At 43.9% G+C, this 144,179-nt stretch overlaps 5 protein-coding genes across 11 annotated transcripts in view; 2 read left to right on the top strand and 3 right to left on the bottom strand.

Annotated features, from left to right (window-relative positions):
* Nucleotides 1–50,427: 50,427 nt before the first annotated feature.
* On the bottom strand, nucleotides 50,428–53,112 carry avpr2b.1 (arginine vasopressin receptor 2b, tandem duplicate, 1). Its single transcript, XM_030090873.1, is given in 3 exon segments — nucleotides 50,428–50,636; nucleotides 52,252–52,698; nucleotides 52,701–53,112. Coding segments are annotated over 3 exon segments (1,068 nt in total).
* Nucleotides 53,113–53,975: 863 nt separating this feature from the next.
* Nucleotides 53,976–60,474, bottom strand: trnt1 (tRNA nucleotidyl transferase, CCA-adding, 1). The gene is given in 10 exon segments (XM_030092630.1): nucleotides 53,976–54,233; nucleotides 55,438–55,587; nucleotides 55,589–55,692; nucleotides 55,769–55,852; nucleotides 55,855–55,961; nucleotides 56,043–56,169; nucleotides 56,276–56,414; nucleotides 58,662–58,855; nucleotides 60,093–60,222; nucleotides 60,388–60,474. Coding segments are annotated over 9 exon segments (1,281 nt in total). The 5' UTR covers nucleotides 60,388–60,474; the 3' UTR covers nucleotides 53,976–53,987.
* Nucleotides 60,475–60,570: 96 nt separating this feature from the next.
* arl6ip5a (ADP-ribosylation factor-like 6 interacting protein 5a) lies at nucleotides 60,571–64,311 on the top strand. The gene is made up of 3 exons (XM_030091855.1): nucleotides 60,571–61,028; nucleotides 63,509–63,726; nucleotides 63,810–64,311. The coding sequence occupies exons 1-3, from the start codon at nucleotides 60,805–60,807 to the stop codon at nucleotides 63,983–63,985; spliced, it is 618 nt and encodes a 205-aa protein (XP_029947715.1). The 5' UTR covers nucleotides 60,571–60,804; the 3' UTR covers nucleotides 63,986–64,311.
* Nucleotides 64,312–67,393: 3,082 nt separating this feature from the next.
* Nucleotides 67,394–113,715, bottom strand: frmd4ba (FERM domain containing 4Ba). Of its 5 annotated transcripts, none has more exons than XM_030091500.1 (24): nucleotides 93,901–94,211; nucleotides 89,513–89,578; nucleotides 89,332–89,426; nucleotides 89,105–89,197; nucleotides 88,703–88,787; nucleotides 86,918–86,974; nucleotides 86,592–86,614; nucleotides 82,154–82,237; nucleotides 81,322–81,387; nucleotides 80,825–80,882; nucleotides 80,179–80,265; nucleotides 75,720–75,796; nucleotides 75,062–75,200; nucleotides 73,381–73,522; nucleotides 73,143–73,276; nucleotides 72,948–73,064; nucleotides 72,287–72,515; nucleotides 72,153–72,209; nucleotides 71,931–72,066; nucleotides 70,931–71,095; nucleotides 70,100–70,851; nucleotides 69,881–70,013; nucleotides 68,782–68,925; nucleotides 68,246–68,383 (listed from the first exon to the last, which is right to left on the bottom strand). In XM_030091500.1, the coding sequence occupies exons 1-23, from the start codon at nucleotides 94,060–94,062 to the stop codon at nucleotides 68,820–68,822; spliced, it is 3,063 nt and encodes a 1,020-aa protein (XP_029947360.1). In that variant the 5' UTR covers nucleotides 94,063–94,211; the 3' UTR covers nucleotides 68,246–68,383; nucleotides 68,782–68,819. The 5 variants fall into 5 exon arrangements, with proteins under 5 accessions (XP_029947359.1, XP_029947358.1, XP_029947360.1 ...); XM_030091501.1 differs by lacking the exons at nucleotides 68,782–68,925; nucleotides 93,901–94,211 and adding exons at nucleotides 69,301–69,540; nucleotides 113,487–113,715 and having other exon boundaries at nucleotides 68,248–68,383; XM_030091496.1 differs by lacking the exon at nucleotides 68,782–68,925 and adding an exon at nucleotides 69,301–69,540 and having other exon boundaries at nucleotides 68,248–68,383; nucleotides 93,901–94,212.
* A 30,421-nt stretch (nucleotides 113,716–144,136) lies between these two features.
* mitfa (melanocyte inducing transcription factor a) overlaps nucleotides 144,137–144,179 on the top strand; it is a 3,407-nt gene continuing 3,364 nt past the window's right edge. For all 3 annotated transcript variants that reach the window (XM_030091563.1, XM_030091564.1, XM_030091562.1), the window contains exon 1: nucleotides 144,137–144,169. In XM_030091563.1, coding sequence (XP_029947423.1) covers nucleotides 144,137–144,169 — 33 coding nt within the window. The remainder of the gene's footprint in view (nucleotides 144,170–144,179) is intronic.

The raw sequence follows: 144,179 nt of genomic DNA, 5'->3' as shown, positions 1-144,179 counted from the left end.
ACTGATACCAAGGCGCTGTCATGGTTAACATCTGACAGCCGGGCTCTGGCATCCATGCAGGGTGCACCTCAATATGGCCTGGGCCACATGCCCCCTGTGGAGCCGGCCATTGCTTCTTTGATTGTGTCTCCTGAGGAGGCCCTTCGGTCTGACCCTCGCTGCCCTAACTCACAGTGTCGGCTGACTGACGAGCTCCTGTGTAGCGCCTATGACACGGGTGCACGTATGGGACGGATGGGTAATTCCCTGTCCCATTTCATGTTGGGTCTCTCGGCCGCGCTGGAGTCTTCGGTGGTCGGGGACCAGACACGGGGTCTGCTTGATGCATCGCTGCAGACATTCGCATTGATGTCGCGTGAGCTGGGTCGCCTTCTCTCCACGCTTACGCTTACACGCCGACAGGTTTGGCTGGCCCAGTCCCCGCTGTCAGAGGCATGTCGGAGGACCCTTAGCCCTGTAAAGCCCAAACCATTAAATAATTGACAGAAAATTCCAATTTTTTGAACTTGGAGCCTTTATTAGTCCCTCTTAACAAACAAAAATTTTTTTTTTCAAATATCATTTTCCATTTATGAGTTTCAATTTGTATCATATTTGATACATCAGGTCACAATGCTCAACGATTGTTTTTTTCCCTGAACAAACAAAAACATAATGAATCAAAAACAAATCCAACAAATGTCTATTTCCAAACATACAAAGTGCTGCCATAATGCAGTAGTTGGAAATCCACCAATGGAACTGACTGGGTGGAAGCCTGAAAAACATAACGTTCAGTTATTTTTACCCATTTTGCGGTTCACGGCCTTTTCACTTTGCATGGTGGTAGGCTTGAAAACAGTTTCTGTTCTTGTTCAAGCAAAGATGCACTTCTGACAGTACACATGGGTAAAGTGGCCTGTGCACTTCTTGCATCTCTGTCGGGTTTCCCATGTTGGAAAATGATCCAGGCCATCCTTTCTCACATCAGGGGGGACCTCAGTGGTTTTCCTCTTTCGGGGAGGGGTTGATGTTGCTTCTAGAGAGGTCATTGGTCTGCCACACCTTTTGACTTTTCCTGCCCTTGTGAGGGCAGTGCCAACAGAAGGCTGAAACCTGAAAGAGGTAGGGGCTTCTCCCCGGGCTGCAGCTTCTCCAGGTCTCTTCTGTAACAGATCCATGCATTGATTACTGCCACTGTAACAGTGTGTCACCAAATGTAAATGTACCATCTTCGAACCTCGTACCATCCAGTCAAGCCTCTCTTCAGAGTCTTCCTCAACACATTGCACCAACTCGACAGATGGAAGTTCAACCTGTTTTCTTTTCCACCGATATATCTTCCTTTTCATGTTACCCCTTGCCGACTGCTTCAGTGTTGTGTCCCTTGATTTTGTTGTGTCTTCTGGGACTTCTGGTCTTTTATCATCATCACTACTATCTGGGTTTTCCTCCTCATCCTCATCACTGCGATCTGAGGTTTCCCCAATCTTTGCAGTAGGAGTCCATTCTTCATCCTCCACATCATCGTCATCATCATCATCTTCCTGTATCTGCTCTATGTCACTTGAATTCCCATCCATAATCATTTTGAGAGCATCTTCAGCACTGTATTTTTTGGCCATCTAAAAACACACATAACAAAAGATTGTGATTTTATTCTAGTTTTATCAGTTTATTATGTAAAGCAGTAAGCAAAAGGAAGTTACAAGAAATCAGATCATGGCAACACTGAACTAGTCATCAGTCACGATAACATACCAAGTTACATATCTATTTACTCTAAAAATACCAAATTATGTCATTTAAAAATCAAAAAGACTGTATACTGCTTGATGTTTTATATAATGCAAAAAATCCAAGAAAAATGATAATTGACTGTTTTAGTGTTTGATGACCGTATATACCTGCTGTATCAAATTTGATACACCATTTTCAACACGGTTTTACTAAAACATATATTATGAAATTTTAAGTTTTTTCACATTGTATGAACCCAGTAACTGTTCCTATTGATCTTTCAGTAAAAAAAATTGTTTTTCTTACCTTAACCTTTTCAAACTTGGCAAAGTTCTTCTCCAAAAACCACCGGCATCCACTTCCTGATTCATGGCAATCTTGAAGTGTCACTGGAAGGACCGCTAATGAGTGACTTACTACCCCCTGTTGGTTTATCTGTGCACTGCATGTATCTGATTGTATACATCAGGTTTTTCAGGCAAAAAAATACCACATTGCTCACGTGGAGGGCTGACAAACTCATGTATCAAATATGATACGTTTGGCGTTTTAGGGTTAGGAGCATTCCAGTTGTTCCTGGTGAACTTTTTGGTGCGGCTGCCACTGAGGTGCTTGAACGCACTGCCCAGGCCACTCAGACGAGGCACCGACTTGTGGGCCTCCATAGGCACCCTGTGCCGGCCCGTGGTGCCTCGACGGCACGTCAGGAATCTGCTAGGTGGTTGAGGGTGTCGCCTGCTGTGAGAGCGCCCCCCCGACAGTGTGCTGCATTTGCCCAGGAGCCGCGGAGGTCTGAGAGGGTGCAGTCCTCGCGGTCTCCTCGGCCTGCGCCATCTGGTCGGCGTCCCCCCGGACCCTCCCTGGGTTGGGGGTCGTGTAGGTGAGGCCGTGCGGCCGATGGTGGGATTGCTTACCCAGGGGCAGCTGGACTACTGGACCTGCAGCACTCCGGACGCCTGGGTGCTGGCCACACTGTCCCAGGGTTACTGTCTCCAATTCCACTGTCGGCCACCCGTACCCAGTCGGGTCGCGTGGACGGTCATCCACGACCCCGCAAGAGCACGGGCGCTGGATGCAGAATGGATTGTGGTGGGTGTTCCACTGGGCTCCTTCCGTCTCGGAGGGAGGTGGTCCACACCAACGCATCTCTCACAGGGTGGGGCGCGACGTGGCAGGGGCGTTCGGCTCAAGGGACGTGGGCCCCGACGTTGCACCAGGACCACATCAATGCGCTGGAGCTATTGGCAGTGCAGTTTGCGTTGGACCACTTCTTGCCGGTACTGCGGCACAGACATGTGTTGGTGCGTTCCAACAGCACCACTGTGGTTCAACACATCAACCACATGGGCGGGACAAGTTCTCGGAGGTTGGTGTCACTGACGCGGCAGCTTCTGTCCTGGGCTGCCCCGCAGTTTCTCAGCTTGAGGACTGCACACATTCCGGGCGCACAGAACTTGGTGGCAGATCTTCTGTCTCGCCAGCAGCCCCGGGCCAGGGAATGGCGGCTCCACCCGCAGGTGGTCGACCGCATTTGGGCATTGTTCGACAGGGCTGCAGTAGATTTGTTTGCGGCCAGGGACAACGCCCATTGTCCCCTGTGGTTTTCCCTCGAGGACAGCAGTGGTCCACTGGGGCAGGATGCGCTGGCGCACAACTGCCCGCGGTCTCCCCTGTATGCCTTCCCTCCCATTCCCCTAATCTTTCCAACTCTGATGAGGGTCGTTCACGGGGGTCACCGTCTCCTCCTGGTGGCTCCATTTTGGCCAGGGAGGGTTTGGTTCCAGTTGCTGCACAGGCTCTGTTGCAGCTCTCACGTTCCTCTGCCCTCCAGGTGGGATCTCCTGTCACAACTTGGGGGGCGATTGGTGCATCCCAGTCCAGAGCGCCTGCAGCTGTGGGTGTGGCCACTGCAGGGCCCAGAGTCTCCTTCTCCGAGTTTGGGGGGGCAGTAGGACGCACTGTTTCCAGTGCACGTGCCCCTGCTACACGGCGCTTGTACTCGAATCGGTGGACACTGTTTGAGGCCTGGTGCCGGGGACGGGGACTTGAGGCTGTTCGTTGCCCGGTTGCCTCTGTCTTGGACTTCCTACAGGGCCTGTTGGATCGGGGTCACTCGCCATCCACCCTGAAGGTATATGTGGCGGCGATTTCCTGCTGGCATCAAGGGTTCCACGGTTGCTCAGTGGGCTCTGACAGGACTGTGTCTCTGTTTTTGAAGGGCGCCAGGTGGCTCAATCCCCCCGCACGTCCCATGGCGCCATTGTGGGACCTGACGGTGGTGTTGGAGGCCCTGCGGGCTGCTCCGTTTGAGCCACTGGGACAGGCGGATCTGAAATGGCTTTCTATTAAGACGGCCTTCCTTCTGGCCATGGCGTCCGGAAAGCGTGTTGGGGAACTGCAGGCGTTGTCTGTTCATGAGTCTTGCTTTAAGTGGAATGATGAGGGCTCTGGTGTTACACTGTGGCCTGATGCCACTTTCCTTCCCAAGGGGGCTACGGCCGGGGGCGAGATCCAACCCCTCGAGCTGGCACGATTGGGGCCACCAACAGCGGACGAGCCGTTGTGCCTGGTTTGTGCCTTGAATGTGTATATCCGGGCCACGGCTTCAGTGCGCCGGTCTGATTGCCTGTTTGTTTGCGATGGCGGTCCACGCAGGGGCCTGGCGCTGTCCAAACAGCGACTCGCTTACTGGGTGGTGGACGCTATTCAACAGGCTTATGTTTCTCAGGGCCATCTGCCACCGGATGGTGTGCGGTGTCACTCGACCAGGGGGCTCTCCACCTCGTGGGCTGCGATGGCGGGGGTTCCCCTCCACGTCATCTGTGCGGCTGACTCATGGACGTCGCTGTCTACAATTTCCCGGTTCTACTGCGTGAATGCGGCGGTGCCTCATCCGCTTCAGGGGATCCTGGGGTGACAGTCATCGTCTTGAGGTGAGAACTTGTTCTGCGGGGGTTGCTTTCGATTCCTTGGGACTTTGTTGGTATGTGTCATACAGTGCTTTATGCACCGCCTCTGGCAGTCTGACAGGATGAAATAGAATGAAAGTTACGCATGTAACTACGGTTCGATGAATCCTGGATGACCGCCAGAGCGTCAGGTCCCTCGGAATCCTCTTGTGCTCGCGAGAAAGTCTAAGGGACTGGCTTCCGGTGTCACGTGACTTATATAGGTGCACGTAGGTCACCGGGAGGTCAAAGGTGACTTTGTTTGTATACATTCTCGACCTGCGAGGGCGCGAAGATGATCATTCAGTGCTTTATGCACCACCTCTGGCGGTCATCCAGGATTCATAGAACCGTAGCTACATGCGTAACTTTCGTTTTGCGAAATCAAAAGGCTCCGGTGGTTTGATGGTGAAGGTTGCTGCTGGGGTTGGCACCATGGCCGCCATTACTGGCCCCGTCGGCGCATTTGCTTGGGCAGCTGCTGTTCCTGCCGTCCCGCTGCTGAAGCTTCCAGCCCCTCGTCATCCTCCTGCATGGGCTTTGCTCACTCTTTCACACCTCAAAGCACGTCCACTTCTGACACCATGTCGTGTTGGGTTCTGTGTCCAATAAAGACTGCTGCTTTAGGTTTCACGGAGCCACTTTAATGAACTGCTCAAAACAACACAGCCATTAGGTAGTAGAGTACCAATGTGTAGTATCAAGGCACCTTCCAAGCATGGTCTGCCCTCTGGTGGTGACACAAATATACAACTTTAGATTACGCCACAGAGTGGACTCCTGCTCCATCACACAGAAATCCTCTGACTGTCTCTACATTCAGTTCAAAGAAATACAAATGAGTAATAATAACTGAAATAATCAAGGCAGAAATATAGACTTGTTGGAGGTTTTTATTATTTGTGTTTTCTTTGTAGGACTTCAAAGCCAATTTTTAGTCTCTCAGGAAATCTAAATGTAACCCCGTTTATTATTTTGATATTGTTAAAAGAAGTTCCTATTTTGTGATTGTTCTGGTATATTGCATTGTGATGAGAAATGATTAAGTTTGAATGCAGTATATTGTTTACCTGAGTCTACTTTTATTTTTACCATTTTACCTTTAAAAGTGTTTTGTTTCCTGAAAGTATTGCACTTTTCTGTGTATTTTATTTTATTAATTTATGGGATTTATTTGTATGTTGATACCTACCGTCATGGGAGAGCGAATGAGCAGACATTCGGTGTTGGAGAGAGTGCTGGAGGGGGACGGCTTAGACGGACGGTGTTTGGCGAACGTTGGAGCTCGGACGGTTTGACAGCACGGCTGGCGGGACTTTTCTCGGCGGTTTTCAGAGCGGGGTCTCGTTGCTGGCTTGCCAAAGATGGCAGCCAAGTGAGGAGACCTGATAAACCAGAAGCTGATTGAGGACATCAAGGCAAGGAAGATGAAAGTGAAGCAAGTTTGGCAAGAAACAACAGTGACAACAACGTGACTGTATCGATGACGGGTGATTGTATGGACGGAGAGGGTGATCTGAACCCATGGCAAGTAGTTAATGGGAAGAGGAAAACTAGAAATGCGCAGTCAGACAGTCAGTCATCTGAATCAGAGGTCGAAGAGGCTACGAGAAGAGCTAAAACAAGCCGGGATGATCAGTCTTCTGGGGATGAGCAGAATGAGTGGAAAGTGATGATTACATTTAAAGAAGAAGATGTTCAGTTCCACCCGATTAAAATGGCTAAACAAGTAGAAAAACAAATGGGTAAAATTGAGTTTGCTAAGTTTCTGAACAATAAGCGGCTGTTGATTTTTGCAAATAATAAAGCACAGAGAGATGCATTTCTACGTCTGGATTGTTTGTGTGGTAAAAAAGTTAATGCTCATGTTCCAGGGAGTGCCGCTAAGCTGAGAGGAGTGATTCGGGACGTCCCTCTAACAGTGTCCATGGATGAACTCATTGCAGAAGTGAAAGGTGGGAAAGTGGTGAAAGCGGAACGGCTTCAAAGAAGGAAGAATGGTGTTAAAAGCGACAGCTTATCGGTGGTACTGGATTTCAAAAATGCTCTTCCTAAACATGTTATTGTGGGATCAGGGCCGTTTCTAGCTTCATGGGGGCCCTAGGCCAGATGTTGTCTGGGGGCCCCTATTTTGTCAGACTGTGAAGAAGAGATTCCTAACCCTTTAGATGGTCCACTAAGCCCAGGCTACAGTTAAAATCAAACGTCTGAAGAGTTGAGCCACTCAGGCAAGTTAAACCGATAAAACTATAATACGAGGAAAACCATCCTCTACATGTCAATAAATAAAACAGATTGAGTGTTTATAAAAAGAAACACGTTTATTTCAAATAAGAAAACATAACAAGTTTTTAAGCAATATAGTATTGACTCATAACAAGATCCTTATAATAGGTGACTTTAACATCCATGTGGATGATTCTGGTGATAGTTTGAGTAATGCGTTTATTGCAGTATTAGATAGTATCGGTTTCACTCAAAATGTTGATGAATCCACTCATAGTCACAAGCACACCCTGGATCTGGTCTTAACATATGGGATAGAAGTCAGTGACCTAAATGTTCTCCCTCAGAACCCTATACTCTCAGACCATTTTTTAATTACTTTTCAGGTTTTGATTGAAGACTACTGTGCTCAAAAAGATAAAATTCAGCTGATACGGACATTATCTGAAAAATCTGTGGCTCGGTACAAAGAATTGATCCAGCCTGCATTTGCTGCATTATCTTGTGAACTCACAGAAATGAGCTTATTGACCAGTGGTGATAATAGTGATCAGTTTGTTGACAGTGCTATGCACTCACTAAAATCTGCCCTTGACGTAGTGGCCCCGTTGCAGCTGAAAACCAATCGACCCAGGCGCGTTGCTCCATGGTTTAATTCTGAAACCCGTGTTCTCAAACAAAAAACTCGGCAATTAGAAAGACTGTGGCGTAAATCTAAATCAGAACAATCTCTGAAGGCCTGGAAATGTAGCTTGCTAAGCTATAAACAAATTCTTTTAAAGCCAAGACATTATATTACTCTCGTTTAATAGAAATAAACAAAAATAACCCTCGGTTTCTATTCAACACTGTAGCCAGACTGACAACCAGTCATACTGTAGTGGAACCAGTAATCCCAGAATCTTTAAACTGCCATGACTTTCTTAAATTCTTTAATGATAAAATCATAACCATTAGAGGTAAAATCAGTGAAGCGCTTTCCTCAGATCAAGCTCAGGGAATCCAGCCACTGCCTCCACCTGAAATACCTGAAATACTAGATAGTTTCTCATTAGTAAATGGGGCTGAGATTACTTCAATTGTAATGTCTTCTAAAACCTCAACCTGTCTCCTAGATCCAATTCCAACTAAGCTTTTCAAAGATATCCTTCCAGTTATCTTAAATACGATCATAACTATAATAAATACCTCTCTAGAAATTGGCTATGTGCCACAGTCATTTAAATTCGCAGTAATCAAACCACTGCTGAAAAAACCTAATCTCGATCCTGATATTCTAGCCAACTACAGACCGATATCAAATCTGCCTTTTATTTCAAAAGTCCTGGAAAAAGTTGTGGTTAAACAGCTTTACTGCCACCTACAGGACAATAGTTTATTTGAGAAATTTCAGTCAGGATATAGAGCTTATCACAGCACTGAGACTGCGTTAGTTAAAGTCACTAATGACTTGCTATTGGCGGCTGACGCAGGTCTAGTCTCAATCCTGGTTCTCCTAGACCTCAGTGCAGCTTTTGATACAATCGACCACAATATTCTCCTGCAGAGGTTAGAATGTGAGGTTGGCATCAGAGGAAAAGCCCTCTGCTGGTTCAAATCCTATTTATCTAATAGGTACCAATTTGTTCACGTTAACCAACAGTCCTCACCGTGCTCCCAGGTCAGTTATGGGGTTCCTCAAGGGTACGTGCTCGGGCCAATTTTATTTCTGTTATATATGCTTCCTTTAGGGAACATAATTAGAAGTCACGATATCAATTTTCATTGTTATGCAGATGACACACAACTGTATTTATCTATGAAACCTGATCAAACTAATCAAATAGACAGACTCAGTGACTGTATCAGAGAAATTAAAACCTGGATGACTACGAACTATCTCCATCTGAATCCTGGCAAAACAGAGGTCATTATACTAGGCCCCCATAAACTGAGAGAGTGTCTATCCAAACAGATTATTACCTTAGATAACGTCAGTGTATCCTCCTCCTCTACTGTGAGGAACCTCGGGGTCTTATTTGATCAGGATATCTCATTTAAAGCACACATCAACCTGGCTTGTAAAACAGCATATTTCCACTTGCGCAACATAGCTAAAATAAGAAACATTCTACCTAGAAGCGATGCAGAAAAACTCATCCATGCATTTGTTTCTGCGAGATTGGACTACTGCAACTCCCTTCTCGCAGTCTGCCCAAAAAGTGTATTAAAAAACTTTCAGTTGGTTCAAAATGCAGCCGCCAGATTATTAACTGGAACTAGAAGACGTGAACACATTACTCCCGTTCTAAAATCTCTTCACTGGCTTCCAGTCGAGTTTAGAGTTAGATTTAAAATCCTTCTCCTCACTTACAAAATCCTAAATGGGATGGCTCCAACCTATCTCCAAGATGCTTTAACGCCTTATCAACCAATCAGAGCACTCCGCTCTCAAAATGCAGGGTTACTGGTGACTCCTAGAGTCTCTAAATGGACACTAGGTGGAAGAGCCTTTAGCTATCAGGCACCATTTTTATGGAACCAGCTTCCAAGTGGTGTCAAAGAGGCAGACACAGTCTCCACATTTAAGGTTAGGCTCAAGACGTTTCTCTTCGATGCAGCCTATGATCAGGTCAGCTAGGGATTCTAAACTAAACTAAACTAAACTAAACTAAACTAAACTAAACTAAAACAAACCAAACCAAACTAAAGTAAACCAAACTAAACTAAACTAAACTAAACTAAACTAAACTAAACTAAACTAAACTAAACTAAAACAAACCAAACCAAACTACAGTAAACCAAACTAAACTAAACTAAACTAAAACAAACCAAACTAAAGTAAACCAAACCAAACTACAGTAAACCAAACTACAGTAAACCAAACTAAACCAAACTAAACCAAACCAAACTAAACTAAACTAAACTAAACTAAACTAAACTAAACTAAACTAAACTAAATTAAATTAAACTAAACCAAACCAAATTACACTAAACAAAATTAAACTAAACCAAACTAAATTAAACTAAACTAAACTATACTAACTAAATACTAGTTTAAACAGTTAAGTATCCACAAAGCTGCCCCAGGAGCTAGAATGCTGTGGGAAGTACGGTGCACTGAGCCCTGTCCTCTAATGTCTGAATGTTATTCCCTTTAGTCCGTTCATTGCTTTTCACCTGCTGTCCCCCCCTTCGAGGGGGAGTCTTCTCCAGTTTCAGTTGCTGACTCCACTATTACGAAGGCCTATGAACAAGCTCCGTCCGGACCGGGAGGACACCCCTGTCGGTCCTGCCCGTGGACTGGCTTCGGTTCTACTGCTGGGATCCGTGGTTCTTGTGCTGGACCGTCCAACGAACTGTCCTCAACATTGTCCTAGGCTTTACTTCTTATTGTCTCATGCTAGCTGTTGCCAAAGCTGTCCGTCCCTGGGAGAGGGATCCCTCCATACTGTGGTTCTCCCCAAGATTTCTTCTTCTCCCACTGGGTTTTTGGAGTTTTTTCTTGCCGGATGTGAGGGTCGAAGGCGGTGGTTGCTTCGTTCTGTCTCGTTACTGTAAATATTGACATATTACCATTATGCTTATTCACTGTTTTTACTTTTACCGACAAATGTAACATCTTGAAGCCTCTGAGGCAGCTGTTGTTGTGATACTGGGCTATACAAAAATAAATTGATTGATTGATTGATTGATTGACAAATCAACATGTATTTTAAAGTGCAACAATCAAAACAAACCACTGCTTAAAATTGTGAGGTGGGGTTATGGAAAGGTTGAGTAATGGAAAAATTTGACCTGGTTGAAGTTTACCATCAATGAAAGGGGTCTGACCGGGTGTGAGCACACTTGCCAAGGTAGACACAACACAGGGAGTTGCTCTCAGAGTTTGTATTTGTATCTTCTTCTGCTCCAATGCTTCCTGGGCAGAAAGAGGTTCTGATGTTAGCGATTGTTCTGGAGCTTCCTGGACAGAAGGAGGTTCGGAGGCACTTGATGGTCCTGGAGCTTCCTGGACAGAAGGAGATACCTGATGGTCCCAGGGCTTCCGGGTCAGGATGTTCGGACGATCACTCAGGCTCGATGTCTGGAGCTCCGAAATATTTTAGAATTGCTCCTGCAAAGACAAAGCTCAGTAGGTTATCAAGCAAAAAATAGATCCTGAGTACATATTCTGTTTTATTATTAGTGTTGTTGCAGTAATACAGAAAATTAAAATTACTGGCAATCTGTTTTTATATTAAACATTGTGATGTACAGTGTCCCTTTAAAGTTTGTATCCAGTTACAAAGTGAATTTGACATATTAACCTTATGCTTATTCACTGTTTTTATTTTTACCAATCAATGTAACATCTTGAAGCCTCTGAGGCAACTGTTGTTGTGATACTGGGCTATACAAAAATAAATTGATTGATTGATTGACAAAGTTGCCACTTTTTAGAGTTTTCTGCAATAGTTTACAAATTGTACTAAAGTAATAAAACTGAGACAAAAAAAACTGCCACAAAAGTCTGAAATAAGGATAAAACGCCATGAATAATATTTATACATCAATTAAAACACAATAATCAAATAAATTCCTTGTATTTGTTTTTATTGGTTTAATCTTGTTTTATTATTTGCTTTATTGGCTTTAAATGATGTAGTTATTTTTATTCATATGCTTTAATTTTGTTGGAACACACTTTGGTCACTGTATGTGTTGTAAAGGGCTCTATTAAATAAATGTTGATTGATTAATAGATTAAAAACAAACCTTTAAAACAGTTCTTTAAATTAAAAACCAAACAAAACAGTAGCAGTTTTAAGAACCATGTAGAGACCTTGCCCTCCAGGCTCGGTCCCTAATTACAGCCCTATACAATACACACTAAACTTAGTAAATTAATTCTAACTAATCATAAAATAAAGTGTAAAATATTTTGAGACAACTTCCACTGAACACTGACAGAGCAGACTACCACAACAACATGCCCTCCCTCCTCTCCTCTCCTCCTCTCCATCCATCTGAATGAACGGGTCTACGGAGTCAGCCAATCATTCCCACGGTAAGACAGGCCAACTTTCATGACACAAACATTAAAGCTGAGTTTGTGACGAACAGATAATATCCGGCAGCAGGCTAACATTTATCCGACGCTAGCTAGCTGGCAAGTGGGACAAATAAACAAACTTGCAAAAAAAACACACAAAAAAAACTTCGTTTCACCTCCACCTCTCCAGCCCACATCACCAACAAATGACTTACCTTGATCCTTTGAACGTTTTTCTTCCTCATTCTTCTTTTTCTTCCGTTTTTCCGCTCCGCTGGGATTATTTCTTTTTGATGCCATTAATGCCGGGCAGCTGTCAATCATTCCCATCATACCTGTCGGCGGCCGCTACGTGACGTCACTTGCTGTGTGACAGTGCGGTCCAACAGACGCCACAGAAGCACCAGCCACAGCTTATCATTGCAGTTTATTATATCCAACGTTTATTTTTAAGCATATAAGAGGTGTAATAAACACAAGAGCTAGCTACAGATAAAAACAGGACATTTCAATTATCCTCAGAAGAGGTTGAACATGCAGCTTTGGGGCCCCCTGGTGGCTTGGGGGCCCTAGGCATTCGCCTAGTTGGCCTATAGGAAGAAACGGCCATGTGTGGGATTCGTCAGTTATGAAGTCAGGGAATTTATTCCAGCTCCTCTCAGGTGCTTCAAGTGTCAAAGATTTGGGCATACAGCTTCACAGTGTAGAGGGAAACTGAGATGTGCCAGATGCGGAGGGGAGCATGAGTATGGTAAATGTGACAAAGAGGCTCAAGTTAAATGCTGTAATTGTGGTGGGGAGCATAGTGCCGCCTATGGTGGCTGCCCAGCCCAAATCCAAGTGTAGCCCGTTGGAAATATAAGGGATTATATGAAGATCATAGAAGTTTAAAATTGATCTATGTTGATGTATCTATGTTGTGTTCTATGTTTTAATGTCTATGCTTGCGTTTTTTTTTTTCAAATCCGTCATTTTCATTGGATGGAAGGTGTGTCTGTCATAGTGAGTTGATGTAATTGGCTATAGGTATGTGAAGAAAGGAGGGGGCGGGAAAAAAAGAAAAGACTGCGCACCGGAGGAGCGGGAGAGCGGCAGGAGAGACGTGAGGGGTCCAATTAACGGCAAACGGAGATCTGGAGAGAGATCCACGGCACAAGGAGGTCTGTTGCAGACAGATCGGTGTCAGTCCCACCGTGAGTGAGCCACCAGAGGTGGTGGCTGGTGGGCTGGGGATTGCTCGTGAGCAGCCGGGAGCACGGACTCGGGAAGCACGCCTGAGGACTGCGCCTGAACGCCTCTCACTCGGCCAGCCTGGACTGGGTCTTTTCCAGAAGATCGCCCTCCGCCACCTGTGGGATTTACCTGCGTTTTCCCTGGACCTCAACATCGCCACGAGGCAGACGCACGCCCGAGGACTGCGCCTGAACGCCTTGCACTCTGCCAGCTGTGGACTCAGACTCCTCCAGGAGGTCGCCCTCCGCCACCTGTGGGGATTTACCTGCGTTTCCCTTTGGACTTCTGCATCATCTGCATCATCCAGTGGTGAGATTGAACCGTCTCATGTGCGGATGAGCGCCCTAAACTTGTACAGAAGAAGAACAGGCCTGCAACCTTTTTTGTGTTTTGTGTGAGTGTGTGTGTGGTGGGCCCACGTGCTAAAGACCTGGACGCTAACGGAGCGAGTCTCTTTAAGTTGATCTCGTGGAACGATCTGAGTTGATTTACCCTTGAGAGGGTGGTGGACAGTTGCTTTGATTGAATAGTTCCATTTTTCTTTTGTTTTTAAGCGCTGTTGGACTCTAAGTTCTGACCTCTGAAAGCAATAATTTGTATGGTGTGTTTATATTTTTTCTTTAAATACATTGCTTGATTATTTTCTGAGAAAAACCAAAATCAGTTGTCTGGGTCCAGTTATTTCATTTTATAGGGAATTATTATATAATTTAATTAAAGTGAACCCGACCACCCCAGCTAATAATCACAGCAGGGGTGTTACATAAAGTGGGGGCTCGTCCGGGAAATTATACATATTATCATTTAAGGACATTTTTGTCATATTTGACCGAGACAACTGATTGTTAGGGGAGGTTTCGGTATTTTGATATTGAGGCAAGGTTGCAGTTGATAAAGGACTTTCATAGTACATAGTATTTTTTGGAGTAAAGGAAAAAATGGCAAGTTTACAACACTGGTGCAAAGGAGAAGGCATTGATCCTTTATATGCTTTATTGGTTAAAGATGTACCTGAAGACACAGAGATGGGTTTCATTGAAGAAACTTTGCAGTCCATCAAAGCTCTCGGGCGTGTTAGAGTGAGAGGAAGGATGTATGATCCTCAGTGGAAGGCGCTCACTGTGTTGTGTGAATGCAGAGAGAGAGTTAATACAAAGGCCATCCCTTTGGATGTGTTACCTGAAGGTGGTGTTTCGCCATGGAGAATTTTTGGTTCTTCTAGTGAAGAAGGTGAAGCTAGTGACGAGCAGTCACCAAGCCCTGCGTTTAATCTCCAAGCGTCCACGCCTGAAGCGATAATTCGTGCAGTGGGAGAAGTTATTCAGAAAACTTCCAAGTTTACCGGTGAGAGTAACTTCAGGAGGTTGCGTACTTTTTCTGGTGTCATCCCCACACCTCCTGGGGAAGAGCAGTTGGAGAATTGGGTTGAGCAGGCGAGACTCATGGTTGATGAGTGTGAGCGTCCAGATAAAGAGAAGCGAATGAAAATAATGGAAAGTGTTAAGGGTCCGGCACTCCAGATCCTTCAAGCCATCCGTTTCAATAACCCAGATGCAACTCCTACTGACTACATTGATGTGATTGAAAATACTTTTGGGACATCAGAGACTAGGCCTGCACAATATATCGTTTGAACATCGCCATCGCAATGTGCACATGTGCAATAGTCACATCGCAGGATGTGCAATATTTTTTTATTATTATTATTATTATTAACTTTTGTTTTGCTTCGTAAAAGCAGCAAGGTGCTCCATGCTCTGCACAGCTGCACTCTCTTCCTCCCTCCTGCTCGGCACTCACCGCCCCCCTCCCTCCTCCACAGCAGAGAGGAGAGGGGAGGGGCCGCTCTCAGGTACACTCTGAACACAGGCGACATGCAGGAGGAAGCGACGAAGGATTTAGTCCTCAAAAGAAGGTCAACATCCAAAATTTGGATGTATTTCCACTGTAAAAAAAGATGATACAGAACAAAAAAACGTTCTCTGCCGACAGTGCCTCGTCGTGGTTGCCTCAACACGAGGTAATACGTCAAACCTGTTGGACCATTTGAAACGCCATCACAAGCTCCTGTATTTCCAGGACAATTACAGAAGCCTTTGCCGGCATAACACCGTATGATAGGAACTCCAAACAGCATCGACAAATCATGGATGCAATAACTTTTTACCTAGCAAGACATGGTGTCATTGAACACAGTGGATCGTTAAAGAGGGATTTAAAAAAATGATCCGCACGCTCGACAAGCGGTATGAAACACCACGTATTTCTCTCAAGTGGCCATCTCCCCAAATGCAGCTATTCAGGTCATCTGGTGAAAATTCTTCTATTTTTAATATTGCAATATATATTGCAATATATTGCAAGCCCCCAAAAAATCGCAATGTCAGTTTTTTCCAATATCGTGCAGCCCTATCAGAGACCGGTGAAGAGCTTTATTTTACCTTCAGAACGTTGTGTCAGCAGCCAAATGAGAAGCTCTCCGCATTCTTGAGAAGAATGGAGGGAGTTCTCAACAAAGTAGTACAAAAGGGAGGTTTGCCATCAACTTCAGCGGACACAGCTCGACTTGACCAACTTATTAAAGGAGCCACCAGATCTGACATGATGCTCTTAAATCTCAGGCTGAGAGAACGTAGAGGTCAACCACCCACCTTTCTGCAGTTGTTAAATGAGATCCGTGGTGAGGAGGAGTACGAGGCCTCCCGCCGCAAACTCAACCCAAGCAAATCAGTTCATGTTAAGACTGTTTCAATTCCAAAAGAGACGGAACTGACCGACCTCAAAGCTGAGATTCAGGAGTTGAGAGCGCAGGTAGCAGAACTCACAACTTTTTCTACCACCCAGAATGTTCCCTCATTTATGTCCAAAACCAAAGCTACAGTTGAGGCAGAGGCCTCTGGAGAAGAGAAAGACATGCAATCACTAAAGAAAGAGGTTAAAATGTTGAGAAACAAAATGTCGGCCATGGCAGTCAGACTTGCTGTGTCACAAGAAGCTCAAGCTAGCCAAGACTCGACTCCCTCACACGGTGAACAGAGGGGCTCCTGGCATCGTGGTTCGAGTGACTTTTTCTGTTACCGTTGTGGGGAGGATGGTCATATTGCCACTAAATGCAGTGCCCCAGAAAACCACCAAAAAGTTATACAGAAATTATTGCGTGTGCAACGGCAGTTGAGAACAAATCAGAGAGGAAAAGGTTCTTCTGCAGCTCCAGGAGACACCCACAATGTTAATGTCAGGCGAAGTGAGGCTGAGATCTGTAACAGTCACATTCCAGTGGGACTAATTGGGCCATCTTCAACCGCGTGTGTGAAAGTGGAGGGTAAACCCTGTACTGCTCTGCTTGACAGTGGCTCAAGAGTGACTATTATCTTTGACAGCTGGTATTCCAAAAACCTGTCCCATGTGCCTTTACATCCCGTCAGTGGTTTAAACATTTGGGGTCTTAGTGATTCCGAGAATAGTTACCCCTACCGAGGTTATGTCCAAGTTGAGTTGGAGTTCCCAAAAAAGACAGCTGGAAAAGTCAAGTCAGTTCCCGTGCTTGCCTTGGTTTGTCCTGATCCTCGGTGTTCGGATAACATTCCTGTCCTGATTGGCACCAATGTTGATCAAGTCCGCCATTTCACCTCTGCCAAACAAGGTGACAAGGCAGAAAAATTCTTAACAGCCAAAACATTGGTCACTGAGCAGAAACCTCGATACTTACCTGGGTCTAAATCGCAAACAATTTCAGAAGCCAGCCCAGTAGCTGAGGTTAAGTGGTCTGGGCCAGGTCCCCTTGTAATTCCCGCTGGAGGTGAGCAGATAGCAGTGTGCCAAGTGAAAGAGAGATGTAAATTAGAAGATAGCATTGTCATCATTGAACGTGCTTCTTCACCGGCTTTACCTCCAAGCGTGCTTGTGCAACCAACTGTGCTTTTTTCTAAACTGATTGACAAAAACAGGTTTTTAGTCCTGTTGAGGAATGAATCATTGAAGACCACTTCTATTCCCATAGGCACTGTGCTCGCACATATGCATGTGGTCGATGTGGTTACTGAGGTGCCTGGATCAAAGACAGAAATGGTTCCGAAGATTGATCCCTCACTGTTTGACTTTGGGGATTCACCCATTCCAGCTAAATGGGAGGAACAGTTGAGGAAAAAACTCTCTGAGAGATCTAAGGTATTCTCCACCGAGGAGTGGGATGTGGGGTTAGCAAAGGGAGTAGAACACCAGATTCGCCTACATGACACAACCCCATTTAGAGAACGATCTCGTCGTGTAACACCTGCTGATTTAGATGACCTGCGATGCCATCTTCAAGGGCTTGTGGCAGCAGGAATTATCAAAGAATCAAGAAGTCCATATGCTTCCCCTATCGTTCTGGCGCGAAAGAAAAATGGGAAGCTGCGCATGTGTATAGACTACCGAACACTGAATCGTAGAACAGTTCCTGATCAGTACACAGTACCCCGGATTGATGATGCGTTGGATTGTTTGACTGGAAGCAAATGGTTTTCAGTAATGGACCTCCGCAGTGGCTATTATCAGATCCCAATGGCAGAGGAGGACAAGGAGAAAACTGCTTTCATTTGTCCTCTGGGATTTTACCAGTTTGAGAGGATGCCACAGGGGATCACAGGAGCCCCAGCAACTTTCCAGAGGCTCATGGAGAAGGCAGTTGGGGATATGCACATGCTTGAAGTCATTGTGTACTTGGATGACCTGATCGTGTTCGGTAAAAGTTTAGAAGAACACGAGGAGAGACTTTTCAAAGTGTTGGACAGACTGGAAGAAGCTGGGCTGAAGTTGTCTATTGATAAGTGTCAGTTCTGCCAATCCCAAGTATCCTATGTCGGCCATATTGTTTCAGAGCATGGCATTGCCACTGATCCAACCAAAGTTGAAGCTGTAGCCCAATGGAAACAACCAGTTGACTTACCATCGCTGCAGTCTTTCTTGGGGTTTTGTGGCTACTATCGCCGTTTCATTAAGAACTATTCCATCATTGTCCGACCTTTGACTGAACTCTGTAGAGGTTATCCCCCAACCCAAAAGAAAAGAAAGGGCACCAAGGCATCAGATAAGACTTATTTCCAAGTGAGTGAGCCATTTGGGGATCGGTGGGATCAGTCGTGTACAGAGGCTTTCCAGAAAATCATTCATTGTCTGACCCATGCCCCGGTTCTGGCCTTTGCAGACCCTTCAAAGCCCTATGTGTTACACATAGATGCCAGTGTTAGGGGCTTGGGAGCAGTCCTCAACCAAGAATATCCAGAGGGGCTCAGGCCCGTAGCATTTGCTAGCCGAAAGCTCAGTAACTCTGAAAAGAACTATCCAGTGCATCAACTGGAATTTCTGGCACTTAAATGGGCTGTGGTTGATAAATTTCATGATTACTTGTATGGTGCACGTTTCACTGTGAGGACTGACAACAACCCCCTAACATATATCCTCACAACGGCTAAACTCAATGCCACTGGTCATCGGTGGCTTGCAGCACTGTCAACCTACAGTTTCACCCTCCAGTACAGACCTGGACACAGCAACACTGATGCAGACCTATTGTCTCGCAACCCGCTTACCAGTGATGGTGAGTGGCAGAGTATTTCACCTGACAAGATTGGAGAGCTTTGTAAACAGGTTGGGTCTGATGAGTCAGCCGGAGGGGTCAACTGTGCAGAATCATTGGGTGTGAGGCCTGATGCAGTCCCAGAGTGTTATGCATTTCCCACGAGGTTGGAGCTTGGTTGTCTGACACAGATAAGCAAACCCGAACTCATCAGAACCCAAAATCTTGACCCTGTAATTTCTCCTGTAAAGAAAGCAATCGCAGACGGTCACTCATTTCATACTAAGAGTCAGGATCCTCTAGTTACTCTGCTGCAGAAGGAGGGTAGTCGGTTAGTGGTGGTGGATGATCTGCTCTATAGATTGACGGAGAGACCAGTTGGTACACAAGTACGTCAGCTTGTTCTTCCCAGACAGCATGTCTTGACTGTTATCAGATCCCTCCATGATGATTCAGGGCATTTGGGTATAGAAAAGACACTTGATCTTGTCAGAGACAGATTTTACTGGCCCAAAATGGGACTTGAGGTGACAGAGTATGTAAAAAACTGTGGGAGATGCATTGCACGTAAAACACTCCCACAAAGAGCCGCCCCTCTAAATCAGATAACCAGCAAAGGTCCTATGGATCTCGTGTGTATTGATTTTCTGTCGTTGGAACCTGATTCCCAAGGTTTTGCAAATGTCCTCATTGTAACAGATCATTTCACCAGATATGCTCAAGCTTTTCCTGCCAGAAATCAGAAAGCTTACACTGTAGCCAAGATACTTGCTGAGAGGTATTTCGTGCATTATGGTCTGCCAGCCAGGATACACTCTGATCAAGGGCGGGATTTTGAAAGTAAACTGATTCGAGATCTCCTGCAGATGCTGGGTATCCGCAAATCCAGAACGACACCCTATCATCCTCAGGGTGATCCTCAACCTGAGAGATTTAACAGAACCCTTCTATCCATGCTTGGCACGCTGGAGCCTAGTCAAAAGCAGAAATGGAGTCAGAACATCAGCCAGCTCGTGCATGCTTACAACTGCACCCGTAATGAAGCGACCGGGTACTCACCTTACCTGCTCATGTTCGGTAGAGAGGCACGCTTACCTGTAGACATCTGTTTTGGTGTATCTGCTGAGAGTGGAAACCGTGGCACATACCAGGAGTATGTAAGAAACCTGAAGGCAAGTCTGCACAGAGCTTACCAACTAGCTACGGAAGCAGCCAACAAGAGTCATGACCGGAATAAGAAAGCACATGACAAACTGGTGAAAGAACAAGTTTTGGACGAAGGAGACAGAGTATTGCTGAGAAACTATGGTGTCACCGGAAATCACAAACTGAAAGACAAATGGAGGTCGATACCATATGTTGTTGTGGGAAAGATGCCTAACCTTCCGGTCTACCAAGTAAAACCTGAAAGAGGGACAGGAAGAGTGAAGACGGTGCACCGTAATCATTTATTACCTATTGGCTACCTGGTGAGATTCTCTACAGAGGCAGATGAGCCAGAACCGCCATCTCGTCCAGTAACCAGACTGCAACAGAAGGTGCAAAGACAAACGCAGGCTTCGCAGGAGATGGATCTACCCTCATCGGAGTCTGATTATGGGGATGGGGATCCACCAAGACCATTGGTGGTGGAGTGGAGAGATTTATTGTTGCAGCCTGAGTTGCGCACTGGACAGAGGCAGGTTATCCCTGGGGTGCGAGTCCCTTCGCCAGTCAGAGAACCAGCTACAACTGAGACCCCAGCTATTGATCTCCCTGCCACCTTTGAGCTGAATAGAGGCAGTGAGGCAGGAGGGACAGATCTACAACAGATACCTGCAGCGGTTGAGGGGGAAAGTAAACGGCCTCAGAGAAGTAGGAAACCAGTGATTAAACTCAGTTATGATAAGCTGGGACAACCGTCTGATCAGCCTGTGACTGCTGTTGCTCACGGGTTGTTTGTCAGGAGTAGTGCCAGCAAACACTCCAGATACCACCCCTGTAAAACCGTTTGGTGTCACCCCTTCGCATTATGTCCAGACTGTGTCAAGCTGAGTCTTTGTAAGTAGTGAATATGGGCTCATGGTGTAGCTTGATGGGGACATCACAATGTTTAGAAGGGGGAGGGTGTAGCCCGTTGGAAATATAAGGGATTATATGAAGATCATAGAAGTTTAAAATTGATCTATGTTGATGTATCTATGTTGTGTTCTATGTTTTAATGTCTATGCTTGCGTTTTTTTTTCAAATCCGTCATTTTCATTGGATGGAAGGTGTGTCTGTCATAGTGAGTTGATGTAATTGGCTATAGGTATGTGAAGAAAGGAGGGGGCGGGAAAAAAAGAAAAGACTGCACACCGGAGGAGCGGGAGAGCGGCAGGAGAGACGTGAGGGGTCCAATTAACGGCAAACGGAGATCTGGAGAGAGATCCACGGCACAAGGAGGTCTGTTGCAGACAGATCGGTGTCAGTCCCACCGTGAGTGAGCCACCAGAGGTGGTGGCTGGTGGGCTGGGGATTGCTCGTGAGCAGCCGGGAGCACGGACTCGGGAAGCACGCCTGAGGACTGCGCCTGAACGCCTCTCACTCGGCCAGCCTGGACTGGGTCTTTTCCAGAAGATCGCCCTCCGCCACCTGTGGGATTTACCTGCGTTTTCCCTGGACCTCAACATCGCCACGAGGCAGACGCACGCCCGAGGACTGCGCCTGAACGCCTTGCACTCTGCCAGCTGTGGACTCAGACTCCTCCAGGAGGTCGCCCTCCGCCACCTGTGGGGATTTACCTGCGTTTCCCTTTGGACTTCTGCATCATCTGCATCATCCAGTGGTGAGATTGAACCGTCTCATGTGCGGATGAGCGCCCTAAACTTGTACAGAAGAAGAACAGGCCTGCAACCTTTTTTGTGTTTTGTGTGAGTGTGTGTGTGGTGGGCCCACGTGCTAAAGACCTGGACGCTAACGGAGCGAGTCTCTTTAAGTTGATCTCGTGGAACGATCTGAGTTGATTTACCCTTGAGAGGGTGGTGGACAGTTGCTTTGATTGAATAGTTCCATTTTTCTTTTGTTTTTAAGCGCTGTTGGACTCTAAGTTCTGACCTCTGAAAGCAATAATTTGTATGGTGTGTTTATATTTTTTCTTTAAATACATTGCTTGATTATTTTCTGAGAAAAACCAAAATCAGTTGTCTGGGTCCAGTTATTTCATTTTATAGGGAATTATTATATAATTTAATTAAAGTGAACCCGACCACCCCAGCTAATAATCACAGCAGGGGTGTTACACAAGCCAGAGAAGTTATGAAGTATAAAGTAACAAACCAAGTGTCTTATGCAGGCGCAGTCAAAAAAGTGAAGCAAACTGAAACAGTCGGTCATCCATCTGCTACAGTGTCAAACCCTTTGCCCCCTTGCAGACTGCAAGTCTCAGGTCTGCCTGCGCCGCAGAGACAGAGAATGCTGGAAGGTGAAGAAGGTTTCAGAAGCATCAATAAAGACATGTATACTGTGGACAAGGTCAACCTGGTTGCCTTCATATGTCAAGTAATCGAAGTGGCAGTTCGGAGGGAAAGAAGAAGGGACAGAATCAGTGGCGTGGTGGAGGTAGCAATTAAGTTCCTAGCGATTAAAGAAGGAGAAATAAGGAAGATAAATGAGTTGGTTAAATCAAATGATGGAAATGAGACTACTGCTGATTAGGGTGCTAATGGTGTTCCATATTCTACAGTGGAATGCCAGGAGTTTAATTACAAATGGTCAAGAATTCAAAAAGGTTATTGCATATATGGAAAAGACTCCTGATGTCATTTGTGTTCAAGAAACATGGTTAAGACCACATTTGGATTTTGTTCTTCCGGGTTACGCAGCAGTTAGGTGGGATAGGAAAGAGTCTCCTGGTGGTGGCTGCTTAACATTTATTAAAGACTGTATGGCTTTCAGGATGGCAGGTGCTTCTAGAGAGCAGGAATGTGTAGTGATTAAGGTGTGCAGCCCCAGAGTTGATCTTACAATTATCAATTTTTACAACCCATGCAAGAAGCTGACACAGCAAACGTTTCTGGACATTTCTGCTACAGTGGAAAGGCGAGAAATCTGGTGTGGAGACTTTAAAGGTGCCTTCAGGAGTTTGAACGTTTTATGCGAAACAGCGCCCCCTGCAGGCCTTGGGCGTAATGCAACTTAGTGAAAAACACGTCCCTGTGGCTCGCGTGCACGGAAGAGGGGGACTCCGTCGTCGCTCGTTTAGAAGCGCTCAAGTAAGATTTAAGTTTCTTTTACCTGGTGGAGTCTGTGTGGAGCTGTGGCAGTGCTAGAAGCCAGTCTTTTCTTACTTTCTGGAAGATCCTGCTCAGTTGTTGCTCACTAAGCGTCTGGCGGAAGTAATGGCGGACAAATCGAAACTCAAGGAGCCGGAGCGAGCATTACGTCATTCCTTTCAAATTCTCCCCAAAAAAATGCTGGTGCCGGACCGGCACTGCAACTTTCAAGTGACAATTTAGCGCTGTTAGAGGTTCTTGTAATGAATATGTCAGGGCACATTGTACACATAATTAAAATGTGTAACATATTTATGGTGGAAAATAAGTATTTTTAAGGTTGTAAAACTCCTTAATGCACCTTTAATGCCCACAATACTCTTTTTTTAAATATATTTTACATTTTCTGAGAGCTTCTCTGAGCTCCAGAGCCATATATTGCAGGAACTGCAATAACTGAAGTCTTTTTTTTTCTGCAGCTTTATTGTGCTGTCTTATTAGCAAAAATATCATCTGAGAAATTTCATTGAAAATCTTTTATTAATTTACAGTGTCACAGCAGCAAAGTCAACACCCCCCCCCCCCAAAAAAAAAGAACAAACACTGAGCACTATGCATTAAAGGCATAATATACATACAATATAATAGAATTCATTCTTTTTAAACGTATGTACCTACAAATAATAATGACAGTAATTTAATACATATTAGTAATAGCTATTTCTTAATTAGGTATAAACTCTGGCTGGACTTTTTGGTGCAATGTGTGCATTTATTCCTCGGTTAATGGCAGATGGCTTCCAAACAGAAGAAGCACAGAGCCATGGGGGATGAGGAGTGGGTTTCCTGCCTGCGAAGGTTTCCTGCTTCCAGCGTTTGGCCCTCTGAGGCAGGAAACAGAGCAGCACCACGCCAGAGAAAGTGGCATGATCTTTATATGAAGGTAAAGATGGACAGAATAATCAGCATTCAGTGTGCACTTATTAAGAATAAACTTAATTAAAATAAAAGTGGGAGGCATTATAAGATAGATTGAGAAATGCTCAATGCAGCTGAGGGGACAATCATCTTTGGCCAGACGCAAACATGTAGCTGCAGTTTCCATGCAACAAAGGTATTGTTAGTATCTCATGAAATGAATGCGTGCAGGTGTTTTATTGTGTATGAATGAATTCCTTTTCCTTCCCTGTGCTCTTGCAGCCTTCCAGCAGTGTCCCGGTCACATCATCCAGGTCCGTCAGCAGCAGCATCTGGACAGACTGCTCCCAGGCCCTCTTTGAGTTTGGCATCGGTAAATATTAATGATATTACAGGTGTTGGTAATGTTAAAACTGATTAACGTTGCTGTATGAAAGAGGGAACAGGAAACGGGAGTTGATTGAGGAGGAAAAACTGGAGCACAAGGCAGTTTGTCTGCCATATCAAGTGGCTATGTATTTAGGCCACTGCTTCATGGAGGTGAAAAGACTACACAGCATACAGTCAGTGACAGAAGATGAGTTAGTCCATTAATAGCAGTTGTCTAAGAGTGTTTGTTAGTTTCTGGTTATGTTGATGGCAGGTTACTGTAACTTTTGGACAGCATTGTTCTAAGTTTTTTCTCTCGTTCAGAACAATGTGGACCAGAGCAGTGTGGAGAGAGGAGACGATGGAGATGGAGGAGGTGATTCCATCACATGGGATGGAACTTTGAAGTATCTGTATCTGTCTCTTTTGTTTGTTTGGTCATTTCTAGCCTGTTATAATGTCAGTTTTGCTTGAGCAAAAGCACAACACAGACTTATCCAGGAAAACACAAATAAATAGTAGGACTGTGCATCTATACTGGTCTCTAAAATTGATTGATTAATTTGCCTTTGATTCGATTCAGCAACGCATCACTGCAGACCTGCCAAACTGCACACATTTCGCGTAACAGGTGTGCAGTTTCATATCAAAAAACACTGGTACGATTCATCTGTCTAAATTTCTCAATAAGCCACCGACACCTGTGATTTCAGCTGTACACCTGATATAATAATGTCTGTAATCAGCATACATCAGTGGGTGTGGCAGAACAACTTGAATCAATCAAGCTGAAACCAGCGGAGAATCCCATGTCAAACGGCGTTAGCCCATCAGCCCCACAGGTGGAGCTTTCCCAACTCCATTCCTCTACTCAGGGTGTGTTCCAAGCGGTTAACGGTTGTGTTGGTGCGTCCCGTCCCGTCGCAGGGTCACAGTTGTTCTACAAGTTGGAGCACTTGCAACCTTTTTTTCATTTCTTCCTCACCTTTAAACGGGGGGAGCAGTGAGGGAGATTTAGGCAGGTTACAAAACCTTACATCAGTATTGACATTAAATGTACTCAGCAGCCCTGAAAAACATGGGACAGGAGGAAGAAAATGGCTGAGTCCTGCCCCTTCCTCACAAAATCATATCATCATCAATAGAAAGACGTTAGCAGAGTGAGCAGGAGGAGGCTCGGCACACACATGCCAGGTTGGATCGTTCACCCACTAATAGGGTTAGACCGTCGGGAGACAGGTTAGTGTTACCTTACTGACGATGTGTTGTTGCAATATTAATCCTGCTATTCATTCATTTAATCATTTAAACCCATTTATTATCAGAAAAATTAAGATGAGAAGGTGTAGCACTTCTATTTGATCCGATATGGGATCCTCCATTGTGGCTCAAGTTTCCGTCAGCTCAAAAGAAGTTTTGAACTTTGCAACATTGCAGGTCTTTCTCCTGTTGCTCTGAGACTTGTGTATGTTGTCGATGAAGAGATGATGGTGGCTGAGCGTCATGCAGCATGTCTGCTCCTCCTCCAGACCTGCCCACCTCCATCGTCCCTCTTCTTCCCTACAGGGCCTGTGGTGCCTGAGCTGAAACCCGCTGCTGTCAGAACGGGCAGCAACACAACACTGTTCACCTGCTTCCATCGTTTGGTCCCTCCGTATGGAACCATTGCTCCACAGCAGGAGTGTCAAACACACAACCTGCAGGCCAAAACATTCAAACCACAATGCGGCATTAACTTTTTTTAGTTGTCAGGTGTTTTCACTGAGCCAAGCCTGCTGATGAGGGCCGGGTGGGCAGGACGGGGCCCTCATGAAGTTATCGAGTATTTAAAAACAAATTAAAACATTAACTGAGAAAATAATACATATTCAAATAATACATAGAAGCTCCTAAAATAACAAATTTTTGTTGGCATGAATGCACTTCTCCCGTGAAGTCGAGAAAAAGTCAAGCAGTGCACTAAATTCTACAGATGGGGTCAAAATAACCAATAAGAAATACAGAAAGCTTCAGTGTATTTGTGATCTGCTTAAGTTCAGGCTCTTGGTTATCCCAGTAGGTCTGCTTGTAGGATTTTATATTTAACATGCAAAAATATATTTTTGGCAACCTCACACCCCTCAGAGGAGGCAGAGTTTTCTCTGAGGGTGAATGCTAGCCCTGGGCATCGGTGAGTTTCCCCCTGTGGTCTCTGGTTCCCCAGGACCCCAGGCTGGGATGAAGAGGAACAGCAGAGACCTCTTGTTATGCTTTGTAATTATATCGGTTTTTCAACCTCTGTGCTGCTGCTACAAGGAATTTCAACAAACCTTTCAACTCTTCCAAACTTTTTAACCCAACTTCAAACTTTTTCATACGGAGCCCAGATATTAGCGTGAGAAAAACCAGCGTTTTTTTTTTTTTTTTCTTCACTTTTCATGACACAGCATGGAAAAAAATGGACAAATACAGAAGAAACAACTTTTCAGGAAACCATTTTCCTGACTGTAGATTATTTTTCTTAATTAATTTATACAGTTTCCTACATGTAGTTATTATTAAAACAAATTTGGATTTCTGAATGTTTTGTTTCAGTCTCTCTGTCTCAGTCTGGAAATGTCTTCTTTCAAGCTCCAGACACCGTCTTTGTCCTTCTTCTCCTTATCGTGAGCAGCATCGACCAGTTTCCAAGCTTTGTCCAGCTCCTGTAGTGGAGGCGAAAGAGTTCAGTCAAATCCCCAGGACGTCTTGATGTTATTAATATTACATTTTAACAGGGCTCATTAAAAATACAGTCAGTCTGAAAGCTTCTCAAGACACTACCAGTCATCTGACATAGAAACTACAGATTTTTTTACTTTTTTTCAGTCTAAGGAGTCTTCATTTTCACTCAGTAACAAAAGGTGCAGTATGTTTGGTGGATTCTGAATTTCTTTCCTTTTCAAGCTCTTTGTGCATTCATGACAGTAATAGGCAATTCCTGTGCTAAACACTGTTGCTGGCATATATACATATATATATAAATATGTATATATATGTATATATATACACATATATGTATGTATATATGTGTGTGTATATATGTATGTATATATGTGTGTATATGTATGTATGTATGTATGTATGTATATATGTATATATATGTGTATGTATATATGTATATGTGTATATATGTGTGTGTGTATATATGTATGTATGTATATGTATATATGTATGTATATATATATGTACAGATATGTATATATGTATATGTATGTATATATATGTATGTATATGTATATATGTATATGTATGTATATGGACATATATATGTGTATATGTATATATGTATATATGTATATATATGTTTAAAAAAAAAAAAAAAAAAGGCAGCACGGTGGATGAGTGGTTAGTGCTCTTGCCTCACAGCAAGAAGGTCCCAGGTTCAATCCCCAGACCGTGCGGGCCTTTCTGTGTGGAGTTTGCATGTTCCTCCCCGTGTCTGGATGGGTTTCCTCCGGGATCTCCGGTTTCCCCCATCAACCGATAACATGCACCATAGGTCAATCCTCCAGTCAGGTGATTCTGACCATTAACCTGACTCCACATCTGGAGATGGGTCCCCAGGCGCTCCCCGCAGCTGCCCACTGCTCCATACGGAATGCTTCAGTGGCGTCGATGGATGGGTTAAATGCAGAGAACAAAATTTCGTTGTACATTCACTGTATAATGACCAATAAAGTACCTTACCTTACCTTACCTTATATATATAAGTAAGGAGGACATCTTTGTGTCAGTGTGTATTCAGACAACAGACGTGAAATGAAGCAAAAATATTTAACACTGTGTTAATGCATAGTGCTCAGTGTTTATTCTCTTTTTTTTGGGGGGGGGCTTTGCTGCGGTGACACTGCAAATTAATAAAAGATTTCTCAGTTGATATTTTTGCTAATAAGACAGCACAATAAAGCTGCAGTAAAAAAAAAAGACTTCAGTCATTGCAGTTCCAGTCAAGTCAGGCCTGCAATATGTGGCTCTGGAGCGCAGAGAAGCTCTCAGAAAATGTAATATATAAGAACGTTTAAACTCTTCAAAACTTTTTATGTCAAGGTTTACTACGAACAGAAAAAAAAAATGAAAACATTATGTACTTGTTCTAATCTAACACTTCCGGACAATGTCTGGCACAATGGCGTATTGAATCATTCATTTAAAGGACATTTGGACAAAACACATCAAATGTGGATGTTTGGAAATCTTGCTGTTGCATTTAGTCTGCCTACAAGTAAATCACATAGTTGTATTCTGAAGAGAATAATAGGCCAAAGAAGTCCAGTTTCTCATGAGAACAAATAGGGAGTGAGCAGGGAGGATGAGCTTACTCCCTGCTTTTGACCCTGAAACCGGCCTGGGACCGACAGAATGCACACAGAATGAGCTTTCAGTTACAGCCTGTTATACTGAAGGCCTCAAAATCATGAAACAATCACAGAATACATATATATATATATATATATATATATATATATATATGAGGTGAAAATATAGTTAACAGTTGAATCAGTACATATTCTTTAGAATGTGGATAAAATTGTAAATAAACAAGTGAATCTCAGCATAATGATTTAGAATGTGAATAATATGGTGGATAAATGAGTGATCACAGCGTAATGATTAGCATGTGAATACATTATACAACAGAATTATCTTCCTTTAAATAAAACAACTGTCAAAGACAAATCTATCAAGTTTCTCGTAGTACACAGTATACGCTGGCAATGCAAGGAGGCTCCACCTAAATCTTGCTAGGGTGCCAGATTAGTTAAGGCCAGGCCTGGTAGTGCATCACAGATTTACATGATACATATCAATCATGTTAAAGAGTTTATCAGTAGGAATTAGTTTTATCGGTGCATTGCAGTAATCTGAAACTTCTTCCATCTCCACTCTTGAGGATCCATCAAGGCAAACTCCAAACCTGCTGCAATTTAAATGGGTACGCAAACTCCACATAACACCGGGTAAATGTGCTTAACCGTGCCAACTGACTCGTGATCATGAACTTCACTACCTCCAAAAAAAGTTTCATCTCTACTGAATGTTTGCTTCCTGGAGGGCAAACAGATGTACAGTAGGTTCATGAAAATCAGACACACCAAATCCTAATGACTGAGGGAAATGAGCTCTTACTCAGCTTTTTAAGAGATACATAACAAAGAACAGACTTGACAAGTTTCTGGAAACTCTGGACAATTTTCTACAGTTTCCCTGAGAATAACATTGAAAGTTAGAAGGATGAAAAGATATTATAAAGTGTTTTGAATTAATTTTTCATTCTGTGTGTGCTTTTCTTTTAATATTCTTTTAAATAAAGTGATCAGCCAAAGCGGTTCGAATGACTGCAGGATACCATCCACTGACATGAACACCTGGCATGTAAGCTATGTGAGAGGAAATAAACCGGATATTCACATGTATAGCTGGATGGACATTAGCTGTACTGCAGTGTTCAGACCCACAATGAAGCATTTTATGTACTTTGACTAGTTTTGTTAGAGCGATGCGTAGTCACAATTTATTTAATTTGACATGACTGTATTTTTCTCACCAGGAAATAGCTTTCACACAGCAGGCAGTTCACAGCAGGTGGCAGCTGTTTTTTTCATTGTATGGAACTTTTCAACACGTGCACACTTTGTGAAAATGGATTATTTCCGTCTCCAGAAAACAGTCACAATGTGACTGCATGCATCTACAATGAATGACTTACCAGTGGAACAATATGAGATTTTGCCCAATTAATGGTAGAGGAAAAATGAACTTTCTGTGTGTGTGTTTCCATTTGTGGTAAATAGTCATAATAGCATGCCTTGTTTTTTTTAATTTAAGCATATAAAACGTACTCAGTTTGATATGTATGATGATTGAAAATGAAAAATGTAAATAACTGAGCAAATTCCTTGTGAACTTATTCTAGAAAGGACAAGAAAGAAGTCTATGCTTACTCCTTTTAGCTCTTTACTAATGGCAATGCTGTAACTGTATACACGATACTCTGTACACTATATTAATATGAATTACATTTTTTATAGGCTATACTTTTGATGTATTGTACAGTCAATACAGATCATTTTCAATCTGACAGAATTTCACTGGAGCAACTTTCCACATTTTGGCCTTTTGTTTGTGTTCATAGAGTTTTGCTGCTGCCCTGGAATCCCAGCTTTAGTCGAGCTGGATTGATGATGGTTGGACATGTAGGGACCAGCAGTACTCTAGACCTTCAACATCACTGCACAATCTTTTTTTTTTTCCTGTTTGCATTTCCATCTTCCATTTCCTGTCTTTCTTGGAGATTCAGTTCGATCATGATTCTCCAGGGATGTGTCAAAAGATGAATCACCACTAGAAGCAGATCCATCATGGCCTCCCGCCGTCCCTCTGTGGCTTTACGCTGTATGAATTTTCCTATCATGAATCTGATTTGAACCAACTAAATACACTAAAACCAAGGAATTTCCACATTCTTCTGCATATTATAAAATCATTAAAATCTCAAAACTTATTCTAATTTTGGATATGGTGATTTCTTAGGAGAGCCACGCCTCGGGAGGCAAATGAAATTTCAGTCTTTCGATGAGCTGTTCGAAGTGCCTGTAACAGGAACGACACACACTGTTCCACAGAAACATGCAGGACGGTGCTTCCTTTCATTTTGGAGCTCATATGCAACCATGTTTAGCAGGGAACGATCACCAACAGAGCCATTTGTCTTCTACCTGTGGTTTATCCAGTAACCATGCCAACCACAGGCTTGTCTGGTGATGTGCCGCTGAAAGCAAATGATACTTTCAGAGGTGAGCAGAGTAATCCCACAAGAAGCATGACAGCCCCTCCTGCATTCTGCACTTCCGTTATTGCAGACACATAATTGGAAAAGCTTGTGGAAAATGGCCATGAAGAAATGTGTGATCGCCGCATGAATACCTGGAGGTAATTATAGCTCAACATCGGAAGCTCAAAATGGTTGAAGTTTAATGTGATTCGGGAGCATGAAAGCATTTTTATCAAGCTGTGGTCATGAGGTACATATTCAAGGAAGAGAGTACTTTCAATCCAGTCTGGACTTTTATTTGCGCTTCCTTCACTCATTATTGGTGTGATTCCATCTCTGCAGAGAGAAGAAGTGAAGCTATAGCTCGAGTTGATCACCTGGTGACAAAACACACACCGCGCACGCCGGAGGCCCCTTATAGCATTGATTGCTGCTGCGCCTCTTCTTGTACTGCCCTATTGTACTTGCACTTTCTCTTTTCACCACAGAAACCAACAGTAATGAGACAAATTAACGTGCGAGATGAAGTGTTCAGAAGTAGCTTCAGGTGCGGTGCGGCAGCCAGTATCAATAGATGGTGAGTGGTTTAGATTTATTTATTATTTATTTATTTACATCAGAGAACCTACACCTGAATGTAAATTACCCATATTGTTCTTGATGTCAAGCGATGAGATGTATCAGTGCATGTATGTATGCACAGTACATTGGAGCAACTGTTGAATGTAAATCATGGCGTCATGGCTGTTTACTTTCAATCTCTTAGAAAAGAAGGTGCCATTCATTTTCCTGTGCCGCTTATTCACTGAGAAAGCCTCTACTGATGTATGATAAATGTTGTTGTCAAACTAATTAAGGTGAAAATGAATTCTGTTGCTCCACTGAACCCAATGAACACCTTGAAATTCTACATTATTGCTGTGTGTTTTCCTCTCTGTTCACTTTCAGGAATATTGTGGATAATTTAATTGTGTAGACCTGAGGCTTCTCCAGAAGCTCCCACAGATTTATCTGAACATTTCAGTCTTTGAGTCACTACTCCAGTTCCTCTGCTAACTCAACACGAGCAGCTCCATGAGTGCATGAGTGCTTTCTTATTGGCAGGCTTTTAGCCTTGCTGTGTGCACTGAGAAAAAAAAACCCAAAACAATAACAACAACAAGTTGTTGTTATTGGTTTCAAGTAGGGATGCACTGATACCACCTGAAATGATGAGCACAAGAATGAGTGCTCATTTATTTATTTATTTATTGTACAGCCTGTTAGAGATTGCAGACAGAGACAGCGAGCTAGCTGCAGCCACTTGCTGCTAATGAGTGTATCAGTTAAATAATGTTTAGCATGTAGTGTCACTGGTGTGTGAGCCCTGAAACGCTTTAGCATGTAGCTTGTAGCATGTAGCATGTAGCGGGGCTTGGAAATTAATAGTCGGTCCGTTCTCTGAGTTGATATCAGACTAACTCTGCTCGTCTGAACGTCAATGGTCACTAAGTTTCTGGTGTCGATTCATTTTTTTCGCCTAGTCTTGATATTTTGACAGAACATCATTCACGGTCTGTTTTACATTTGACATTCTCATCAATATTAAAGAATCCTACAAGCACACACATCACTCGTTTTCTCTTGTGTACCTGGAGGCGACATTGCTAAAGCATGAAATCATGTAATACTCTGCAGGCTGTATCCAGGCTCATGAATACTGTGCAGTATGGTACCGATGTGGTGTGAGTGCATCCTTAGCTTTATGTTTTAAAGGTATCTTAAAGTCTACTGATGCAGAGATTTGTGTTCTTCTTCATGGCGTTGTGCTTTCTTGATCAGTGCTTAAATTGGATGATTACAAATGCTTGTGCATATTTTGGTTTTAAATCACAGATTAAAAAGAAATTATAATTATGTAGATTCATTATTCCTTCTGTGGTGAGGCTGAAGAAAATCTGAGATCCTCTGTTCTGATATGTTACATTCAGTTAGTATACAGCTTCACTCCTCTCCCCAAACTTTACTGTTTTGACATTCAGAGAACTGCCTCCAACAGGTTGTCGCCTTGAAATGCATCATTTGTGTTGGGTGATATTTGTCAGCGTTAGTGCGCAGCAGGCAGCTGCAGGCCTCATCTCTGGACTTACATGAGCTCCAGTGGGACGAAAACTCACTGCTGTTTGTTTCATTTATTACGGTCGACTGACGTTCTGAATTCTTCTGCTTAATTTATTTACGAAGTCTGCAGTGAGGAAATCATTAATCACCTCATAAATGGAGGTCAGTCCAGGAATTTTGCGCACCAACACTTTTCCCACATTCTGCCTCCACTCTTCTATTATGCAGTAATAGCTGGGGGATGGATAGAAATCAATTATATACATTCACCTGAGCTGAACATTCAGATATTGACACGAGTACGAGACGAGAAGAAAGGATGATTGAATTTATACCGATGACCAGTAATGTGGAGAATGTGGAGTCTTTAGTAATTTGAGGGATTTTCAGGTGTGTTTGGATGAAAAATGCAAAATTGAGTTGATTCTTGGACATTAGTTTTCATTTGTAATTCATCACGTCCCGTTTCTTATTAATATGCCATACTGGTTCTCACCAGTGGTGGAGGGGGCTTCCACTCCCCCTCTTGATCATATATTTCCTCTTGTATCATTCCAAGGCTGGCATCAATATTTGTTCAAAGAGGAAAGAAACATCAAATAAAATCATACATGAAACATATGTGTTTTTTTCATGAAATAACATCTTACATAAGATACATCGAAATTCATTCATTCAGTTCCCTCCTGCGGTTGTTTTTTTACATTAATCTTAATAAACTGTGTTCCTTGTACGGAGAGGTTAAAATGTGTTGAAAGAACACTCCATTCAGGTTTATGAGGTGCCTCCATCTGCCGTTGACGTTGAGGCCGTGGAGGTAGACGGCAGAAGTTGTTTTTTCATTACAAACTCACACAGCTCTCAGCTTGGATCTGTCGATGCCACAAGCAATCTGGCAGCCAATTTCCCGTTCGTCCACTTACCTCCACCTCGTGCCTCCTTCTGCGTTCACGTGCAGAGCGGCTGCAGCTTACATCTCCCGTATCGCAGCTCTCAGGGGGGACGGATCTCTATTCCAAACACGAATCCCAGCGGGGGGAATAGCTTTGATCTCTGTCTCCAGCTCACAACGCCGCTCTGTGTCCTCCGCCTCACGTCAGTGTTTACAGGCAATATCTGTAAACCATTGTTTCCTCATATGTTACCATCTTCTAACCATCAGTCATTCCTTGTTTACACAATGTTAGAAGTGAAAACATCGTTTTTGGGTTTTCGTTTTAGGAAAACCTTCACATTGTGTTGGAAATGTATTGAAAAATTATGTGTATTGACACCAAAATGGCAGAAATGATGAAAATGATGCAGTTAGCATGCTTGGCCACTGGTGGTACCAGTGAGGGCAGTAAACAGTGTTAAAATAACAGTGTTACTATTTTAGTAACAAGTAATCTAACAATTTTTTTTCTCTAGCGTTACAATGCCGTTATCGTTACTGACAATAAAATTCTGTTTTTTTTTTTTCCGTTACTATAATTTCAAATCTTTCAGCTGTTTTTTCCTCCAATGGAGTCCAGCGGAGTCGGCCGAGCGTAGAGTTTGTGTACAGGAAGAAGGAACCATATTGGTGCAAAGTGCATCACGTGACGTGACAGAGAAACAGCCATAGTGAGAGCTGATCATTCAGCCTTTAAATCATTCTAAATGAAAGTAAAGACATTCAGTGTTTCCCCTAGGATTGGCCCCTTGCGGGGTGGGGGGGGTGGGTTGGTTCGCATCGGTCGTTGTCGCTGTCGTACAAAAAACTCCAAAGAAGGAATTTGAGTCCTAATACGTTCTTCTTTTTTTCATTTCTAATTAAGCTGGGCAAGGACTACATTTCTTAATTGCAATTAATTGCACCCCAATCCAGGAGTTAATCGCGATTAAAAGGGCTCATTTGAAGTCTGCCGATTCCATTCAAAATGTGTGTACATAAATAATCTTACAATTGATCAAATACGATTTTTAATGGCTTAAAATACCAAGTCTTTATCAAGATTGCCCCCCGACACACACACACACACACACACACAACACACACACACACACCACACACAATAGCAGAGCAGATGAAAAATGGAAGTTCTTCTGAGCGCTCACTTCCTCAAGCTCATCCTATCTCCAAGACAACCTAAATTCCGTACGCCGAATTTTGCCTCATGCTTACCTTTATTAAAGCTCGTGTCCGGAGTTTTGAAAGAGAGAGGTTTTTTTTTTTAATCCAAGTCTCAGGTTCCGCCCTCCCTCTGCTTTCATGAGCGACCAAGCCACGCCCCTTCATTGTGCACGCTATTATCCGCGGGTGAAAATGAGAGCCTCTGACTCCTACAGCATCCTACACGTTTAGCTGTTTACAGTGGATGTTCAGCAGACAGTGGATATATCCGAGGTTAAGCGGGGCGGCTGATGCGTAGCTAAACTCTCCTCTGCTGGGCGAGCGGCCGTGCCCTCTGGCTGCGCGCACACCTTGATTGACAACACGAGAATGCGGAAGCTCGACGTCTATTGGCTGAAGCTGACCGGCGCTTTTTCGGCTTAACATGGGGGTCTATGAGACGAAGGCGGGGCTCATAAATAAATTTTTATATTGCTTTATGCTAATATATATTGTAGTATCGAACCAGACTGACACATTTAAGCTCTGTTGAAAATGATACATACGTTGGAAACAAACGGAAACTCCGGACACGAGCTTTACGCCTGATTGTGTGTTGAAGGGAAATGTACTTTATTTTGTGTTTTCAGCGCCTGAAAAACGCCCAGCTGGCCGAAACGCTGCACCGACAAAACTCGCGATTTAAGTTTCACTTTCATTTTCTTCATATTTGCGCTTGTTATTTCAGTTTGTGCCTCATACCAGCATTTTCCTCGTGATTTTTCTGATAATTCGGCCGAGTTCAATATGGCAAATAATGACATGGAGGAGCCAGTTGAGGGGCTTCTGGTATCTTATAAGATTGTGATTACCGGTATATATTGTACGCCAGCCTTTCATGTGAGTGAAAACATCACTTGATCAACTTTTTTCCATTTAGGTCAGCCTTAGCCACATGGTTGTGTATTGGCTATTACACTTACATAAAATCTAGAACATTTCAATGCGGGCCTCATCATGCACTTTAGTTGTTGGAATTTGCGTGTTCTTCCTGTTCAGGTGTCAGTTCGCTCAGGGAGCAGGTGACAAGGCAAATGAGACTGGCGTTAACGCCTTGTTTACGCGACAATGTTTCAAGTGAAAATGCATTGTTTTTGCATTTTAATTTCAGAAAAATGTCATGTTTATATGGCAACATTCCAAAGCCCAGGAATATCCAGACAGTTGTGCTGTTGTCCATTGACCTGACAGGATCAGAGCATTTTTTAAAAAAAGTCCACCTTGGGAGTATTCTCAAAGTTGAATTTTCAGTGGTTCAGCATTGTAACAGTGGCAATTGCTTGTACTTAACTCTTACTAATATATTTGCTTTTGAATTGTACCTCTCTATGGTTTTTGTCTCACAACTACCGTGTGAATGATTTGTCTTCATGTAGATTTTCACTAACTGGCAGCCTTTCTGCTGCACAACCCAGCAAACGTCCTGTTGTTAGCATTGCATTTTCTGGTCTTTCAAGAAACATTACAGAAAAATATTCCCAATACATCACCTCTGCAAGTATTTGTATTTTGTCATTGTTAGCATTTGTAAATTGTGCAAAAACACGCTAACCCACTTATTGTTTGACTCAAACTATAGTTTAGTTTGTGGCTATTTTTCATTTAGCTTCAGTGATAAATAAAAGATAATCCTATTAGTTTTCCAATTACATTTATATTTCTGCATCTGGTGTTTGACTCAGATGTATTGTCTTCTTTTCTCTCATCTTTCAGTTCACAGCAACAGGTGCTTTGTTCTACACTGACTTCAGCCACATTGTCCATTTCATTCGGCAAGATCTCTCAGCCATTCTCCAGAGACGTCATCTCCTCTGAAACCAGCTCCTACAAAGTGGAGTATCGCTTCGGATGAAGGACTCAAAGCCTATCACAAAGTGATGGAGAAATAAACTCTCATACTTCGAGACTGAAGGCAGAAGTATCGAACACCGCAGTACAATCACTGGCTTCATCAGGTGCATTCAAAATAAAAGCAGAAAATAAAATGTTATGTTGTGCAAATTACATATCCACAGCCAAAACCAAAGAGCTCGTTTGTCTAGAAGTTCAGTACTTAGAGAAAAACCGTTTGGATTTCATGAACCACAGACACTTCTCTTCGTCTGCAGATAATCAGACCTTTAGTCCAACAGATATGTTCAGTTTCATTCTTCCTAACATTTTCAAATGTCAGAAGTAATTCACACCTCTGGATGTAATTCACACTGACCTGAAGTTAGAGAACATCATGTTGGTTGACCGAAAGTCCCAAACCCTGAGTCAAAGTTCCTGGGTTTCATCTGGCACACAAAACATTAGCGTCCCAAAAGCCTCAGTCCCTGCTATAGGGTTGTTTCTCTCCCCTCAGGTCACCGCAGGTATTGCTTGGACCACCTCACTCTGGTCCCTGGGGTCTTTCTACCTCGGTGCGCTGCTCTTTCCTGGCAAGAGTCTATATGAAATGTAATCATACAGAAGTCTTCAATTAGTTTGGTTTTGAAGTGACAGAGAAAGAACTAAAGCCAATGTTTAACTTTTAATGAAGAACTCAATGAGGATTACCGTATTTGAATATTTCAGTCATGAGCAGAGTCTGCAGATTTTTCTTCTTCTCTTGATTCTTAAATCACACAAGTAGGAGAAAGCTGAGCCCCAAAAGCACAACGAACCTAACCTTCCTCAAACCTCCACATCATCCTGTTTTCTTCAGTGTAACCACTTTAACTTGGACATTTAAGTGTCAGTTAGGACCATAAGAGGTGATTTTACAGGAGCTGCTGCTTAATATTTTGACCTGTTTTGCGTGAGTTGGGAAGGTCGAGACCTCACCGGGAATAACTTTGGCCTGAAAGTTTGGAGAGCCCCGGGCTGCTTTCCAAGCTGAAAGAAACCTCTGTGACACAGAGAGAAATAGACACACGACGACACTGCGTTCTGAAAACAACGCCGAGGAAACATTTGTTGTAGAAAAACAAGTTAAAAAAAAGGTCTTCCCCAGATTTTACTTAGCAGCCTTACAGGTTAGCATGCTAGCTTCCTAATTGAACCTCGTCAATAGAATTGTGACTCGTTGACTGTCATCAAAATATCAACCTTGAAATTAGAGTTCAAACTGGAATTTGGACAGTGGTGTTGTTGTTGTTGTTGTTTTTAATTTTATGAATGTGCACACATTGGGGGCAGCAGAACCTTGGTTGGCTCCAGAGCCTTCATTGGCTGCAGGGTCTTTGAGAGCTACAGGACTTTCAGGAGCTGCAGAGGTTTCGGCAGACAGACACTCTTTGGGGACCGATCTCAGTGTCTCCTCCATCAAATCCTCCTCTGAACACGTTCATTAAGGTGCAGAAGTCCATCAAGCTGCATGAAGAATAAACAGAGTTTCTCTCAGAAACAACACAGCAGTCTTCATGTGTGAACACACTAACAGCCACTTACTGTCTGCTGCTGGGCTTCTGGCTCAGGTGAGGCATCGTGATGAAGGGATGCTCCAGAGCCTCACGGGGGCCGATTCTGCCGTCAGCTTCCACATGGAGCATCCGGTCCAACAGGTCCAAAAACACAAGCTTGTCCAGCAGCTCGGTGTCGTTTTCCCGTGGCCCCGGCTGGAATTGGAAACACGGTGAGATCAGTGGGTTTTCTTCTTTTTACAGAAGTCTGATGAACTGAGGAAGTGAAGATAAAAACACCGATTGACTCAAACTGCACAGCAGAGAAGACTTACACAAACCAGGTCCTCGAAGCAGCCTGGCTGCTCAAAGGATCCACACTACTCCTGTGGATCGACGCGGGTCTCCAGCATGTATTCTTCTTCAGTCTGAAGAAGCAGAATCAACATAACTGTTTTAGAAGTCTTCAAGGAAACTTATTAAACCAGTTTCCATCCAGAAGTAGAGGCTATCTTACCCGCAGCCTCCACCGAGTCCCATCAGCAGCTTCTCCTCGATGGAATAATCCCTGGAGTATATTCCAGCTGGTCTTTGGCTGACCCACAATCTGAACCACACACTTCATCTGCAGACACAAACCACACACACACACATCAGCTGAGGCTCTTTACATGGTTTCCACCTGGTGTGGATACATTGGAGGAATCAGACCTACCATCAGATAGGAGCAGAGTGATGGGAAGAGGTTTTCAGCCAGGTACAGGGCGGCCAGGGTACAGCCCACTCCCCACATATCCATGGCCTCTGAAATGGGGAGGCCGAGGTAAACTTCTGGGGCCCTGAGCAGGAAAGACAAGAGCCAATCTGTGAAATCTGCTGGATAACTGTGAGGAGCCACAACACATTGATGTTGAGAAGAAGACATGTAGTGTGGTGAACCGAGCTGTCCCATCAGCCTGGAACCTCTGTCCTGGCTGCACTGCCCAGGCTGCTGCCGCCAGCCGAACGTCCAATAGTTTGAGCCTGAACGGCTCGTCCACTGAGTCCTCCACACTGATATTATCAGGCTTGATATCAGCGAGGAGGACGCCGACACCTATGAGGAGTGAGGACTGACTTTTCTCTGCTGATCACTGGAAGACGAGCAGAACAACAGATTATTGGAGTAAAGATTACAAACCTGCTTGGCGATCGGGCGGATTTCAGAAGGCGACAGTGGATATCATCCTCATCTCTCCAGGAGGCTTTCCAGACTCATGTCCGGCATCTTGAATGGCAGACGTGTACTCAAAGTGCTTGTGGAATTCCTTGAGCACTTTGAGTACAGAGGGCGGGTTTGGGCGGATTTCATATAATCGTGGAATTTAATGATGTTGAAACAGTCAGGATCCAGAACGCTGATCGCCTTTAATGCGCCCAGCTGGGGAGAAAAGAAGAACATGTTGTTTCAGTGAATCCAACAAATAACAACAAATGACGGTTCATATTCTGGAAGAATCAATCTGAACATGGAAATATCTCCAGAGGTCCAAACATCTACCTCGTTCTTGGTATCCTCCGTATTTTCCACCTTCAGCTCTTTGACCGCCGCGATCTGCTGGTCGTCCATTTTCAGGCATTTGGCCACTTTTCCAAAGCAGCCTTCTCCAGTCAGGTCCAGGACTGCATCAGCAGAGCGTGGACTGAAGAGCAGCTCTCCTTCCTCCAGATCGGGTTCTGTCAGTGACAGAGAGAGACAGAGAGCTCAGTCACTATGTTCAGTGCTGTCAAACCGAACATAATATAGAATGAGACAAGAAACTCTAACTGTAGCACCATGATGGGGATCAAGTGTTTTTAAGTGTGTGTACTGGATTTATTGAGTTTACTTAATGTCTCCTGGTTGAAGCTTTTCAACTGTGTTTTATCTGTAAAGGTGGAATCAGGACGGGAAATGTGTCCTCCGGTGCTCTCCAATAGTTTTCCATCACAAGTTAAAGCACTGCTGTTTCGTTATACTTACCGATGAGTATTTTAAAAATGTGTTCCTCATTATACCTGATATTCAATTCACCACTGGCAGAAACAAGAATTTTCTCTGTGTCAGGGCAATGCCTTTTTCCTGGTAATCATTCTTGCATTAATAAAGCTTTTCATAATTCCATTACAACACAAACTTTTATAACTGAACTTACAAATGAAGTGTAAGATAGAACAGCTTAAATAGTAAAACAAGAAGCATTACACATTTGCTTGCCGGGGAAACCAAAATTCTGTTCCTACTTTCTGTAACTTTTCATTCCTGACTGTTACTTTACCACACGAAATGAAAGTACCTGAAGTTGTACTGCTGTGCTGCTTAGGTGCTGTTCCAAACTCTTTATCTTATACTATATAAACATCTTTAAATACTCTCACATTTTATGATTGGCTTCATTTGCAGATAACAGGTGTTTTGTTTCAGGGGGAACTTACAGAACGTACTGTGGACAATAATACAGAAATGTACCAAAAGTGGTTTGATAGATACAAATTATCATGAAATCTAAACTAAAGTTATTTTGGAGCTGTAAAATGAAAACTTGTGCTATAATACAACCCGATAAGGCTGATATGGTGAGAATTCATGAAATCAAACCTCCTTCGACCGAACAGCTCCTCTGATAAAGGACACGCCCTTCAGGCGGGGCAATAATAAGCACTCAGGCCTATTTCTGGGACCTTGCAGTCATCGCGAACTCACAGCCGCTGTGCCATTTTAATTAAGATGTGCTGGTGCACATGAATTATCCATTACTTTATTCAGCTTACAGGTTCGGTCAGGAATTCATGAGGCGTTCACACAACACTATAACCCCACTGTGCACGTGCCCGAGGCAGCTTCCTCAATATTTTCAGCTTATTGAGTAAGTTAACGAGCATCCTCCTCCGAGTTGACTGCAGGGACTCAGCCTTATGAACCCTCGGTGTCTTTTACATGAGAGATTGTTGTCCGTGCCGGTTGTTTTCAGATGAACTGAAGCAGAATGCAGTGTGGAGACACGTTAGCCCATCATTTATATCAATGTTACCCCACAACTCTATTGCAACAGCATTTCTCATGACACACAACAGATCTGGGGCCTGTATAAATTGAATTAACACTTCTGAGAAAGTGGTCGATAAATCTGTAATTTAAAACGACTTTTCCAACCAGTCATTGTGTGCATTCGTATGAATTTCTGCACAGCCAGCCATTTGGATATCAGGAAAAATGGCATACTTCACCACCAAGAAAATATAATGATCAACAGGATAAGACATACAGGTGGAAAATATTGAATGAAATCCTGGGAGGTAACCACTGTTTTTACACACATTACAGTATGCAGTATCAATTCCTTTCATGAATGTACTCCACTATAGCAGCATGTGTAGGTGGAACATGTGTTTTTCTAAAGTCGCTGTTATGATAGGAACCATAATTGTCAACCTCGTCATTTAAGTTGGAGAAAAAAACATCAAAGCAAATGAAAAATAAGACGGAGGAAATTCTTCAAAGCGGACTTGCTGTAATGTGTAAATGTATGAGTTGTAGATTATATGTCCAGAAGAGGCTTTTCGCCTGCAGTACTACAAATTGCTGGATTCCCTGTGATGGAAATCAGCGTCTTTCATGATTGAAAGGAAAATGTAATTCAGGATGTCAAGACTTTTCCCGCTCGCTTGCTTTCGTACTTTTCTCTTCTTCCATTTCTGGTCGCCGGCAGCAGCATATTTCTGTGATTAGCCTCATTTTGCTGAGAAGGTGAGTCACCCCAAGCTCAAAATAAGGTTATAAGTACAATGAAGTCAAGATCAAATTGTATGTGTGTGCTTTTTCCTATGCCGCTATACTGATTAAACGCTGTGTTACAGCCTACATGATGTGAAGAAACAGACTGGCATTTATTGTAAGGGAACTGATCGCTGGGCGGCCGTTCACCTGCTGAGCTCTTATCCTGAACATGTGAGCATCCAGACATTACCATGGCAATGAGTTTGATGGTAAATTCTTTCTTTTTTTTTCATGCCCTTAATGCCCCATTTTGGTTGAGCAGCACATAAACATGAGCATGTATTTAAATTAAGGTTCTGATTACGGGCAGGAACACAAAAGCACCGTCAGTATGCAGAGGCTCGCTTCCAATTAAACATAAACAGCCTCTGGGATGTTTCTCCGTCAGGCGAAACTGACTACAGGAAGGATGTCAATAGTTTCCTTGACCGATGAAGCCATTTGTGCGGCATCAACATGGGCGACTTCATGTTTTTGCGCTGGTTGGCATTCTTTACATAAACACGTCCCTCACAGCAGCTCTTCAGAGGCCCGGTGGCGATGAAATGGAACTGAGTGGAATACATAATCAGTACAAGCAGCAGTGTAATCAAAAAACCACTTGCAAACATGGAATAATAAATGTACGGAGAAGACTGCCTCAATTTATTGTGCCTAACAATGAGGTGTTGTTATGTCCATCATGGACAAGTCGGAGCTGTTGCAGCTTCATGAGAATACCGATAGCTATTAAAGGAGAGCAGTCACCCTATTGAGAATTCAAGTATATTACAAGTAATAGTTAGGGAAAGCTTTTATCACAGTGAAAGGAAAACCTCTAACAAACTATAATTTTAAGAGGAGAGAAAAGAGGACAGATTAACTCAGGATGTGTCGACCACAGCTCCACTGCTCGTTTGTCTGAAATCGATCCACGCCCAGTCGAAAACCTACGAATAAGACATAAGTGTTCTTTTCTCGACTTGTCCTTACAGAGCACAACTACAACACTGAGGGAGTCATTCTTTCGCAATTTTCCGAAAAAGAAACTTTGAGAAAATTATGTAACACCATGTGCCGATCCTTCTAGATAAAAATGTGAGGAGGTTTTTCTTTGTCTTCTTTCAGTTTGACAAAGTTTCTCCGTCTCGGTGGAGATCACTGCCGGGGAGGAAAACACGTCTCGATCCAGTTCTGGTCTTGATTCTTGTCAGAGCTGAGAGTTTAGGCTTCACAGACACCCATCCTACAGGTACAACGAGCGCCAGATGGAGTAATGGTGGTTCCTCAGGAAAAGCCTGAACAAGCCCCCCCCCCCCCCCAAAAAAAAAAAAAAAAAAACCTGGGAAGCTGTCCAGGAAATGTATTTTCATTCCTCTGTGTTTGTGAGCTATACAGTCCGATGAGATCCGCCTTTCACTTCACAACTCACAGGACTTGATGTATTTTGTCAGGCTCTGCAGTTTCATGTCTCCCACTGATGTGACATTATGATCCATTAATTTGATTGCTGATCATGCTGAGCTCTGAAACATGCAGCATTTTCGTTGAAAATTCATTCATATGCTGTGAGGAGGAAACACGCTGATGCTTTTGACAGCCGCCAATGGTATTTTGCTGCCACCACCATTATGGAAGCTGTCAGAGATCAGGACTTTGTGGCGTCTGGGGTCTCATCTACATCCACAGCAGCAGATGGGGCTGCGCTCATCGACTTTTCAATGTCATTTCCAATTACATCGCAGCTGCCATTAATCATTCTGTACCCTGTTTGACAAGCAGGAACATACAGTGGAGGTGTCCATATGTTGAGCTAGCATATATTTTCATCATTTTGATGAAAGACCAGCTGTTCTTCTGCAAGAAAGCAGATGACTTTGATGAGACCGGAAAATTTTTCATATCCGGTCCCAGTCCAGACGGCGTCACCTGTTGAGAAGTCTTCCAGCTCCAGAGTTTGTCGTCTGTTAGTTATTACCTTCTGCTTCAACTGAAAGTCCAGTTTTGAGTTTGGATATATAATCCTCCGTTCTGAAAGCAGGTGGGGGAGGGCTCTGCCTCCACTGATGGCACACTGCTGAACTACACCAAACGAGAGGCGTAATCTCTCCAGCGAGTCCTGGGAGGCCTGATGAGACTGCGAGTCAGATTTATCTAACAGAACAGGAGGCAACAAGTGGGTTTCTCAATCAGATGCATGAATCTCTGCAACTGATGGAGAAGAAACAGAGGCTCATTTACACCACACGTCAAGAGTTTTCACTTTGTGTCTGGTTTTTGTTTCAGACAAGTGTTCAGAAACGGCTGCAGTGACGTAGTTTTCATGACAGGACAGGTGCTATTTTTTGGTTTATGTAATGAAACGCACATTTTCAATATGAATTTCACAACAATGCAAATAAATAAAATACAAAGTGAAGAACAATGCTACCTGGTGGCCACAATTGACAGTGTACCAGGGTGGGGTGACTGACGGAAATAAAACTTTAAACTTGAAATAAAATACATAACTGCAGATTAAATGAATACACATAAATTCTTCTGCTGATTTTTTTCTCACTCTACTCCTAAACATATAATCAAGGACATAAACACCCCAGCTGATGAACATACACAAGGCGTGCGCCTTTACCGACAACTAGCGCCAAAAATAACATATCCAAAACATCTATAAAACCTCTAAAAATGGCTAAAACAACACAAAAACAGCTTGACATCAAAATAATACACAATAGTGAACAATATGGACCCAAAAAAATACAACATAAAACGCTAAATATATAAAGAAAACAACAAGACATCACAGCAGCAAATGATCCCATGACTTACCCACTGCCAGTCAGTTAGCTATACAACTGTGTGGGATGTACTGGAGAAGCTACGGAAGCCCGGGAGGAGTGACAGAAGCAGGAGGCACAAACAGAGCAGAGTGCAGAAAAGCAATTCATATTTACAAAATCAATAAAAAAATGGCAAATAAAAAGAACTCATTGAGATAAAATTTAAAAATATTGAATATAACAGCATTAAACATGAAATAATGAAATAATAATTTAATAACACATTTTTAACTCTGTTACACTCACTTCAACACACCTGATAGTAATGACTGCTCTGCAGAGCTTCATCATGAACCATTCACTGAATTCAGGTGTGTTGAAGCACTGAAAAAATGCAGGACTGACTGCGGCCCTCCAGGACCAGGAATGCCCACCCCTGATCTGGACTGAGAGTCACGACACTGGAGACTAACGTTTTCGTCCACCTTCCTCCATCTACACAGAGACGATTCTTGAACGTGTCCAGAAAGTTGCATTTTGCCCCATTTACACGACAACGCAGTCAGAGCATTGTCAAAAAGTTCCACCTTGTGGGTCGCTGTGTGTTTTCAATAACTCCGAGCACCGTCGTCATGCAAACTGGACGCCCAAAACACAACAAAACACTTGAAAATGGGGAAATGGGGAGCCTTACATTTGGTTCAAAATTAACTTTGAGCAGGCCGAACATGACGTCTTCTACTTGAGAAGCATTCAGTCTGTTTGCAGGAATTAACACCCAAGTTTTGAGTTCTCAATTCAAAACGGGTCCTGGTTGTCTCTCAGATGGTTGAACTCCTCACACTATCAGGAATAATGAGATCTGCTATTTTAGAGGAGAACTTCATCCAGCCTCTTGTTTCCTTCATGCCCTTATTTTGCTAATGAATCTGAGTTTGTGATCGTAGAGTTTGTGATGGTAGATGAGCTCCCTCTTGACTCTTTCCTCTTCAAATAGATCCTTTTGTTGGACTCACAGGTGTCACTTTGGGCAATAGCATGTCTGCAAAGTTAATTGCTCGAAAAGGTTTCTTTTCTTTTCTTGATTTTCTCCATGAGAGCTGCTGTTTGGACCAACCAGTCTGAGTCCTGCTGAGTCCAAACGTTGGAGTCTAAGTATCAAGCCTCATTAAGGGAACAGCATGAACTGAAGAGAAGCTGCACAAATGAGAGGATCTAAACACATGCGTAGAACAAAAAGCTCAGCTCTCTCTGATCACACTGTGAACAAGGGGAATGTTTCAGTTCAGTTTCTAAACAAGCTCAAGCGTAGGTAACGAGTCAGTTCCGTTAGATCGCTTGGTGTGGGGAGGACTGCAAGACCTGACCAACAGTTTTCAGCCAAGATAAAACCTGCAGAATTTATTAAAACAAGTCCAAGATGATCACAACCTCTGGAGACACTCATAAAGAAAAAGAAAGAAATAAAGGTACATAGGCAATAAAGACCCAATAAGAAGAGTCAAAATTTTGCATGAGCAAAAAATAAACTATTAAGCAGCACCAAAAATACATTTTAACCCTGTTTTTAAACACAAAGATTGTGAGCTTCTGGAGCTCCTTTTCACCAGGATGAACTGATGAAGGTGTTTCTCTGCTTCAATACTCTAAAATACGATGCAGGGCGATGCATTTTAATATTACATTATCTGTGTTTTTAACTGCGTTGAGATCATCCGCTGTTCACACTTCATACTGTTTGTACGAGATTTATATTTGAATAAACATCATTATGCAGTGTCTTTTATATTGTTCCACATTCTGGCCTCCTCAGTGCAGGTGTCGCCAGTCAGTGGATTCGCTCCACAATCCCCGTCCAAGTCCAGGAATAGTCCGGGTATCGGTGAGGCTCCTGTCTGTGAGAATGAACGCTGAATAAGAAACAGGTGTGACATGCTGCTGAGCTTGGGAGCGCTGAGTGAGTGTGGCACTCCCAGGGTTTCTTCTTTAGCGTGTCAGAGCTGCGGCAGCCATGTTGGAGCCCACGGCCACAGCTGCTGTTCAGAGAAAGAAGCCATTCAGGCACTGATTGTCACTGAGAGCCGCATTGAGAGGCTAAACTGAGGAGGATGCCTAGAAGAACAGACTCAGCTCTCATTTTGAAACAATTCAACTAATGATATTAGTGAGGACTTGTTATGCTTTTTTACCACATTATGGCAATTTTTTGAAAAAAAAAGTTGTCTCTGAAATATTTCCAAAACCTGAGTTATGCTATGAAAAGCAGCCGACTCAACCGAACCAATGTTTTTTCAGCCCAGTTCGTTCAGCATTTTTAAGATTGATGTCTGGAACACACCTGATTCACATGAATGAATCATTGTCCACTTCAGAGAAGACTGGTGGCCACTAATTCATACGAATCAGGTGTGTAGGAGCAGGAGTTCGTTTATGGCTTTGAATAGAATCTAAACGATCAGAGAAGAGTAATTTCTACAGTTCTCCAATCACTTTTCTATGTACTCCTGCTCAATTGTGTCAGAGGTAATCACCAGCTCCCTGAAAATCAATCTAAAAAAGGCTGGTACAAGATGATGTGCAAATTGATATCAATTAGTCAATCAGCTTTTCATTCAGAACTGTCCCCAAAGTCTCCATCCCTGTGATGAAAAAGGGAAAATAACACAGAGAGGAAACACTTTGACATGGAGCTCTCGCTAATGGCAGGTGGCAGCCACCTCCAGCCTCCCCGGAACCAACAAGAAGCCTCATCCTGAAAACAAAAAGGTTATTTAAAGTTATTTAAAAGGATTACAACACCTCAGGGCCTGCAAGGGTTCATTAGGTAAAAAGAAGTCTGGTAGCTAAGAAGGTGCATTTAAAAAAATATATATTTTAAAAAAGATCTAACCTCAGTATGAAGGTCACAAATCTTAATTCATATTATCGGGGTGGCCCAATACTGTTACAGAGTAAAAACTGTTCACATCTGGTTCAGACATTGCATGTAAAAAAAACAACTCACAAGCAGAAATGATTGATTCTAGGAGCAACAGCTGGAAAATGGTCATTTTCACCTCGTCATAAAGACCATGCACTTCTGAAAATGGTCTAGTGACCATTAAATATCATTTCTTGAGGGCTGCAGAGAAGCTAGAACTCCTTGATTTACTATTGTGACAATGACTAAATTGTAAGAGAGAACCATTAAGTGTCAATGGGAAACAAAATGAGTAAGTCTATATCTATGATTCTGAACACAGGAGTCCATTGATCTCTAGAAGCCTGTGGGTTTGAAGGTTTTTGCATAATTTATGGATATGTGCCAAAATATTCCATATTTATTTCATGGGAAAATGCTGATATGTTTCTTTTTCAGAGAAAAAAAACAGGTTTCTGAGTACTACTTGACATGTTCAATTAGATTTTTGCTCTCCAAACTTAAGAAAAGGACATTTTCAGGTGACATTTAGCATGAGAAGCCTGTGGAAAAAACAACTATGTTTGTGGAGAAATGTCAGCATTAAATACCAAGGGCACTTGAGAAAAAAGAAAACGGTCACATGAAAAGCTTTCACAGTTTATTTTTGCAGGACCTCAGAGACAAATGATCCCAGCGGACTGAGAAAAGAAGAGGGAAAAAAGCCTCTTTGAAAATGTAAACATGTTGGCAGTATTCATCAAAAAGCATCTTGAGCTGATGGCCACATCTGAAGATAAATAGTATCTACGAAATAAACACGATCGCGCCACGATGTCAAGCACAGATCGCACTATCACCACATTTACAGCTGAGAATGACTCCATCACTGAAAGAGCATACAAGAACCACAAAATCAATAAAACACATTCAGACTTCAAGAGAAACACTTCTTTTACACACAATACAGACCTTTGAGATATTCTTTCACTATAATTTTACAAGATCAACTGTGTTGTGCAGTGTTTACTCCCACTGGCAGGTTGCTGCAAAGCAGTTTGATATTCTTCACAGTTTCAAACCCAGCTACATAGAAATGCTCACAAAGAAAACAATATGTTACAAAAAGTGAATTCAACCTTCACCGCTCAGCACTGGTTTGTTTATGTTGCATTCAGAGATGTGAAGTGGTGATCAGCTCAACGCTGCCTCCGACCGTTATATCTTCCACATCTTCGGACTGATTGAAAATCAGCTCCATGCTATAAAAATAAAACTTTTGCCCTCGTTTGTTACTTTTCAGCATTTAGATGCCAAATGACTGAGTTCAGCTTATCATGGCAGCAAAATGAGAGGTAGCTGGAGGTAGAGCAGACATCAAACATGAGGGAATGTATGAAAACAACACAAGGAAAGGAAAAAAAAACAGACGAATCTTACTGTTTTACGCCAAGAACGGAGAAAACCTCAGTAGGACCTGTCTACATCAGTCCATCTTTTCTTTTTGACTCACAATAATTACAGACATGGTGTAATTTGTTTCAGAGAATAGTTTTATAGATAAAAGTCACCTGTAACAGCAATCCAACTTTGTCAACTGTCCATACAAACGTCCGTGTCGCCTTTGTTAATAAAAGAGTATTGTTCTCTGCACCACTTGTATTCCAGTAAGAAAACAACACCGGTTTCAAAACGTTTCCGTGTAAATGCAACTTTTCTGAAACAAAAACTCAAAAGTGATGCGTTTCTCACTGGAAGCGTCGTGTACACTGGGCCGGAATTGGTGTTTGTCTTCGAAGGCCTTTCTTACCTTAATATTCATAGTGAATTTGAAATGTACAACTTTCAATGGACTCGTCAATATTGTCTCCAAATGCATTCTGGGTAAAATCCAGGGGTGTGTTGCCCACCCCACCTTGTCTCGACTGAAATGTATTGTGGATTTTACCCCTCATGAAGGTACCAGGATAATCAAGTAATCTTTGATCAAAAATGTCCGAGTCGACTTTCGACATTTCATTCCACAGACGTCAACCTGAGACCAAGAGAGAACAATCACCGGAGAGCTCACTGAAGAGCATTTCTCAGCCTTTCATTCAATTCTTCCATGAGTCTTGAGAATAAAGAGGTCTGAATCGATCGACGAAGTCCTCAAAGGTCATGAAGACATGTTCTGTGTCAAACACGGTGATTTCATGCCACCCACATGGAACATGGCTGCAAAAGCTTTCATTTCCTCTCCATTAAGGCTCTTCACACACTGCTGGTTTGCACAGTGAACACATTTCCTGCCGAGATATTTGTGGATCTGCTTTGAAGCGGTTCAATAGGGCTGTCTCGTGTGGACCGAGGGCTATTTTCTTTTCTACCTGCAGTCCGACAGGCTTTTGAGGCTGATGTAGAGGGAGCTGACCATGGTGGCCTCCTCCTGCATGGCCTCCTTGGCGTCGGGCCGGCGGGAGCACATCAGGGTCGCCACTCTCCGAGGCAGCTTCCCGCTGAACAGCAGGTAGATGCAGGGGTTGGCACAGCTGTTCAGGCTGCCCAGCAGCATCAGGATGGTGAAGGTCGCAGCTGGAAACACAGACGCAGGGTTACCAGACACAAACTTAAATCATTATATTTAAAAACAGAAAAACGCCTCTTTGAGTCGCTCATTCTGACATGTGAACAGAAATGTGGTGGACCCCCATTCACACAACACTTCAAGTCAAGATGCATTATTTCCATGTTTTTGTTTCAGAAAAGCTTCATGTTTACAGGGAAACGTTTTGAAAACAACGTACGACTGCAGGAAAGGCTGAAAATGATGTAGTTTTTCATGTTGGGGCCACTAGTGGGGGCTGTTGTCGGTTTTTGTAGTGAAACAACACACATATGAGCAGAGAACATTAAGACTATCACAGACATTCCTGTGGACAGATGACCAGGTTGGACTGATATTACAGGAGACTCTCAAAACTAGTGGAACTTTTCACAAATGCTCCGACTCCCCTAGTGGTCCAACATGGAAACTACATCATGCTCAACGTTTCTGCAGTGTCAATGAGCATAATTTTGAAAACATTGCTGCATTGGAAACTTTTTTGGAACTACAACTCAAAAGCAATACATCTTCACATCTGACACTGTTGAGTAACAGACAAAGTCAGATTTTTAGAAAATGTCCATTTTGCTACAATAAAGCAATATAGGTTTGCCTTTTTCACTTGAAGATGTTGCATAAGGTGACCTAAATGTTCTCCAGTTCAAACAGGCTCAATTGAATTGAATTAGCAGGTCATCGTGTCATCTTAGGGTCGGCCTCTTCACTCACTCTCTGGACAATACTCTTTATTTTTGCTTTTTTGATTTTTTACATATTTGGTTGTTTGTCTCATGTTGCAATTTGCCTTCAGTCAACATGATTTTGGACAATTTGGCAACTTTTCCTTCTTAATCTGGCCATCATTGTGAACATTTTATATTTTCGTTTTGCAGTAAGTCTCTTTCTTCATCATCATTTCCTTTCTGAAACCCTGTGAATTCCTGTACTCTTAAGTAATGGTGGACAAAAATGGCCACATCAGAAAAAGTGATAAAAAGTACATTTTCTATAGTATTTTACTGCTTTTTGGGAGGTTTATTCTGATCGTGAACCTCGGTCCTGATCAAAACATGAACAACAAATTAGGAGGAAATTAACACCTTTATATGTGTCAGTTGTTCAAGAAAGACATGATAATTATGATTTTAGAATGATCAGTTTCCCTCATATTTGCTAACTTGAATAACATCCCACAATGCATGATTACATTTTTGCATATTATGAGTATCAGTGCTAAAGATCGACACTTCTGTAATTATTCTTATAAATATCAACTAAATGAAATCAATAAGACATCTCATACGTTTATTTGCTGGAGAAAGGACAGGATAATGGAAAAAAGCTTATCCAGCCCTGTCAAGCGCACTTGGCCTTTCTCATACGGTTAAATAACAAATTATACATCCATAAAATGTCTAAACACAATAGTTAAACTAAAATGACCACATTTTAAACAAGAAAAATAAAATTAAAAGTGTACGGACGAGAATTGATTTTTTTTTTTTCTCATTTAAATAAACTTTTTTTTTTAATCATGAATACTTGTCCAGAGTGTGGTGTTTTGGGTATAAAGATGTGTTTTTTTCTGTGAACTGGTCTTACAGTGTGTGGGCGCCTCGGAGTCCCACACGGACCACAGCTGCACGGTGAAGAACGGCGTCCAGCACGCGACGTACGCCGCCACGATGACCACGGTCATCTTCACCGTCTTCACGCGCGCCTTGGACACCCCCGCCGCGCTGCTGGCCCGCGAGGACAGCGGCTTGTCCCCCGCCGGGTGCTGCGTCTTCGCGTGGAAGTTGACGCGCACCGCGCGGCAGATGCGCACCTGGCACGCGACCACGGTGAGGATGGGCAGCACGAAGATCACCAGCGTGGTCCAGGTCACGTAGGCTCGCAGCCCCCACGGCTTGACGAACTGCGCCCAGCAGTCGTACACCCCCGGGGCGACCTCCACCCGGGAGAAGATGAAGAGCTGCGGCAGGCCGCCCAGCAGGGACACGCACCAGGCGGCGCACACCGGGCCGTTCCAGCGCGCCCTGCGCCTCTGAACGTCACCATGGGCTTGCACACGGCTTGGTAGCGGTCGACGGTCATCGCCACGATCATGTAGGTGGAGGCGAACATCCCGACCACCTGCAGGTACTTGACCGCGCGGCACAGCGCGTCCGGACCCACGAACCGGTCCGTGATGTCCCACAGCAGCTGCGGGCAAACCTGGAAGAAGGTGACCACCAGGTCCGCGACGCACAGGTGGAAGACGAAGACGCGCATCCTGGAGAGCTGCTTCCTGCGCCTCCACAGCGCCAGCAGCAGCCCGCCGTTCAGCAGCCCGGCGGTGCTGAAGATGACGGACAGGAGCGCGATCTCCACCCGCGCCAGGCGCTCGTCCCGGGGGTCGTCCTCGGCCGGCGGGCTCTCCGCGCTGCCGTTGGTGAGGTTGGTGACGCCGAGCAGAGCCATGCTCACAGCCGGGGCTCCAACAGCTGCATCACAGCTGCTGCGGGGTCTGCAGCCTCAGCAAGTCCAGTTCAGACGGGCGGTAATTCCAAGAGGAGCTGAGGGGACAGGTTTCCACAGAGCAGCAGCATCTCCACACACACTTACTCACACACACTGGTGTTTTCAGAGGGGAGCAGGGGGCTTTATATGTCTTCATGCTCCTCCCTCCTGCACGTTACCCCCCTCTCACTGTCACACAGTCACATACTGTATGTGTGCATATGGAAAAAACTGCAAGACCACAGAATTTCTCTGTATCATCAGTTATTTCTCCACTATGACTGAAGTTTTAATAACAAACTCTCATGAGTTCTGTCATGCAGAGATTCTGGATATCTTGTTTTAATGATGTATAAAACAAAAGGATTTCAGTTTGTGGGATAAAGTTTAAACGTCTCTTCAGTTTTAATCAGATCGAGATGTGGAATCAAACCCGCAACCTTCGAACAGAGACAACCTCTCCCTATGTATTCATGCACAAAGAACAAACACTGAAGGTTTTTCAAATAAAGAATTTATAGATTTATAAATAAAAAGAGAAAAACACAGAACTGCATCTGCATCCTGCAGCTGAAAGTGGAAAGAACTATTTGAGAACAAACGACCGCAGCTGGAATATTTCACTCTGTTCTAACTCTTCTTCAGAGATAACGGTCTAACGAGTGGACGCTCGGTGAGACCAGCAGATGTTGACCTCCTTCACAAACTGCAGCGAACTCAAAGCAAACAAACGGAGGGATCGTTTCAAATGAGATGCATCCATCTCTTCTTTCTCTGAGCAGGAGTGATGCAGCCACAGGATTTCTGCAGGCAGTATTGTCTCTCGAACGATGAATCTAAGGCGTCACGTGACTCAGGAGTTCGTCTTTGTCCATCTGGTAGCGGCTTTTCTTCCAGATTTCGCGCAGCTTCTGCAGATTGGCGCCGATGTCCTTCCCCGAGGTGACGCCGACCCTGCGCAGGTCGTGGCCGCTGACGGGGAAGCGGGGGACGGACCAGCCGCGGAGCTGCGACAGCAGCTCGGCCTCGCCTTGGTACTTCAGCAGCTCGCACACTTTGCTCTGGGTGTCCAGCTCCCGGTTCTGACAGGGGGAGAGAGGAGGAGGGGGGGGGGGGGGGGTTACAGCCGATTCTCAGTGAAGGACCCTGCACGTGACGGCTCCAGCAGGGAGCTGCTCTCAGATCAGCTCATAAGAAGTCTGCAGGACGGTCACTCGTCTTCAGTTAACTCACTCAGCTGAGAGGAGTCTCATCTCACCTTTTATTCCCAAACTATTTTATCTGGAAAAGAGTTTATAATGTCACCAGTTTTCAAATACAAAGACACAGATGATCCCCCTTGTTTCATCCTGATCGTAACAGATTCTCGTATGTTCTCAGGCATGACTCTATAGCTACAGGAGAAGGTTTTTTTTTTTTTTTATTTCATTGTAGTTTTTCATCAGAAAGTCTCATTAAAATCGGCTTTATGCAGAGATGGAGTCATTTTTGGTCCTAATTGTTTGGTTTTGCCTGTTGAAATTGGACTGCATTTCATTCATCTGAAACATGAGAATAAATTGGCTTCTTAAGCAGATATACTGTGGCTGCTTGTATATTAATACCAACAAATCGATAAAAAACTATTCACTTGAAAAAAAAAAAAAGAGAACTCTTGAAACCAAGAACGAGACTCGAAAGATTTGCTGCATCTTGTCATATTAAAGTGAGTGTGCTCTGGGAGAGGAACAGGCAGACTGGGGTTTAACCCTTTAACGACCAGATCGACTGTATTTATCTGGTATTAAGTGATATTTCTCTAGATCTTCTGCTCCTTTTTCCAGAACAGCAATTAATGTATATTTTGAAGGTACTGGGGAGCTGTATTTCTCTACGTTCTGCTAGTTTTTAATTTATAACTCATCTTAAACTCTTCTTCCAGACCTAAACATTTTATTAACCGGGAATAGTGCTGGCGTCTGCTGAGAGGAGTGAAGTACTTTCTCTGGCAGCTCTGCTCTGAAGTTGTAATCACCGAGTTTTTAAATGGGTCCTGACTGACCGATTCTGCCATCAGCATTTCATTTAAAGTGTTAATAATCACCTGTCAGACTTCCCAATGTTAGACTTCAAACGGTGACAGAAAGATCAAGAGGAAACTTTTGGAGGCGTCAAAACGTCTGTTTCAAACAAACCACCACCGATGACTGCACTGAGAGCTCTGAAGCAGAGATAAACACTCCTCTCCCAGCCGTCTGTCAGTCTGTCATGTGTTCAATACCGAGATCAGAGGAGAATCTAACTCACATCCACGATGAAGTCGGTGAAGGGTTTGAGGCCGTCCGAGTCGCCGCCGCTCCTCCTGAGCTGCCGCCGGTGTCGGACCAGGAACTGGGCGCCGCTCTTCTCCTCCCGGGACAGCTTCAGCCGCACGTCCATCTTCTCCACCTGGTCGGGGCGAGCGCAGCAGGGCGGCCAGGACGTCATGGGTTTGGGGGGAGTGGGCTCTGGCGTTCTGCCAGACCCGCTTCAGCTCGTCCACGTCGCCGTCCGGAGGCAGACCTGAGAGGGGCGTCTGGGTCAGATTCTCCTGCTGGGAATGCACCGTGACGCACTGAGGACCCCGCCTCCCCCTCACCGATGTACTGGGCCAGCTCCAGCTCGTAAATCAGCTCCAGCAGATGCGCCGCGTGGTTCCCCACCAAGATCTTCTTCAGCTCCCCCAGATCCGCTCCCCGGAAATCCCTGCCAGCCCGCGGCCGTTCTCCCTGATGGCGGACAGCGTCTCGGGCTCGTGATCGCCGGGCTCCAGCGCCACCTTCCCGTAAAACCTGGGACAGAATACCGGCGGAGTTTAGAATCAGTTTAGAGTTAAAGTAGTGCGACCTGAGGATGAGAAAGATCAGGCTCACCTGAAATATCGCAGTATTCTCAAGTAATCCTCTTGGATTCTCCGGGCAGCGCTGCCGACAAACCGCACTTTGCGGTTCTGCAGGTCTTCGTATCCTTGGAAAAAGTCGTACAGGGTGCCGTCAAGACCTGTGAGGCGAAGCAAAGCTTAATTTAACAATCCTGAACACTTCCAGTGACACGTCAAACACGAGCAGCTGATGAGACGCCACAGCGGTCATCCAGAGAGACGTACCTAGAAACATGGAGTTGATGGTGAGGTCCCGCCGCTCGGCGTCTTTCTGCCAGTCGGTGGTGAACTCCACCTCGGCGTGGCGCCCGTCCGTCTGGACGTCCAGCCGCAGCGTGGTCACCTCGAAGTTCTCGTTATTCAGCTGCAGAGAAAAAAAGTATTCTAACATGATCTGAGCCACTGAACACAGTTCCGGTTCCTGAAGCGACTCCCGTTTCTGCTGCTGCATTTCAACACAGTTATGATATCAGGAAAATTAAAAAAACTACAGAAAGCAGCGAAACGGAGCTCGACGTCCCTGAACTGGTTTATTAAATGAGTCCACAGTTTGACAGTTCAATCACAGAGCGTCACATTCTTTTAATGAGTTTCGGAGAACCGTCAAACACACAGTAATATTTGAAGCGGAGCCAGATAATGAAAATCATTGTGGAAAAAGGGGAAGAACCGCTCACTGTACGTCTGTGCCAATTCTACTGCAATAAAATCTCAATAAATCCAGTTCATCTCTGATTTTTGGTTTTAATTAAAATACTGAGCACCTAATTAAAAAGGCATTCACATAAAACTTCATTTTCTCGTCATTTCAGCACTTTTAAAAGCTGGTGCCAAACTTCAGCTAATGGAAACAAAGAAGTGAAACTTTATTAATGTACTCTGTGAAAAGAACTGCTTGATCACTTCCATCTAAAAAACATCAAAAGAAGCTCCGTAACCACATTTATCTGTTTTCACTTCATTCCGTCTCTTCTAAACTGCTGATGTGAAGCGTTTCCCGCTGAACGCTGAAATATGGACCAGAGAGGTTCGATTCATCTGCTGAATCTAAACACACATTATGTCCCACAATCCTCTGCATCCGCCCGCTTGTCTCCCACAGCAGAGACACGGTTGATGAATGCGTGAGTCTCCTAACAGAAGACCGCTGGCAGGGATGATGAACGGAGCAACATGTTGTAGCATATAAACCACGCTGAGGGGGATGGTCCAGGTTTGGACTGCGATCATTTTTTGTTGTGCATGAGGCTTCGGTCAGAAGATTCTTTAAAGGATTAGGATGATGGTTTAATCCCGCCTGAGTAACAGGATCAACATTTCTCCACAAGTTGAAGGTGAGTACAGGAAAATGTCAAAAGCAAATGTGGATTTTACAATTATGGCTGGTTAAAAAAAAAAAAAAAAAAAAAAAAAAGGATTTTATGAGAGAAACTGAGTTTTGATTTTTAATACTTAAAACTCAGGCTGTGCGATTAATCAGTATTGAATCGTAAATGATGTTTTTACTGAGTGCGATGACAAAAAAGTGAAAATTTCCATCCACTGGGGTAACTGCGGTGTGACTCATGTCGTCACCGAAGATAAACAGAAATGTAACAACATCAGCTGAAAGACTTCTCTGACACAAAGAGCGATCCACTCCCCGCTGTAAAGTTTGTTTAAAGGCCGCGTGCTCAAAGACGGCGGCACGACAAACTTGTTTCGGCTCATGCTCCAGATTGGGAGCAGGCCGGGTCAAAACACCAGCAGATGAGAGGCAGGTCACACCGTCGACACGGAGAAGGATCAGGAATGAGGTGGAGCTCAATGTCTCTCATGGTTCCTTTACACACAGTTTAATAAAACGGTTTCACACACATGCAGAGCCCCGCTACGAGCTACTGAGCTGCAAACATTTAGATTTTAATTATTTATTTATTTATTTTATTAAGTGGTTTGGTGAAAGAAAGGGAAGAATTTATTTTATCTCAAGGGAAATCATTTTGTTTGGTTCTCAAGTTGTCACTGTATTTCCACAAAAAGCAAACTTTATTTAGTGAAATGTGACTAAAGTGACGCGCTCACTTTCTTAATCCAAAGGGATACATCTTTGGTTGGTTGAGCAGGTTATCAGGTTTACGCTTTCTGAGTTTAAGGTTTGTAGTTGCACTTCATTTGCAGTGGGGAAAATTGTTTGCTCTTTTCCAATAAAGAGGAACGCACACGAAATAATTCATTTTAGTGTCTTTGTGCCAACCTGGACGCCACATTCTTGATTATAAGTGAAGTTGTAATATTGTATTAATGCCGACTGTAATTGTTGTTGTTCTTGTTCATATGTTATAAATAATATTAATAAAAATACAGTAAAAAAAAATAGGAATTGAAAATCAAGTTTTCAATGGAAAAAAATCTGAATTTTGTTTTGGAGTCAAAATCGTGCAGCGCTTCCTGACACATTTAGAACATGTATGGCAGTTTCACTGTTTTTCACTGAATAAACTTCATGTTCTTTTGAGATGCCCCGACAGTAGTTCCTGCTTTACAGAGACTAAAAGTTGGTTCCCTGCTGTATGAAGCCTCAGGAGACGCCAGAGGATCCTGCTGATCCGTCCCGTCCGGCAGATCTTACTCTGGCTGTGATGGTCCCGTGTTTCTCTCCCTTGTTGTTGATCATGCGGATGCCGGCGTTCTGGAACATGACCTTCATCTCCTCTGGAGTGGCCGTGGTGGCGAAGTCCACGTCTTCGGGCCTCCTGCCAGAGAGCAGGTCCCGCACGGCGCCGCCGGCGATCCGCAGCTCGTACTGGTTCTTCGCAAACAGCTCTGGAAAAATCGAAAACACATCAGAAAACAGACAGGAGCAAAGAAAAAACCCATTCTTATCAGGTCACATGATTTGAGTGACATTAAAAGGAGGGAGTCCAGTTTGAGAGCACCGATAATCACTCTGCTTTTTCTAAACAATACTGCCTCAATATTATCAAATCATAATGGTAAATGGATTTTAACTGTATTGCAGAATGTCACAACTTCAAAGTACTTTTTACTGTTGAGTCACCAGAGAAAGAAACTCCTGGTTCATTGTTCGTCTGCACTTCATAAGTATGTTTCATTAATAAGAAAATTCGAAATGAAACAACTAAAACACTTTAAGCTGTTTTGGTACCATGTAGCAAGACGATTGTTTCAAGTGACAACTTTTAAAAATACTGTATTGTGTTCTTCCAACTACATTTGTATGAAAGTATGAAAGTTGTGAGAGTGAATGGTTGGTGGTGGTCGGAGGGGCCGATGGCACAGATTGGCAGCCTCGCTTCCGTTAGTCTGCCTCAGGGCAGCTGTGGCTAGGATAGTAGCTTACCACCATCCAGTATGGAGTGAATGAATAATGCAATGTAAAGCGTCTTTGAGTGTCCAGAAAAGCGCTATATAAAACTAATGCATTATTATTATTATTATTATTATTATTATTATTATTATTATTAGGTCCCTTCCCATAAATTCCCACAAATAACATACAAATACAATTTACATGGTATGTTTGGAGAAAATTGAGGCTTTTCATTCACGAATGACAAAAGTGTGTGCAGAATTCTGGAAAGCTGGACAATAGTGCATGTTTGCTGATATTCAACTCAGACTGTATACTACTTTATTCACCACTCAAAGGAATTGAAAATGTTTGTCTAACAGTTGAGTGAATAAACAGTCAATCACATTCAAGTTAGCTTGCGGTATTTGATTCACTCAAGTTTTCTACAACTGACTAAAATCAATGTGTGTTATCAGGTGAACTGATTTAAATACAACAGGGTCACTGTATGCATTTGTGTGAGATATCTGTGTATTATCAGAGGTGAACTGATTAGGGTCTGGCTGCAGACCTGTCTTGGATGAACTGGTTATCTGTCTCTCTGTTTGTCCAGTGATAGCCTGGCTGTCCAGAGTTTATCCTGCTGATCACTTTGACTCAATAGTATTTTAAACTCTAAAATGTTTTTAACTTAAAATACCCCTGTTTTAATTGTCAGAGTTTCAATGTCATCCAGATTTGTCTCACCTGTCAGTCCATTCAAGCCTTCAGTGAACAGAGACTGGAACTCACTGGTCTTCAGCTGCATCGTGAACAAACTCCTCCAACACACACCGGTCCGACCAATCCCACGAGGACCCAGCAGTCTGCTCCACATCTGCTTAAAACAAGAGACAAAAACAAAAACAGTGTCGTTTTTCTGATTTCACCCGGCCAAGACTGTCCGCGCGCATCTGTCACACCGCTTTAACACGATCAGCAAGGAGGGCTACAATAGGCAAAAAGGAGCCCGAACACGTCCATGAGCATAAAAACAACTGACCTGCGCCTGGAAGCGGAGATTTAGTGAGAAACAGAGCTACTATTTCTCCATAATATACAGCGTGTTGAGATACTTCCGGGAACGTGCCTTCTGACCAATAGCGTGAATCTACGTCATGAGGCGGGGTTTACATGTCAGAACTCTCGCGAGATTTTCTATGTTTTGCTCCGAGCTGTCGGCTCAGTGGAACCGGATGAACCGGTGTTTCGGATTAACTGGTGACCAACTTCATTTAGCGTCTGTCGCAACTGCAGAAGTTGAAATCAAAATTACAAAAGGTGCAGCAATTTTAAATGTTATTATAAATTCGCTTTAATGCAGTTTTTCAGAACACAACTCTGTTGGATTTTCAACTTCTACTGTTACAAGCGGCAACAACAACGGAAACTGGAGGAAATTGGTCACCAGTGAACAGGGATGTCAGGTCCTCCGAAACACCGCCCCAAGAGCAGCAGTGGACAGATGGCGAAAGTGGAGCTGACGCCGCTCAGGTCGTGGGATGACTTCTTCCCCGGATCGGAGAGATTCGGCAAACCAGACGTGAAGGACCCGGCCAAGTGGGGAAACCGGGTCGTCAGCAACCTTCTGTACTACCAGACGAACTACCTGGCCCTGGCCGTGGCCGTGTTCCTCATCGTGGGGTGAGTGTAGTTTCACTGAGATAACAACAACAGGTTGTCTCAGTGTGACAGCTGCTGCTGGGAGTCACAAATTAGCCTTTTGAGGCTTGTTAAGGAGCCGTGTGAGTGAGAATGTGTCCTGCTTATTTACTGTTATTAAAGTGTGTACAGGACATGGCAGGATGTGGGGCGAGTTGGACTGTGTCCCGTTAGAATGAATGAAACTAGTACTGACCAGCTCATCACGTGACCAAAGCCCATAAATCAAGAAAACATGGGATTAAGATATAAAGTGATGAAATAGAACATATTTTAAAACGGAGAGAAAGAAAATTAAATGCTACTATAAGCATATGTGACTTCCATGATGACTAAAAGACTCAACCTGGGAATGTAGAGTTCTGTTGACTCTTCTAATGTATATGTCCAACAACATAATGACCTTTCACCCTTTACTGGATAAGTGACTATATTTGACCACTTTAAAAGTTAATTGTGTGCTGGATATTGAGATAATTATAAACCTAAACAGGATTACTCAGATTACTATTCTGCTTAACACTTCTAATATGACCCACAAAGCCAATTTGCTCCATTGAGACATATAAATGCTTACAAGTTGTATAAAGTCAAACAAATGTCTCAAAACTTACAGTTAGACAATTTTTTTCGTCATCGGAGGGATGCATTATATTGTAGGACACCAGCATTCAGTTGAGTGTCAAACATGGAGAAATAAATGGATAGCCTTGTCTAGAGCTTCTTGCATTTCTGCTCTGATTTGTCTTCATTTTGAGACATTTTTGAGAGATAAGACATGAAATGTTTGTAACTTTGATGACCTCTTTTGGAATAACCTCCAAAAACTATTCCGCTATCCTCCAATAGCAAGGTTAAAATCCCCTATAGAATGTCTGTAAAGGGTTAATACGTGCACGGAACCAGAACTGGATTATCTGTCATCTCCATACAAGGTCTATGGTCAGATCTCTGCGGTGTGAGGTATCTTTGCCTGGCTGTTTGCCCAAATTAAAATTAATCTGGCTAAGAATAGTGCTGCCCTGTCAGGGTCAGACTGCTGAGCCATGTGATGATGAGACCATATTGTTGCTATGATTGTGGACTGTTTGTCTTTCCAGCTGTTGCAGTAAGAAAGGCTCCATCAGCTGTTCAAAATCCAGAATTGATTTCCCAAGGAGTCACGCATGACCTTTGACACCTAACTGTGTTAGAAACAGCTAAAAGCGCAGTGTACAAAGTCATATGATAGTAGATCAGATGTGTGGAAGGATTTAAATCAATCATAAACAATTTCCTACTAAACTTAAAAAAAACAAGTCGCTTTAAAGTCATGCGTAAGGAGAATTCCTCTTTTTGAGCAGATCAAGAAACACTGTAAACAAATTAAAGGCATGTGTCCGGAAACTGAGTCTTGCGGTTTTGCTCTCAAAGTTTCAGTTCACTGAGTCGAGGAGAAGCGACGCTGCAGGAAACAAAACCTGCAAGAGGAACGTTTCAGAGTGAGAGGACGACACTCACAAATCAGTTGTTTTGTTGTCTGTGAGACTATAATGATGGCCCAGCATAGGTTTTAAAGAATAACATGACCACCTTATTGATTTCATGTCAATATAATGTTAACAGACAGAATGAATGCCAAATAGTACAGATTTTGTTGGCAGGTAACACAAAATAATCACAGGAAGTATAAAAAAAAGAGGTTTTAAATGAATCTGTCCACTAGAGGGCAGTATTTACTTTATTTCCCACTGTTCCAGCCAGGAGAGGCTTTAACAGTGGGAAATGCAAATTTTCATCCTCGGGTTTAAATAGTGAGCAATCAGCTCTAACAGATGGAATAATGTCTGAAAATTTAAGAAAATTAGTTACTTTTTGCCCGTCTGTTTGAATTCTATGTATTCTTTTTGAAATATATTACACTGTTCTGAGAAAATTCGACTAATACTTTGAAATGTGATTTAAAAAAAAAGTCATCATTATTTTCCAAATACTTGTGAAACTAGTTGTTTCTATTATTGGATCCACATGTGACCTGTGAGTTCTAAATCCCAGCATCCATCAGGCAGCTTTCAAAAGCTTCACATGTGCAGTGGCAGTATTTCAGAAAAGTTGCATTTACAGTGTCACCATTATGCAAGAGGACTCCCAAAAATGCAATGAAAGTTTGATATTCTCACTTGAAAAATTTGAACTTTTAGGTTCTTCAAGAGTTCAGACGCCACACAAAGAAAGTTTTGTCAAGACTCATTAAGTTTTCCTTACAAGCCGCACACAGGGAAACGCATTCCTGATCTCATTGTCTACTAAATATCACCCGACTCCAATCAGTTAATCTTAATGTCTGTCATTTCATGGAGATGAACATATGATCACATTTCACAGGATGTCAAAGAATAAATCTTCCTGCTCATGTTGTTGTACTGAGAGCTCATGGCCTCTAGGTGGAGCCACTGACTCCCTGTATCTGCCCCCCCTCACAGGTTCCTGAACCCCCTGGGGATGTTCACGGCCATAGCCGTGGTGTCGGCGGTCTTCCTGGGCTCGGTGTGGGCCGGGGACAACCGGGCCGCCATCAGCAACTTCAAGAGGCAGAACCCCACGGCGTTCGTGGGCGTCGTCATGGTTTCCAGCTGCCTCCTGATCTCCATGCTGGGCAGCGTCATGGTGTTCATGTGGGCCGTCACCCTGCCTCTGGCCCGTGAGTCCGGCACCCATCCCTCAGATGCACGCTCCCCTCACACACACGCATTTCATTCAAACTCCTTCTCCTCCGTGTTCCAGTGATTTTCGCTCACGCCTCTTTTCGACTCCGCAACATGAAGAACAAGCTGGAGAACAAGATCGAATGCGCCGGGCTGAAGCGGTCCCCCATGGGCATCCTGCTGGAGGCCCTGGACCAGCAGGAGGACAACTTCCAGAAGATCCAGAGCTTCGTGGAGGGAAAGCTGAAGGAGTGACCGGACGTGTGTGTGTGTGTGTGTGTTCCCTTCAGTTCATTCACTCCTTCAGTGTGTGTGATTCTGTCCAAAGAGCAAAAGTTGGCTCCTCCTCACATAAGAAATCTGTCTTCAATCGGCCGTTTACCCTCAAAACTGTGAAAAGCGCTCCCTCCCTCCCTCCACCCCTCCACGAGAGACTCCAAAGAGCTGAATTGTTTCAAGATTTTTGATTTTTTTTCTCTGTAAATAATGTTTTTTTTTCCAGTAATCTCTTGACCTGTGTACAGGGAAGCCAACAGAACTTTTTTTCTGGTGCAAATAAAAAAAAGAGATGCTGCTGCTGCTGCTGCTGCATTGTCTCCACTCCGATCGCTTTGTCGATATTTAAGACACAGACTTTAAAGGTGGACGTCAGTATTCCCCCTGAATCACTCCTCCACCCCCCCCCCCCCCCCCCCCCAGGCTGATGGATGGACTAACTCCTCTCCACTCAGCCCAGACGCTCATCAATAGGTGAGCAGTAGATTACAGCGGTGACGGGGTGAATTCATTCACTCCTAAAGTCCGAGTTCGCCACTCTGTCAGCTGTCTGGGCCTTTTTTTTTCCCCCAACTTGTTGTGTGGAGTTTATTTAGTATGAAAAACTGAGTGACTGGACGAGTTTGACAAATATGATGAATTTTCAGAATATGAGGGCTGCAGAATATCAGGTGAACTTATAATAACAGTATAATTTGTGATAAATAAAAATTAAAAAAAATCCTTTTTAAATGATGTCACTTTGTTTTTTGTGCTTGCAGATTTGACACTCAGCTGTTTTTTTCCTTTCATATATTCATATAACTTCTGTCATCTGTAAACCAGGTATGCAATAAGCATGATCCGCCAATCCATTTGCAGTTTTTTTTGTATAATTTCTCTTCATAATTAAAAAAAAATTCCTGAATGAAAATGGTTTCTTATGAACTCCACATGAAAGTGACTGAAGGCAAGAATCTGACACAAACTCTTCATTGTGACGTATATGAACAGGAAGGTGAGAAAGTGTCCTTGTCAACCTTTACTGAAAGGAATCCAGCGTGGCCTCATTCCTGTAGCCCCCCCCCCCGCATTGCTCTGCCCCCCCCACGATGCTGATCTGCGCCCCCTCCCCATCCTGAGACGTGGCGGTAAACACATGTGGGGTCTTGTCTTGGAGGGCACACTGGAGGCCATTGTTCCTCCTGCAGCTGTTTGGAGGATCCTGTCAACACGTGCACGCTGCCGCGCGCCCGACAGGTGTGTGCCTGCGCGGCTGTGTGCTTCAGCAGAGGAAGTGACTCCTGCAGCGGCCCGAGACGATCACTTATTGATCATTTAAAGGAGCGTGGTGCAGACTGAGCCGTGCGTTGCGGTGTCTGCCTCCCGTCCCTCCACGCCGCGGTGCCTTGCTCTGTTCTGTTCTCGGGGGTTTTTTTCCGGGGTGTGCAGACTTTCCCAGCGCGGCGCCTGGGGATTGACCCCCGGCATCCCCGCCCTCCTGAGAGGCTTCTGGTGTCTCGGCTCTGCTAAGCCGGTTATCTGGCCGCTCAGACCTCCACCACAGGCACAGCCGATCATGTGACCCATTAATGATGACCCCCCGTGACCCCCGCGGTCCGCCTCGCGTGAGCCGTTCCCAGGCCGCCTCCTTGACGGAAGGTCATCCGTACGAACCAGGCGTGAGCGCATGTGACCGACGGGCTAATCCGGCGGCGCGGCCTTCGGCGCCTGTCAGCCGTTATTACCGCGGATCGAGGTGAAACTGATTTACTCCCACTTTAATCAGAATTTGGCTGAGTGCTGCCGGGTCTGCAGCCTGTGGCTCTCCCAGCATGCATCCCGGGACCGGTTTCCATAGAAGACACCGCTGAAGGAGGACGTAAAGCCAGATTTCACACACACCCATCAGACACAAAGCAGCACTAATGATCATGTAGACCAATCATCCCTTGAAATCAGAAAGAAGTATAGTGATCATTTTTAAAAGCTGCTTACAAACTCTCATTTGATATCTTATTTCCTTATTTTTCTTTTAAGTAGGTGTAACATGCAATTTGTACAAAGAAGATCACTTCATTTTGATTTTTAACTTCGTTTTAGGTTCTAACCACCAACTCTTTCTTCGCCGTTGAACCAGCACATTTGTAATTTAACACCAGCCTCACTGTCTTTAGTCTCTGTTGTGCCTGTAGATGAATATATAGAGGAATGAGTGTCAGCTGACTTCAATACTGAAGTTATTTGAAATATTTCTGCTTATGCACATAAAACTGTGTTTTCAGTGCGACATATACCGTACAGTAATCTAATCTGAAGATCTATAACACAACGCGGACGTTCTCAATGCCATGAAAGCCCATCGGCCTCTCTGTAATGTTTATGTGCTAAAAAACGTAGAAATGTAATGTAATAGGTTTCCTTCAGGCTTGAAGAACATAATAGCAGAAGAAGAGGAATAAGGCGCCGAGGAAAGCTGCTCATTCTGGTAGTTTTCTGATTGCCTCACGTCCATTTACACATCTAATGCTCTGCTAATGTCATTTAGTCAAACCATTAATCTGAGAGCCGGTGTTGCCAAACTCTCCTCGCAGCTCTGCTCTGCAGCGTGAGGCGTCAGCTGGAGCAGCTTCTGCAGCCGGCGTGAGACAGAGGGAGACAGCTGGATCCCCCGACTCGACCGAGCCCATGAGCAAGGGAGGCCGCTCACCGTGGTCGTCCTGAAGGGGCCGGAGCAGGCTCAGGGTGCATGGTGGGAAACGTGTGGACTGGGGGGGGGGAGGTAAAGACGGAGGGAAAGGAGGTGAAGGGTTACTGCAGAGTGTGTGTGTGTGTGTGTGGATTGCTGCTTCTCCAGCTGAAGCGCCTGCAGGGAGGGTTTGGTGCTCGTCACTGGCAGGGAGAGGCTGCAGCCCGGCGAGGGCGTGACGGCTTCTAAAGACCGGTTCGGTCACTTTACAGCCTGAGAATACAAAAAAAGCAGAACAAGTAGAGCGGCGAAGCAGCGAGCGGGTGAGAAAACAGCTCGGTGATAACTGCTCTGCAGAAAGGCTTCACATCAGATAATTCACACTTCATCTCCGCTGATTGCAGCTCTGCTCGTTCATTCTTAAAAGAAGCGACGCGGCCGGCGCCCGACAGTTATCTGTCTAATTAAAATCCTCGAACGCGCCGCAGATAAGCCGGGGCCGCTGAATGTGGAGAACGCTCTCTGTGTTCCACTTGACCACCGTGACAAAGCCAGATTCTCACTCATAAAATGGAAATGAGGCTTTAAGTGATGTAGCTCTTTTCTCTCTGCGCTTTGCCACAAACTCCATTTCCTTAATTGAAACGGCTCAACAGACGAGGCTCCTCCTAATCCTGCAGACTTCACCCGCTGCTGGAGGGAAGAGGCGCTAAACTCGCTCAAAGGCTGATTTTCCTTTTAATTCAAACAAATGCAATTGTACAAATTACTAAGAACCAGCTTAACAGTAATCGTTTACTATATATTACATGCTTTTCAAATACATAAAAAAAAAAAAAAAAAGCTCTAAAAAAAAAAAAAAAACAGGAACAGAACCAGAGTATTTACAAAACCAACATTTACAGAACAGCTTGGATCTCTAGGGAGACATTAGGAGCACCGGTCCATGATTTCCAGCATGGATGAAATAACTGTTCCAATAAAATAAACTTCCTGCGGTGGCAGTCATATCGAGACCAGCTGACTTCGGCCAACGCTCGCTGGGTTCAACAGGTTTGGCTTGATTAGACTGTGAGTACTGACAGTAAGTACTGAACACTTTGTAATCAGAGTAGTAGTCCGAAGCAACGCTGTGATCCAGGAAGTCTTTTAGAACTCATTCCTCATGAGTTCACTCCTTCATTTCAGTAACGTCCATGTTGAATCCTTCATCCTGGGCTCACACACACACACGCGTGTGTGTGTTTCTATTTGTTCGCTGCCGCTCAGCGTCCTCTCGCAGAGTTATGGAGCTGACACTATGAAACACAGAAAACACTGCAGAGGCTGTTCGCTTTGGCTGCAGGACCGCGGAACGCTCGCCGTCCCGGCAGGTGAATGGCCGGGCGGCGAGGTGTCGTGACAAACCGTCACGGAGGCGCCTGTCAGTTTGGCAACCGCGCACAAGAAAGCCAACAATGAAAACACTTCATCTGCTTCCCACGCCGAGTTCCACTGCAGCTCCTTCATGCTTTGGGTTCCCTTTTCACAGGAACAGGTAAGTGCAGTCTAAGGCACAATGACAACGCGTCGAGGTGAGAATGGCAGGCAGCTAAACTATTGTTCCCGGTTTGGAGTCTTCGTGCCAGTAGATCTGCTCCTCCGGCTCCATGTTAGCGTGCATCTGGTGGCCGACGTGTGAGTCCATTTGGCCGACGTCTACGTAGGATCTGGAATAAACACACAGCAGTTGACGGGCGTTAGGACTGGAACTGGCGGAGCGCGGCGACCGACTGACCACGGCTCAGAATGAATGAACCCTGGGCCGCCGTGTCGAGATCAGGAGCCGAACCCGGAGGTCGACACGCCAATGAAAACCCAGGGCCAAACATTCTCCCACCAAAACAGCAGCACACACACACACACAGGCTTCAGATGCAACAAACACTCAGAGGCCACATGTTCCCTTTGCCACACGAGTGCTTTCCCACCACCACAAGACACCCAGGCCAACGTCCAAAAACCCCCAAGAGTGAAACGATTCGAGGCTTTTCCACGAGTCACGCCACCGCCACCATGATGGCCACGAGGGGCAGCGTGGTTTCGCTTTTGCACTCTGGTCTCTCACCCTTTCTTCTGCGCTGCCACTGATTAGAGCGAAAGGACTTAATTTTCCTGGTGAGTAGCATAGGCCACAGCGCCAGCCCTCTCTAAAGGCCCCGCGGGGCACGCCATCCTATCACAGCTTCGCCTCGCAAACTCTGGGGGGCATCTGTGCATGAGAGGAGGGGGCAGAGGTCATGGGTGAATGGAAGCACATGGGCGAGGAGCGTCTGTATGTATGGGCCATGAGAGCAGGAGAAAACAAACAAACGAACGAACAGAGAGAAACACTGCAGGCACAGAGCAGAGGAAGGTGACCAGTGGATGATGCCAGCTGCAAACAGGAAGTCAAGCAGGCATGTTTGTTTTTTCGAGAAGCCATGCAGTCGCCTCATCATACCTGACAATCAAATATATCAAACAACTCAAAAAAAAAGAAAAAAAAAATGCACAAAGGTTCACTTCAAAAAAACATCAACAAGCAGACTGAGCTCACGCTGCAGACACACGATGCGCAGGCTCCGGCCGCAGCCGGGTTACTTACTAGGAGCTACCTTTAGCAAAAGACACCTTACTGAGCCTGAGCCCTCTGGAGGATTGTGGCTGCGCAGGGCTGCAGGCCGCCTGCCTGAGCCGACAGCCGGGGGAGTAGGAGGAGGAGGAGGAGGAGGAGGAGGAGGGCGGGGAGGAGGTGGAGGGGGCGGAACTAGCGGGTAAGAAGGCGCAGCGCCTCTGGACATCGGGACTGTGCCAGGAGCCCTTAAAAAGCTGCGAGGCGCCATATCTAAAAGAGAGCAGGGCCCGGTCACAGTTAAAGGAGCTCTGAGGAAGAAACGACAGCTGGCAGCACAGATCCTGCAATCCTGCCGCTGAACCAGGCGGTCCTGCAAACATCTCTGAGTCTGTGGTTCCAAAATGTAAAGAGGAAGATGAAGAAAAGCTACCAGTAACTCCAAGAGGGTCTTTCTGCCTGTCAGTCTGACTACACCAGATAGCAGCTGATATTTTCAGTATTCTTCCATTCTGGGTAATTAAACACTGGCACTTAGCTGCGCGGATCAGGAGGATCAGGGAGGGGCTTATTGGATGAAGAGAAGAGCTGAGGCCGGGGTTTTTTTCCTCACCTGTTGTGGGCGGGGTGGCTGTAGGGGGCTGTGCTGTAGGAGTAGGACTGCGGCGCGTGCACGGGCACGTCGTACTCCGACATGGCGGTGCTGCTCATGTGGCTGTGCCAGTTCCCGCTCGACATCGAGGACACTGCGGGACGAAAAAGGGACGAGCTGGTGAATAAGGGAAGCAGCGCGTGAAGCCAGAGCATCGTAAAACAACGGGGCTGCTGGGACCTGAGGAGTAGGCGGACATGTTCCTGTAGGGCGTGGGCAGCGTCTGGTAGCCCAGGCTCTGCTGGGAGCCCCGGTCGTAGTCGTAGTTGTAGGCCGACTGTTTCTGCGCCGCGTTGCGATGGTACCAGCCCCTCAGGTGTTCTGCCACCAGCGCCTTGTGGAAGCTCTTCACCGGCTGCTCGCCGGCGCCGCGCGGCGCCGGCCGGTTCCTGGGCGGCCGCAGAGTGGCGTACGGGTTCTGGGACATCCCGTCCATCTCGTCGTGGCCGTAGTGAGCGTGCACGTCGTGAGCGTGGTAGGCCGCCTGCGGGGTGTAGTAGGCGGCGTTGACGCTGTAGTGTCCCTCCGTCTCGTTGTCGTAGCCGTAGACGCCGTTGGAATACGGCTCCGGTTCGGCGTAGGCGGGATATCCGGTGACGTAGTAGGCCGTGGTGGTGGGCCGCGGCCGCGGCTGGTAGGCGTAGCTGCGGGCGTCCGCCTGAGCCAGGTTGGGCATGCTGCCCGTGTTGGCGTACAAGTCCTTCCTGCGGCCGCGCACGCGGCGCCTGTGGGCGTGGTTCCCCGGCGCGCTGTACTCCACGCTGGACTGGCTGGTGTAGGACGAGCCGTCGTCCAGGACCTCGGTGCTGTTGCTGCGCCGGGCGGGGGACACGGCGAACGCGGGCGCGGGCGGCTGCGTCTCTGTGACGAACTGAGACTGGGACTCCAGGCTCCCGCTGCGCTGGCGGAAGTGTTGTGGAGCGTCGTCTGATCTGCGGTTTCAAACATCATTAATTCAGACGGATTTTATCAGAGAGAATAAAGGAAGAGGAGCGCAGACGCCGGCGGTACCTGAGCTGAGTGCTGCTGTAGGCGTTGCGGGTGAGCAGCGGCGTGGGAGGCATGCTGCGGGCGTCACGCGGCTGCCTGGAAGCCGGCTTGAACGGGCTGCCGTAGCTCGATAAGGCATCGCGGTGAGTGTAGTGGGGCGAGTCCTGGACTTGGCCGTAATTTAATCTGGAACACAGATAAGAATGATGTTTTCAGGGCGTTAACCTCTTCCAGGCAAATCCTGTTTGAATGACAAATTTCACCAGCCTGCCATAACTCACTCGTCCTCAGAGCTGAAAGGAGAAATACAGCAGCGCCGGCTCGACGGCAGCGTTTTAATCACGGCTTACACCTGAGTGACTGCTATTACGGAGTCCTCCTTCCTTTCCATGCTACAGCGAGCACCGACTGTTTAAAACGACTCTAAATCTGTGCAGCTCGGAGTGAGTAACACATCACCTCCGCCGCCTTGTAAACACTCCTGCTGGAGCTGCTGTCTAAGCTGATTTTCCAGCCCTGCTTTCCTGTTTCCCTCTTCCTCGCTCCTCTCGGCTTGGGGTTGTTGTCTGCTCCTTCGCAGGCAGCGACATGTTTTTTTTTTTTTTTCCCCCCATCTATTTTTAAAGCTGGCGCATTTGAGCTGATAAGAGGGAGATTGTTGGAGAAGCGGGAGAAAGGCGGGAGGAGGTGAGTGGCAGGAATGCGGCTCTGGCTCCGCTCTACAGGTCTGTACTGGCTCCACGCTTCTGGCCTCCAGAGAAACAAACAGCCGCGGCGCAGCTACACAGCCAGTGTTTCCGTCACACTCGCCAGTCATCGTATCGCACAACCGTCTGATACGGCACAAGCTCCTCCGGTCTAATCCCTCTAGCTGTTCACTCAGGTGTATTTGCATGTTGTGGTATTTTATGCACATTACTGCTGAGTGTGGCGCTCTGACCGCTGCCACACGTGACAATACTGAGATTGAATAAAAGCTCCCGCAGCTGAGAACAGAGGACAGTAGATGTGAGGTTGGTACCTGCAGTCTGCCAGCTGGTCATTGGCGGAGCAGCGCCGGTCTCTGTTGTAGTGAATGTCCAGAGTGTCTGCGTGGTGCAACCTGGGAGAATACTGCACCGACCGGGACCGCTGCCTCTGGGAGCCCTGGTCGTCGTCTGAGCGATGAAAGACAGAGAGCTGGAGTTAAAGTGACGGACAGCCGGAGAAACGGAGCGAGAGCGGACGCCCTGAGTGAACGTACCATCGTCCAGAGTGAGGCTGTCAGACAGAGAGCTGAGGTCTGAAGGGTGGGCATCATCTGGAAGGGAAAGAAACTGTTTTACCTCTGGCAGCTTTCACATGCACTCAGTTTTCACTCCAGTCTATAACGTCTACCTGTTAAGATCAGCGAGGCTCTCTGGGTGGGCTTCCTCCCTTTCTTCACCCTGTAGCTGTTGATCTCTTTCTCGATCTCGTCCAGCTTCCTCATTGCGTCCAGGTAGTTGTTCCTCCTCTTTCGCTTCACCGTCTTGCAGAGGTCGCCCTCGTTGGCGAGCTTCATGGCCGCTTCCACGATCTTCTGCTGCAAAGCGAACCTGCTCTCCAGATTCCTCAGATGTGGATCCTGCAGCGAGACGCACAACAGTTGACGGGGAAATTCCACCAAAACAGACACAGATCCTGTCAGCGGCAGTGCTCCGAACACAGTGAAACACACTTCAAGCATCTCCAGTTCAAGCTAACAGACACGGGAATGATGCAGAGGCGTTCATTTTCAGTGCGCCAGCACGTTCATATCGACATTCTCATTCATATTCATCCTTTCAGCTAAGCTGCAGACAGAAAAACTAACAACCACCACTCATATTTCACTACATCGTTGCACAATGTAAGCCTGAAAACACAAGTTAAACTCCTAATCCTCATTTCAAAATTTGAACTGATTAAAATGGCCCCGGGCTGAAAAAGCACAGCGGTGCAACAAGGGTGACATGCAGACTTACATAAGAGGCGCAGTAATCTATAACAACCGAACCACAACGCGATCGACACTGACCTCGTCGTACGGGAACAGGTCGTCCAGTTTGAAGGCCGTCCCGACGCGCCGCCGGATCTGAGGAGCCTTCTCGCCTGTAGCCAGCGGATACTCTTTGGGCAGTTTTCCCGTCAGCTCCTGCGGACAGAAATCGACAGCAGTCAGGCGAGAACTGGAACACTCAGCAGAACCAACAGAACGAGAAGAGCTCCTCACCGCCTCTCTCATGCAGATCTTTTTGAGCTCTTCAAGTTTCTTTGTCAGTGAATCCTGAAGGTCCTTCTCTTTCTTTTTCAATTCTGCAATCTTCTCCTTCTTCTGCTCGTCGCTGACCTCGGAGTCAGCTGAACCTGGAATAGGCGCACGTCTGATTAGCTCCAAATTACAGCCATAAATCACCGGCCATCAGTCTGGCGTGGGGCAGCAGTGGCCGGCTGATTAACCCCCTCCCTACCGGCGGAGATGAGGCTTCCGTTGCTGGCCATGATCAGCTGATCTTTGTTGTCAATACTGGAAAGTTTGGTGATTCGCGGGGCGCTGATCTCCGTCAGGTCCATGGCGATGTCTCCCGTGCTCCTGGTTGTGGTCATCTTTGACTACAGAGGAAGAGGAAGGCAGGACGGTGAGCAGGAGGGGCGGGAGCAGAGGGAGGGATTTGGGAGTGTTTCATTTTAATGATAGCACACTGCACTGGCGGCGGCGGCATTTGCGCGGCTGGTACTCCGAGCGCGCTGCTCGCTCATCAATCAGCTCTATTCCTGGATGATCACTGACACGCCATCTGCCTTCGACAGAGGCAGCGGCTGTATAACCTCATTTGACTGCAGACACACACACTCATCCATCTCTGCCACGAGATGCAGATCACATACCAATCATCCGGTTTAATAACCCCGATGCTCAGCAAATACGGATCATAAACAGATCCACACCAGGTCCATGTGAAGCCTCGAGGCATTGAGAAAGAGTTTCAACATTAGCAAGAGGATCTTGGGAGTCAATACAGTTTTTTTTCTCTCTTCTTATTTACACTCTGTGGTGTGTCAGCTGACATTTTATTGGCCGCTCTGTGGTTTAGTTTGATTTCACGTTTCCTCTTAAAGCACGGAAATGGAACAAACGCTTCGATACATTGCGAATACAACAGGGTACCACAACATCCCGAAGATACAGGGTAATAAAAATACTCATTTAACAGCTTTGTGCCTTTCTGCTCCAGCTACCCGGCCCTTTGTTATTTACCCAGCCTGTTTGAGGAGTGAATCAGTAGGGTCTGAAAGACAACAGCAGGCACTCTCCTTCCACACCGGGAGCAGAAAACCCAGATATTTACACAAGTCGCGATCATGAGACGTGGATCAGGCAGTGCGTCACATGATGGACAGGCGCTGTGACAAGACGCTGTGACACACTAACCCTCTGAAAAACACCCCCTGTTCAAACTGGAAAAAGAAAACAGCGCGGCGGCCCGTCAGTTTGTTTTACACTGTCTCCGGGCTACTCATTTCACAGCCGGCTGAAAGCAGGTCAACACCGCAGGCCCAGCTGATCGACTGTCCGCTCACTTTTTACAGCCTCCTCTCCCTGCCACTGCAAACAGCTCCCGACTGTATCTGCGAACCCTGACGTCGTGTCCGACGTGACACAGCGACCAAACAAACACAGGAGCATCGGCCTGTCCCGACATGTCAAGTTGAACCGAGTAGTCCAGGGAATTAAGGAAAAAAAAAAAAAAACAAGAAACAAACATTGTGACTCTGGTAGCAGATTTGTGCAAGACGTCCCGTGTTGTGCAACGATGACCGAATGACGCGGTGACGAATCCCTCCGTCCAGTCAGCCGTCTGATATGCTTTCATTTTATCTTTTAGTATCAGCTCAACACCTTGTAGAAGAACTCAAATCAGGGGAAACCAAGAAAAAAGAGCTATTAGGTCACCATCTGTGCACCACACACACACACACACACACACACACACACACACACACACACACTCAATGTGTCATCCACGCAGGTTGACAGGCGCCACCAGAGCCCTCTTAAAGTGTCACACAGTGGAAAAATGTATTATTTGCGCAGCAGTTGAGCTGGCAGTGCGTGAACGAAGCAGAGAGGATGAGGACGGAGACACTCACTTTGCTCTGCTTCCTGTCCAGGTAGAACTGGTGCTGACTGATGGCCATCACCCAGATGGTCTTAATCAGAGAGTGGCTGGCATACCAAGTGTGAATAACCAGGCCGGTCTGTCCAAAAGTGCGCTTGGTCACCGTTCGTCTGCAGGAGATAATGAGATGCACACAATCAGTACTTGTGCTCATCTGAAAACCAAATGTGCCCCAGTTGCTGCACACATCAAAAAAAAAAAAAGAAAAAAAAAAACTGCGGCTGGTAGATAAACAAGGCTTTAATTAAGCTTTGAAAGATGTGCTGAGCTAAGATTAGAAAAGAATGATTGTTGAATCTTCATGTCACAACATAGTAATGAAGATATGAGTTTAAACTTGAAACCGTCTGCGGGATTTAATGGAGGCTTAACGTGTCAGGGTGCCACATTAAAGCCTGTGTGGACCCAGCTCTGACAACAAGGCCTTCAAAGAGCAGGAACACGCTCATTTAACAGATAGGTTAAAGCCATTAACAGGGTGTCCCGAACAGGCCGGCGGCTGCAGATGCCCTTCGCCGTGTCTGAGGAGGAGGAGAAGGACATCTGGAGCAGGAGCGGCGGCTAAAAGAGGAGCACTTCAGAATACAGCCAGATCAGCTCAGATAAAATGAAGTGGTTTCTCTCCTGACCTGTGGGGGTCGTTCACTTCCACCGCAAATTTCTTCTCGCGGAAATACAAATTCTCCAACTGCTTCCACTGAAATAACTGCAGAGAGAGAGGGGGAGGGAGGGAGGGAGGGAGGGGGGGAGACATTAAACACCACTGATTACACAGGCCGACACACACTATCGATCGGAGCGTGGATTTACAGTACATAAACAGAAAAGTCATTTGATGCAGAGGCTGAAACACACACGGTCACATCGGAGGGGGCGTAATCTCTACAAGACAGCGCAGCAGCGGGGCAGGTGTTAAACAGCGAGCTTTGTTTCAGCGGCGCCCCGCAGTGTGAATATCTCAAAGACAACAGCTGAAGCTGCGAGTGGGACTCAGTAGGCCAGTCGGTCAGGTGCGGGTCGCAGTTAACACAGGAGCGATTATAGTGCTGCTGCAACTGCAGGGAGCAAACCCGTGCCAGGCAGCGAGCCAGCTGATTTCATTCTGCTGTGGAGCCAAACGGAGTCGAAATGAAACATCTGCTCCGCTCACAGCGAGGACGGAGCAGATCTGGATGCACTTCCCTGTGAGCGGCACGTTGCTGCTTTCGTTGGGAGGAAGAAAAGAGACTGGGGCTAAAATTAATCTATATAAACACAGTCACACTTGAAACCAGCCTCAACACTCCATCACCCATCCCACCGTCGCAGACCACGAGAGCCAGGAAGAGAAAACCTACAACTCCCAGTTCCAAACGCCCGGGCTGAATTCACATTCAAAGCACTCCAGAGAAGTGCACACTGACACTAAGATAAAAAAAAAAAAAACCCTTGGCCGTTCAGGTTGCTTGTAAACACAATAACTGGGCTTACCGTGGAGGGTTTGAGGAGTTTTCCTGTGCTTATCAGATCCCTGCTGAATTCCTCTGCGATCCTATTGAGTCCTTTGACTTTGAGTTTCCCACAGGGCTAGAGCTTCCTCGAACAATACTCTCTCTTGTCTGTTCTCAGGGAGTCAGATAGGTGTTGCAAGAGTTTCAGCTGAGATAGCCCCGCCCCCCTAAACCCCCTCGGCCCCGCCCCCCCCCTTGCCGGGCTGCCTGGGAGGCTACGCTCTCCGGCGCAGCACGCTTCCTTTTCAGTCGGACCAGATAAGCAGGTTGTACACACACTGCATCTGCTCAGCCAGTTTGGGCTTTTTAATAGCTCGGGTGAAGCTGTCTCACCTCTGCTCTGCTTCCCGTCATTCACAGTCTTTAAGACCCCGAACCGTTTCAAAGTGGAAATGACACACAAACGCAAGAAAACCTCCTATAGATATATTACTACAGTGTAATTATTAATAGAAAAGGCCGGTGAGCGCACATGCAGAGAAAACTGTCTTCAACCGGGTGAAACTATTTCCTACGTTTTGTGAATGATGGTTTCTCCTGCTGGTGCAGCCACTCTGTTGTGCTGATAACACAGGGCCTTGTGAACAATGAGAAACTGCTGCCAAGTTGCAGCTAAAACCCTGATCTCAATACAGAGGGTCTCTCACAACCTTTCACACCGTTTCCTCCTGATCGCTGAGGATCATTTACATGGTAACAACAGAAAAGAGACAGCTCAGCAGACGCTAACTTTCACAGGCTCGTTCACTCAATGAGAGAAACTCCACACCTGTGTGGCAACGCAGACATGAAACTCTGACAGGGCGCTCTTCGCCACTGAGGAAATATGCCAAAGATGTGACACGCCTCGAGGTTTCCGATCACAGAACGGCGAAGAGGGAAACAATGAGACAAGATCCTTCGGTGACTCATCAATACACTCATGAGGATAAAACATGTGTGTCTTAAAATCAGGAAACAGAGCAGAGCAGCGCTGCACGGGACGTCTGTCTTCACTGATCACGTCTTGTTTTTCCCCCAAATGTGTCCTTACAGGCCGCTGGACCTGTGCCAGCAACGCATGTGTTTTCAGAGAGAGCTCACACACACAGACTGAGGAACCCTGAGGCCACATGGCCACACACACACACACGCGCTCACGCACACGCGCGCACACACACACACACACACACACCAAGATATGTCAAAGGTACTGACTCACATGCCCGTAGAGAAAAAGATCTGCCCCACCCTTTAAGGAAAACGTCACACACTGGCAGTATCACAGCTGTACATTTCCAAAAGATGACAGTCAAAAATAAATAAATAAAAAATCATGAATCATGAGACTTAACCAGTTCTTGATCATGATTTTGGGAGTTTAATGGAAAAAAAAAAAATGCAGTTCCCCATAACTAAGATATTTGTTTTGATTCGGCTGTCATCTGCTATATGTGGAGCGGTGAGCGGTCCTGTTGCATGCTGGGAAGAAGTTCAAGAGACCGACAGACTGAAACGTCTCTTCGCTGATTTCGAGAAAGATTTCAATCTTGACTTGCCATCTGCTGCATTTCCACTCCTCATGTTTAACAGTGTCTCATCTTCCTCCCAGAACTTTGGCTTTCTTTCCCGCCGTGTCCCCTGAGACCTGTAGGAAGCATCATCTGTGCTTTTGATCCACGTGCACATAAACACCGCTCCTGTGCATAAAGGGGATGGCGGCGTATTCAGCCGGCTGACACTGTCACATCTCTGAAACTCAGCGGGGAGAGGAGGCTTTCGAGCTGCAGCCTATTCGGTGAGGAGTGATTCAGACTGGCATGCATGCAGAGACGATAATGTGAGGTTAAGCTACCGTAGCTGCTCTCTTTTTTTTAATTTTTTTTTTTTTTTAACAAAACTTAAAAACTGAAAGTCATACAGTTCACAGAACAGAAAAGAAGTTCTGGATCCTCCAGACAGTTTGATAGAATCAGGGAAGAATCAGACCAGTCAGGTTCATTTTACAGCTTGACACCAACACAAAGCTGATTTTCTAAAGGCATCAACAGCAATGATTTATTATTTCAGTGCAGTGAATGAAGATGACTGGTGAATAAAATCTACATGCGAGTGTCAAGCTGTTGATCCGCACTGTAAACCAGCCTCAATGGTGGTCACCAGCTGACCTCCCACTACAGCCAGCGCTGCCTCCAGACCTCAGCCCCCTTCACAGATAACTGTTTTTTATTGTTTTGTATTGTTTGATCAATTGTGCTCCCTCTGAGAGACACACACACACACACACACACACGCACGCACGCACACGCACGCGCACACGCACACAGACACAGATTACCATAATGAATGCAGCCTGCTGAGAGAGGCTGGACAGAGGGATGGGCTGCGGTGAATACAGGGGCTGTGAACTGTGAGACAGGAAGCACTATCAATATTCCCCAGATATAGGGGCGTCCTTTCAAGGCGAGAGGAAAGTGGACCCACACGTCCAATTATCAGCAGGAGCAACAACAAAAAAAGGTCAATTTAAAGGCGGCAGCATTTTTCCCACAACAGGAAGCTCCTGTGAGGTTGTCATGTGACTGTCCCCTCTGCGAGCGGAGGAGCTAAAAAAGTTCCGATGAACCCCCAACACCAAACAACCCACCCACCCGGCTGGCAGGGCGCCAGAGCCGGGTCCCAGAGCCCGCCCCGGCCCTTCCCACAGAGCGCCATAATTACACCTCCGCTAGGAGCGCTGTGCTGGTGCCCGCTAATGCCTCGGTATTCGGTGTAACAGCACACCCTGCTATGTCAACAGGTTCCTGCCATATAACAACAGCAGCGCGGAGTCTAATGAAAGAGGCCGGGGAGGAGAGACGCATGAGAGGGACCTTATTAAATAACACCTCTCAAACAAAGGGGGCAGCCACTTTTACACACACTCAGAAGAGAGGAAGCACAGGGAAGAACATTTTGTACATCATGGACGCACTACAAACCACAGGGATTATCTTTAGATCAGCCGTAACTCTATATATAGAGTATATTTAAGAGAAGGCTTTATTTAGAAGCAAAAAAATGTGGCCATGGCATCAGGAATTCCTAATCTGCTGTTTTTCTATTAAAAAGGGGAAATCCTCACACTTTAGGTGTAGATAACCTCGACTGCTACTAGTATCGGTCCCTGCTGTATTTGCTTTTACACCCACAGCCTTGACTCCATCGAACACAATCCGACTCTCCAAAATATTTTCCCCATCTGTGTTCCTCTCCCTCCTGACTGGCATGGGAACCAGTGTCTTAATTACGCCTATTTACAGTCTGGATGGATCATTAACCAGCTAACAAGAAACGTGGGGATTAGAGCTGAGTTTTCGACTGGCGGCTGAAGTTTTTTCTCTCGTGCTGAATACCTCACACATCCACCAAGTTCAGAGCTGAGAGCTTTCATTTGATGAAATTAAGAGTTAGTCGAATCAAGTCCCTGAAGGCCTTCATCTTGAGACGTTCAATGAAGATAAGAGAAACTACTGTGTGTGTTTCAAGCAGAGCCCCTTGGTAGTAAATACTTGACTCGTCGAATGAAAACAAAGACATCTGAAGTAGATACAGTGGCTTCAATAAGAGGTCAGCTCACCTTTCGAGGTTTCAGCTTGTCTTGCAAATCGTACTGGCCGATGCCTTTGTAGCTGACGCCCAACCACCAAGGCAGTCCTTGCTTGTCCTGCATAAACACACACACACACACACACCAGCACTCATTAGAAGTAGCTTTATTGGTGAGACTTTCAAAAACAGAGGCCCGTTACCGAAGCAATTACCCCATTAGGCTCACAGCAACAGAAACACAAGAAGAGATCAAATGCATGAGAGGCATTAAAATCTCTGCGAGCTCGGCTGAGTCATTTTAACGCCGCTGTTTGATCTCTGCAGACACCTTGATTTCATAGGTCTTGGTAGGAAAGTGTAAGAGGACATGTTTAGAAGCATAAAAGGTTGAATTGTATTTGTTGAACTGGTTATGCTGCAGTGGATTCATCAATCCTGTGAAAATGTTAATATGCTGATGATTTGGTGTTGAAATAAGATTTTTTTCCCACATTTTCTTTGCTTTCAATGAGAAATAACCCAAGCTTACGCTCTCCTATAATAAAATAAGGCTTTTATGCTCAAGCACTTGGTGAATCAGAGTTAGATGAGGTACAGGAAATTAACTGAATATGTTGACATTTGCTTGTTTAAAGGTTAAGCTACTGTATGGCTGGGGGCGCCGCTGCACTCACCTTCACTGGGTAGTAATGGACTCCATATGTCGGCAGGGACTCCACCAAGGCCAGATACCTTCAGCGGAAGAGAAACAGGTTAAAAGCGGCCCAGCCACTTTCACTTCATCACTGTCTCTCAGTGGCTGTTGTGCAACAGACAGAGTGGGATTTAAGCTCCAGCCGTTGAGGGGCCGCAGTCATTCCCAGTGACAAGCTGATCGATCCCGCTCAGGGCCGTGACTGAAGGGAGGGAAGAGTCCCATTGATCAGTTCAAGGGCACAAATCATCGGAGCGTGTATGGCCCAGGGGGTTACGGTCCAGAGAAAAACACAGTGGACGACTGACAGGCTCCCGGGTCTGGCCGGCTGCCTGGTCTGAGAGCGCCGCCTCTAATTAATGACACATTCTGGAGGAGCGGCGGCCACCTCGGTGCAGGCATGAGGTGAAGGAAGAGCAGAGAGGCACGGGGGACACACACGTTTACCTGCAAACACCTGTTGTTTAAACAACTTACTGTACAATGGCTTGTCCTCTCGTCAGTCCCTTCAGCTTCTTGTAGTGTTCAATCACTTTGTCCTCACTGGAAGCAGATAGATAAAACATTTAATGAATAATCCATCAAGTGTAACGTATTCGAGCCACAGAGGGATTGTTGTGAGAGGGCCCTTTCTTTGACACACATTCTGCCCGCTCATGCAGAAAATACAGTCTGGCCCACTGGCCTGCCGATGGCTCTCATCTACCTCTCCGGCAAATGCAGCCCATTTACTTCCCACTGTAATCATCTCCTTTAATAGCACAGACGCTGCAGGCCCGACCCAGCCCGGCGGGCAGAAAGAGAAAGGAACAGACTGCTGTGTGCATGTGTGACTAATTTCAAGCCTTGGACTGATCTATTCGCTGATCTATTTGCCCCCTGCAGCCTCAGGTGACCGGGAGAAAGGGAAACGACGGAGCAGAGACGACGCAGGAGCGTGGAACCGGGAGACAGACGGCGGTCGTTCAGAGCGTCAGCGGCTGTCAGCGCCTCCTAATGAGCAAACGTAATTAACGCGGCGCAGGCACTAATGAGTCACCTCATCAGAGACAAAGCCATCTGCCAAACGCCAAAACGCTCCGTGTGCACTTTACCACACCTAAAACTGCTCCACCGAGGGAAAAATCTCAGTTTCCTACAAGCAGGTGTTCCTGACCGGTGGGGGCCTTTAACAGCTGAATCAAAAGCATACATGATGGAGGAGGAGTGGCCGTGTTGTATCTGTGGGTTTACTCCAGCAAAGCCCGCTCACCCACTGGCCCGGTGTACTTTGTGGTTTTCTCAGAGTGCTGCAGCCCGGATGTCTTACCAGTAGTTGAGAGACGGGTGCTCCCTTAATACGCGGGTAGGCAGAACTGGGAGCTGCTTCAGGTCCGATGTGGCAGTGTCCGTGCTAAAAATAAAAATCAATATGAATATAAAATCATACTGTGGGTCGGAGCAACGAAATAGCAAATGCAATCATTCACAGTAACATCTGCTGTAAGTGGTAAACTGATATTTATCTCCCCCGTAGAGCCAGCAGAAGCACGGCAAGTTAATTAAAAATGGTCCATCAGCCCATCGTTGTCTAATTACAACTTCTCCTGCTCAGAAGAGTCTTGTTCACAAGTCTTCAGTATCCTGCTGCGACCTTGAAGGGAGTCCTCCACGCCAGAAAATGAAGCATAAGAAAAGAAAAGCTTACAGTGTCTAAAAAGAGGTGTGGGGAACTTTTCTCCATGTGTTCATTCTTTCACCGTGTGGTTTGAATTTCTTTCTTAAGCCGTGACAGCAGTAAGTCATGTTTGCAAACCTTTAGAAAAGGTGCAGGGTCAGGATATTGTTTTCATCTTTCTTATCTGCACTATAAAGAAAAGCTCTCCTGGCTCAGACTAAATCCAGGCTTCACTCATGTCTTGCCAGAGCTAATTTACAAAAGCACACGCAGAGCTTCTGAGTCACAAAGATTCTTTAGAGTGGAAAAAAAAAAAATCTTTCAACGAATATCAAAGAAATTTCCTGCAGGATCTCTCCAGTAAATTGCTTCCCTGTATCGGAGGGAAACTGCAGACGACTGCTTCACCTTCACAGGTAAGAAAAAGGTGAACTCTATTTCTTCAGGAAGAGTTTCTTTTTCCCCCCACAAGCTCTCGCAGATGTGAGTGTGTTATCTGGACAAATGGTGGAGTTTGTAACTGTCAAAGGCTGTGATAGCTCACTGTGAGTCACTCCAGCTTCCTGCAGGAGTGAGCGCCGGCTCTACGCTATCTGCTGGACGAAAAAACAAAAAAAAAGCCTCTGGTTTGGCAGGTCGGTCCACTGGACATCCCAACAAAAGCCATTCAGCAGCACTTGGCAGCCTCTGCCTGTGTTGAAAGGGGTTTGTATGGGTCGCTTCTCTTCCAAAACAATCCGTGGCCTCTCAGACAGGACGTCAATGCAGAGGTCAGACCGTATGTAATTTAAAGCCAATATGACATCCTCAGCTCTTGTACCACTTAAGTCTATAACAAAAACCTCAGCGTAATAAAATCACTCCATTGGATGATTTCTCTGTAATAGCCGTTTGACCTCAAGTTCTCTGGCCATCAATTTAACTGTTCTTCTTCAAAGAGTAATGGAATTTAGCCGTCCCTGACGTGGCAAGACAGAACCATAATGATCCAGTTATGTGATCCAGCTTACTTCACAGAAAACAAGGCTGAGCCGCTGCAAGGGCGAAGGCTCCTGAATCACTCTTCCCTGCAGCTACCTCCTCTCGGCTTGACTGAGTTTTGCTGCCACGGCACTTAGAGGCGCGTTTGATGGCATACACTTTATGGGGAGCCGGGCCCCGGTGTTGTCGGGGTGATCTACTCCGCAGCCGCACTGCCGTGTCAGCAATCTGGAATTCATTACGACGTCTGTTATCTCCCCGCAGCGTGGGGGCTGCTCCTACACCCGGGACGGCCCAGCCCGGCCCGGCGTGGCCTACCCAGAGTGGGAGAGATAATACTCATGTGTCAGCTATTCCACTGGGCTGAGACATGGCGACTTGGTGAGGAAGCACAATGAGAGGGCTGGATTGCTGTGAATGAACCACTAACTACAGACTGCACCTTCAAATAGAACGGAGGACAAAAACTTATCCACGGCCGGGTGTTATACTGAGTCACACTGAAGTTAACTGAAAACCACGAGCTAATGGCGAAGATGAATGTCTGAAGCTCACTTCTGAAGGTGAACCCCCCTGATTGCTTCTAAAGCTGTACGCTATAATTACAGACACCCATTGAGTTATTTCTATAATCTCATCCACAAAGCCCCAGATAACAGTCGTAACTTGTTGCACTCGGCTGTGGATTTATACCTGAAGGCGTTGAGAGCAACAGCAATAAAGTGCTCATTTGGCTTGTTGTGTAAGGCACAATGTAACATCGAGACTAGTAAAGGGAATTCTAACAGTACGAGTACAATGAGAGCCCTAATGGTGCATTAATTCAATGCACAGTAGGGGGTCGGCCCACACCCCCACAAAAGCATGGCTACAGTGTGAGTCCTCTCGACGCCAGGTTGTCTGCAATTGGACGGCGGGCTCAGCTCATCCCTCTTAAGGCAGCTGGCTGGAAGAGGAGGAAGAGGAGGAGGAGGGCTCCCTGACTCCTCCACAGCTAATCTTCCTGCTCCAGGACCCTCTGCTGATACAGTGAGGAGGAGACACACTTATATTATATGCTCCATGAGGGGATTTATTGGGCCTGTTAGCTCACAGAAGAAGAAATAACAGAGATCACTGAAAAGGAGGAGAAATATTGCCACGGGACAGCTGTGGCCACAACACTAAAACAACAAAGTTTGATACTGAGGAGGGAGAGGGGCCGCAGAAACTGAGATCTGGCAAAAACACATATTTATGACATTTTCAGATTGAAATCCTAATGAACAGAGGGGAAGTAATATCTGTGCAAACAAAGAGAAAGACAGCTCGTTTTGGACGCCATCCCATCCTAACTGATTCCACCCGGCTTGTTGGCCGCTCGTCTTTTATTGTGCTTTCAGAATCTGGACAAAGTACAGCCCATCCCCACACCCACGTGAGCTGAAAGTTCAGACAGTACAAAGCACGCCACAAAAACTTCAGGGTAACGAGACTTTAAATCAAAACACTGAGGAATAAATCTGCTCTGAAGCTGTAATAAACAGAAATTAATATTTATCAGGTCAGTCGTGCTTGCAAATAACCAAGCAGTTAATGAGCATGAGGAGAAGCAGCCAAGTCGCTTTTTTCCCCTTCCGCCATTCTTTATTTTTTTTTTTTTTGCAAAAGAACAAAGGCAATGCTTTGACGAGGGGTCAAACTGCATTTTCAGCAATGTGTATATCACTATTCAAACAATACACACACACACACTACTCCTTACAGAGCACAAATCTTTGTGTTTGCACAAAGGACAGGGGGCCTTTAGAGGCAGGGCATGCAGACAATACACACAGGTTCTGCTGCTTCAACCTGCTCTGTCACTCCATCAGATAGAGCAGGGCTGTCACACACATTTCAGTTCAGGGCCACAGACAGTCCGATATCCTCTTGAGAGGGCCGGATCAGTAAAATAATGCCTTTAATTTTAAAGTTGAAAGTTTTTCTTTTGTTGTGCCGCAGAGTATACTTGATAAAAATGTCTCTATTTTCAGAAAACTAAGCAATTACTGCCAAAAATGAATCCAAGCTCAACAAAAAGCCAATTTTAATGATACCCTCTGGTGCAAAATACAGTGAAATGTCCAAAAAATAACTTCTCCAACAGCTGTTGCACGTTTATACAAACTCACACAGACAGCATGGCTTTGAGGCGGCAGCATCACTGATATATCAGCTTCGTTCTCAGTATTACATTATGTCAATTTCTCTTAAGAAATTTGTTTAAAAAACTTTTCTATGAAATTTTTACCCTGTGCTTGGGGGATTTGATCGGAGCCTCTCACAGTTTTGGCCCAAGGGTCCTATGTTAGACACCCCCAAGATAGAGCTATATTTTAAAATGGTAACTGAAGCATACATTATCAGCAGAGAGAAAAGCCCATCACTGAAACACAGACATGTTAGCGGGCCATGGGGCTTTGGTACAGATCGAAGTCAATGACCACACCATGTACACAGTGTTCCAGCGTGTGTGTATCAAACACATGGCATGTTTGTCGGGGTCTGTGACACTGGCTGAGAGGTGACGCAGCCACAACATGTCAATAAGGACTGAACATAAAGCCCTCCGCCTGTTGTCAGTGCAAACATATGAGATAAGCAGTGACATACCAGCAAGGTGGGTTAGGAATACTCCTACTGTAAGGAAAACATTTGGAGCATGTGGATGGCAGCGAGCCAGCAAAGGGCTTGGGGTCAATGTCACAAGAGTAAAAATCAAGGGAATTATTAACTGAGGGAAGATAAAGTCAGATCTGAGTGGAACATTAACAGCCATCTGAGCACAGATCACACAGCTTGACAAACTCTACTCTCTGGATGGGAGTACAGTACAGTAAACACTTCACAGACTGTACAGAGCTCACATTCAAGCAGGATTTATGTGTGCAGAACCTTCACACAGTTAAATGTTAGTACATGGAATTCTAGGACAAATATAAGTCACCTGCATATATTGGTAGAACACACCTGGTTCTAATCAGAAAATTACACAATGGTACACATAACAGGGAAAAGTCCACTTATTCTCACAATGACACTGAAGCCAAACTTTATCAACTAAAGATTTAAATCGACAGTGTCTTACCTGGTATAATCCCCTTTGGCCTCCTAAAAGTAAAAATAAAATGACAGGGATTTATAAAAACATAGTGCTACTTTTGGCTTCTTTGCACACAATGGTAATAAAACACATATACGCTTAATTTGACTATTTTCACTCGTGGCTTAACGCAAAGGCTGTCTAATTGCTCAAACTCGTTATTTGAGCCAGTTTTTCGCCGAAATAGGTCAGTTATTACTGACATTAGCTTCGAGCATTGCACCGTCCACAGGCGACTGTTTTCAAACGTGACCCGACGGTCCTCATCAGTGGCACAAAAAATAGCGCTGCGACAAAAACTCTTTTCTTACCTGCAGTGCAAATGCTGCTAACTTGAAAACATTCCCACTCTCCACCTCGATGGTTTCCTGGTGTGAAAAAAGGAGGAAAACGTGGCAGTATTTTCAAATAAACGCAAAGCAAACACGGAGACACACAAAGTGCAGCCTGCCCGAAACACTTGACTTGAGAGGATCCCTCCCCGTCCCGTACCTCGGTCCCACCGTTACCGACTGAACCACTGCCGCAGACACCACGTCGTGGTTAAAGCTGTTCGGAAACACGATTAAAATCCTGCATCCGCCTCTAAGCTATCCTGTTAGCGACTTCAAACTGGGAGAAACAGATTTGTGACAAAATGAGATTTCTTAGAGGTTCCTTTCAAAGTTAAGCCCCCCTCTTTAAAGTGGTACGGTCCGAAAGCAGGTTCAACAGTCTCCGTCTCCCATGGTGACCGCTCCGCTCTCCGCGCGAAACGAACTGCAATGTTTGATCACACGCCGCCTTCAGGTGATCCTCGTAAATTCCAGTGTCCTCTGGCAGAAACACACTTTAACCCTTTACCGGCCGAATGTCCTTATTTAGGAACACTTCGTGTTTCTTCAGAACCAATAAGGTCGAATCAACATGCACCTCGTGCTTTCAATAAGTCGTATTATGGGCAAATGACACATCTTAAGACAGGAAAGTTGTCCTCAAGAGTGCACAGGCAATCTTTTACAGAAATATAGTGATAGATTTAAAGAATTTTATTTAGAAAACATTTGTAAAATAGGTGATTTTAGTCAGTTTGATTATTTTCAACAGATTTCATTGCATACATTGCAAAAAGTGAGTTTATTTACACTTTAAACACCTTCGCCCTAGCTTTTGTGGATGCCAAGATATTGTTTCAATATTACTGTCAACAAAAATCATGCTTTAAAATGTGACATGATCTACATGCACAATATGTTCAAAAATCCTTTCCTTTTTATGTTAATCACTTTAATTAACTATTTAAACATGGTTGCATGAATGTTACCTCCTATAACTTATGTCAATTTTTCACTGAGACACAATCAATTAAAGAATCAATCCGAGACTTATGTATGTTTTATTCAGCTTGAGCTTTGAGTAAATGATAAAATAAGATTTACATTTCAAGTTTTAAGCCTGGGTTAATCATTGGAAATCATCCAACAGCCAGTGAAAGCAGCATTTTGACAAGACTGGCAATCCCAATGTCACCAGATGTGATTACAGTCATGTGAGGGAAATATATGAGTTACAGCAGAACTGATGTGAAACACATCATGAATTTAGTTAAAAAGTAGATTCTATTAGTTTAAAAAGAGTGTCTAAAAATTAAGTACAAAAACAAAACAACAACAACAACAACAACATTTGAAATAAGTGTTTTCCCTCTAATAGACTTTAGACTTGCCCAGGGTGTAGCCTGCAGCCTCTGATGACCTGAAGTTCAGTACCAAAGATGAATGGTGGATGGGTTATATAAGTCTATATGAGGGTGGGCATTTGTGCATCAGATTGATTATTTGTGTCACTTGTTTCTGAAACACTGCTGCATTGTAAATTGTGGATGCATCTGTTTAAAAACTCTTGATTTAAATGAATGCCTTGTTGTCGAGCCCTGCATGATGAAGCCTGATGAGTCATAAACTCACAGTTACTGAAAGCATGCAGATCTGAAAATAATGGATGACATGATCATGGCCCCAGATTCAACAGCAAAAAACAATGGCAGATCAATAGTTTGAGTAAGGTCAGCCTTCAGCTGTGCACGAATCTGTTTTTTCATTTTGCTTGGCACTTACATTGAACACAAGCGATTTGGCGTTGAGGAAGAAAAGCTCCACTGTTGTGTTCTCTTTCAGGAAGGTGATCTTCTCAATGTAAAACCTGTGGAGGGATGAGTTTGGGTCAGCAAGGCCTACTTCATTTGAAAAAAAAAATCAATTTATTTGGCACGTGTTTCAGCATCATGCACACACTGTCATGTTTAATGTACTGTGGTAATGTTGTTTGGCAGAACTTCAACAAGATTTCAAACTGTGCTCCATCACTGCCACCTGCTGGTGACAGCTAGAAGAAGGCTCACTGTAACAACTTGCTGTAAAATAGTAGGTGTCTTTTACTCCAAGCTCAGTTATGAGCAAAATATTGTGCTTTGTAAAATTCGGAACATTAAAGTAGCCTCTTGCACACCGAGCACTCACCTCACCAAGAACCTGAGTTCCAAAGGCCCCGAAGTCTTTGAGAAGTCGTGATCGAGGACTTTACGATCCAGCTGGAGCCAGTTATTCTGGCCACTGGGCAGCATAAAAAGAAACAAAATACACGTTTTCAATTCTGTCACAATGTGCCTCTCCTCTGGACTCAATTTTAATCCTGGAGAAACTTTCAGCTTGTTAAAAATGTTTCATAAGGACAGAAATGCTCTTACGTGTCATCTATGAAGCACAATCCAAAATATTCCTTCTCCTTCAGGTTGAAATGTGAGGCCACCAGATCCAGCAGCTCACGGGACAGCAGCTTGGGCTGCGGACGAGCACAAGAGCTCGGTTTGTGTTGCTCTCATTTAAAGCTGATAAAGTAATAAAATGAAAGTCACAGTGAAGGAATACCTGGACCAGCAGCTCGAGCTTCCTGCTGTCTAGAAGGTGGATCTGACACAGGCGACCCTCGGTCATCTATAGGAGGACAAAAAAACAAAACAATAATGTGAGACATGAGGATTCCTGCAGGACAACAGGGTGGACGGATACAGCTGTTCGAGCCTTGGGACAAAATGCCTCTCTCTTTTTTGAACGGTGACACACCTCAGTGTCATGTTCGTCTTTGTGCTGAAAGAATGGGTAAGAAGAGCTGCTGCAATCCAAAAGATCAAAGTCGCTGGCAGATCAGTCCAGCAGGAGATACTTGGGCCGCAAATCTGAGCACAGTGAATCATAAGCAGTGCCGTCTTTTCCACACACTCATCCTTCCTCTCAGAGAATCCCTGAAATGTCATCAAGACTCATTTTCCCCTCCAGCGAAGCGCCAAAAGTTAAAGACAATGAAGTCCAGGTCCAGAGTTAAACTGATTTTCTACTCCATTGTTAATGATGAATGCTTTAAAGGATTCATTCTGCTGAAGAGAAAGTGCCTCTCAAAAAAAAAACCAAAAAAAAAAAAAACCCACATAATAATCAAGTCACTTGCAATGACAGATTTAAATAAGTTTATATACACAATACTTGTACCTGGAATTGAATTGAGTCCAGAAAATTAATGCCTATGCAACAAATAAAAACTTCAATCACACGCCACAAATGAAATGTAAAGTAAAATTTTCAGGGATAAAAGTTCAACTTTCAGCAGGTTTTCTCTGTTACAACACATCTGAAGCTGCTGCAGGGACGGAGGACCAATGATCTCTTTGAATCAGGAAAACATTTATTGGAGGTAAGACGAGGACAAATCAGCGCTTTGACCTTTTTTTTTTTGAAAAGTAATCCATGACGCCTCTTTAATGATTTATTCTTCGTTGTAATTTTTTTCTCTAAAGCAACTCGACTAACACGTTAATCCCATAAACATTTAACAGTCATGAGATCAACCACATTAAAGTTTTATGTGCTGTGCAAATGAATTTCATTTTTCAGCCAAAAGATGCTGTAATAGCTTCTCTTTTTTCCAGTTACTGTGACTGCAGGACTTTAATCTCGCTCGGACTCAGTAACTCTGGAGCCACGTGTTTCCTCTGACTCCACAGACGAACACTTGGCATGTTCTGGCCTCAGTAGTGGAAAGCGAAGGTCATGTGGACGTCCAGTCATCGTGACCACAGGGCGGGAAGACGCCCGGAGCATTGGTGTTAAACTGCAGGAAATATTGTTGCCACAACCACAACAGAGCATTCCTTTCACTTTTACACAAAAAAGCTACTTTTTTCTATTTTCATGGATTAAAAGTTCACTCACAGGCCCAGCCAAGTCTCGTCTTCATCAAACTGGATGCTTTTATTCAATATTATAAAGCCACATTAGGCTGGGAGAGGTACATTTACAATAAAGCCATGACAACCTTTTATACTTTAACTTTGCAGCAATATATCAGAAAAATCTTAACACAGTTTTCAATCTATGCAACACTAGGTCAGTTTTTCTCGAAACTGATGTCTCATTGGAAGGTGTGCAACCATCCATCCATCCATCCATCCTCTATATTGCTTTATCACATTCACACCTCGGAGTAATTTAGGCTCAACGTTTAACCTCTCATGCATATTTTTGGGCAAACAAAAAGAAGAACATGCAAACCCCACACAGAAAGGCTGGGCCAGTGTTTGGTACCACACCCTTCTCACTGTGAGTTGAGAGAATCACCACTGCACCACCATGTGTGCAATCTGGTGAGTCCAACCATCCATCAAATGGGAAGAAATCATACATTTTTTGAGAGATTTCTATAAAGTAATGAAGAAAACACAACACTGAGACCCAAACTGAGGTATTGGTGATGCTGCCATGAAGAATCTGGCCTTAAAACCATGCTGTCAGGTTGAGTTTCTAAAAAAACATGCATAATCCGACAGCTACAGCAGAAGTTTTTTTTTAACATTGCACTTCATTTTGTATCAGAAGGTATCATTAAAATTGGTTTTAAGTTGAGCTTATAGTAATTTTCAGTAGTTATTGTTTTAGTTTTTATTTTTTTGCCAAAATAAATGGATTTCCATTGCTGTGCTCTGTGTCACAAAAGAGAAAAACTTTAAAGTTTCACTTTAAAAGTTATTATGTCTCTATTTTACCAATCCGGCCCACTCAAGATGAAACTGGACTGTATGGGGCCCCTGAACTTAAATGATACAACGTTATGAATATGCTGAAATATATATTAGTCACCCATATCTACATCAAATTATGCTACTTCTGGAACAAATATTTAAGGTAAATTCACTTTAATCTCGCATTTTGATGAGATTGTGGTTAGTAGTGCTACATGGGCCTCAGAAGATTTAAATTTCTTTTTCGTGGAGGTATCCTGGCGATTGTTGCTATTTTAAAGCTTCTTCCTCTGTACGTCTGATCCAGATGTGAGCTGTCCAGTGGCAGATATTTCCAGCTGCATATCTCTGCTGTCCAGAGGAGCTATGAATCAGTGACAGAAAGAGGACTTATCTTCATGGAAACCACACCTCCAGCTAAACTGGGCTGGTATAAAAAACCACTACGTAGGAGTTACTACTATTGTTGAAACAGGGATGAGCCACCATGCAAACCCCTTTTATGAGCTGCGGCTGTTGTCCAGCTCACAATCCAACCAGCAGTCTGTCAAAGCGGCACTGTGGTCAGCGGGTGACGTCAAAAACATAAGGAAAAGAAAGGACAAAGGCCTGGCCGTAGTTATTTCAGCCAGTCACATATTCCTGGTGAACGGCGAAGGCAAAACTGCGTCCACATATTTTGGTGGCTTATGGAAAAATTCCTGAGATCATTAAAAATGACTCAAAGTAAAAAAAAAGTCTTTGAGAAGTTGAGACTGAGAAGTTAATCACACTAAAAGTGGATGTTTCCAGTTGGAGTTTAATTTGTGAGGTGAAAATATTCAATTATTCAGCAACAATCAGCAGATAAAAACAGCCCAAGGTGAATTGCGCATCATTTCATGTTTTATTCTAAAACAATAAAAGAAAATTGAAGAAAATATTACAAATAACAAAGATTATTTCTGCCAGTAAGTTAGAAAAGGCGTCATCTACTTTGTAATTCATATAATAGCAATAAAAGACCAGAGTGTTCCGCTCTATGCGTTTGCAAAGTGTGTTTTATTCCTCTTATCAATCCATTCATCCTAAAATCTGATTAGAAAAAAAACAGTGGAAAAACTGTGCTTGAACATCAGCACTGGACACACACATTCACTGCATTGATTTTGATCAGTTTTATGTCACTTTGTATAACTGTTGTATGACTGGATGTAACGGTGTATCTTAAGAATGAGTTCTTCTAGAATAGATGTAATCTTCAACAGCACCTCAGGATTTAAGCTTTCAGCTCTCTGTGGCGGGTTAAAGGCTGACAGATATCCGTGCCTTCAGCCCAGCTGAAGTTAGGGTGGGAGCCTCGGGGGCAAAGTCCCCGATGATAAAAAGGAAAGGTCGGGACTTTTGTCCGGGAGGTCGACGCCCCCCCGAGCCCTGTCATTATGGGCGGGAAGCTTCCACGGTGCTCTCTTCACACGACCTCCAGTCGGCCCACCCTGCAGGTCTGACCAGGTCTGAGACCCTCCGCTTCACCCAGGAACTCTGGGAAAAACCTGACGTTGAGGAGGAGAGGCACACTCCTCTACCTGTTGAACTCGTCTGGAGCTCTTCACTGCATTCTGCTCTTTTCCAGAAAAACACTCTTCTCCAATGAACATTAAACACCCTAAATACCACTGGCTAGGAACTATAAATGAAACAAAAAAGAAAAAAACTGACTTCTTTTCTCTTTCTGCTGTTGATCCTGAGTGTCTCAAATAAAATAAAAAAAAAGTCCCAGGTAAAAATTGTGCTTTTAAATATAGATTTTGTTGAGGGTATACCATCACATGACTGCCTGCAGAGAATTCAATAAAATGAAATCAGATCAGATCAGATCAGCCTACCCACTTTAAAGCTGACACATGTTGCACGTGAAGAGGCGGAGCTAACCACACAGACGGCACTCAGGTGTTCCAGCAACCACATATTTCAAAGACGGCTTTAAAGTCCTCCTCTCCAGCCAGACAGAGAGATCAAACAGGCGGTCATGCTGCTTCTCAAACCACTTCCACGTGTGCCGGGACGGGGACTCTTGTTAAAAAACACACTTAGTGACTCAGCGAGAGGCAGCCTGCTCCTCCACACGTCCATACAAATAAACACATGCATACACTAATGAGCCAGATGTGGAAAAAAACTCCTGACTGGCTGCAAAAAAATCCAATTCGGTTAATTAACGACAAATGCCGATCGCTGAATCCTGCCAGAGCCAGACTGTCGTACCTGGTAGCATTTTCCTATCCTGAACCAGGCCTCCAGGATGCGCCTGCACGGCATCAGCCCGCGGTTGTACCACCTCCGGAGCGTGTGATGCGCCATGGTCCAGACGAGCTGGCTGCTGGACGCCACCAGGTCCTCCATCCCCCGGATGATGCGCACCGCCATGGCCCGAGGCTGGTTTATCCCCCCCCCGATCCACTGATGCCACCTCAGAAGGGATGACCTGCACTTTGTTTGGCTTCGGAGCAGCAATCTGCTGCACTCCAGCTCGCCCTCGCTCACACTGGTCTTCTGTGTCTCCCCAGCTGATGTAATGTCAGTGAGAGTCGGAGTCTGGAGAGGCTGGAGCGGAGCGCTGTGCCTCCGGCTCGCTGCTGGGCCTCCGTCCAAAACACTGCCTCATAGAGAGCAGGGGAGGGCAGGACGGACCCACAAGGCCCCCGCTGCACAGCACTGGCTACTCAACCTACAAACCCATTAACACGCTCCTCTGCAGCACACTACTGTTGAAATGTTTTGCTTTCCAGACACAAATTACTTTTTTTTATTTTAGCTCGCATGTCAACTTCATTGTCTGGAGGAGGGTGTGGGAACGATCCGTCGCCTCGTCTGGGTTGCAGGGAGCAGTTTCCTGACGAGACCAGACATTCCCACCCATAATAATTCTGCTAGAACACTAAAAATAATTGCTCTTGTTTAGATCTGCAGCCCTGGCAGAGCTGACGAGGCAAACAAAAAAAAAAGAAAAGTGAAACTGTGAGGGGAGCTTTGAAGTTAAAACCTAAAAGCCTATAATTCTCTCCGCTGGACAGCTGCAGTCAATAAGCAAATGTCACAGACCCAGATGAACACCTGATTCAGATAAACAACTGGGTAGAGAGCGACGGTGGAGAGGTGGAGCGGCGGCGTGTTGCAGCTCATCTGGAAGCAATATCCGGCTGTTTGTTTATGTGACCCCAGTTTCCAGGAGAGCTTAAGTGTCCACAGTCAGCTTGAAGCTGTTTCAATGAAGGGGATCAGCATAATTTGTCTCAGAGCAGGTCGTCTGTGACCCCTGCGTCTGCAATAATGACGCAGAAAAACGTGGGACACGGCTAAGAAAAGCAGACGTTACTCCGACGCTGTTCTCTGTGGAGCGGCTCCCGACGTAGAACTTTCACTACGCTCTCAGTCGCAAACAAACAATAAACGCAACGTTGGCACCCACCGGGGTCTGGTGAACATCTGATTTCTCCGCAGAAAAACACATAAATCTTCTGCATGCGAGCTGGAAATGATCCTCTAAATACTGTGCAGATGCTGGAGGTGAACAGAGACATGGCTGTTTACGGAAAACAGAATGAGAAACTTTTTAAAACTGATCAAAAACAGATGAAAAATGAACCAATAGGGGGCACCAGAGAACCTCAGGAGCCAGCAGGGGGTCCGGGGAATGCCTTGTCCCATTTGTCAAAAATGCAATTTTCTTAAATTTGAATTTTGAATTATTTGCATGCCTAAAATTCATAAAACGTTATTTTTAAACAAGTTTCAGAGAAAGATTTAAGATAGTTGTGGACTATACTATATAAGAGTTATCCATTACCTCTAATGCACTCGCACTTTTCTTTTTTTTTCTGTTTTGCTGATATATTGAAACAACTTTCAACAAGTGTGTGGTGGTGTTTCAGTCAGGGCCAGCAGTAACAGAGTAGGAGAACAGGAGCAGGAGAATATGAATTCCAGGTGACTGTATGGTGGATACTGGATGAACTAGTAAATTATTTATCCTAACACATGCAGTAGTCTAATTTGTGTTTTTCTTGTTGTAGCATTCCTCGCTGCAAAGCTCCCCGGCACGCCTGCTGCAGTTGGCACGTCTCACTGGGCTCATTGGCACTCTGGCAGAAGTCCTCTCACTCTGATTATTGGTTGAAATCAGATCCATGTGCGTGCATGTGAATGAGCTGCGAGCGTGGCTGACTGCTCTGCACACAGATCGAATAATGAGCTCGTCAAGTTTCGTTTGGACTGACTGACTGCCGCATGTGAAAATGTGTTGAGTTCAATAAGTTCTGATTGTTTAACTTGTGGAACGACGTCCTTCCTCAATAGAAGAGGATGAGGTGGAGGCGGCTGGCTGTGTTGTGATTCACATTTAGTGCTCCTGTGTTATGAGATTCTGACTCTGTGTCTCGTTTCAGACTCCTTGACTTCCCCTCCTCATACCTGACTGCTGCCCCTTGTCCTGGTGTGGTCGCCTCTGTCTGAGTGTGACTGACTTCTCGCAGTGGCTGGGGTTTATATTGGGTTTTTCTTGTGTTTCATGGTTTTCTCTTTGTTTGGATTTTTGTACAGATGGAATGGCTTTCTAGACTGATGCTCTATCGACTGTTTTCCCATTGCTTCTGGTGACGCTCCTGTGACTAACACAACAGTGTGTGGCCTTTCCTAATCAGCGATCCCTGACAGGCACACCGTGATAGAATTTGTCGACCCATAACCTAAATAAAGATACATTCATATGATTTAAAAAAAAAATAGAATTCCATGTGGTTTATCCAGAAAAGATTGCCCTTCTTGATTGCAATTTGTCTCTTCTGTCGATGATGTTGCACTAATTCTGAGTTTAATAACTGATAGTCTGGCATTTCTAATTGTCAACCACAGGATTCTACTAATTTAGCATTTTGATTTCACACACTTGTTACATTTTGTCTGAATCAATATGCACTCCTTGAATGATGTGTTATTTCTCTTTTTTCTTCAGCTTTATTGAGTGTTGGTGGGAACTAATCCACTTATATCACCATGTGGCAACAATAATGAGATTATTTTTGCTCAACATGACAATGCAGACCTAGAATCCCATTCAATGGTACCTTAAAGCTTGATATGAATTGTGGGTTTTGGGTTATAAATATAGAAATTCAAAATATATTTTAAACATGTAGCATTCTGGGTATGTGGCTGCAGGTTCAGCATATCTTCTGATGTAAACACACTTCATGCTGTTGAGCTTTGGGTTTCTCTCATTCTGAATCAATTAAGCTTGTTGGGAAAAAAAATTACAGTAATAAAGAGTTAAATCAGAAACAATAATCACAAAACATGTGTGTTCTTCCCTTTTCTGAAAACCTTTCCAAGGACAATGTCACACCTCCTCTGTCATTTCAAAGAGAACAGTGTGCTCTAACAGGATTTACTTCTATTGATGGTGTAATTCAGCACAGCACAAGCCAGATGTATTTATTCCTGGAGGGCATGACTCTTTGTCACAGGCCCATTTTGGCAGTGTAACCAGCTAACCATGATAAACAGGGACAGACGTGCAGGGCCACAGCTGCCCCGAGCAACGACGCCCAAGACAGCTGAACATATGGCGGACACGAGCCTGCTGCCGACCGCACACATGCCTGACACGTGTGTGTGAGGCTGAGCGCGTTGCTCATGAGCCACGCAACGTTTTCACGCACGCATGGTCTGATGCTTCAAGTTTTGGATAAACAGTCGGAGCAGTTTTCCCTCAGAAACAGTAGAAATGTGTCTGCGTGGCAGGTCGGAGAGGGCCGGATCGTTCAGCCCATTAGCCGCCCCGACGTCCTGAAGCCTCAACTCTGAAGTCAAGCTGTGGTGTCAAGCTGTTAACAACCGGGCCTTTAAATCTAAAGAGGTGGGGCTTCATGAACACCTGCATCGATGAAGATCAGATGAAGAAGACTTCAGTTTTTGAGCTGATTTGACCCATTTTGTCTCTCCATCATAATCTGGTCCATAAATCCGCATTCTCATTTTTTTCTTTAAGAACAAAAGAACCACTTGTTGCATCACATATCCCATCAACTAGAGGGGATATGATGAAGCTATTAACTTCACCTCTCAGTGGTTATTGATGGATGAGTGAATGAATAAATTTAACCAAAGATTAAAACAAATGTGATGAATAAAAAAAAGAAAAACCCTGATAAATGTTCGAAAGTAGAAAATGAAAGTTATATATCAATATAATTTTTCTGTCTTGTATGAATTTGCACAAATTTATAGTCAACATTGAAGAATTGATCCCTTTTTTTGCATCTTAGAAATTAGAAAAAAAACAAAAAAGTTGTGGCCCTAACACAGATCCCTGCAGAACTCCCGATGTTACGTCAAAGCATTTTGACTTGTATGTTCCTATTCCTGAGAGCTGCTGTCTTTTTTTTAAAGTAGCTTTTCACCCATTCTAACACCACCGATCTCATCTCATATCCTGATAAAAATTTAAACACAAATTATCGTGGCTCAAATACTGTGACTATGAATCAATAAAGAAAGTCATAATGTCAGGGCTGTGTAAATTACGGCGCGTATATATAATTTATAATGTAACTGCCGGTGCATATTTCTGCATTCAGTGGGTGAAAAAAAAAGCATTGTCTTTGTTTTCTCGAGCAGGAGCACATACACAACACATATGCAGACTGCCCGGAGGCGTCGGATAATCCAGGCCTGCACGTAGGAAGAGGTGACGACCCCGGCTGCTATCTGTCAGAGCGTACGATCAGACAGGCCATCTCTGGAGAAACTATCTGCTCTGGATAAAACATTCCTCCACGATTCACAGTCCGCCTGACGTCTCACTTCTCTGTTTAGCATTTGTATTCAGTATGGCTGAAAAGCTTGTTCACCTCAGAAACTATTAAAAAAAATAATAATACATCTCCCTTTAAAAACATGTTGTTGTCCAGGGGAATTAAATTATTGTAGAAAATATTGATCATTCTGTATACAGACACATTTTTTGTATATTTATGTGTCTGGATCATGTAAAAACGTTTATTTTAATCGGTTTTTCTTCAGTATCTTGATAAAATAAAGATCCTTATGGAAATTATGTGAGTCAGAGGCTTTTACTTTGTTTTCACATTCTTCCTTCATTGTTTTGTAAAGAATTGTGAATTTTCTCAATATATTTGCCTTGTCCTGAACTGCCTTTAAAAGCTGAAGTCTGTTTTGTGTTCCTCCAACCTTCCCATCAATAACCTGACGTTTTGCACATTCAAGTTTCCACGTTGACTTTTTTCTTTCCAAAATCTCCACAAATTACTTCTTGGCTTGATCACATTCTCCAGCTGATCACAGATTGTCTCATACCATGCAGCGGTCGTAGAACATTGTAATTCATGCACATACTTGTTTCTGCAGTGTTTTTGGAAGTCTACTCGCTCCAGCCCTTCCTATTAAAATGTGCTTGTTGTTATCCAGCTGTGCAGAAGCCTGATAACCCCGTTACAACATGAAAGCACTGCATTCGCTAAACACACATCCCAATATAGTCTTGTTTCTCCTCAGCTACTGAATACTGGACTATATCCACCAGAAAGTCATTAACTTTGATGTCTGGTGTTGTGCAGGCAAACGAAGCCCGTCAGCTTCAGTAGGAAGCATCCCAGCAGCTTTTATTAGAAGAGGAATATTAGAATAAAATCAACTGAGCTCGATGTAATATTTAACAAGTCCTGATTGTTTTCTCTCTGATGTCTGAGAAGTTGTCCTTTTCCTTGCCTGAACTCGATCACAAGTGAAGATCGCTAAATGTTTCATCCCCTCTCTCTTTGTACTGACATTCACTTGTCTGAAGCGAGCAGCTCTCGGGATGGCTGTAAGCCCCCCCAGAAGGAGGCGCCGCCCGCACCACATGAGACCTTCATCAAGTCTGGACTCGGTTCAGATCAGACTGATCCCACCGCTCAGATCTGCTGACAGACCTCGGCCTGACAGAGACGTCGCATCACATTTTAAACACCCGCTCGGAGAGAACACGTCGGATCTCCTGTTGGTGGAGGAGCAGGTCTCACATCATGAATACTGCAGCCAAATAAAGACGTTCGCTCCTCACATTTTACTCACCATCACTTTGTTTTTCTCACACTGAAACTTTAAACTATGTAATCTACATCAGTGAAGCTTTTATTAAGCGCGACACGCAGCAGAACATTCATATTTTCTATGTTGTCCTCCCCTCTCAGTAAAATACTTGGAAATGGAGAATTCAGTAGCAGAATGTTTAAAACGTGACCTTTCACAAACACTACAGAAAGCCCTTACGGCTCGTACCACATTTAACACTTAATGCTTGAATGATTGAATGAACTGATAGTCAAATCAGGTTTTTGGGTGATTATGGTGAATATATACCTCTATGTCTTTCCTCCCGTTGACCCTTTTGGTCTGTTGGAGTGGGTCTCCAGCCTGGCACAGCAGCTGGGGGCAGGTTGACCTCACCACGCGGCGGTCCGACCGTCACCCCCTCCGACTGAGTCACCCCGTTGATCCACGCGAGTCATGTGCTGCACGCATTTAAAAGGCTCTTTCTCTTCAAGCTATTGTGACACTTGGGCCCTCAGGCTGAGTACAATCAGTTGTTGTGCAGGTCAAGTGGTGGCTGCATGCTGCAGTGCGCCTTTATCGCCAGCAGAGGGGGGAAAGTGAGTGTCAGAAAAGCCCCTGAGGACAATAAAACAGAAAATAATAGTGATTTTGGAATAATTCTGTCTGTTAGGCTTCCTATCTCCTGATAAAAGGGGTTCATTTCACTCCTGATACTCTGATTGGAGGTTTAATAAGAGCGCAGGTAGGCAGGCCTTAACAATTTAGACAATTTGTCCCAGAAGTTCAGTGTTATTAGGTCAGGACCCTTCGAGAATACAAGGCAGGGCATGACAGGGGCAGCCATGCTGCCAAGATGATCACAGATCCTTGTCCCGGGGCTCGCTTCAGCGCCACATAGCAATTACCGTGTACAGTACGAGGCAGGTTATTAGCCAAAGAGGGGGGAAGGCCTCGGAGTGAACGCAGGACAGGGAAGCAGCTGTCAGCCACACGGCTCTGCAGCTGACGATCTGAGCCACATACTGGGACTGCAGCTGACGGGCTGCACCGTGCATCTCTCACACACACACACAAACACACACACACACACAGGCACACATGCAGGACGGCCCAGCCGACTGTCTTCACAGGGCCCTGCACGCATGCTTTCCAGGCCAGAAGACGGAGCAGGTGGACACAGCTGTCAGAGATCACGATGGCCGATAGGAGGACGATTTGTAATCATACATCATAGATGAATAGATTAGGTTCATAAAACATTAAAGCAGGCCATTTCTGGTCACGCACAGACCATGGCCTACTTTTTATTAGGCTTCAGTTCTCCTCGCTCTGCTTGAAGCATGAGGACCGTCCCTGCTTTAGTTTGATCATCCTTTGATTCGTTCTTGGAATGTAATAAATAAAAAAAGAACTGCAATTTCCCCTTTAAACATGTCTACCCTGAGGCGTGCACATCTGATATCAGAGCATGTTGAGGGAGAGGCTGCCGTTATACATCTGAAATTGTCACTGCATCTGTTTAAAAAAGAGAGAGAAAGACGTCTTAATTACAGCCAATTAACACCATGTGATCGAGCTCCATTTGGCAAATGAATGGCGAGACGGCAAAGCTTTTGTGTGCATTTCGGCGGTACAGTCAAGCCTGTCTTTGTGCGGCGAGGCGGGGGGTAGAGGGAAAGAAAAGGAGGCAGGAAAAGAAGCGAGGGCCCGCGGCTTCGGGCTGCCGCCGCCCGCCTATCGGCTTGTCGGCTGCATCTTGGGATTTGGGGCCGGCTCCGGCGGCCGTGCGGGCCGCCGCTCAGGGGCTGGCCGGGGGCCGCGGGCCATGACAAATCATGTGTGTGCATAACCCAGATGCTACGGAGAGGAGGAGGAGGTCAGGGTGGGGGAAGGGACTGCAGCGTCAGCCGGCAGCCACACACTGCCTGCCGCCACCGAGCGCAGCCCCGAGGGAGCGCCGGTGCCCAGATCTGCCCGGGCATTTCTGAGAGGGATCATAAAGAGCTATTGTCACAAGTTTTCAATATCATATCCTGGAATGAATGACCACAGTGCTCATCTCCACGGGCGCGCCAATCAAACAAAGATAGGGCAGGAGGGATGGTTCGGAGCGGGGGAGGGGAGGGGAACGGAGATAGTCATTAATGAACCCTGAGGCCATGCAGAGGGGGGACGTTATTGAAAGGAGGAGGGGGGGAAAAAAACCCACATTTCATGATATAAATACAGCTCCAAGTAAAAAAAAAAGAGATTAAAAAATAAATAAAAATAAAAACCTGTTGCATTTAATTTCAATTTTTTGTGCGTGCACAAGTGTTTCTGTAAAAGACTGTTTTTTGATCCAGTACGATTGAAGCTCCAGTGACATGGCAGCGTTTCAGATACGTTTTCGCTTCAAAAAAGCTTCAACTTTACATTTTTGAAAACAACGTCTGTTGGCACAGAAACGGCAGGAATGCTTTAAATGGTGTAATAAGCATTCCAGGCCTGTTGGTTGTTATTGCAATAAAACCACACTCATGCACAGACAAAAATAATAAAATATTAAATAGTATAATGTGGTGTCTGTGGGGAGGGGCCGACCTCTACAATAAAACATTATAAATGATGAAGCTACAGACCAAGTTGGACCGCTATTACCAGTGACTCTGAACTCTAAAACTAACCAGTCCCAGGAGAACATGGACTGGGAGTCATGACTCTCCGTTCACACATGTGCAGAAGAACTATTCACTACAGTGTTTCAGAAAAGTTGTGTTTTCCTCCGTCTACACGGAGACGGACTGTTTTTGAGAAGTTCCTCCTGGGGGGCCGTTTTTAAAAAGCTGCATTCTGAGTGACTCCGAGCAGTGTTGTCGTGGAAACAGGCACCCAAAACAGTACAAAGGGTTTAGATTTTCATTTAAAAACATTGTATAAATGGTTCCTAAGAGAAGCGATTCCAGATTGTTTGTCCTCTGAGACCACGGATCGACTCAGCAACGCAGCCGAGCTCTCTAATCTTTGACTGAATTGTAATTATGATATAAAACAGGAGTCTTACAAAAAAACAGACTACTATATTTTACCTTTAACTGTTTATTTTTGACAACCTCAGAGAACTTTGCTTCAAAACTTTTGGGATACATTGTGCAAAAAAGTGACTTTCGTACATCAGATGTTTAAATTACCTGGCTCTTCAGCCACAGATATGTAAATGATACACTCATTTGGGCTTTTTTCACTTATGTGACTGTAGTAGTGTGCAAATGGGTCTATTTCAGATCTATACCAGCTTGGCCCAATCGGCTCATGGAAATCGAGTCGTTACCACACGTTGAGTCATGAACACTAGAAAACCTTTTAAGGGTTACGGCTCCCCTTCAATTACAGCGAAACATTATGGACACAGTGAAGTGGTTAAATCCATTTTGTGGCAGCGATTAGAGGCGGTTGATACGTGCATATCTGAGACCCCCTGGCTTATCGCGCTCAATCCAATTTACTGAACAGATAATCATATCAGCGATGCGGACTCGTCTGGCCGTACAGCGCTTCATGCACCACGGACCGAACGGACACCCTGAAGGACCTCAAAGAGCCGTCGCTCTGAAAGAAAGACCGGGCGTCCCGCAGGAATACTTGTCACTCCTGTGTCAGTATCAAACCACCAATATTGCAGACTCCGTCTATTTTTATCCCGAGCTCTCGGTGGGCAGAGAGCTCTCAAAGGTGCCGTCTTTGTCACATCAATTTCACGAGGTGGAGTGATTCGACGGGAGGCCGAGTTCACTTCGAGTCAAGCGGGGATTTAAAAGTAGCTGGAGTTTGTCGAGCAAACAGCCTCAAAACATCACATCTGTTCCCGATTCACTGCCGCTAGAAAGTCAGATTTAATGCTTTGTTTATATGGTCACGCGTTCTGTAACGGCTGCTACTCCGAGAATGGAAAAACATGTCACTGCTGTTTTTGTATTCTATTTCTTAGAAAAGACACCACATGTGGACAAATGAAAATTTATGGGTGGATAAATATTCTCAGACTTGTTGAAAACATAAAATGGAAATCCAACAGACTAACTTCTTCAAGCTGAATGAAAAAAAAAAAGTTTAATGAAGAAGGCAGAGATCCCAGAGAAGATGTGCAGCAACAATCAGTTTTTAGATCTAATTAGTTTATGTGACATTCGGTGGAAATCTAGGGGGGGAAGACAGATCTTCTACGCTTCCTTTCAGAAAATTATTCCTCTCAAGTTTAGGAATCATTTACATTTAAAGTGAAAGCGCATTGCTTCTGAAAGGTTTCATGTTTACATATCGAAGTTTTGAAAACGATGTTTATTCACACACAAACGGCAGAAACGCTGAAAGTGACGTAATTAACATGCCAGACCAGGAGCTGGCGCTGTTGGTTGTTTCTGTGATGAAACCACACAATACGCTATAAACACTAATAATGAGAGTACACAGACATTCAGACGACCAAGCTGGATGGATATTCCGAGTGAATCTCAACTATAAAACTACCAAGTCCCTGGAGGCGATGGACTGGGAGTCATGACTGTCTGGAGGCCGCCATTGTTGTTATTGTCCATCGAGTCGCACATGTGCGGAAGAGCTATTTACTACTGCCGTGTTGCACATGCAGAGTAGCAGTGCTTCAGAAAAGCCGTGTCTCTGGCTAGTTACACAGAAAGTGAATCAGAGTGTTTCCCGAAACTCACATTTTCACCCATTTCCACCGAGACAAAGTTGGAGCTGTTTCATAAAATAGAATTTTCCCGTCTCCATGGTCATGAATAATTTTCAGAAAATTCTGCCTTGAAAAACATTTTCAAAAAGATGCATTTTCCTGCAAAAGTTCTCTGTTTTCCATTGAGCATGTTGTGTAAACAAACACCCAAAATGCAGAAGTTTTGTTTTCACTTAAAACAATTTTGTGTAAAATTCTGGAAAAGACAAGAGGTCTGACATCCTGCATCTCATCTGTGGCTTTTAAACAAAGTTACTGTCAACTTTTCCCATTTGAAATCAATATAAAAACATTCTTTCACCTTTTTTGGTTCTCTTATATATTTAAAGTCCCTCAAGGTTAATTTTCTTCAGTACCGATGTTGATATTGAATTTCTACGCTTGTAAATCAGTGTAATGTGAGATTTCATAACTAAGCCATCTGACTTTTAAGTTGCGTATTTTTTTCTGCAGTAAATGAGTCTTCGCTTTAGTTTTGATTCTTTTCATCATGTTTCCGTTCCCAACTCTAAACCTCTCGTAGGTCACCTGTTGGCCAGACGCTCACTATCAGCATTTACATCATTAATTTGCCATCAGCTTCAAGAAAAGCCTCATAATTACTTTCAGGGTGACTCAATACTGAAACAGAACTCAGAGTAAATTAACATTTTAACTAGGGTTGGACCATGTGCTGCGAGAAACGGGAATTTTAAGCATAAACTTTATGATTATTGCAATATCAACATGTACATGAACATGTCGCACTAAAATGCGTTGTACATTCACTCTGAAAACTCAGGATTTTACATGAAAAAAATGAACAGGAATATAAAAGGAAACTGTGATTAATCATAATAATTTTACAAAAACTATGCAATAAACTAGTAACTTTCAATTGATTAACAAGTCTGATTTATTCCTAATTCATACCCAGAGGGCAGAAGCAGAATATATAAAGAAAAGTAACCAAAAACAATTCTCCTGTGGGGAAAATGAGATTCATATGCAATGGATGAGAGTAAAAAGTAATTATTCTGTCATATTGTGGTGTAAATTTGGGGGGCAAGAAAAAGAGCACTGTTAAAAACAAATACTTTCGCATCATCAACATAAGTGCAAATCACATTGTTATCACATTTACACGTTCATCTAAAAACCTGAAGTTTTTATAAATTTCAGTCTATTCAAGCTGCTCCTTGGTTTCTACCACTCTCCAAATACTGAAATAACAGCTTATTGTTACAGTTTTAACTTGATACAAGTATTTCTCCACATACTGCATCATTATGTACAAAATAATCACTGCCAGCCGCTGTCAGAGCACTCTTTGATTTAATCTTACGTTGCAAAGTGTCTCATTATTAAAGCAGTTCAGATGTGTGTTAGTGTAAAGCTCTAAGTTTATCTGGTTGGAATTATTACCAGGGGAAACCTCTAATTTCATTTTCGCTATCAGCGCAGCTCATCAATCATCTGGAGAGCAAATTACTGAGTGCTTGGCGTTAATCCAGGGAGTGAAAAGGATTAACCACTTCAACCGGCAACCATTTCTAGACAGTAGAAAATGTTTTCAAATGGAATAGTTTAGATTTATATAAACTACGCCTGTAATTTGTGGCTTGACTGCATATTTAATTCAATCGCTAACCAGCGTACAGGAGCTAAATTCACAATATTTTCTGAAGAACTTAATCGTGTATTTATTCTGTATAATGATCTCTAAAATGCTGGAAGAATAACAGCTGGACTGACAGAAGAAATGGCCAGAGAGTACAGTCAGAAGCAGAAAAAAAAAAAATTGGAAAACATCCAAAAACAAACCACTTCTTATCTGAAACGTTGCTGTTGGGAACTGCAGATATATATTTGTATGAAAAAACAAAGAGGTTTTCTTTGGAGGAGCAAATCTCAATGCAGATCTCTGCCTCTGTGTAGCGCATATTGATATCACAAAAATAATAAATTTGCAATATACAATGCACTTGTAATTGACAGGAGATAGATTTGTGTTTCCATCTTGGGTGGACATTTGGGATATTTATGAAATATACCCAACCTATAACGCTATAGTTAAATAAATCTTCCCAGTAACAGTCACGTTTGGAAGACATATCTGATTATGACCACCACGGCTGGTCTTCCCCTCCTTCCTTCCCCCTGGGGACGCTGAGTGTTAGCTTTCCTCCCAGTCTGCTCCACACCTGTTATCACTGTTCAGCCCACTCGGCCTCCAGATATCAGCTTTCTGGCCAAGTCCAGTCAGCACCATCACAAACTTCACCGTCACTCATTTCTCGGGCGATGGCTGACTCTGCTGTCAGGTGTGATGCTGCTGCTTTAAGCTCTCCCTTGGCATGCTTTGTGAAAATGTGCCGGTCACATGTGCTGCTTAATACAATAGAGTACAGTGGGTGAAAGGCCACACACACACACTTTCATGTAGGACAAACCGATGCGTTTCAAAAGGAAGTGACCAGCCCTCTCTGCAGCACAATGCTACCTTGAAAAGACCTCCGGATCAAAGATGGCTCTCTTCGATTGTACGACAGCTTCCTGGTTATTAAGCCACCTCGCCACCAAAGCTTTCCTCCATGTTATGACTCACATGCAGACCTTTGTCCCTGTTGGAGAGCTGAGCCCGGCCTGCTTCAGTGGAGCAGCAGGACGCTGGGTTTCGGTCCACAGGGCAGGTGATAATGACTTCCCTCCTCCTCCTCCTCCTCCTCCTCCTCCTCATCCCAAGCTGCAGTGGTGAAGGTGACTGCAGCTGGATGAATTTTCTCTCTGAACTGCAGGGCGTATGACTTGTGAGCAGCGGGTGTGCGCGCTAAGAAATGACGATCTGCGTTCTTTAATTAGCTAAACGCTGCTCTAAGGATGCTGGGAAGAGGTTGGGTATGTAATTGTTTTGAAAACGATGATGCAGGGCAATGGGTTAGTGCTTAAATGAGTTTGCGTCTTTACGCTTTGGGATTTGTTACTTCAGTTAACAGTGCTCTTTCTCTTGCCCCGAATTTACACCACCGACCATGACACTTCTGGGAATTAATTGTCGTAAATCAAACTACTTATTCAAATTTAAGATAGCAGGTTTTTGGGGAGGAAGCATGAATGTGCAATACATGAAAACCTCATTTATCACAGCTGAATCCTTGTTTTGTGATCTGTGTGTTGCACATAATATATTGGAATAACAAAATCTTTCTGTGTTAATCTTTTCTGAAATGAAAACACGTTTTCTCTTAAAATGTTTTCATATAACCAGGGCCCAATTCAACGTTGGGTTCCTCGAAGAGGGACAGACGCCCTGTTAAAGCCGCGGCTTATCACAATCGTTCTAATTAGGTGGCTTTTACCCAGCGGCTTTCACAGAGCACGTGAGTTGTGCTTAACCCGGCACAAAAGGGAGCTCAGGTAACACTCTATTAATGATGAATGCTAAGCTTTAATGGCTGAGCGCCTTCCCGCCCTCCAACTACAGCAGATATCTATCTGATGCTCGGCAGCCTTCAAGCCACTGACAGTACAACCCAAACAAAATTAACTTATTGAGTTGAAAACTGGAAAAAAAAAAAAACTGTGATCTAAATCTATCGCCCCAACTCAACAGGAAATTACTTTGTAGGGGGGGTTGCGGGACTCCGAGCATATTTGCAGAAGTCTCCAGTGTGTCTCTTTACCATGCCTCCATCCCTTCTGGCATCAAATGTGTGAAACACTCACATGGGGCTTTAAAAGCTGAGCAGTATTGATCACTGTGGATATAAAGCTGTGGGGTATGTCTGCTGTGGAGACACGCTCGTTTTTTTCCACCATGTACCTCTCTGCTTGTGCCTGAGAGGGTAATAATAGCCACTGGGGCCCTTTTCGCCCCCCTCTCCGCCTTTTTTTTTTTTTTTTCCCACCTCATTCTGATCATCATCGCAATCCCTTTCTACATCTGTGTGTGAAGTGTGGGGAGTGTGTGTTTAAGAGAAAAAACACACAGAAATGTGGGGCAGTCACAATGGGATGCGTGGCTGGATGCAGAAAGACACCCGGGCGGCATAATTTGAGGAAAAGGCCACTCCCACACTCCGCCTCCCCACAACCTGCCAGGGAAGCCCAGAGCGCTGCAGACGGAGAGAGGAAGGTGGCGGAGGGCTCCGCTTTGTTGTTATTTTCATTTTTCTCAGCCTCACAGCCATCCCATCCCAGTCTGAGAGACGTGCGAGGAAGATGAGTGGGAGGAGGACGACACAGAGGAGGGGGAGGCTCTGGCTCGTAACGCTGCACAGATCGGTTGGGTTCAAGGTTCGTCTCGCTGCCCGAGGATGTGGATGAACCCACCAGGAAGGAGGTGGTCCGCTGCGTTTCACCTGACTACCTGAGCATAGAGGTGGTCAGACGTCAACACCTGTGCTTTAACCTGGTAAATACCGGATCACAGTTTTGTGATCTTGGCTCTAACCTTTAGCGTTTCTATTCAAATACTTACACAATAAGCAAACTCCTTGTGGTAACAATAAAATCTGGAGCCTTCACAGTTCTCCAGATTTCAACTTTTATAAGTGTATTAATCCAAGCTTTATCAAGGTTTTTTTTTCTATCTAAAAACAGAACACAATCCGTGTTTTTCTTCAAATGACACTGTGCTGGCTGAGTTTCTCTATATCTCCACGAGGAGCCCAGTGTAGCGAGAGAGGTCAGGCCGTTCTCAAAACAGAACCCCAGCAGGTGCACCGAGCAGGAAGCAGACACAACAAAGGAGAGGAGAACGGCGATGGAGACGCACATGTTGACTAAAAGAAGCAGGATGATCTCCTTTGAGGGAATGGTGGTGAAAAGTATCTGACTTTCACCCAAGTGGTGACGATTTGTGCGCAATGAGGAAAACAAGTCTCCTAGAATGGATGGATGGATGGATGGATGTGTCGTTATCTGGTTCCTAAATTCTCTTTTCTCCAAACCCGGACAGAAAACAAGCTTCGCATTCTGTTAAAAGTGCTTCGTTTTCACGCAAACATAAAATCTAGCGTTTTTCTTTTTCTTGAAATGCATTGAGATGCCCAACATATTTTTAAAATTCTCTTCTTTCAAATACAGTTTTTGAACCAAAGTCTGAATTTCTCACCAGTTCTTTTTCCAATAGATGAATAAAGATGCATCACCAAGCGACTGCTTCACCTAATTTGTATTGGTTGTTGCGCTGGACCGAAACCGCGCACTGTTAGAATTGTGATTAATCTCCCAATAAAACTCCCCTGGGACACGGGGCTTTTACTCTGAAGTGTGTGAGTCAATAGCTACTGATACTCATGTGTAACCTATAAATCCATCCCCGTGTCCATTCTTTTAATAATTCATAAAGAGGTGGACTAGAATGCTGCATTTTGAGGGTAAATTTACCACAAAGAAGCAAATGTTGTTCCTAAAACAGATTGCAGCTCGTTTTAATACAGTCCCTTTTATCTAAATGACATGGAAACCTGCTCCCAGAGGGATTTCCACCCAGCTGAGAGTCTCTCCCCAGGGCTGCCGCCAGTGCTTTCTGCATTATTCTGCAGAGAAATGAACACACAAACCAACCGCAAGCATCAACATTCACCACCAAATCCCCCAAAAAACGAAACAAAAAGGTAGCAAAACTTTTGGCACGCGGCTTTTTCTGGTAGTAAATTTTGCAGCACACAATGACTCATGTGGTAATATTGACAATGGCTGTTTTTTTGCGCGCAGAGCGAAGGTCCAGACTTTTTGTTTTACTCAGGATGTCCTGTCTGAGCGGACAAAGCGGACATGGAACAAGGAAGAGAGATGTGGAGTCTGCACACTGCTGAGCTGGCCGACAGACTGAGGAACAGATTCCTGTTGACACAACTTTCGGCGTGAGCCGTGTTTGCAGCGATTATGTTACAGAAAAGCCGCCGAGGCTCCGCGGCACATTTACAGCAAACACGGCGGACCGGGACATGAGCGATGAAACATTTATGATTTTATCATTTTACTCAACTTGCACACAGACAAGCAAAATGTATGTCATTTAACCCTTGTTTTTTTTCTTTAATAATTTACTCTGGTCTGGAGGATGTGAATTGATTTCCTCTGCTAAGCCTATAGATTACTGGTGACCCACAAACACATTGACTAGAAAACACTCCAGCGTCTGACCCTGAATTAGGCCTCCAGCAGAAATCCTGAAAGTGCTAATCCACAAGATCCATGTTTTTTGCCTGTTTTTGACAACAACTGAGCACTCTGGGTATTTTTAGAGTGGCGGCATTACGACATTTTTTGGGAGGGATTTCAAAGGATAATGTCAGTATATTTTATCAGGGATGCAAAGATTCAGGAAAACATCAAATGGCATGCAATTCATTCACATTCAATCAAAAGATTAGTGTGAAAAAAAGACAAAAACATTTTACCGTTATCCTAAAGTTTGGGCTCTCATATTTTCACACTAGTTACATTCGGCCATTGATGATTTCCATGCAGAGTGCTTGAAGGGTAGCGTGTATCCAGTGCCTTGCTCAAGGACACGGTGGCATATGGTCATGGAGGGGAATTGCATTTGAACCGGCAACCTTGTTGTTGAACGACGGCCTGCTGTCCCAAGGTGAGTTCATAGAAACGTGAATAGAGCGACAGCTGAAGGGTTTTTTAATTTACATTTTACAGTTATCAGTAAAATTGGCTTCATACTGAGATTGTAGTAATTTTTGGTAGTAACTATTTCAGTTTTGCAAAAATATGGACAATTTCATAATGCACTCCAACAAAGAAAAAAACTGATCCATGATCCACTGAGAGATGAAGAAAGGCCGAACACACTGCCATAGACATTGGAAATGTTCTTCAATTCACTTCAGAGTTCTGATTGGCGAGGATTCAGATAAAGGGTATTAGGCTGAGCCATTAGCACATGAAGAAGAGCGAGGAAACACTTGTTCAAACATTAAATTCCTGTCTGTCTAACAGGATTTAGCCGACTTTTTACTTCCCATAACAACTCCTCGACTGTTTATAATATCTCAAAAATTCAGCGGCGAAAGCAGAGAAATGGGGGTTTTCGTCCACACAGTGTGACCATCCTGTCACAGACAACATCCTCCAGCACGTCAAACATGTGAAAAATTCAACCCAAAGACTCACAGTAATCCTGCCAGTTACTGAACGCTGACGTTATCCAATAAAGAAGGACAATTCCCAAATGTAGTTCTAAGAAGATAAAAAGAAAATAAGTGGTTCTCCTTGGTCAGAGCATACTTTGTTAATAATGTTGAGTTTAGTTGCTACAAACCTCCAGTGTACTTTGGAGTTCTTAATCTGGCTCCTTATGCTGGAAATAAACTTTTAATAAAGAAGCGTTTATGAGTTTCAGTCCTAATAGAGCAGACCTGGGCTCCATCAGGCCCGAGGGCCAGACGTAGCTCTTTAGCTCTGCTTGATCACTGATATTAATGACTTTATTGGTGAATGTTTTCCTCATTACTGGCTATCATTACATCATTGGTTGTGTCAGGCACCTCTGCTAGTGATTGATAACCCTCAAATCTAGTGTTTCACAACGGTTTTCCATTCCAAAGATGGTTCGTGCTTTTATAGACTTATTTACTAAACAAGACATTTTGAAAATTTTAATAATGATTTGCTGACAAAGGCTGAGAAAGAGAAAGTGATAGTTTAGTGACAGTTTTGGGAAAAGTCTGACACTCTCCTCTTGAGCTGCCAAGGAGAAGCAAGAATGTAGAATCATCATGATCCACATTATGAGAAGTGAGACCATTACGTCCGCATAAAACGCACTGATTCAGCCTGCTGCCGTTTCCCGTCACACACACCGAGCTGTGATCATGAGCTCCATCGCTCAGTCGATCTGCAGCCACAACCAGTCCGGCAGGAACTTTTCCAGCATCAGATTGTGTGAACCTGCATGACGGCTGTATCGCATATCCTAACCGGCAAGAGCTCCAGTTCAGATCTGTGCAAACAGAGTGAAACGAGGAAGACGGCGTGTGGGAAAGAGAAGCAGAAAATGCTGATGGACAACTTTGAAGAGAAAGCAGCGGCTCAGAGGAGAGGTGGGAACGCCTCCGCAGCTCGGGTCACACTGCCCGGACCACCTGGCGAACAGGGTGAGGCTGCTGATGGAGCCCGGTTTGGCGAAGGTGGTTAGGAGCTCGATCGACTCGGAAGCGCTGACCCCACTGCAGTTTGAGGCGGAGAGGGAACGAGGGGAGGCACATGTTGCTCTCACGAGGCCGCAGATCCAACAAAGCAGGGCCCAGCCTTTGTTCCGTATCGCTCGCACACGTCATGTCACTGGGTTTCCTCCACCACAGATGAAAGAGAACCTCTCCGTTCCTTTGTTCGGCGGTCTGTTTCCAGGTGAATTCTGTCATCCGTCAACCTCTCACACCACAATTACCTGTTTCTCACTGTCTGGGGCGACAAAGGGCCCGTACAGGATATCACACGCCGGCCATGCCTGCCTCACTATTGTTTGTTTTGTCCAGGAAACAGGATATTCACACAGAGTGGAGCGGGTCAGCTGACTCAGATTGTTTTTTTTTGTAAGAGTGCAGGAGTTCAGGACAATAATCCCATGTGTTTACAAGGTGCGAATATCAGGAGAAGGCAGAATGGAATCTCTTTAAATTATCCAAATAAACAGGAACAACTTGAGCAGGTCTTTTCCCTGGCCTGCGGACACCTCTGTTGACATGTCAACAGGAGTGTGGAGCCCAGCTGACTTCAGCAGAAGTCAGGACGCCTGCAGCACATGTGGGCAGAGGAGTCCGTGGAACCATTTGGATCAAGATTATTATAAAGTCTGTGTTTTCCCAGCTGAAATAAAGCATTTAGAAGATTCTTTTTTTTTAATGCATTGTTGAAGAAATTAATTTAGAACATTTTATAAAAAAATTGCAAATGATCTGACAAGCAGAAAAGCTGCGATCCCAAAATAAAACACAATTTGGTGCGTAAAATGAGTCTTAAATAAGCTGTAAGTAGCTGTGTTTGTGTGAGAAATGAAACGCACCTTGCTGTCTTTTGTTGGGGATCGGATCGCTCCCACTTTGTTGTCTGTCCGCAGCCGTCACCGGTCAGTCAAAGCAGCCGAAGCCCCCTCGTCCGGGTGGGAGACCCTCCTGCTCCTCCTGCTGCTGCTCCGCTGAGTCCAGCCGCGGGTCGGTGCGTAAAGTCCGGGAAGGGAAGCGGCGCAGGCTGTTCGGGCATAATAACCCGGTCTATCACACTCCGCACACAGCGAGTCCCATCCATTCACACTCCCCGCCTCCTCCTCCTCCTCTTCCTCCTCCCCCTCCTCCTCCTCCTCCTCCAGGATGGGACACATGGGTTTCCCTCCGCCGCGTCCTCAGCGCGCTGCTGGCGCCCAATGGAGGACCGTGAACGCATCACAGCAAATTAATAATAACAACCAAAACGCGTTTTCAGCAGTTTGCCTCCATATAATCATATAACTATATGTAATAATGGCCAATAACATAATACCTGACAATAATATAATAACAGAATTTTTTTTGGCCTCTTTCAATGTTACAAAGCCCATAATGTGAAAGATGTATTATAGTAGTGACATTTTGCCAGTAAGTTATGTCATTATAAAAGTAGGATTAAAAATCTTTTTTTAAAAAAACAACTTTCCCAATAATCTAATGATAACAATGTACAAACAAAACTGCATTTCTTTTACATAAAAGTTTTTTTTTTTTTGAGGTTTATTGAGTTTGCTCTTCAAAGGGTAAATGAGGTAGCTGTATTCATTCATTTGAGGTACATTTTCTGCAACTCTCTTAAAATTATTGTTTTAAAGAATATTTTATATTTTACTTCCTTTAAACTAAACTTCATTAATCAACTTGAGGAAAACGCCCTTTTCCAAATTTACCCACCCTATTTATAGGATGCGGAGATGCAGTGACAGCAGGTCGCTCTGGGGGGCTAGTGGGGGTCAAGGGTCATGCTCAGGAACCCACAGTGATGACCTATCCTCTGAGGGAATCGAACCTGCAAACTTCCGATCCTAATTCATTTTCTCTACCATCTCTAGACACTCTTAGGGCCCCAAGCGAGCGTCCCTTTCAGACACACTTTTTACAGTTCATGTTCTGGTTCTATAAAGAACAGACTGACTCAGAGTAACGTCACTACTTTTTAATGCAATGCTGCCGTACTTAGCTTGACTTTTCTGCAGCTGTGACAGAATGAAAGTGAAACTGAACTCTTCGTCTGCTTTATTGTTTTTTTGTTTTGTCTACTTTATTGACCCCTCTTAGGGAAATTATTTCTCCACTTAACCGTGCGCTGCCATGGCATGGTGCCCAGGGAGCTGTTGAGGGTCAAAGGTCATGCACAGGGACCCACAGTGGTGACTTTGTCAGCTGTGTCAGGACAGGGAAAATCCAACTTTTCCGACACGCTGAGTAATACACATGCACACAAATGACACAATGATCGTGGTCAATGGATTTTCTGAGCCACATTCACAGCTCTGCTCTAAACACAGCGATAGTGATGTAAAGGTCGCGCTGCCGTTCAGTTGCCGTGTGGCTCAAGAACAGTTTGGATGAATTAATTTATTTGTTATTGCAGTAGAGAATCGCACCAATCTACTCATCTGGCCCTCAGCTTGAGCGTAGAGCAAACACACAGAATTAGCAGACTTGAAGCGCCAGACGTTTTACAGAGAAAATGGAGAAATGAGAATACTGAACCGAATGACCTGAAACAGAAAAAAAAAACAAAAAACGCTGATGCTCTTGAGTAACTACTGTGTACACAGGCCCCTGTTTGCTGACATGTTTAATTTATTTATAATCCTGCTAAGCTGGCTAAAATTTAACTAAAAATGATTTTAAAAAGACAAAAAGCTCAGAGCAGAACGCTTCAAGCAGCTAAAATGGTTCGAACTGCCTAAAAAAAGTCACAAAAGGTGTATAGTAAAAGTGAGTTTGTGAAAACAAGCACAATACAACAGCTACAGGAGAAATGTTTTGGGACATTTCACTGTATTTTACATCAGATGGTTTTATTAAAACCGCCATTTCGTCAAGACTGTAGTCAAACAAATTTCCTGTTTCCGTTCAAATCAAACCGTCTCATTTCTGTTCATGATTTGAACTCGTGTAAAGAACCTTTCCTCGTGTTTTCACGTCTGTAGGAGACCTAAGGTGAAACATTTTGAGCATATAGTCGACTGTCGAGCGAGAAAGGGAAGGAAAGGAGTGCCACACTGTTGGTGTTTCACCGCCGGCCGAACAATGGAAAGAGCCTGTAATCCTCAGAAAGTGCAGCAGAAAGGAAATGGGAGGGATGAAACAGTCCGGTTTGGTGAACCGAGTGTCACGAGCGGCCACAAGGCTATCTCTGCTGCACACACACACTCACACACACACACACGCACAGGGGCCAGAACAAAAAGAAGCAAACAAAGAGGGGTGTCCGTGCTGGAGGGACGGTCCGGCTGCGTTACTGGAGCTAAACGCTTCCTTCAATATCTAAACGAGTCACCCCGGGGACGGCGCCCGCCGCACCCGCCTCCACCCCTCACACACTAGTGAGGGTTTCTGCGAGCCCTTGATTAGGCTCACCCCAGTGCCATGTGTGCACCCCCCCTCCCACCCCTCTCCCCCCCTCCTCGCCAAATCTGTGCTTGGCCTGGGCTCCCAGAGAGATTAGCCCTCTGGCTATTGTTCTGATGACACTTCATATAAAATAGTCCCTCATTACCATAACACAATGAGCGCGCCGCATTAGTCGACCGTGTGTGTGTGTGTGTGTGTGTGTGTGTGTGTGTGTGTGTGTGTGTGTGTGTGTGTGTGTGAACAGTGTTCTTGTGATATCCCCCAAATTATTTTTTAACATGTGCAAGAAAAACACAATATGTTTGAAAAAGAGACATGATTGGGAGGCCAACGGGACAGAGCGGAACAGACGTCCAATCAGACACAAAACAGCAAATTGTTGTTGCATAAATTAACCAGGAGAGACAATGTGAAGATGCGAATTGTCAGTCAGGGAGCTGTGTGTGCGTGCAGGAGGAGGAAGCGATGAATTTTAAGCGCAGGAGGATTATGTTGCGTTCGAGGAACAGATGTTAACACGGAGAGGGTCTTCCCTCCTGAGAGAGGCCCCCCGACTCACACACCGACCGGAGTCTGTGAGCATCCTGTCCTCCCAGGCCTCAGTCGTATATTGCCCCCCCCCCCCCCCCCCCCCCCCCCCCACTACAGATTAACACCCCCTCCACCCCCCACCCCCCACCCCCCTGCTATCAGCCTTGACCTTGATGGACTGGTAATGTCGTCCTCCTTTGTGCTCTGACAGACATTAACTCTCTTCAACTCCTCTCCAAAGAAAACTTCATGCCTTCATGAGTGCTCCACGTAAACAAAGAGCGGATGACAATAAGTAACATCCACAATAAGTGAGCACTGACCCCCCCCACACCCTCCTCCTCCTCCTCCTCCTCCTCCTCCTCCTCCTCCTCCTCCTCCTCTAAGCAGGTCAGCTGTTGTGTTGCCATCCTTGTGCCACCAGTCTTCTTTCTTCCCGATAGTTTGATCATTTCAGTGCGTCTTTAGTGTTTTCCAGGTCAGGAAGGATACATTAGAGCGGGGGTGTCAAACATAAGGCCCACGGGCAAGAAGCGGACCGGGCTCGCCAAACCACCGAGCAAATGGTGAAAATTTCAAAGTGAGTTTTTAAAAACATGCATAATGCAACAACTATAGGACCAGGTAGTATCATTAAAATTGTCTTTGTGTTGAGATTATATCAATTTTCACTATTTATTGTTTGGTTTTGTGAAATCAAAGTGAACTTTGTGGATTTTATGATTACTATGGCACCAGTTTAGTGACTCGAGATGAAATCAGGCTGTATGTGGGCCCTGAACTCAAATCTTTTTGATATCCGGGATTTAAAGTCTGGCCCCTTGTCGCTCCTTGGAAAACAAAGAGTATCTTCTTTGAAAAGTAAGTCAGAAAAATCAGTTTGATCATTCAGTTGTATAGGTCATTCTCTGAATCAAAATTTAAAAAAAAAAAGGCTTTTTCAACTCTCACTTATTTAACATGTGCAGAATTTTACAGTCTGTATAAATAAAAACCAATAAATCTCATTTGTACTGAATAAAAAGTGAAACTGAGCATATTTTCATGATAAAAAGAGGTTAAAATTCTCATTGGACGTCTTAAGCTTTCCCAACACAGCTATCTCATTTTAACACTGAATTGTATCTGAAATCCTCCAACAGATTCTATAAACAGTGAAGTATTTTTGAGCTGCTATTAACTTTATGGTTAGATTTTTAATGTCTATAGTGCTTATTTAATCTTTTTAATTGCTGACCTGCAATTTTAGGCCACTCTTTCACATATTAGATGTTATTAAGCATTTTTAAATCTACTACACTCCATTTTTAACTTATATTTCTATGGGTATGGGCTTCATACCTCAGTGTCTTTATGTTATACATAAAAAAGAACGAAAGCAAAATTGTACAGAATGAATACTCACACACACGCAGAAGAATGAGGCCTAACATGATTAATGATTATCTGATTGAATTGAACTAATAGTGTTATCATTATCTGTGATTGATGACTGCAGTTATTTTATTTACCTTCTGCCTCCAAGACAAACTCTTACATTTGCTAATGTTAACCCTTCACCCAGCAATTGTTGAAATATTCAGAAATTAAGAAAATGTCAAGGCCTGTTTTGTGACTTTGACTTTGACAATGTCAATTACACATCACATCATTGAAAACAGAAAAAAATATATATATCCATGAAGAGGCCATAATACAATTTACGACAAAAACTCACAATAATGAACTACTGAGTTATTTACTAGTTTTTTCCCATGATTCACTGCTGTGAAATGAAAATCTCTCATGAGTTTTTGACCTGATTCGTTCATTTCGAATTAGCAGATGTAACAAGATATCCCGACTCTAAATGCTCTAAATGCAACACAGTGAGCATCTTTCATTCGGTCCAGTAAACATGACATGAGAAAATCACAAAACTGCCTCCTGCACTGTGAACCTTATCTCTACGATCGCTTTATCTCATTTGTGGAGCCCACTTCCTTTTGATAAACGTTTCTTTACTCTGTGTTGGTCGGATGAAACGTTTCTGCTGTGGTTTTGTGCCGGAGAGGGCCTGATGTGAGTGTGTGTGTGTGTGTGTGTCTGTCCTCATGTGACTGCTGGGAGAGAAAACCTTCGCTCTGCTTGACCTCAAGTGTCCTGAATCTAAACTTTTTCGTGAAATTGTGATATCATGGATGTAGGAGCGAAGGGCAGGGGGAGCCTTGTTGTGTTTTGGCAGCTCGTCTTCCAACCTGCCGTGTTGAACGCCGCCCGGGAATCGAAGGTTCAGGAGGATTCCACCGAGCTGTGAAGAGGCAGACCCAACAGCACGCTGTGTGAAAATGCAGCAGAGAAATACAGCTGTGTGTAAAGGACCCGGTTTCATCCACTGCGTGACATTTTCACAGTTTGACTCAGGCTTTTTCAGGTCACTCTCTCATGTGCAGGTTGCCGCTGTAGTGCCACCGTGTGGAGGAAATGGGACAGTCAGAGAGCCCTTCTGGTGCAAAATATCTTGAAATGTCCCAGAAATGTTCTCCTATAGCGGTTGCATGATGCACGTTTTTACAAACTCACCCTGACAGTCTGGCTCTGAGGCTGGTTTGATAGCAGTGAGGGAGAGAGACCGTCCGCGGCAGCAGCGCTGATCTCTCAGCTCAGGTCTCACAGTTTTGTTGTGTTGTGTTTGAAAGTTTTCCTTTTACATGTATTTTCTGTAGTTAATTCAGTTTAGTTAGATTTTCCCAAACGAGTGTGTGAGGTGAAATGGCCTTGGATGTTACTGTGGCTGTGATTTGACTTCTGGCTGGAGAAACTTTGGTTCCCTCTAGTGGACATTTTCCCTTCATACCTGATTAGAACCTCAAACTGTACTGTGTGTGTGTGTGTGTGTGTGTGTGTGTGTGTGTGTGTGTGTGTGTGTGTGTGTGTGTGTGTGTGTGTGTGTGTGTGTTCTTGTATTTCTATCCTTGTCGGGGCCAAATGTCCCCACAAGGATAGCAAAACGTGGAACGACGTGCCTTGTGGGGACCTTTTTCCGGTCCTAAGTAGGAGAAACAGTGTTTTCTTGACCATGTTGTTGTTACTGAAAAAAGTAAAAGTGCAAAAACATTTCTTTAGGGTTAGGCTTTGTTGTGGTGTGGGTTAGGGTTAGGGTAAGGGTCAGGGTTAGGGGCTAGACATGAATGGGAGTCAATGGACGGTCCCCACAAGGATAGAAATACAAGACTGTGTGTGTGTGTGTGTGTGTGTGTGTGTGTGAGGCAGTAAGTGACTGAGAAAGCTGCAGAAATTAACACACACACACACACACACACACACACACACACACACACACACACACACACACCCTTTAAAGCGAACACCTGGGGTAAGGCTGAAGATGAAGTTTTATCGCTTCAGGCAAAGCATGATGGGAAAAAGACAGTAATTCTGCTGTTGTTCTCAGCTCCATGCTCGTCAGTGTGTGCACGTGCATGCTTGTGAATTAATGCTGTTCTCTCATGTTGTCTTTGCCTCCGCTGTGAGTGCACGTTTCTTTTTACTGACTTGTGGCAAAACACAGGACCAAATGTCAAAGGTTGAAGCAGCTGCTTTGTTCTCCATAACGCCGCAGCGTGTGACTGGATACCCTAAAAGAGCAGGAGCACACACAGTGTCACGGTACAGCTTCCTTCCATTCTGCCCCTTCACACCCGTCTGACAAACAGAAAGAGAAATCTTGACTTTTTATCAACATGCTACCTCCACACATATTCGTCATGATCAAAAGCAACTGTGTGTGTTTCATGTTGGATCACACGCCGTCTGTTTTTGCAATGAAACCACACACACATGTTTCAGAGGACAATGGCGAGCGCGTGGACTTTAGTATGAACAGACGACCAAGTTGGACTCGCAGCAAGTCACAGATGCGGCCTGAGCCGAGCTAAAGCAGGGTGAAAGGAATGATCCAAAGATTCAGTGTGATCAGGACGACCCTGAACACCTTCACTGGATACAGAGAGACATATGGTGATTTAAAGCCACAAGCGTGAACTGATCATTTCATTTAACGTAAAGGTGTGTAATAACCAATAATGTAATAATTTGAGCATTTTATAGCGTAATAAAATCAATAATGCAACAACGCTATTGTAATAAGATTTTTGACTGAATATCTTGGAAATAGCAGGGTTTTTTTTTATAGATTTGATGCTTATCAGAAAAAGAAACAGAGGATGGGGTAGTCATCATACTCATTCATTTTAAATACAGACACATCATGGATTTTCGTGCATTCATTTCAGAATGTTCAAAACTCTGACATTATTGGTCGTTATGTGGTGCAAACTGTTTCATAGCATGCAGCGACCGGAGCAACTAAATAGAAACGGAACAGACTTTCGTGAAGTCCAGCGTGGATGGTCGAGGAACAGTCGATGTTAAAGTCTTTTTTCTTTCTCTGTCATGTGACCTCTGAGTTCAGTGCAGCGGAGGAGGAACCAGCCCACCACTTGGGGCCAGGACAGAGCGACAGGCGACTGGAGAGGAAACGAAAATAGCACTTTGGGGGATCTGACAGCAGATGGGGGCTAAAGATAAAGAGGACAGAGGAGGGTCTGTTGGAGATATGAAAAAAAAAAAAGAAAAGAAAAAACTTCTATGGTCTTTTATTTAGCTTGAAAACTTTTGGGAGCCAAAGCCAGTCGGTTCAAGATAAGGCCATCTTTGTCTGTTAGATACAGTATAACGACCGCGGGCATCTGGGAACACAGTATATGTTTTAAGCATTGGATTTGCTTTTTAAAATTTTTTTTCTCTTCTTCGTTCGAGCAAATTTGTAAGTTTACAGCAAAAATCATATTTCCAGGCGTTCCCGGCTCACTCGGTCCAGGTCGCTGTCCTGTGAATGACTCATTATTGTTGGGTGAGAACACAAGACGTGGGCTTGAACTGCTCTTTTGTTGTCTGACAGCTGGCCTCCAAACAAGCTGCGTCCCGACACACCGAGCAGCAAAATGAGTTTTTATGCCTCACTCAGTTATGGAGCGTGAAGAAACGGATAGAGAGTGGGAGGGTTTCTGTTTTTTTTTTTTTTTTTCCAGTGAAGAAAACTCATTTCTTGGGCCTTGATTAGCTGAACGATGACGTGTCGAGCTCTGATCGTGAGAGCTTCTGCTTTTTTTTTATCTGACATTCAGAAATAAGCTTACATTTCGTATTGTTTCCTCTGAAAACCTCTTTGGGGAAGTTACGAAACTGTTTGTATATTCTCCGAAAATAGACGAGTGGCGCCGTGTTGTGAAAATCCTCAGTGAGGATTGTGTGTGTGTATGTGTGTGTGTGTGTGTGTGTGTGTCTGTGCGTGTGGGACGGTGACGAAACAGCAGCAATAAGAAAAGCACCATTTTTAGAGATACGTTTCGGAATAGAAATGACTGAATCACGACCTGTGCTTCCTGTTTTGTTTTTTGTTTTTTTTGTTTTTTTTTTATCAGTGTCTTCTTTTCCAGGCTTGGAAAGTTAAAGTTCATGCTGGTTTTAGTCATTTTCCTGATGTGTCAGTGTGTTCCAGAAACATCTGCCCACCTGCAGATGTGTGTGGCAACAAGACACTTCACTTCATGCAAACATGCATCATGGAGGGAGGACGGCTCATTAAGGAGGAAGATGCTCTAAAATGCTTCCTAAAAAAGGATTGAGTGGAGTTTGCGTGTTCTCTCTCTGCATGTGTGCGTTTTGGATTGCGGAAGTCTCTGCTCTGCATCGATCATGTCGCTGTGAAGCAGCGTGGCGGGTGTATGCATTGATCATGCGTCTTCAGTTTTCCAGTCCCAGCTCACCTGCAGGCTCACACACCTGGTGTGAGCTGCTCCGCGGCAGGAGGGGGGGGCCAGATCTGACGCTTTGTGAGCGAAGTGGGCGAAATGGGGCTTAAAGAGAAGCAGCTCAGAGCCTTTCTCTGGTGTTTGACCCGCTGCTGATGTGGATCTCACCTCCACCTGCTGACCTGGAATGTTTGTGCTCAGTTTTCTTCTTTTTAGTCTTCATCACATGGACACACACACTCACACACACCCTCTCAATATCTCCTTTTTCTCCCGATGGTCTGAATAGAAAAGTCAGTGTTAATGTTGACGAGGTCTCAGTGTGTCTTCACACATGAGGTAAGACAAACGCTCTCTATGGAAGACCAGGGTGAACAAGGACACGGACCCTGTGGGGGGAATATGACAGTTTGTTTTGTGGTCGAGAGCTGGTATCAGCGCTTTGAAACAAATGTGTGTGTGTGTGTGTGTGTGTGTGTGTGTGTGTGTGTGTGTGTGTGTGTGTTTGTGTGAGTGTGTGTGTGTTTAAGCTTCGGATACATAGAAACTTATTTGTCTTCAACACAAGTGTTGTACTTAGTGGCAGAGAAATCAAAAGCAGGACATGTTTAGCACTTGATCTGCGCTGATACACACACACACACACACACACACACACACACACACACAAAGGATGAAAAGGCACTTTCCATACTTAATTTTGATGAAACTGAATATTGTAATAACATTTAAGTGATGAAATGATGATTTTACGGTGTGAAGAGTTGAGTAAAATGCAGTCAAAACATAAAGACACAACCATTCATTCATTTCAATGCTCTATATAATTCCTAAATTCATTACTGAATCATTAATTTACTGCAATATCTTAATGAAATATCATAAACACAATCACTATGAAAGTACCATATGCTGCTAATTCAATCTTGCGTATGCTGATCCAGGGAATAGAAAATAAAAATCACATTTTTCTGGTTGTAGAATGTTTTCTCTTCCTGTTTGTGATGGATGTAGCTGTGTTAACTATTCCATCTTCATTCTTCACTTCATGCAAAGCTAAGAAGATCTGAGCTGAACCAGCAGCAGAAACCTGCTTATCACATTATATTTGATGGAATACTAATTGATATTCACCTTTTTTTCTCTTGATAAGTAAAATAAATTAAAATCTGATAAAGAGTGTAAACTTTAAATGGTTACGAACCTTCTTTACGGTGAGTCTGTGTGACTAAATGATGTCCTTAGTCTAAACATGTCCTCTGCTTCACATCCAGTCTGGGGTGTATTATGAATTCATGAAAATGTCAGTCTGTGCACCATCGCCGTGGTAACTAGTTCTTCTGCACATGTGAGAGTAGATGGACAGGAAGAACGATGTTTTCCTACAGAGTGTCAGGACTTCCAGGCCAGATTCTCCTGGAACTTGGTGGTTTTAGAGTTGAAACTCACAGTAATATCAATCGACCATACGAATGTCCGTGTGTTTGACATTGGTAATGCTGATAGTGCAGTGTTCTCTGTGTGCATGTGTGTGTGTGGTTTCATCGCAGAAACAACCAGCAGCACCCAGTCGAGGTGGAAAATGAGGAATTCTTTGTTTTCGGTGTTTTTCGGTCCGTTTCTGTGTAAAATCATTTTCAAACACTAGCTGTGTAAATTCTGAATTTTATCTTCATATGAAACACAAAATCAATGTGCTTTGACTTGAAACGTGTAAACGGGGCTCAGTTTTTATTGGCTATCAAGCAACTTGAAGTTAAGCTGAATGTGCATAAATCCCAACAGAATTCTTCATTACAACTGTATTCACAATATAATGTAATATTGGATAAATAAATATAATGCACCTTCATGGTTTATCTTCCAAAGTGTTGCTTTCTAGAAAAAAATACCTCATTAACTTAAACGATTGTAATATTTGTTGATTGTTAAAATATTATGGTTCTTTTATTGCTTTGTTTTTGTCCCTTTCTTGACATTACATTTTCTCAAGCAAGCAAATTATCCAGCATGATCTTTGATATTCTTTATTCACATTTGTCCCTGAAGATATTATTCACACAAAAAACGTAGTATTTCTATCAATGTTTTCATTCAGAATTTTTTTTTAAATAAAATTTTGTGGCACTTAATTTCAATGAGATTTGATACGTAAAGAAACTGAAAATATCATATATTTTATAGAATTTTCCATCCATACTGTACGAAAGGGGTATACTTAGAATAAATTGAGATCAGAATGCATCTTTGAGTATAACTTTCATTAAAGCACCAACTTTTCAAGAAAACAAAGCTAATATGAATTTACCTAAATTAAAGCAATCAGCTCTTTTATTTCTGTTTATACTCACCTTCTCGCCTTCATTTTTTTTAGGATCTGAAAGGTTTCATCTCAACATAAACTGGTTGCATCAACCACAAAGTCATTTGTCGATGTTTTGAATAAGTTTCTTAATGTTTTTTTTTCTTCCCGTGCAAACCAGATTGTTTTCGGTGCTGCATATGCTCATATATACCCTTTTATATGCATGTAGCAGAGCGCCGGAGCGGTTGAGAATAGAAATAATGTGCCAAACCACAACGTATCCTGTCTGGTCGCTGGAGTCATGTTATGAGTGAAACATGATTGTGTCACATCAGGAAGTTGAGAGTCTTTAAAAGGAGCTTATTCCTCAAAACAAAACTGCAGAGAGGCCAGAGCATGAAAATGAAGAGGTAAGAAAACCTCCTCTCTTTATTTCTTGAGCTTTCTGTGCTTCCTGGGTTCGTCCCAAAGTTCACCCATGTTGTTCCCATCTGCCCTTTTCCCTGGTTATCGGCCGCTGAATGAGTGCGCAGTATTTCCCCATCCTGGCGATTGGCAACACATGAGCCGTGTGCAGCAGCTCCACAATATTTATCTGTGGCCGCCGTTAAATGCCGAGTGTGGAGAATCTGCTTTCTGCGGTTTTCACAGAGGAACTGCATGGAAAGTGTCGCTCATTTTGAAATCTACAATCACCAGATTGTGCCAGTGATTTAAGTGCAGGCACAAAGCGTGAGCTCGCTTTTTCCACATGCATCAGAGCTGACTGACGTCCTGTTCTTTTACTCTGAGGAATATTTTTTTACCAATCAAAACCTTCATTATTCTGGAAGATGCTTGATGTGGAAACCAAATTTAACTGTTTATCAGGCCCGTATTGACTTTGACTTTGGTGAAAAGTGTGATCGCTGTTAGAAAATATAGGCTTGGACTACGCTTATAAACTCTGATGGGTCAAATGTGCAGCAGAGTAAAGCAAACTGATCTGTTTAATTCAATAAAGGTAGAGGCATCATTTTAGGTAAAATACTTTATACTTTTTTTCAGCCTTTATTCTATGTCTCAGTATTTAATATGCTGCAGAATCCTATAAAGCCTGTTAGCTTCCTACAGTATTTAGTGAGAAGTTACATACTGAAACAAAATTTACGTAACTTCCATTTCTATGCAGCTTATTATCTTACAGACGGCCACACATACTGTATGAAGAAAGAGCACTGAAGGGACACATTTTTAAGCACAGAGACATTAACATCATCTGCATACGTGTCTGTTTGTATCACAAATCAAGCAGTTACCATGAAAATTGTGCGACCTTGCCATCTGCTCAGGGTACAAGCCTCACAGTAATGATAATAGTATGAAAACTTTGATTTTGGTTGGATAAACATGTAAAACCACCCCCTTTCAGGAATAAATTCTATTTTTGACCAAGCTGAAGAAAGCTCAGAATCTAAAGTGGTTATGTGGAACAAATGGCATCCAAGACACACCGTGGCATTGTGAAGGAGCGGAGTTTCTGCGAACTGTTAGGCTTTAATTTGTCTAAAAATAAAAGACGCTGGAGTCTCTCTGACGAGCCGGGCTTATTAGTGCGATTATCACACAGCTGCACAGGCTGAGGGGATTTGGAGAGGTTTTATCAAAAGGATCAGTTTGTGCAGGAATGCCTCATCCTGACAGCGTGTGCACTGCCAGATCCATTTCAGTTTGTCTGCCTCACAATCTGGATCCTCTCAATAGGAGCAGAGCATTATTTCACATGAGTAGACCTGTGAGGTGATGAGATGTTTTCCCGAACGCCGCGGACCTCACAGCGGATCGCTTTTTGGGAGTCTGGTGGTTGGTAATCCACGTCAGCTTACCTCCGAACCGCTCCGGAGTATGGAGGCTAAACCAATTTAGGCTTAATGACATTACCAAACTGATTTGGCCAACATTGGTGGGCTAATTAACAGACTTAAGAGTTCAAGGATTTTCTGAGCTCAGCTAAAGATCTCGCTTAGGCAACAAAAATGTCTTTCAAGGCTGCAACAAGCTGTTCTATGACTTTATGGTATTTGTAAGGCAGTGGGTTATATGCAGAATCTCTGAGGGGGCAGTGAAAACTTGTCCAAAAATCAAAAAACAAAATCAAATTTTATTTGCATAGCCCTTTACACACAAAAAGTGACCAAAGTGCTTTACAGTGAGATAAAAGCAATAAAATCATAACAACTAAAACAAATAAAACGGATGGTACAAATTGAAATTTTGTCCATGATCAATTGAAAGGAGCTTTGAAAATAAAACAGATAAAATACAATTAAACCAAAGTGTCCAAGGTAATGCTAACAGCTGAGCTTTGATATTACCTCTCAAGAACAGCTGTGGTTTATCTTGGAAGCTGGCTCCCACTAATAAATATACATGGTTATTATTGCTCATGAGCAGCAGTTAGTGAGCTACTAATGATCAACGTAAGCCAACTCCTGTGGATTTTACAGGATCAAACTATTTCTCTGGATTAGTTCAGTTCTCTAGCTTTAGCATTTCTTAGGCAAATGTTTACAATTCTGAAAAAACTTTTGTCAGCATAAAGTCTAAAATCTTAAGCCACAGGAATGAAAAACATTTTTTAAAGCATATAGCTGTAAAACCTCAAAAGAAAAAAAAAGAATAAATAAAAAGAGAAGCTAAAGGCTAACCAAATGCTAACTTATCCAAGTTTGGACATGAGCTTTGAATAATGGTTGGTTTTTAAAGAGGTTTTTCATGGTTTGTGAAAAGCTTTTCCTTAAAATATGCCTGTGGTTCACATTGTCAATGAGCTCTATGCCATAAATATACATGATTATTATGGTTCATCAGCAACACTAAGCTAGCAATAACACAAGCTCTCACTTGTGGAAAATGGTGACATTAAATTTCAGTTTGTTCATTCTTTTTCAGTTTTATTTTTAATCATCCATTAGCTCTTATCAGCTTTTTCTAATGCTTCCTTTTACATCCCGGAGCGAAGACGGCTGAGGGTTATCACGGGTCAGTGTCAGTGCGTAAAAAATGGCAGCCTGCTAACAATGATGGTCTTGATTCTGACTCGTGTTCCAGCGGGTCAGCATTTTTAACCAAGCAGGGCATGAGGCCTGAGACCCCAGCAGCCAGAACCCACCATCAAATTAGTCACTTAAAATATGTAGTTATTGTTTTCAGCATTTCTGTAATTTAAGTGCAAACGGACATCCTTTTCGAAACTTTGAACTGAAAACGCTAAAATGACGAGTTTTCACTTGAAACACTGTCGTGTCAACAGGGCCATGGTCACATTTGTCCACTCGAGCTGCGAGAAAAGTGATAAGAGCAACATGAAAAGTCAGAGAAAAATGTTAATTCACAAATACTTGAGTGGAAGCTTCAGGGAGATGCTGCAGATGAGCTGAAGAGCCACATGTGGCCACATAGCAGTGAGGAGCAAACCTCCTCCTGAAGCCTCCAAGCAGAATTTTTTCATGTCGTTCTCAATTAGGGTTTAATGAAAGTGCAGAACTAAGTCTACAGCAGCCTGTAGCAGCTTTAGGAGGACCTTTCTATGGATGAATCAGTAGGTGGGGCTGCGTCGAATCCAAATCCATCTTTCTGTTTCGTTCACAGAACAATACCACAGCCTGAGTGAAAGAATCCCAGTCATGACATTGCGCTGGACCCAGGAGGACTCAGGAAAACTCCATCCACACATTAGGGTGTTGCTTGGCCGGCCTTGTTAACTCCTCCCCCTCCTGTTCGCCCCTGGGTGGGCTCGGGCCTTCAGCTCTCCTTTGGACCTCCGTGGCGCCCTTCGAGCACCCCCGTCTTCCCGCCCCTGCAGACCCTGACGTCACGGGTCCATCGCCGCCGGTCCAACCTGTGGTTCAAGACGAAAGGAGGACGGCGAGAGGAGGACGGCCGAGCTCCAGCGGCGCCCGCACACCCCGCTTCCATCGGCTGGACGTCCATGGAAGTCCTGAAGGTAAGACCACCGGCGCCGAGGTGTCCTGGACATCCTCTGCATTCAGCGCTTCTTCAGATTCTCCGCTCAACACCAATTTGGACTTTGGCTCCAGGAATTCTTGTCAGGTTCCGAGATACAAACACGGCTCTTTGACTGTGGTAAATCCATCGGGCGGATTAGCTCTCCACAGAATTCCTGTTTCCAGACATTTGGCATTCAGCTCATTTAATCCTATTTGCTCCACTACATTGACATATTTTCATTCATTTCATTCCTGGCAGGATCAACCCGACACTCAAAACAAGAAAATATGAAGTATGTTTTCAATCCATTTGGTTGAAACACGATCAAACGTTGACGCGTCTTGCAGTTCACGATCAAAGATCAAAGTTTTCACCGTCTGTTTACAGAGTTGAAATCTGCTGCTGAAGACGTTTCCGGCTGTCACACACTCGGCATCGATTGATTTTCCGTGGCTGTGAGCTGGAAAAGACAAAGCTTGGGCCTTTTGTGGCAGTTATGAAAGATCCGCATGTGATACCATTAGATGTGAAACTTTTTTGCTGTGTGTGCGTGCGTGTGTGTGTGTGTGTGTGTGTGTGTGTGTGTGTGTGTGTGTGTGCGTGACATTTCCGCTTTTGGCTCATGGCGAAATTCTTTCCAAGGTTGGTGACGTGCCTTGAAAGCGTTTCACAGTTCTGACGTATAAATCGTGCCCGTCGGGTGTTGCGTGAATTCTGTAATCGTCACCCTGAGGCTTTTGCAGCTTAAAGCTCAAACACTGATACTTTTCATGACTTTGCTTTCAAGTCGTTGGTGGTAAGATTCGAATTGTTCCCAAAAAAAGTTTTGATTTAGAGGTTCTAACAGATCAAAGCCACAGCGCAAACTATTGGGAAGAGCCAAATCATTTTCTCGGGCTGGATTCAGACACTTCTTGACAGTTCGACGCTAACCTGTCTGTGGATTATCCAAAAAAAAAAAAGAAGAAGAAGAAGCTGTGCAGCAGGACAAATTAGCTTGGAAGAGTCGAGCAGAGCTGCTGGACCGTGAAAGTGAAAACATAAAGCTCAGATGGGGTCGTCCAATGGCTGAAGGGGGGCGCTCTTAATTAGCCGGTTCCCTCTGACCCCAGTGAGACTAAAAACGGCTCAGGGATCAAGAAGAGTTTCATCACATGGCAAAGCAGATACAAACGCTCACAGGTCCATTCTTAAGTTTAGAGAGAGCACAACAATTGGAAAAAAAAAAAAAAAAGAAAATTACCCAAACCTCCATAAAGTCATGCAGACCTCTATGAGAGGTCTGCATGACTATGAGAGTAAGGCTATGAAAGTAAGGCGCGACTTAAACACGGTTTCCCCTCTGAATAAAAGTAAGTTTTACACATTTCCACTGTATGCAGTATATTTTTTACATGCCTATTTTTTAGCATTTCATCTATATTTTTGAAACTGTTCTGTTATTTTTGCTATTTTTTTTCGGCTGTTTCATTTGCCCTTTCAGTTGGGTCCGTTCAGATGACTCCCTTCAGCGCAACAAAAAGTCAGACATGCAAGAATTGGAACCGTTCTTATTGACCAGCTCGGCACTGTCCAACAGAGTGCTACAGCTGAAAACGTTTGCAGAAGTGGCTTACTCTCCACTTTGAACCTGGACACTAATCAGAAGTGTTTTCATTGCACAATAATGAAGCTGCTGGAAAAATTTATTGTCCAGATTATTATTATTATTATTATTGTTATAGTTATAATTATTTTATTTTATTTTTTTACAAAATTGATTTTAAAATGACAACTTAATATTTAGTTGTTTGTTTTTAAGCAATTTTAGCTATTTTATCTGTTTGAAATCTATATATAATAGGGAGTTGTTGTCATTTGATAGCATTTCTTACCATTGCCTATTTAATGCATGAGTCATTCACTGACTTTGAAATAGAGTCATTATTTCTAAGAACTGTGCAGAAATGAAATTATTTTTAGGTCACTTCCCCCATAAAAGATTAATAATATGGGAATCCAAGATATTTCTCAGTTTGTAAAGATGGTGGTTTGATTACACAAAAGGTTCTCAGTGAGAAAGGCCATTCTTCATTCTGAGAGTGTAGTAGCTGTAAAGAAAACCTTCCAATAACTTCTACAATAAATCTCAGAAAAAAATTAGAGGCGAATCTTCTGACCTCTATAAAACTGAGAGCCTCCAATTATATTCCAGAAGAAAAGATGGAGGCTTTTGATTTCTTCTGTAACGGTATGAAAGTCTCTGGAGTATTATTTGATGGCCCTGAACAGTACAGACCTTTAAAAAAAAAAAAAAAAATCATCAGCTTGAATTCCACGTGCAGCTTTTGGTGGTTTCCTTTGACCTTTTTCTCAGACCTCAGGAACATCCAGATGAATAATGCTGCATCTTTGTTTGCTTTGATTTTTTTTTTTTTCCAAACTGAACCGGAGGCCCAACTGAAGGAGGATTTTTTTTTGTCTGATAAACTCGTAAGAGCATACCTTCCGCCCTGTTCTCTGTCTCTCTCTTTCTCCTTCAAGATAACGGTTTTCAAAAAGCGAAACCCGTCTGAACAGGATCCACTGCCAGGGTTTTCCAGCAGGTCTCCTCTAGGATTTGTTTTTCACTTTTACATGTTTTTTCAGAAAACTTTGCTTGTGCAGCTGCTAAATTAAGCTCGATTGTTTGCGGCTCAAGCAAGTGCATGTTCTGAAATCCCACACTGACCGGACAGTGCGTCTCATTCTTAGAAGAGGATGTTACATTCTTGCTCATGCTACCCAGAAGCCTCGGGGTGAGGGACAGAGAAGGCGTCTCTTTGTCCCAGGCTCCTCCTCTGGCTGGAGTGGCCTGTCTGTGCCGTGACTGCTATTTGCTGCACAGCGCTGTTACTAAGAGACATGAAGCAAAGGGAGCAGGATGGGATTCCTGCAGGCGACGGAGGAACTAAACTCAGCACATGCTGTGGTCGCCAAACTCAAAGTCCTTCTTTTTAACACTTTATGTGTCAGGATCTTATAAATATCAAAACCAGTAATTATTGCAGTAATATTTTATACCATGCGCACACAAATAGGCTACTACGTGCGCATCAAAGGAACGGAGAAAAGATTAGAGGCTAAATTGGGATTTGTGGTGAGGAAGAGATGTATTGCTCCTGTGAAGTTCTGCGGCCGTGGGGAAGAGGGGAGGAGGAGGCTGAGATCACACTGGTAACAGTTTTCATTGAAAAGAAAAAAAAGCCCTGTTGCTGCTGTAAATGGAGGACGAACAACCAGCGTGTTGAAATGTTTCAAATTATAAGTGTAATACAGATGAATGCATCTGACTGTATAATTGTGATATAATGCTGTTTATGTCAAACATTTTAGTTAAGGTCCATGTACAAACTGATTAGAACTAAAGAAGGTTGAACCAATGAGATAATGACATAAACGTGTGTAACAACAACATTTCCAAGTGTCTCCCAGGTAAATATGCAAGTACATGATAACACATTACTGTATTTGACTAAATTGTCACACATAGCCTGAACAGGATGAAATATGTTAAGAAAAATACACACAATATGAAGATTATACTTTTTATTATATGAAATTGATTTTAAAAAAAAGTGAAATGTTAAAAAGAAACATTTCCTCCATGTCATTCAGCAAAAAAACTGGATTTTCAGCAGTCTTATACTCTCAGAAACTGATAAAAGAGCAGATAAAAAAATGTAAACATGAATTGTACGATTCAAATATCACTACACATAAAAGACATTTAAAAATAAGCTGAAGGAAGTTCAAACTTATTAAAGCCCTCCTCCTCTTCTTTAGTTATTGGATATTACCAGAGATTAGCTAGCTTCGTATCATTTTCAGGTCAGGTGTCATTGTTTTCTGTTCATCTGACTCAGGCCATTTATCCAGCAACAAAAACTACTGAAAATTGTAATATTTCAATGTGTTTCCATTTAAACGGAGGTACAAGTCAGCAAAAATGATTATCTCGGAAAACTCCGGCCAATGTGGAGATTTGAAAAAATTCCGTCTTTGTGTTTGCTTGCAGACTGGGAGAGACGGGGATTAGCGTCAGCGTCGTATGTGTGTGGCCTGCATTTACAGTTGTCCAGGATATCTGATTGGCTTTAAGCTTCTCGTTACACTGGCACACTCGTAGCAGCTCTTAAAGGGATACTTCAACATTTTGGCAAATTGGCCCATTTAGCGTAATTCCTAAGTCATTTCGAACAGCATACTTACTTTTTTTGTGAGGGCGAGCTGTTGTTTATTCAGAGGCGAGTCAGGGAAGGTTTTGGGGACGGACACAATGGAAGTGTGTGGTATTTTTGGTTCCCCTCGTCAAACGCATCAAATACACAATCAAACAACCCCAAAACACTTTGGTGGACACGTTATAATCCGCACATTCACTACGCTGTGGAACACCAACAAATAATATTGTAGCGTTACGACATTGAAGCAAATACTGGGAACTACTTTTTCTTTAGAAATCACTACACCCAGACGCCATGTTTAGTAAGTAGTTCCATCTTAGCAATCTTTGCAAAAACAACTCAATCGCGTAATTTTGCATTGATATTTCACAGTGTAGTGAATGTGCGGATTATAACGTGTCCACCAGAGTGTTTTGGGGTTGTTGGATTGTGTATTTGATGAGTTTGACGAGGGGAAGCAAAAATACCATTCACTTCCATTATGTCCGTCCCCAAAACCTCCTCGACTCACCTCTGAATAAGCAATAGCTCGCCCTCACAAAAAAAGTAAGAATGCTGTTCGAAATGACCAAGGAATTGCTCTAAATGGGCCAATTTGCCAAAATGTTGAAGTATCCCTTTAACACGGTTTTTATGTGGGTTTGTGTGAATGACAGGGTGAAAATGCAACTCTCCAAAACTTCTCCGACTCCATCTCAGTGTAAACGGCAGAGACGCAACTTTTCTGAAACACTGCTGCTGCGCCCGCCCGACAACGTGCAGGACACCAGCGCTCGAGGCCTGGAGTTGACACACTTAATGCTAGTGAGGCATAAAAGCTACAGTCCGGGAAGAAGTAACAAGATTCTTGGTCATCACAAAAGGGAGGGAAAAGTAATAGCAGGAATTACTGAACTATGCACATTACTGAGGATAAACTGCAAGCATGTGGCTACTGATTTCAGCTCCTTGACCTGAGCTTCTTTCACATTTCTATTTGACTAAGTGAAAAACGCCACAGTGTGTTTTCAGTTCGGGGTGCCAAACAAAAGGTTAGTTCAGGGGCTGCATACAGTCCAGCTTCATCTTGAGTGAGCCAGACTAATAAAATAATGTCTTTAAATGAAAACTTTAAAGTTTTTCTTTTTTGTGGTGCAGGGTATACATAATGGAAATGTCTTTATTTTACTACCGAAAGTGTCTCCAATATCAACATAAAACCAATTTTAATGAAATCTTCATGCTCAAATACAGTGAAATGTCTATAAACACAGAGTCAGAGCATTTTGAAAATATTGTGTTTTCCCAAATGTTTCCCTGATGGTGGTCCAGATTGCTGTCACATACTTTGAGCACATATCTCTCCCTCAGTGTTCATCTGTGTTGAGATCAGCTGATTGACGAAGACCATAACTTCCCTCACTGTTGAAGTGAAGCAGACGGCTGGAGGACTCATGGTGCTCTGTGCATGCTGACACTCCCCTTCAAGTGAACCCCACCCACAGTAAACAGAGCCCCCCTTCACTGCTGGAGCGAAGCACTCAGGCCTGTACTGTTCTCTCGGCGTTCACCGCACATCCACACAACGCTGGTTGAATATGTCACAATCAGAACTTCATTTATCCTCGAGGGGCTGCAACACAGCAGGATCAACACAACACAGTACACTGAAATGAAACTTTCAGGACATAGAATACACACTGTGCATGGTGCTGCTGGAATACCATGACAGTAACACATTTATGCATATATTTATAAAACACAGCGCTCACTGAAAGACTTAAATTGTGTCTGTTGTAAACCTGTAGATCGTCTGCATAGTGGAAAATTTCACTGTCTTTACCTCTCAAGCAGGGCTATGCAGAAACCTTTGGAGGGGCAGGTGCTCAAAGTTAAAAGAGGCAGATGGAGAACTAACACCAAAATAAAGAAATGTTTCATCTTGTATTTCTTAACAGATACTTATAATATATTAAGTATTGAAAAAACTGAAAGGGGGAACATTAAAAATGGGAGAAAGATACGAGAGGAGGGGTGTGTGAATGAACAGTATATAGCCATGAATTTGCTCCTTGATGCTGATTCATAATCTGATCTTTATCATTTCTAGTTCTAATAATAGAGTAAAACAATTAAAGGATACAGACATCATGTATTCAAATGTATTTGTGTTTCAATTCAGTTTCACTGTCCACTTTGCACAAGACAGCAAAATTATAAGTTACATATTTTATATTTATGCATATTATATTTAATTTGTGTGTCGATAAACAAATGTTAGAAGCTAGCACATATCTGTTTGAATGAGAGGTTGAGGAAATCACAATTCTTGTTGTTGTAATTATTAAAGTTACTGTTGTTTTACTTATACTGTAATAGTTAATGAAATATTGTGACCTCTGCCTCATTGCCTCTAGAAACAGTAAAAACACTGAAACTCAATTGACAGTAAAACAGTCCATCTCTCTAAAGCACTTCGCTCCTGAAAGAAGAGACATTCAGAAACAAGAACCCACGCCTTCCACCCCACCCAGCATTCTGCGTGTCGTTAACTAGCTTAACTAGCTTAACTAGCTTCTATAATGTGTGAGTCAGACGCACACACTTCACTTCATCAATCATCTTTTAAGGACACACACCGTGCACAAAGGAATACCGCTGCTAAACCCGCTTCAGGCATTAACTCGGTCCTCCCTGTGGTCCTCGGTTTGTAGACTACTTATTATTTTGGGGCAGTCTTTCACATGCACACTTTGGGAAAAAAAAAAAAAAAATCTTTGACTAAAGAGCACTTGGGGCATGACGAGCTTCTGCACGTGCACAATTGATTTAGTGTTTCTTTCACAGCAAACCAGTGATTTTGAACAGTTTCAAAACCAATGCCGTCGTCATTTCAGACACAGCGTTTAATTTTTACGGAGTTTGTTCCACTAAATTTTATTTTACGCTGCTGAATTTGTAAACTCTTTGCCAGCTGTTCATTTTTCCCTCTTTACTGATCACTTTTCCATAAATCTACATGTAAATGCATTCAATTAACAGTTTCTTTTGAAAGCAGCAGCTGGGCGGCCTTTGTGACATCTGTCATCATCACTTCTCCATTTCAGTCTCTTTTCATCTTAACATTCTCATACAAACCCACAACGCTTCGACAGGACTTTTTGTACATGCTACAGAGAGAACAATTCTACTAGCATGCTCATTAATTGCATTATCTCTCACATTCATAATTTTGATTTCACTGGTCTCATCTTCATCAGAGTGAATCTGATTACTTTGGCTTACGTGAAGCGTAAATTAAAACTTTTTAAAATTAAGATCAAATACGAGAAATTACAGAATTTATACAAACGTCTTGATTTTATTGTGAGATGTATTTCATTTAATTCATTGCTTCTAAAATATTAAAGCTTGTGTCCGGAGTTTCCGTTCGTTTCCAATGTATGTATAATTTTTTGCCTAGCTTTAATGTGTTCATCGCTGTAGCAAAGTAACCAAACTGAAAAGGTCAAAGTGATCATCCAGAAAAGGAAATCACTTTTTCAAATATCTTGTTCATTTATTGATATTCAAAGTTCAGTCAAAGGTTAAAAAAGAAATGGCACCATATTCTGCAGTGCTGAAATCCTCCACTGCAGCATAACATGCAAAAAGTGCAAACAGCAGCTTAAAGCTGGTGTCTGGAGTTTTGAAAGAGAGAGGTTCCCCCTCCCTCTGCTTTCATGAGCGACCAAGCCACGCCCATTTAATTGTGCACGTGCATTACCTGTCGGGTGAAAATGAGAGCCTCCGAGTCCTACAGCATCCTACATGTTCAGCTGTTTACGGTGGATGTTCAGCAGACAGTGGATATATCCGAGGTAAGCGCGGCGGCTGCTGCGGAGCTAACTCACCTCTGCCTGGGCGAGCGACCGTGCTCTCTGCCTGCGTGCACACCTTGATTGACAACACGAGAATGCGGAAGCTCGCTGACCGGCGCTTTTTCGGATAACATGGGGGTCTATGAGACGAAGGCGGGGCTCATAAATAAATTTTTATATTGCTTTATGCTATTATTATATTATTGTATTGAACCAGACTGACACATTTAAACTCTGTTGAAAAATGATAGCCACATGGTGGCGCAGTGGTTAGCGCTCTTGCCTCACAGCAAGAAAGTCCTGGGTTCAAATACCGGCTGGGGCTCAGGGCCTTTCTGTGTGGAGTTTGCATGTTCTCACCGTGTGTGCGTGGGTTCCCTCCGGGTACTCCGACTTCCTCCCACAGTCCAAAAACATGCATGGTAGATCACCCTAAATTGCCCCTAGGTATGAATGTGTGAGTGAATGGTTGTTTGTCTATATATGTCAGCCCTGCGACAGACTGGCGAACTGTCCAGGGTGTACCCTGCCTTCGCCCACAGCAGCTGGGATCGGCTCCAGCCACCCGCGACCCCGAAAGGGATAAAGCGGCAGAAAAAAATGAATGAATGAAAAATGATACATACGTTGGAAACGAACGGAAACTCTGGACACGAGCTTTGATGCTGCAGAAAAACTTTAAAAAAAAAAAAAAAGAGTCAACAATTAGATACTAAATCATGTCAAACACCATTTGTTTTGGTGTGGAGTTTTAGCTATTTTTATTTGCCCTGAAGATATTCAGAAATTCAAGGAAAGTTTTTTTTTCCTAATTCTTTTTTTCTTTCCTAATGACGATACTACCAGTAAAATATTGTGTTCAATTTGTCCAACCAAAACAAATCTTTTCTTTTTTTTTATATATTTATTCCCATTCTCTTAAAATAGTCATTTCAGTGAATCACATGTTGGATGTTAAGATGCCAAAATCTTCAGAGAGGCTCTGAAAGCCCGGCGGCACCAAACACCCGGACACTTTCTGACAGCAGGAAGGATGTGAAGCGTCTTCAAAGAGGCCGTCCAGCTTCACAGCGCCGAGACTCCGTGTGAGGAAAGAAAGAATTAACAAAACTAAGAATGTGTCTTAAGGACAGAGGGAAAATATCTGAATTCTGCTCCCGGCTTTTATATTTATGAGCCATGTAATTAAACATTAATGCTCAATGAGAATTAGCATCGGGCTTTTCAAAGCAGTCAAAACCTTCAGTGTGTCAAAAAGCAGGAGAACTAAATATATCACTCTTTTTACATGATGAGACATAATTGGGAATATCGGCTAAAGTCTGGCTCTTGTGTTGTTTTTGTGGTTGGTCACTGTTTAAGGACTGAGGCTCAAAGTGCATGCTAAATATTCCAAAAACTGAACCCTCACGGAGCGCAGCACCTCCAAACTCCCAGCACTGAACCACCTGACGGCCAGAGAAAAGACTTCTTGATTAAATCTCTTCTGTTTTTTTTAATCTTCATTGACAGCCTGATGCACACTGAAAACAGTTGGGTTAAAAAAAACCCCAATTTTAATCCAACTGCTGGTTCAGAAAAGGACGAACCCCCTTTTTGGGTTATTTTAACCCAACAGGTTGGGTTCTTTTTTTCAACCCAATTTTTGGGTTGAATTATTTAACCCAAAAGTTGGGCTATGCTAACTACAATGTTGGGTTATTGTTATTGCGCTAAATTGCGCAACCCAATAGTTGGGTTAAAATAATTGTAATAATAATGCATTGGTTTTATATAGCGCTTTTCTGGACACTCAAAGACGCTATAAAGAGCAACCCATTTTCTGGGTTACAGGGCTATTATTTTAACCCAATTTCTGGGTTTTCAAGGTTATGCACCATTTTTGGGTTGTTTTTCAGAGGATAATTCATTTTTGGGTTAGGGGCTTGTTTTTTTTTTTTGTTTTTTTTTTTGTCTTTCAGGTCCAGTTATGGGATTTTCTCTAATGTTTGAGAATGCTTTGTGTTTTTATTTCCAGTAAAGTTACCCAATTTCTGTCAAATGTTTGACAGTTGTGTTTTGTAAAATAAATACATTTTCTTGTAAAAAAAAAATTCATTCTCATTTTTAGCTTTTATTGATATTAAGTATATTTTTAATAAAGGAATAAAAATAATTCTGATAAGTAGTTGGGAAGTAGGACGAACCAGCAGTAAAATGTATTTATTACTGTTATTATTGGGGTGACAGTAGCTCAGTTGGTAGAGTAGGTCGTCTCATAACCGGAAGGTTGGCGGTTTGATTCCCGCTCCCACAGGCGTAAAACTGTTGTTGTGTCCTTGGGCAAGACACTTCACCCACCTTGCCTAAGTGTGAGAGTGAGTGGTTGGTGGTGGTCAGAGGGGCCGATGGCGCAGACTGGCAGCCTCGCTTCCGTCAGTCTCCCCAGGGCAGCTGTGGCTACAGTAGTAGCTTACCACCACCCAGTATGGAGAGAATGAATAATGTAATGTAAAGTGTCTTTGAGTGTCCAGATAAGTGCTACATAAAACCAATGCATTATTATTACAATTATTTTAACTCAACTATTGGGAGCGCTACATTGCGCAACCCAATAGTTGGATAAGCAATAACCCAACATTGTAGTTAGCATAACCCAACTTTTGGGTTAAATAATTCAACCCAAAAATTGGGTTGAAAAAAAAGAGCCCAACCTGTTGGGTTAAAATAACCCCCAAAAAGGGGGTTTGTCCTTTTCTGAACCAGCAGTTGGGTTAAAATTGGGTTGTTTTTTAACCAAACTGTTTTTAGTGTGTGCTCTCTGGAGAGAAGAAGATTATTCCTCCAGCGTCAGTCAGCCACATGCAGCCCCTCTGTAGACCCGGTCCACGTTGACCTGAATCAGGCCCACCGCTGTCATCATCCTTGTTCTTATTGTCCATCGATTTGTGCATGCAGAACTAATTACTCCAACTGTGGTGCACACGCGCGCTAGCAGCATTTCAGAAAAATTGTGTTTCCTCCTGTTTTCATTCAGATAAAGTCAGTGCTTATTTCCAAAATGCAGCGAAAATTTTCCTGTAAACAGAACCTCAAACACACCCCATCTAGCATTCAGTATGTTATTTCAATTCATATCAGGAGAATCTGAAACATTGAGAGCATTACCGGGCTGTGAGAGCGTGATCGGCATTTGCTGCAGCGAAGAAAGTGTTGGGATGAAAGCAAATGATATTTAAATGATATACACGAGTTGAAACATACTTATGATTTGCAGCTGCAGCCTTTCCAGCCCCTGTGTTGGACACTGTAATTTTGACAGATCTTGTAAGTAATTAAGTTATAACTATTCGGCACAGGGAAAGAGTATGGCTTGGCTTTCAATAAATGACTTTCTTTGCACGTCGGTTTACTTGGCTCGACTTGCTGCCACATGTTCTCCATCCTGAGGGAAAAGTCCAGAGTTCATCCATCCAGCCAACCTCAACCTGCCACCTCGAGCAGTGTCTAAATGTCATCACGTGCCTGATGTGACATGACAGGAATTGATGGCATCTCCTGGAGAATACGAGGAGCAGTGCAGTTTGGGAGTGTCGGGTTGTGATTTTTGGGATATAGTCTTGGCTCATCGATACGCTTTGAGAGCTCTTTCAGAATTTTGATTAGCTAAATTCCGTCAGACAGTGGCTGTTTGGTATCTTCCCCTCTCGAAATGTCTGGAAGTGCGGCTGGTTGGCAAGGCAATAAGAAACTGTGAAGTGTAGCCGGATGGGAGGCATGAATGGATCTGTTTCTTTTCGGGGGTCAAAGAGTGACGACTATCTCTCGAAATGTTATTGGTCCTCAAGGCACAAGTCTCAAACATGGACCCATGTGCTTTCCTTGAGAAGGTAATAAACCTCAGACTCACAAAGACTCTATGAATAAAGTGAGAGCTCAGCTTGCTGTAGGGATCGATGAAATACCTCCCTTGTTAATAGTTCTCTCTCAAGTCAAAGGTTTGGCTGAAGGAAAAGGCCACACTGCAAAGGGAAGACAAAGAAACGCTCTACTATGTCTTCACAAAGGCCGCTTTCTGTGTTTTATCGTACGAAGCTCCTTCCTCCCGGGGGCTCTTCCCCTGTGTTTGTGTTCACCTCACCGTCTCTTAGCTAATTTCCACTTATCCAACAAAGGGCCGATGCTCTGGCTTCTCACAGCGTTGCACGAGATGCAGCGACAGATGTCTGCATTTGTTAGCGGCGCGGCTGATAACGCCTTATCACACGTGAGGATCCCGGTCAGCCGCTTGATTCTTCAACAGTTCTGGGTACAGAGAACCGTTCACTACCGTGGAAAAAGCAGGCTCGTAGTTTAACTCGTTTATTCACACGTCCACGTCCGTAAAGGAAATCACAACATCTTTAACAGGAACAAAATGAAAATAGAAATTGTGTAAATAATCAATTCCTCAATTACCCGGAGTGGAACATAATAACAGAGCTTTCGGTTGAGTGGTTTAATACTCAGCAGCACCGTGATGATATACTTGATGGCTGAATTGAATAGTCTGAGTTGGAGAAGAATTTAGCGTGACATTGGCGCTATCACTCTGGGGAGCATCAATAAAGCTGCAGTTATTGTGCTGGTAAAGCATGCACTTCCTCCGAATTGTGCTGCTAAATGTGTAACCAGTGACAATGATTTGTCCCAAGTAGCCTGACAGGTGTCTGTAAAGACTGCAAAGAAACTGCAGAGTCTTTCAGTCGGGGATGGAGCCATGAATACGAAAAGATGTCATGCCAGCGAAGGCACCGTTTACATGAAAAGTGAAATCATAAAACTCTCGTTGCATTTTGGGTGTCGGTTTACATGACAACGGTGCTCGGAGCCATAACGGCTCCAAGGTGGAACATTTTGACACTGCTTCGACTCCCGTCTCCATGGAAACGGAGGAAAACACAGCTTTCTGAAAATGCTCGGGGCCCGTCTCCATGTAGACGGTGGAACCTCTGCTACAGCGCAGTCGCTTCACGGCTGCTGTAGATGGTTGTTGTTCAGAAACGTGAGTAGATGGACAATAGCAGCAATGGCGGTCTAGCAAATTGTTATCTGAGCGAATATGTGTGTGTGTGTGTGTGTGTGTGTGTGTGTGTGTGTGTGTGATTTCATTACAAAAATAACCAACAAAGTACATGGTTTTCAGCAGTGTGCGTGAGAAAATGGACTTGGGGAACACACTAAACCCCAAATTGCCTCCGGCGATGTTTGAGCACCTTGAAAAATCAGAAATGTTTTCTTTTACGTTTCACCACCTCGATACCACACACAGACAGCACCATGTACTTTAATCCTAAGTGTAACAATAACGTAAATGTGGATCAATCTTTGAACAATGTCACAGTGGATCAAGAACAAATCAGCTCCCAGCAGAAATGCTGCTGTTAGTGTTCAGAGATATTCTCTTCATTGGCCTCAAAACCTAATCTTAAAGACTTCACGAGAGCATATTGTCTGTTATTAACCTTAATATTGGTCTTCCTTGTCCTGCACCTTTATGACCAATCATCTGTCATATTGCATTTCGATTTTTCTGCAGCAAAAATTAAGGTATTCACTGTCTCCATTGGAAACACCGTTTCCAGCAGATCATGTTTTTAATTTTTCTTTCAAAAATTTGTGCAGAATACATCCAACTCAACACGCTTCAATGCAGTATCCCAGTGAACTGCCTCCTATTAACTATTAGAAGTCTCTCTGGAGGAACTTCATTATCTGGACTCTCAATGTTCTCACTGTGAATACAGGCATGTTCGCTATCGGCCTTCTTCCAAAAATCCAAACTCCATCTTTCCTGGTTGTCAGCCGTGCAAAAGACTGAACGCTCAGCGTTTAGCTGACTTCGTTATGATGACTTGACTTTGGGTAAATCGAGCTGTAACAGGATGGAAGGACTTTAATTAAAAATCTCTAAAATTTTGACATAAATATAAGGAACTGCTATTATGAAGCATGGTGTGTATACAGAGAACCCAGCTCATAGTTTCCGTTCCTGCACTGGCACAACAAGCCCCACAGAACAAACCATTGTTGTTTGAACAGAAATGGACACTTTGACAGGAACATTGATGAAAATAGTAAAACTATTTCGCTGAAGGATATTTACACCTCATAAACACTTGTAACTGAGAATTAATGACACTTCTTTGCTTTTAAAAATACAACGCAGGCTGTTGTGTTTCCATCACCTCGGAGGATAATAGTCATCTGAGTTCGAGCCGAGTCTTTATCTAAAACATAACGATGAGCCCGACGGGGACTCGCTGTTTGTCAAGTCTCACAATGTGACTGTGGAAAGAGATTTATATCCCTATAACGCGGCCCTCTTCATCTGCACGCTTGATCTCTGCGAGTTAGCAGTGGTCAGTCGTCGTGCTCGGCCGTGTATCCTGTAGCTCATCTTAAACGCTGGACAACTGATGCAGAGAAAAGTGTTTTTGCGTGATTCGTTTTCTGGGACTCTCCCGTTTGCCTCCGTCGCTTCACATTTCATACCGGCTTTAGAAAGGGACCATATGATTTGACAGGTCGTGATTCCGGTTTATTTCAACAAGTGCTACAATTCAACCCGACAGCTCCAGCCACAGCATTTTTTCCAAGTCAATCGCCACGCCCCGTGGGCCCCTCGCAGCGTATTCCACCACCAGCCGATTCACTAAAATAAGCTCCAATAAAAACCTTTAGATGAGATAAACGTACCTTCCTGGTGGCTCTCTTCTACGTCCTGGTGCTTTCGAGTACCAGGAGAGCCGACCTCCACGGGGCAGAGCCATAACTTAACACATTTTATCACCTCTCCATGAGAGCTGGACAGACTCTCACCTTCAGTTCACCTCCTTTGCCCCGTAACCGTGAAAACACAACATTTACTGGTTAAATGGAATCAGCCCATCCAAATCCCAAAAATGGATGGGCTCAGTAAACACGGCATACGTTTGGGTTTTCATATGGTGAGTTTGTAGCGAAACAATGGTGCCACTTGTCCTCCTGGAGCTCAGAACAAATAATGTTTTATACTAGATGAGCAGAACTAAAGATTAAATGTTAGTTGGCCTTAAGCAAGCTTCAGTTCGCAGACTACTGCCCAAACTGTAGAAAGACTCCATTGTGCGGAAGAGGCGGTGACGTCAAAAGAGCTCTATAAAGACATAAATTCATAGTTAATCTGGATCAACACAGGCAGTGGGAGGATGAGTCCTCGGTGTCCTCCTCCATTTTTAACTTGCATAACTAATGAGCCTTAAGGCCTGGTTATATTCAGCACGGCTAGCGACTGCTCTCAGATTTGCACAAGCTAGCCTCCTGCCCACAGCGACGGCCCACAACACAAAGGGATTACTTTCTGTATGTGCATTTTCTTTTTTTTTCTTCAATTAACTCAAAAAATAATAATAATTCGAAATGCTGGAGATGCTTGAATACAGCCACTATCAGGTGAGATGAG

This window comes from Salarias fasciatus, chromosome 5 (assembly GCF_902148845.1).
Source record: "Salarias fasciatus chromosome 5, fSalaFa1.1, whole genome shotgun sequence".
Lineage (NCBI taxonomy): Eukaryota > Metazoa > Chordata > Actinopteri > Blenniiformes > Blenniidae > Salarias > Salarias fasciatus.
The sequence above is the reverse complement of the archived record's forward strand: the minus strand, read 5'-3'. Positions and strand labels throughout refer to the sequence as shown.

Coding starts and splice junctions, on each gene's coding strand:
- arl6ip5a (XM_030091855.1), top strand. CDS start 60,805: ATGTCAGGTCCTCCGAAACACCGCCCCAAGAGCAGCAGTGGACAGATG. Junction 61,029..63,508: donor GCCGTGTTCCTCATCGTGGG/GTGAGTGTAGTT, acceptor CCCCCCTCACAG/GTTCCTGAACCCCCTGGGGA. Junction 63,727..63,809: donor CGTCACCCTGCCTCTGGCCC/GTGAGTCCGGCA, acceptor TCCGTGTTCCAG/TGATTTTCGCTCACGCCTCT.
- frmd4ba (XM_030091496.1), bottom strand. CDS start 94,062: ATGGCGGTGCGCATCATCCGGGGGATGGAGGACCTGGTGGCGTCCAGC. Junction 80,266..80,824: donor TCCATTACTACCCAGTGAAG/GTGAGTGCAGCG, acceptor GTGTTTATGCAG/GACAAGCAAGGACTGCCTTG. Junction 70,852..70,930: donor TACAGCAGCACTCAGCTCAG/GTACCGCCGGCG, acceptor TTGAAACCGCAG/ATCAGACGACGCTCCACAAC.